This window comes from Scardinius erythrophthalmus (assembly GCF_964197995.2).
Source record: "Scardinius erythrophthalmus genome assembly, chromosome: 1".
NCBI classification, from domain to species: domain Eukaryota; kingdom Metazoa; phylum Chordata; class Actinopteri; order Cypriniformes; family Leuciscidae; genus Scardinius; species Scardinius erythrophthalmus.
The window spans coordinates 47,132,628-47,251,973 of record NC_138221.1 but is presented as its reverse complement, the minus strand read 5'-3'; the positions used below and the strand labels follow the sequence as shown (position 1 = coordinate 47,251,973).

At 38.9% G+C, this 119,346-nt stretch overlaps 6 protein-coding genes across 6 annotated transcripts in view; 4 read left to right on the top strand and 2 right to left on the bottom strand.

The window, feature by feature from the left end:
• The first annotated feature begins 18,178 nt into the window (after positions 1-18,178).
• Positions 18,179-43,804, top strand: LOC308697765 (somatostatin receptor 3). Its single transcript, XM_081377299.1, has 2 exons — positions 18,179-18,318; positions 41,463-43,804. The coding sequence occupies exon 2, from the start codon at positions 41,506-41,508 to the stop codon at positions 42,949-42,951; it is 1,446 nt and encodes a 481-aa protein (XP_081233425.1). The 5' UTR covers positions 18,179-18,318; positions 41,463-41,505; the 3' UTR covers positions 42,952-43,804.
• A 14,506-nt stretch (positions 43,805-58,310) lies between these two features.
• Positions 58,311-66,525, top strand: eif3d (eukaryotic translation initiation factor 3, subunit D). Its single transcript, XM_081381416.1, has 16 exons — positions 58,311-58,478; positions 59,352-59,477; positions 59,606-59,651; positions 59,751-59,887; positions 60,001-60,086; positions 60,166-60,238; positions 62,413-62,534; positions 62,616-62,748; positions 62,875-63,022; positions 64,579-64,709; positions 64,826-64,911; positions 65,349-65,478; positions 65,559-65,701; positions 65,789-65,981; positions 66,248-66,341; positions 66,434-66,525. The coding sequence occupies exons 2-16, from the start codon at positions 59,355-59,357 to the stop codon at positions 66,445-66,447; spliced, it is 1,659 nt and encodes a 552-aa protein (XP_081237542.1). The 5' UTR covers positions 58,311-58,478; positions 59,352-59,354; the 3' UTR covers positions 66,448-66,525.
• A 931-nt stretch (positions 66,526-67,456) lies between these two features.
• On the bottom strand, positions 67,457-67,918 carry sult3st1 (sulfotransferase family 3, cytosolic sulfotransferase 1; the record flags this gene model as incomplete). The annotated part of the gene is made up of 3 exons (XM_081374468.1): positions 67,874-67,918; positions 67,615-67,781; positions 67,457-67,545 (listed from the first exon to the last, which is right to left on the bottom strand). Exons 1-3 carry the CDS (start codon positions 67,888-67,890, stop codon positions 67,457-67,459), a joined length of 273 nt encoding a protein of 90 aa, XP_081230594.1. The 5' UTR covers positions 67,891-67,918.
• A 1,005-nt stretch (positions 67,919-68,923) lies between these two features.
• On the top strand, positions 68,924-79,126 carry LOC308696084 (uncharacterized protein; the record flags this gene model as incomplete). Its single annotated transcript, XM_081374457.1, has 3 exons — positions 68,924-68,990; positions 77,567-78,346; positions 79,032-79,126. Exons 1-3 carry the CDS (start codon positions 68,960-68,962, stop codon positions 79,124-79,126), a joined length of 906 nt encoding a protein of 301 aa, XP_081230583.1. The 5' UTR covers positions 68,924-68,959.
• Positions 78,469-85,753, bottom strand: apol (apolipoprotein L). Its single transcript, XM_081381408.1, has 6 exons — positions 85,623-85,753; positions 85,365-85,522; positions 81,550-82,137; positions 81,334-81,369; positions 81,065-81,160; positions 78,469-80,974 (listed from the first exon to the last, which is right to left on the bottom strand). The coding sequence occupies exons 2-6, from the start codon at positions 85,373-85,375 to the stop codon at positions 80,044-80,046; spliced, it is 1,662 nt and encodes a 553-aa protein (XP_081237534.1). The 5' UTR covers positions 85,376-85,522; positions 85,623-85,753; the 3' UTR covers positions 78,469-80,043.
• Positions 85,754-112,050: 26,297 nt separating this feature from the next.
• Positions 112,051-119,346, top strand: part of cacng2a (calcium channel, voltage-dependent, gamma subunit 2a) — a gene marked incomplete at both ends in the record, with an annotated part of 87,713 nt that continues 80,417 nt past the window's right edge. The window contains one exon of the mRNA XM_081366608.1: positions 112,051-112,276. Within this exon, the coding sequence (XP_081222734.1) occupies positions 112,051-112,276 (226 nt within the window). The remainder of the gene's footprint in view (positions 112,277-119,346) is intronic.

The following is a 119,346-nucleotide window of genomic DNA, read 5'->3' as shown; positions in this document are numbered from 1 at the left end:
AGCTCTGAGAAGAAACACCATCAGTGTGAAAGCACAAAACACGCTGTCAATGCATGTGGTGTGAAACCCGCCTTAAGGTGTTTTCAAACTGTTAACGACCCAGTTTCATGATAAACCAGCTGATAGTTAAGCAGTAACTCAGGATCGCTCAACATGACAGAAGGTTGCAGTACCTTGTAATTAGATTAATTAACCAGGACGCCATGAAATGAAAAATATTACTTAGATATTTTTCTGTTTTTTCCCAGGAGGCAAGGTATTTATTTCAATGATTCACTAAAAAACTCGGTATGACTCACATACCAGTGACTTATAAATAAAGCACTCTAAGAGGCAGCCATGGGGTCAGTGCAATGAGCAAGGAATGGAATCAGATAAAAAAAGAGGAGAGAGAGAGAGAGAGAGAGAGAGAGAGAGAGAGAGAGGAACACAAACACAATCAAGTGGAGTCAAGAGAGATCAGCTTCCCTTCAGCCATCTAAAGGGTTATAAATTATGTGCCGACGTGTGTGGATGTAAACAGGCTTCAGAGGCCGAGCTGCACTCTGAGATCTTGTGAGGTATCATCTGATCTTCAGAAACCTCCCAGTCATTTGCGATGTGATGAGACGAGAGAGCAATCCCACAGAAACGCCACCGGAATACCAATCTGATTGATTGTCTTCAACAGAAAGGAACAAAAGAGAAAGCTTCTGTGCAGAGAGCTAGACGGATACATAAGCTGCATAATTCGCTGGAGTCAGATGACGTCTGTTTTCTTGCTCCCACTCTCATTTGTCACTGCAGTGAATGAAACAATCGGTTTTAATACAATGGCAATCCATCAGTATTAAATTGTATGCCAGTGTTTGACTGATGTAGAATTAATTAATAATTTAAAAGTAGAATGTTTTTATATAGGTGGTCTATCTATCAAAGCATCCAAACATCTGCTGCCATCTCCACGGATTTTCTGATCACAAAAATGTGCAATATTTAGCGTGCTGAAAAAGTGTTGAAAACCTGCTGTTGAGTTACTAAGGTCAGAATGGGTTAAATAAGTGACTGTGGCTCATGCTCTATATGTGATCCCTATACTTCTGTTTTTAATACAGTACTGTGCAAAAGGCTTAGGCATGTTAATATACCCCCCCCCCCCCCCACCCCCCAAAAGGTTTTAAGTCAGTTATTTATATCTTTGCTTTTGTGTCAGTAGGAAATATCAGTTTACATTTCCAAACATTCTTTTTGCCATTAATTGTAATAATCCAGTGAGATTTGTGTACGCACAAGGAGTCTGACAAAAGCCGGTATGATCTGATCTCACCATCATCGAGTCCGTCTGTGATTACATGAAGAAACACAAAAAACTGAGACAAACTAAATCCAGAAGAACTGCGGGAACGTCTCCGAGATGCTTGAAGAAACCTTCCTGCAAAGCTACAGTACTGTGAAAAGTACTGGCACTTGTGTTAAAGTGATGTAAAGTGAGAATGCTTTCAAAAATAAAATCACAAATTGAATTTATTTATGATTTAACTTCTATTAACTAACTCAAATCAATATATGGTGTAACGACCCTTTACAGCTTTTGTCCAGGTACACTTGCGCAGTTTTTCAGGTAGCTTTGCAGGAAGGTTTCTTCAAGCATCTTGGAGACGTTCCCGCAGTTCTTCTGGATTTAGAACAACATTTAGAATTAACATGCCTAAGACTTTTGCACAGTACTGTATATATATATTTTGATCAACATGAACACACCAGCACATCCTATCCAGTACAATGAACAAAGGTACAAACTGTGTTTTCAGTCTTCGTCAGCTCATCTGCACTGTACTGATTTATGACATAACACAACAAATGAGTGGTGTAAGGATTGAATAGATGATCATTTTTAACATTATTTGAACTATTCATGTCACATACTGTTCAAAAGTTTTTAAAAAAAAAGAAAGAAAAAAAAGGTCAGTATGACAGACTAAATTAAGACTAAATTAATATGTTTATTCAGCAAGGATGCATTAAATTAATCAAAAGTGACAGTAAAGACATTTATGTTACAAAAGATTTCTATTACAAATAAATGCTGTTAAACATGTTATATTCATCAAATAATCCTGAGAAAAAATATTTATTTATATTTTCTAGAGCAGCAAAATCATCATATTAGAATGATTTCTGAAGGATCATGTGACACTGAAGACTGTAGTAATGATGCTGAAAATTCAGCTTTACCATCACAGGAATACATTACATTTGAAAATATATTACAATAGAAAAGTAGTTATTTTAAATTGTATTAATATTTCACAATATTACTGTATTTTTGATCCAATTAAAGCAGCATCGGTGACCATAAGATACATCTTTCAAAAACATTTAAAAAAAATTACTGACCCTAAACTTTTAAAAGGTATGCCATTGTATCCCTTTTAAATACTATTTATGAAACAGTGATCAAACCTTGTGAATCCAGATTGCTACATACAGTATACATACATTTCATATTTAAATCAAACTTTACAATTGAACACTGAAGTTTGACTTGTTTTTGGCTTGTGGTTCATGTGTGTGCCCTACTCCTAAAGGACCTTTTAGCAAGTAGTATTTAAAATGTCCTTTCTTTTTTGGGGAGAAAATTGATGAGTAATGCTAAGTAACTACACAATCAAATGCTCTCTAAAATGAGAAAGTCACTTCACCTGCAGCCAACTAGGAAGTTTCTAATGACACATAAAGTGTATAGTTGCGTGCAGAGCCGGTTCTAGACATTAGGAGGCCCTAGGCAAAATTCATGTTGGAGGCCCCCCACCCCCAATAAAAAAACACTTGAAACAAATATGATTCCTAACCTTTTTATTTATACAACATTTAATTTTAAAAGCAGTATATTTTTACTTACACAGTACATAAGTTTGGACACATTACTATTTTTAATGTTTTTGAAAGAAGTCTCTTATGCTCATCAAGCCTGGATTTATTTGATCAAAAATACAGAAAAATAATATAGTGAAATATTATTAAAATTTAAAATAATGGTTTTCTATTTTACTATACTTTATATTTCTGTGATGCAAAGCTGAATTTAGTGCCACGTGATCATTCTTTATTATCAAATGTTAGAAATGGTGCTTAATATTTATTTTATAACCTGTGATACTTTTTTTCAGGATTTTTGATTATTAAAGAGTTGTTTTAAAAAAGTCTTCACTATCACTTTTTATATATTTAACACATCCTTGCTGAATATTCCTGTTTTTTTTTTCTGTATTTTTGATCAAATAAATGCAGGCTTGTAGAGCATAATAATAAACTTCTTTCAAAAACATTAAAAATAGTAATGGGTCCAGACTTTTACCGGTACTGTACATATTAATCAAACTTTATCTACGGTAATCTCTTTTTTGTTTAATGAAGATGTTATTGTTGTTGTTGTTATTTTGCTGTTTTATTCAATTTATTCACAGTTCCAGAATCCCACTTCAGTAGATGAGCATAAGTGCTTTTATATTGCATTGCTACCTTAAATATGCTATACACAAATCAAGTGGAAGAGAAAGACACGATCGCTACTGAGCAGAAAAAAATATATAAAGTGCAATTATTGGCGTGATGTCAGGAATCTAATCATCAGCAGAATTTAGAAGATAGACCCATAGATATGAGATCCTTTAGACTATTTGAAACATTTAAAAATGTTGTAGTGTGTTGGCTTTTTAACTTAGAATACAGACGTCTTGTCTTTTAATTTTGTAGCTTTTTTACTAGTCAGCTCCCGACGCGATGTTATTCATTGTACGCGCAAATTCAAAGCGTCGCGTCTGGGCACGTTAATGACGCTCGCGCTCTTTTAAACTCGTAATAAAGCGGTGAATGTTTTTCCAGAAATGACGCTGATCTACAGTACAAGTTTATATTTAGAATACATTGCAATCACTCCAAAATAGATGACGACAACTCACACACCTGCATTATGAGCTGTGCTTCTTTGTGTGCTTATTAGGCTTTAGCCTCGCAGCATCTGATGGATGCGTTCGTTACTTTCAGAAGCCGGCACACATTAATTGGTTTAACTGCAGTAATGTAACAGTCTATGGTTAAGATAAACATCGTCACTATTTTTAGTGAATTAATAAATATTGAAATAAATTGTAGATAGGACATTTGTACTTTTTTTGTCCCTCTGTCTGGGCCCCATCCCGCCAATCGGGCCCTAGGCACGTGCCTAGTTTGCCTTTGCGTTAATCCGGCTCTGGTTGCGTGATATATTTTAGAGTAGTCAGTGTGCTGCTTGTATAGCAGTATATATTTACTGTCCCCTGAAAATAACTCAACATACAGCCATTATTGTCAAAATAGCTGGCAACAAAAGTGAGTACACCCTAAGTGAACATGTCAAAACTGTGTCCAAAGTGTCAATATTTTGTGTGAGCACCATTGTTATCTAGCACTGCCTTAATCCTCCTGGGCATGGAGTTCACCAGAGCTGCACAGGTTGTTCCTGGGATCCTCTTCCACTCCTCCATAATGACATCACGGAGTTGATGGATGTTAGACACATGGTGCCTCTCCACTTTCCGCTTGAGGACGCCCCACAGGTGCTCAATAGGGTTCAGGTCTGGAGACATACTTGGCCACTCCATCACATTCAGCTTCCTCAGCAAGGCAGTTGTCATCTTGGCGGTGTGTTTGGGATCGTTATCATGTCGTTCAGCCCAGTTTCTGAAGGGAGGGCTTCATGTTCTGCTTCAGAATGTCACAGTACATGTTGGAATCCATGTTTCCCTCAATGAAGCGCAGCTCCCCAGTACCAGCAGCAGCACTCATGCAGACCCAGACCATGATGCTACCACCGCCATACTCGACTGTAGGCAAGGCACTATTCTCTTGGTTCTCCAAACCAGGGCATCGCCACACATGCTGGACACCATCTGAGCCAAACAAGTTTATCTTAGTCTCATCAGACCACAGGACATGGTTCCAGTAATTCATGCTTCAGAAGAGGCTTCCTTCTGGGACGACGGCCATGCAAACCGACTTGTTGCAGTGTGTCCTGTAAGCAGACAAAAACATGAACATGATGAACAGGACATGTGGCTTTGCATGGTTAAACGACGTACAGCTATTATCACTTAGGGTGTACTCACTTTTGTTGCCAGCTATTTTGACAATAATGGCTGTATGTTGAGTTATTTTCAGGGGACAGTAAATATATACTGCTATACAAGCAGCACATTGACTACTCTAAAATATATCCAAGTTTAATTTCTTTACGATTGTCCCTTGAGTAGATATACTAAAATGTTTACTAAAATGTGAGGGGTGTACTCACTTTTGTGAGATACTGTACTAATACACTATGTCTGGCAAGGCAAGTTTATTTATATAGCACATTTCATACACTATGGCAATTCAAAGTGCTTTACATAGAAAGGAATAAAAATAATCACAAAATAAAAGCAAGGAAAATTAAAACAGTTATTCATAATGCTTTAGAATTAAAATTCCACACTATGGCAATTCAAAGTTCTTTGCATAGAAAATAAGCACAAAATAAAAGCAAGGGAAATTAAAACAGTAATAAAAGGGATTAATTTTTCTACTTTAATTTACAATTAAAGTAGAAAAAGTGATACATAGAATAAACTTCTCATCTTGCAAAACACCAGTGTATCTTATTTTGCTCTTACCCAATTCTCAGTGCCATTTGAGTTCAGTTTAGAATCAAAAGGATGAATACAGTGCAGTCAGTCGGACGTACAGTGGATACCGTTATAAAAAGAATTACAAGAGATAAACTGGCAAAACACTGGTGTATCATATTTTGTACAGCTGCTTGTTATACTGTGAGATTATCCCATGTAAATTGTACTGAGTCTGTTGTGATCTTTCGACGCGCGTCACGCGCCTAAATATTTTTGAACGTCTCCAATAGACCAGATTTTTCCCTAAAATCGGACAGGAGGAGCTCTAGGACTGACTCCGTGGGTTCACTGCCCCATCAGTCCACACCCAAAAAACCCATTTGTTCGGAAGTTTAGGAATGGAGTCGATCCAGTCCGCACTCCACAAAACCTTGAGTTTAATTGACACATCAAACTCACTCCACCACAGACCCAGGTCATCAGCATGGTTTCATCTCTCAGTTTCTCCAATTAAGTCATTTATGTTTGTCTCTTATCCAATTTTCAGTGCCATTTGAGTTTAAAATGAAAAGAAGGATGCAGAAATAAAACACAGTGTAATTGATGTTTTGCCTATATCACTATATAACCGAATATCGTTTATTATCTTTGAGCGCTGTCTCTGTGTGATGTGATCAGAAACCAGATTGAAATCTGTCAAAGTATCCATTTGTTCAGCTGATTGAAGAAAACATTTTCAATGATCTTGCCTATGAAAGGAAGATTTGAGACTGGTCTATAATTGCTCAATATGTTGCTATACAGATTGCTCTTTTTCAGGAAGGGCTTGACAACTGCAGTTTTAAGGGACTTTGGAAAAGTCCCATAGAGAAGTGAGGCATTTACCACTTCTAGGAGATCTGCTTCTAAGCAGTTTAACACACTTTTGAAAAAGGAAGTGGAGATTGTGTCAAGGGCGCAGGTTGATGTTTTAAGGTGCTGTACTGTTTCTTCCAAAATGTTACCACTAATTTCTTCAAAATCAGACATAGTAACTTTCTGCGGATATGGTCTGATCTGTCTGACCTCAGTGCCACATGAGGATATGCTGATCGCCTTTCTGATATTATTGATTTTCTCAGAGAAGGAGGAAGCAAACTCACTGCATTTGCTGTCTGAGAGCATTTCACTGGGAATCTGGCTTGGGGGGTTTGTTAGAGACTCTACAGTAGCAAAAATAGTGAATGTGTTGTTTATGCACTGTAAAAAATAATCCTGTAAGAAAACAGTAAACTACTGGCAGCTGTGGTTGCCATTATCATACTGTTAAAATACGGTGTGTTACTGTTTTTGAAATTAACAGCTAAATACCGTTTTGACAACTACAGTATAAAACTGTAATTTTACAGCCCGGTATTTAACAGCTATATGCTGTAGTTGTCAAAACGGTATTTAGCTGTTAATTTCAAAAACAGTAACACATCGTATTTTAACAGTATGATAATGGCAACCACAGCTGCCAGTAGTTTACCATTTTTTTACAGTATCATTTTTTACAATGACACCCCAATAATTTCAATTAATAAGCACCCATCAAAATGCAAAAATGGCTTAAGAAAAAGCAAACAAATACACAATATATAGAATTGACTTACCTGTATATAAAATACAAATCTAGTCTCAAATGAGGTTTTAGCAAACATTAGCCCAAAAACAGTTGCACTAAAACAAAGTAATTATTTAAAATAATTAAATCATTAAAAAATATCCTCTTAAATCAGGCTTTTAAAAAAAACAGCCCTTTTTAATATCTAAAGAACTATGTATAAACAAAATAATAACACCAGGCCACCATGTTTCTGAAAACAAACTGCATGTGTAGGGAGTGTCAGCTACATTTTAAATGAAGTGCCACTTGAAGTCCATAAGTATTTTTAAAAGATTTGATACTTTGGTACTGACGGTTATGGTCTTCTTCTGCACGGTTTTCCCAGATTTTTTGGACATCACTTTTCCCCTTGCAGCCTTGGTCCCCTTTTCTGGATTAATTCCAACAAAACGTCTGAAAAATAAGAGGAGAATATCTTCAGTGAACAATGATTTAAAAGGAATAGTTCACCCCAAACAAGAATTTATCCCACAATTTACTCAATCTCAAAGTGTATATGGCTTTCTTCTTTCAGCCAAACACAAATAGAGTTATATTACATCATCCTTCCCAGCTTTGTAATGGCACTGAACAATGCCAAGTTTTTGAAGCTCCAATAAATGCATCAATCAATCATAAAAGTAAAAAAATAAATAAAAAAAAATGTCTTCTGAAGAAAAGCCATGCATTTTTGTAAGAAAGATATCTGTATTTTATAACTTTATAAAATATAATCACTGGCTTCTGGCATGGCCGTATGTGTGTTCATGATTGAGTTGAGTTCTGGTGGAAGGGTGACCTCTGACCTGAAGTATGGCGAAGACGTAGCGAAAGATTAGGTTGGAACTGACGAATGCGGAAGTGCAGAGGATAGAGTAAAACAAAATGCCGGTCATGAATTATAAGTCTAAAAAGAGACGTTTTGAAAGAAAAGGACTTTGATATAAGATTTCATATGTCGGGTCAGAGGTCATTCTTCTGCCGCAACTCGACTCTATCATGAACTCGTGTACGGCTGTTTCCGGAAGCCAGTGATTATAGTTTATAAAAGTTATAAACATGGATATTTTTAAGCTTCAAAAACTCGGGATCTATTTAATGCCATTGCAAAGCTGGGAAGCCAGTATATTATTTTATATAACTCTGACTGTGTTCGGCTCAAAGAAGAAAGTAATATACACCTAGGATGGCTTGAGGATTCCATTGTCCATTAGACACATTTAAAGTATATAAGACAAGAATTTAAAATGTTGTTCATACCTCACTACCATTTACTGACAAAAAAGATTTGAACATGTTTCATAAACACTTATAATTCAAAACTCAAACTTTATAGTTCCCTTGCATGCTTGACAGTACAAACGCGTTATGAGTGTGCGTGCAAATCTTACCCATTCACTAACCGGATTCACTGGATCTTTATATATATTGTTATTTTATAATATAGGCCTACTTGATAACAGGGCGATTAAAATAAGCGCAGAGCGGCAAATTAAGTTACACCAGCAGATAATTTGTCTATGTCTCAAAATAATGTCTCTCATGGACTGAATGTGCATGTTAACTTGCCACACAAGAAGAAAAAATATACATATTTCGTTCATTCCATTAATCTATTACTTGGATAAAGTTTGGTAATGCAGGTTGAATGAAAATTAGGTATTCTTACCTGTGTGTGTGATAAAATGGCTGTATGGCAGTCTGGGCTCAATCTCACTCCGTTGACCAATTATTTGCCTATAGTTAAAACACATCATTTAATGGAGCCATCTTATTTAAATCACAGAAGCTTCATTAGATGTTTAAGATGTTATATTTTAAAGTAATAGGTCATTTAAAGATAATAAAATAATAAATCGTTGAAAACCTACCTCATTCAGATAATCCAAAATGTCGCCTTGTGCACATTGGACGAAAATAGGGTATAATACTGTTAAATAACAGTGACAATTTGTTGTTGATCGACCACACAACCCGAAGTGAACAAGTCTTCCCATAATGCATTGTAAAAAAAAGCAAAATGCTGTTATTACATGGAAACAGCAATTTGCTGTTAAATTTCCATGTAAATTTACAGGAATTTTTTACAGTGTGTTTCTGTTTATAATATTGGAGGCTGTCTTTATAGATGTTATAATGGACTACAAGTTTTGTCTTCCGCCACATGCGCTCAGCTTTTCTGCATTGTCTTTTCATATTTTGCTCTGCTGTTGGTGCTTTTTGTCTGCCACTCTTCTTCCTGACTTTAACAGGAGCAATATCATTTATTATACTCTGTACTTTTGAGTTAAAGGACTCAAGGAGAGAATCAACATAGTCTGCAGATATGCTTGGTGTTAAAGATATGGCCTTCATAAATAGCACACTAGTGTTCTCATTTAAGCATCTCTTTTTGACAGACACAGATCTAGCTTCAATAGTAGTAAGTAGTAGGTAGGGTTAGGTTTAGGGGTAGTGTAGGCACTAGGCAGGGTAGATTACTTACAAATTGTAGTCAGTTACTGATTCCAAATTACATGACAAAAACTGTAATGTAAGAAAGATTACTCATTTTAGGTAATGTATTCTGATTTTTTATTTATAACTATTATTTAGTTACTTTTGAGCTAACACGTTTATCACATGGATTTGAATGTTTTTTTTTTCAATTGGTAAAAAAGTGTTCACGTCCTCGTAGAACTCATAATAACAGCTTGTAAACTGGAAATTTTCTGAGAGCCTGTACCAGCTAACCGCTGCATATTAATTTGGCTGGTGATAGTGTTGCCATAGAAATCCATAGTTCTTAGTCCGAGGGCAGCATTGAGTAGAACGTGACGTGTTGACATCTCAAAATTATGGTAATTGCGACATATGTATGTCGTACGAACCCAGATAACAATTGTGAAAATTTAGGTAGATTGATAGGCTTGTGCAGGAAGGGTTGTATATATTGTATGTGTTTGAGGTAGCAATGTTTTGTTGTTTACACTTGTCTGCAGTCAAACTATAACTGTTTCCGGCTTTTGATATCACTTTAATACACATCTTGAGCAGCATATGAACTCCTTACTCTCAGAACAAAACCCTTTCTATTTTAAAAATGAACAAGCTCTTTGATAAGCTCTTCAACAATAAATGCATCCACATGGTGCCACTTATTACAGCAATGTGTAAAATTACCAGAATGTATTACATGGACATTTTAATGTTTAATTTTAATGTTTAATGTGTTACCAAAAAAAGCCAACAGCTATGTGCTATGTTGTTTCTTTTGATCAGCTATAATATTGACATGAAACTGACTGTTTTTCATATTTGCATGAAGCTGCAGGGATAGAGTACATAAAAAATGTTAATGATGCACATTTTTGCCCCTCTAGTTAAAACATATGCAATGACTGTGAGCATGTGCGTGCAATATGTGTTGTATGGAGGCATAGACGCTGATTTATGTTTCTGCCGATGGGTGCCTAAATTTCATAACCCAACCAATGCAATCTTTCCATTTTTTTTTAATTGGAAATTTTCTAGTGCAAATACTTTACCAACTAAATATCTTTGTTTACCTTTGCTTCCATGAGTAAATGATAACTGGGCTAGGCAAGCTGACAAATGCCTCTTAAAACATTTTAACATGCACATTACTCAACAATTAATTATACTTGATCTTAGTTTTTCAAGAGTCATTTTATTTTTCTCTGTGCGATGGTGTGCTTCAGCATTCATCATGAATTGATGAATCTCAATACATTTTTTGATTGGTTAAAATGAATGGAGAATATCTTGTGTTTTTCCATGGGTGCTCTGCCATTTCTGTGGATCTGTGCCTGTGGAGGCATTTTCTCACTCTCTTTTTTCATTGAATTACGTTATATCGGCCAACCAAACCTACAAAACCTTTATCATCTTCTCATCTTCAACAAAATAAAACGTGGCGCTTTTCTAAGCGGGTTAAAAAGGATAACTATACTATGTATGGCGGAATAGCACTACTTGGTCGTATAACTACTCGTGTAACTGTAACTCATGTAACCTAGAGGATCAGGCGTGACTTTTTACTGCGCCGAGTCGAAGTACTTTCAAAAGTGCTATTACGCCATACATTATAGTTATCCTTTTTAACCCGCTTAGAAAAGCGCCACGTTTTATTTTGTGTCACCATACTTGGTCGTATAACTACTCGTGTAACTGTTTTTAAATAGGGAAAACGCTTATGTGTTTGGTCACTTCTAAATTAATTGCTATTAGATACCATTGAATATACTGGGCTAAGCTAAGTGCTTTCAAAGTGTCACCGCGCGAGAGCGATTGAGTGCACGCACTGAGATGAGAGAGGTATGTATCAACTCGTCTTAGTTAAGAGAATAACATAGTTTAATATGAAAAAACGGTGGAGTATCCCTTTAATTACACTTTTAAGTATATCTCGATCAAAAGATTGAGTACAAGTATAGGCCTTTTCTTTCAGTAGGCCCTATAAGTCAAACATAAGTGTAATTTTAAGTATATTACTGAGAAGTACATACAAAATATACTGAAAGTATACTTTCTTATTTTTAGTTTAAAAGAAGTATACTAATAGCACACTTGAGTTAAAATGTTAAAATTAAATTTAACATTTAAATTATTATTCAACAATAATATTGATCTGCCTGCATTGACAGTACTATACAAGAACTGAACTGAGCTGGACTGTGACGCTAATTTCTTCTGTAAACAATTTTTTTGCATTATTTTCCTTTTATCTCTGTAAAGCTGCTTTGAAATAATCTGAACTGTAAAAAGTGCTATATAAATAAATGTGACTTGACTGTGTCTTTTTCATAAGGGTAGCCTCTCTGAAATGGCCTACCCTACCTTCAAGTTAGGAGATAGGAGACATTCAGCTGTCATATCTGCTGGAATCGTATCAGAAATCATAACATAGCCTCATGGCATGCTGCTGGATCTGATATAATGGAGGTGTAAGTGGGTACCTACCTACAGTAAAGTGGCTTTCTGTTTTTTGATCTCCTTGACATGTCAATTAATCTAATATGCAACCAGTTACACAAATTAACAGTCAGTCCTAGTTACACTGGAAATCTGCCAATCTTCTGTATTTGCAGGCCCACTCAGTGAAGAAAGTAGGAGAGGTTTGACAGAAATGATGATGCTCTGAAGCATAGCAGAGCGCTTGGGGGTTTATACTTGTTGACATTTACAAGCCTCATGCTGGCTTAATGATGCAGGAACAGAAGCAACCAGCGCACCTTAGCAATGACCTTTAGCACACTGTGGGAGTGGACCCACAAACCTCGCCAGTCAGATACACCAGACTGTCAGACTCCTCTGAACTAACACTTGGACGAGGCACTAATGGAGCTCATTTTTTTATGCCAGACAGGACCTGGTTAAATTGGGATAGCTGGTGGTTGTTTATGGTGGCCCAGGGTTTGATGGATTTTAGAGAACATCTCTGGATTTGCTGTTAAGGCTTCAAAAGTTTTGAAATGCCATGGATGCCATGAATATACAAGGCAGGGATTTCTGAGTCAAATGCAAGTAATGAGCTATTGATTTCCTGCATCCTATTACATAATCTTGACAGCACATCATCAGATTCGGACCAGGTTTCGCTCACATATGAAGGAAAAGGAGCAATCTTCTCATGCATTCACTAAAGTTACCATACAAAACATCTAAATGTTTAAACAAGCAGCCATTATTATTATTATTTTTTTTTTAAATGTTTGAAATTGGTTGAATTATTATATGGTAGAATTAAAGGTGAAATTGGTAGAATTATTTAATTAAAGACCTTTTAACTCTAGCAACCTCTCAGTTCTTTAACCTTTAACCAGCTATGCACTCAGTGAAAGTCTTTTCTTTTGCATGTGTTATATTGTATGACTCTTCAATGAAAATCCTGTTATCATTAACCTCTTTAGGCAGGCCACACTCTTGAAGATTTTAAGGCCGATTTTAAACCCAATTTGCAACCCCCAACGATCTGGGGTGTGTGGCCCGATTTAAGGCTTGTCACAACTGACTTTTTGTCCAAAAAATCCCCAATTGTGTGGTGTCATTACGATTATGTTACTGCTCCCAATCATGTCAGAGCCTTCTACTATACCGAATCTCTTGATCGGGCTGCCTCTGACGTGATACCCGCAATGACCAATGAGAGCGAGCAAGCTTCACCTACCGGATATTGCGTGCTTCTATAGGCTAACTGAAACTTGGCAGCCACAAACATGCCATGAAGGAGAGTATTGAGATTGAGGAAGAAGATCACCCATATTCTTTTTTTTCTACTTTGTTTTTCACTGTGAAACAGAACACGCAGCAGGAGAGCCAGCTGACAACGTCGATTGTCCTCCATTTGTTTTTCTTCTCAAGTCACATTGATCTTGCGAGTCTCTGTGGGATTTCATCTCACTGTCAAATCATTCCTATAATCAATAAGTGTGTGGTCTTGCAGTCCGGCTGAATCATTTAGTCTGTGCGTTCAGAGGATTATAATGCTAAATCGGTTGGAACTCATTATGTCTGTGGTCTCCCACAGTTTTAAAATCGGTTAAGATTTGAAAATCGTCTAGTGTGTTCCAGGCTTTAGCGGATGGCCCTCTTTCATACGGCTGACAGTTGTATCACAGATTCATCCTTTTTTACATTTTTTATCCCAGATATCTCATGAAGGACCTATATTTCTATGTTTTTCTATATTTCTATATTTCCTATGTTTCTTGAAGAAATTCAAAGTTACAGGGAATTTTATACAGTTATAAGCCATATTATGCAAGAATATTTGCATATCTCAGTTGTTGTTGTTTTTTCTTCAATAAAATACCCTTAAACGTCTTAGACAAGTAGACCGAAGTGAAAACTGCATGTCTTTCTGAAAACTGCATGTCTTTTCTGACAACTGCATGTCAAATTCAATGACAGCTGCATGTCAGTGAAAATCAGCAAATCTGACATGTAATTTACTCTTCTGATCTTCTAGTATTTGTGCTACTTTTTTCTTACCACAGAAAGACAGAAATTATTTAGGTTATATAACCCAAGCCTTGATCTTTCTAAAAATTATTACTAGCATTCAGCAAGTATTTCTGTCTTTGGTAAGAAAAAAGTAGCACAAATACTAGAAGATCAGAAGAGTAAATTACATGTCAGATTTGCAGATTTTACATGTGAGACTTGTCTCAAATATGCAACTGAAGCATGTTTTATAGTCAATATTTAAGTTTAAACCAATCTGTTCCCTGAGGGTTTTCACGATAGTCGAGACAACATGATAACAAAATCCGATGCTTTATTCAACAGTTGAATGCGAACATACAGGTAAGTAGATTTCTGATGCAGACACAAATCCAAATTTAGCTCAAATGTAACAGTCTTACTCTTTGCAGATGAATCCAGACTGAGGATTCCTAGGCACAGGGAAGGATGAAGGGAGATGAGGATGAGGTGTGACTTGGGTGAGAGGGTGGAGTTGTATGGTCTGGCGCTGATAATTAAACAATTTAATAATCAATTAAAAAGGAATTTATTCCTGTATGATATTACATTGGACTAGAGGTTTGGAAAATGGATGGATGATTCAGTTATACCCATGAGGTGGGACGGAGTTACGCTATGCAAATTCCGCAGATCCATGGCATTTCCTTGCCATTGGCTCATTTTGTAACACTCGAAGGTGAGAGGCTTTCTAAGCGAAACCCCATTCGTCGTCACGACGTAACGTCTCCGTTCCCTACACAGGGAACGAGGCGTAACCGAGATGTTTCTTATGTCTCATTCGAACTACAGAAACTTGCATAGCGCATATATAGCAGATATAGGGCCGCAAAGTGAATGCGGAAGTGCCTTTCACCCTGTTACGACTTGAAGAACCACTGAAACGATTTTGGAAACATTATTTTAAGGTAAAAAAAGTTTTTTAGTGTTGCTTTAAGGGGAAGAAGAAATAGGTTAAGGAGTCACCAAACAACACCAGCATTTGAATGCATCTGTCAGATAGAAATATTTGTGTCAAATGCCAACACCAGGCTGAAAAGAATACAAAATAAACAAAGGAAACTGAATTTTTTTAATAATTTGTTGATGGAAATAAAATATGAACTTCTACATGATGTTTGTGATATAACAGACCAATATTAGAGAAATGTTAAAACTTAACTTTAACTTAACTCAAACTAAACTAACAGAATGAGAGTTTAACACAATGATATCACAATGGTCTCACATGGCGAGTTTACGGTATGAGCTCACAGTAATGCGCTGTGACCTCACATTGTGACCACATCATGAGTATCCTGGGAGCTCATGGTGAGATCAAATTGTTGACTGGTTAGGGAATGATTTCAGACACGGCCTGCGATGCATTAACGGGTGAGTATTTATCAGTCCTTAATGAGTGTGGCCAGGTGCAGGTGATTAGAATTTGGGTGAGAGTGAAGGAGTGGGTGGAGTTGTAGGGTCTGGAGCTGATGGAGTGGCTGAATCCGTGAAACTCAAAATTAAAGGGATACTTCACCTCTGGAAAGATGAATGTGTATTTAAAATAGGTCATTTATGTAGAAGAAATGTGAAGACATTTTTTTTATTTGGAGCTTTCTAGACTGAGAAAAGCCAGAAAATTTATTTTTGGCTAATGTGGATGAAAGACAACAACTCCCAGAATGCACTTGCTTCGCTGCCCTAGGAGGCCACGCCTACCGGTTAGAGAGCGCAGTTGAAAACAACAACGTTAGGCTACCAGTGAGTATCCGTGACGAGTCTGCCTGGGATTTCGAGATCGCCCAAAATGTCCGGGATTCGGCTTTTGCGTTCTACAGTCGCCATTCATCATGTTTACTGTGGCGAGCAGGACGAGGCTGACGGCCGCGGGAGAACGGCGCGAGGCCGGTGGCGTCATTACTGAGACGCGCCGGTCTCGTATCTCTCACGGAGGAGCGGGAATTTTCTTAGCAATGGTAAAACGCACATCAACCGATCACTTGTTTAGCGTTCATGTAAACACTACATTCAGATTCACCAATCGAAATGAATTCAGTTAGATTGAAACAAGAGGTGTGCATGTAAACAATGAATGGCGACCGCAGAAAGCAAAAGCTGAATCCCGGACATTTTGAATGATCTCGCCCGCCGGACAAGTCCGGGAAAAGGAGGATGGTAACCCCTACTACTCAGCTTTCTCCTACTACTCAGCTTTCTTCACAGAACAAGAGCCTACAAGCTTAGCTTCCAAAGAAAGACGGCTGACTGTGTGTACATTATGTGAGTGAGATCCCACTAGAGCCCTGCGCGGGACTGTTTTCTTCATCCCGCTCCCGCCCGCGCCCGCCGAATTTCTGACCATTACCGCCCGCTCCCGCAACGTATGTGTTTCACTCCCGCCCGCTCCCGCAATATGTATGTCCACTCCCGCCCGCACCCGCAAAACTCTGAGAATTTATTCCCGCACAATAATAGAGATGCATTGAGTTTGTGTCTTCTCCCGTCCCGCAGGAAAAAACACATATTTGTATTGCTATTATTAAAGAGATTCATGGGGTTGTTTGTTTCGTTTCCCTGGGCGGCATAGCCTACTGGACACATACAGGATAAAGGAGGAAATCGAGTGTGCTGTTTTTGGATGGTTTTGTTTTCGTTTTTGCTGTTTTTTTATTCAGGATACTCTGTCTTGCGCGTGCAATGATGACGCAGTGAATAGTGATGCTTCTCTCTGAACAATCAGCAGTCTGCCGTGTTTTCACGTCACATTTTAGTATCGCCTAAGCTTGCCCAGAACCCCGCCGGAGGTGGTACGAAAAAAAGTACCTGGAAGCAGATACAGTTACAACTTTTACACAGTGGAAAACCAAACAAAGGCGAGTCGAGTCGAGCCGAGGCGAGCTGGTACTGTGTAGTGGAAAAGCGCCATTATTGACATCTCCATCATGTTGCAAGGCTACCTCCCGATCCCGCAGTGTTTTTTTTTTGCCGCCCATTCCCGCCCGCAGCAAAGTTCAAACCGCCCGCTCCCGCGAGATTTGCGTTGGGTCCCGCGGGACCCGGCGGGACTCAATCCCAATGCAGCCCTCTAGATCCCACCCTCTATGGGCGGGCTGAACACATGCGGAACAACGCCATCTACTGGCTGTAGTCTTTAGCCTCTGTCCAGAAAATCCTCCGATGACGCAAAATGGCGATTTTTGCGTCATCTGACGATTTTTTCCAGACAAAAAATACATAAATCTCTCCTCTCAGGGGGATATGAGGGTGGAAAGCACGGTAATTCGAAAATACTACAGGTTTTCTACTAATACAAAGCTTAATGCTAAATCCTGAAGTATCCCTTTAAGTTAAAATAAGATAAATTGAGAATAAGATGTTAATGTCCCAAAAAATTATACAAAAAAGGCACATGGCCATTTTTGCTTTATCTGAAATGGCAATCTGTTTTAATGGGTTTATTTTTGACAGATTTTGTGTAATGTACATGTGAACCGTATTCAAAACATGGAAAATGATTTGCATCTAAACGTGCTCATTAGTAGGCTACTCAAAACTTTACTTAATGATATTGGTCTATCAAACTAAATATCAACAGCCAACAATGTGCCCTATGACAACAAATGACGCTTATTTTCATCTGGGATCATTATTCGGAAATAATCTGTCCAGCAGTATGTAGTACTCTAATTCTTTTTTTTTTTTTTTTTTTCGTGCGAATACGCCGTGCATTGTAGTTTAAAACCAACAACGAATAAACCTCGCACACACACACACACCAGCTGACGGGTACCGGAGTGATTTATATCAACGCCTACCTTTTGCGTGTGCTTGCGGAAGAGCCGTTACCTGGTTACAGAGGAGTGATGGAGCATTGAGTATTGTTCAGGACTCCACATATGAGTTTCTCTCTCGCTCGCTCGCTCTCTGAGTCAAGCCACCACGCGCTTTTCCTGCGGCATCTCCGGAGTGCGCAACCAACAGCTCGTCCAGGAAAAACGATTTAACCTGTGAATTAAGTTGAAAAATATCTCCACGAAGAGTCTTCAGTTTGTCATATAACCAATTGTAAGGACCAAGTTGGCCGACAAATCTTGTTTTAAGGTAGGAAACTTTGCAAAGAGCAATTTTGGGGATTTGTTCTTAATTTTTGGTCGGTATATAAAGAGTTATGGGTTTTCATCCCATTTAAAATAATACTTTGTAATAAATATTAGGCTAATGTAGATAAGTGCTGTGTGATAGATTCTAGGCTACTTCAGGGCTCATTCGTGCTGCAGTAAACACCGTTGTTTTCCCAGTCAGTGTGAAAGGGATATTAGAAAGACAGGTGAAGCGCAGGTGCTATTTACAGTAATTACTTCGTGTTATTAGAGCGTTAATGTTACTTGGTAACATCTTAGCAAAGTCTACGATTCATATTGTAGCAACTGCCTTGTGGGCAATGATGATTATGGGCTATGCAAATACTTTGTAAATAATCATACTGTTTTTTAATGTGCAAGGGATTTCAGTGACATGATCATTGCTCCTTCATGATGTGAAAAACATGCTAATTCTTTATCCAGTTTTGCTTATTCAGATGTTTTCATGACCTATAAATTCGGTATGCAATTAGTAGTCTATTTAGAAACACATTAAATCATTTGTACCATTTTCACATCTCTCTCTCTCTTTCTCTCTCTCTCTCTCTCTCTCTCTCTCTCTCTCTCTATATATATATATATATATATATACTACGTTTTCTCAATAAGCGATTAGTACAAATCTGTTTACTATGTTCTATTCACTTTCTATGGAGTTATCAATATGTCTAAATACAGTTTTAATCCTTTATTTTTGTGATTTTTGACATTCTTGCAAAAGCATTAAATGAACAGCAAAATTAGAATAAAAAATAAAAAGAACAAGGTTGCAAATTTTGTGTAAATAAGCTTTCACTTAGTATCTGATTTAGCAACATTTGGTTTGTAGTAGCCTAATTGATAAACTTGTATTTGCTAATTGCTAAAAAATTGTTTCATTTTTTTTTCCCACTACAGTAATATGGTTTAGCTTGATGAGTGCAGACAATACAACAATTTGTGAAAAAATTAAGAAAAATATAATTTCATTTTCTCTTTACACTTCATTCTATTGAAAAAAAAAAAAAAACCATTGTCTTTGTGCCTTTAATGCTTAAAAAGTAATGTGACAACCATATTCGTGGAACCATATCCTTAAATTCCTATACATTTGGTCCCCCAATCCTGAATAAGAGAAGGTTAAGTCTTGCATTGAGCTGCATTACTAATACTAATAGAGTATCAGAAGCCGGACTCAAAAACCCACTGAGTAAAAGCAAAGTAAATTGCACCTTTTGCTCTAGGAGAAAATGCAACTCATGTTCACAGAAGAAGCCTGCTAAGAAAGGCAGGCATACAGTGAGCCAAGAGAACCAGTCTGTTCGATTCTCATTCAAGATGTGTCAGTTTTAACAGCCTACATAATGTAACTGGTGAACTAGCTGGCTCTGCTTACATGAAGCCATTTGAGAACATCTTGACCATGATCTTTCACAGACTGAAAATTCCAAATCTTAGCATTGCAAATGTTTATTGCTACTTAAATGAATGTGTAATTTTTATAGTCTTCTGTCTATTAGTTAGTTGTGGATAAGGATGTCATGTTGTGGTTTTGCCTGGCTGCCAAGCGGGTATATATCCGTAGTCTGTCTTCTACATGAATAAAACAGAGAGAGACTGACTGAAAAAAAATAATAATAATAATAATGGGGGGAGAGAGAGACAGAGTGAGAGTGGAAGGGCGGGAGTGATAAATATGTGCCCCCGTCCACTACCTAATTATATATAACAGCTCCTAGTCCTGTTCCCCTTTAGCTGACAGCCTGTCTCTTTAAATCAAATGTTCTCCGGGGATACCTGTTCATTCCACAAGTCTGTGGAGCATACGTTTTTGACATGTTTCTATAATACCAGGAGATTTGCACATTCTTGCACTGTTATATGTTGCATGGTCTGATGTAATCCATTGTGATCCGCTGACTCTCACAAACATGTCTGGGTGCATCGAGTGTGTTAGTGTGTTCTGTTATATTTTTACCCACAGAACATGTCAGCGCCTCTGTCAGTAGCCTTTCAACTTTTCTCAGTGAGAGTGTTACTGTGTGAGTAACAGTAGGGCTGCATTGTCTCATCACATGCTTCTCTCCATCCTAACACTGCTCCAACTGTTCCACCCACATGCAGCACACACTACCATCTATCATATCAAGTTAATTCAGCACACTAAACATCTACCACTTATTTTTTTGCTGGCAGAGATTTTTTTAAAGATGTGCTTCCAAAGTGTGAAAAGCAGGGCTTTCAATTTAACATGTTAATTTAGCTAGTAATCAGTTATACTTTAAAAACTGCATAGAAACATTAATGATGCTCCCTGACCCGTAATGAGGGATTTTCCTACCATCATAGCAATCTAAACTTACTATAGGCCAGGGACAGGCTTATGTTCATTGATATGGAAATAAAACAAATAATATATTGACCTGTAAAGCTACTGTTTGTAATGCCTATTCAATGCTTTAATCTGGCAATATAATGTAAATTTTTTATCTTATATATAAATATTAAAATAAATGTATATTATAAATTAAATTAACTCAGTTAAAGATTTTAATTGATTGCCAGCCCTAGCAAAGAGTTACATACAGTACATTCAGATCAGTGATGCATGGATCAAATGGCTGCTGTCATATATGATGAATTTCTCTTTCTTTTTGTCTCTCTGTCTCTTTTTCGTTCTCTAGCGTACTGGTATGCAACCTTAATCTCCTATTTTCTGACAGTGGGCAAAGTTCATCATTCCTTTTGAATTGTGAGAGGCTGATTAAATGCAGGGCTGATATTCAAAGATTTACTTATACTTCTATGAGGTAAAAATAACGCAAGGACATCAGCTCTTGACGTTAAAAGAGAACCCAGGTGATTGAATGTCTTTCTATGTCTTCAAGGCTAAGATTGTTTCAGATAGGTTCAAGATATCTGATGCTATCAAGGGTGGAACTAATCAGATCAGCTTAGGGTGCCAAAGTAAGCAGGTGGATTTGATCTGGTGATATGGAGTAATTTTTGTTTGAGGAGGTCTGTGTGACTTTTGCAGTCTTTAGTGTTTTAAGTCTGCAGCATTTCAGGGGAGATAAGTGTGTTGTTTGTTGGTGCTACTGAGCTCTGTGTGTGGAGATTGCAAATCTTTGAGAGACAAGTTTAGAAACAGTCTGGCAGGCGTGAACAGTGAATGTGTGGCCCATAAGATCTAACTGAACCAGCCTACAGGGAGTGAAATAATCTCTCTTAGGACTGCTAACAATCAGTTACCACAGCTTTGGGGTAGGAATTAAAAATATCTAGTTCAGACATGATACTCTAGAGGGCACAGGCTGATAGGTCCTTTAAATTCAATCTGCAAGCAATCACATCATTACTACATGGCACAAGCTGATTGGCCTCTTCTGATCTTGCAGCCAATGAGATTGCGTGCTCAACATTTAAATAGTCTTTGAGCAACGTAAACACAAATTAATAATGAAATTAAAAGAACCATCTGATCATCCTCCACAACGTGGTTGCTATTGACATCTCATAGTGTCTGTAAACTCTTGCGTTACCAAGTCAACGAATTACACATTTGTATTTCATTCCAAAGAGATTCGTAATCGGCCCCAAAGTGGAAACTTAAACCATATGCATACCGGAAGGGCCAGATTAGCACGGAATGGAATGGTTAAGCAAACAGAATTGTTTGGCCTGATGGTGGAAAAGCTGCTATAGTTCCTCAGAAACCCCCCAGCTAGATCTGCTAAGGGATTTATGTATGTCTATTTATGCAGCAGCAACAGCATTTCTTACTTGCTCGCGACAGCATGTCTGTGTATATGTTAGCAGTAGCAAGTCCATACTTGCTCTCCAGCAGCAGCAGTCATCAACTGCAGCAGCAGCGTAGTAAATCTAGTCCACCAAAACCAAATACATTAACATCACAATATTCGGTAACACCTTACAATAAGGTTCATTAGTTAACATTAGTTAATGTATTAACTAAAATAAACGAACAATGAACAAAACTTTTGTAACAGTATTTATTAATCTTTGTTAGTTAATACAAATACAATTGTTCATTGTTTGTTCATTTTAGTTCACAGTGCATTAACTAATGTTAACAAATAAAACCTTTGGCTTTAATAATGTATTAGTAAATGTTGAAATCAATATTAACTAAGATTAATAAATGTTGATGAAGTATTGTTCATTCTTAGTTCATGTTAATTAATGTAGTTAACTAATGCTAATTATTGAACCTTATTAGTGTTACCCAATATTTAATAACATGCTAATTGTTTATTTGCTAGTAATTACTCTGTTTGAGTCTTTATAAAATAGTCTAATTTTAAAATCCATTTCTAGACAATTCAAATAACTGGACAAATCCTAGAAATCCATTGTCCAAAAACTATAGTAACACTGCATGGTGTTTTCACTAAAAGGGTTAGTAGCAGACGGTCGGTTTAGCCAGTCTGTCTGCTTCCTGACCTGAGCCCCAATTCATGTTTGAGCTCTAAGACTATGTGCCATAATTACTAGAGAGAAGAGCAGCACCATCCCAGGAGGGATGAATACCATCTCTTTTCAACAGGTCAGGTCTGCCCCAAAAACTTTTCCAATTGTCTATGAACCCTATCTTATTTTGTGGACACCACTTAAACAGCCAGCCATTGAGTGAGGACAGTCTACTAAGTATCTCCTCACTTCGGCGAACAGGAAGGGGGTCTGAGCAACGATTAGTAGCGATGTCAGATTAATGTGATAGGCAATATTAGTCAATATCTAATATATGTTGATGAGTAGGTTATATTTAGCAATATAAACAACAAGGAATGATAGTAAAAATAGAGATTCAAAACAGAAAGCTATATGGAGCTTACAGACGCAAACCAGCAGCAAAGGAAGACAGTCTCTAGTTGAGTAAAGTCGAGTCTAGTCTAGTAAGGTGAGTAAATGATGACAGAATTAGAATTTTTGGGTAAACATTTCTTTTAAGGACATACTGGATCATGAATTTATTAACAATTCAAGGCCTCCTGGCTAGATAGTTCCCAGATGGAAGGCTCCTGCTGCTCATCAGCACAAACACAGACTTTAGCTGTAAATGTGCTGCAGCCCTTCAACAAGTGTTATGTGATCTGCTTTAATATGAATAAAATCATGCCTGTGGTGATGACACACACAGTGTAGATTTGCATGCATCTGTGCAATAACAATGCCAGAACCCAGTTACACTGAGTATTTTAACATATCATGTCATCAGCAGTCTAAATAGTATTAGAATGGTCTCTTTGAGTGTGCAATTTTTTTTAATAAGTAATGCACACAAGACGGAATGAAAACACTAATTACCTATGTATTGTCCCTTGACACAGAGAAAAGAAACAGAGAGCGCATGGTCTAACATTTAACACAAGTAAAATCATCCTCCTCATCTTAGGTTTATAATTATGACCGTCGCTAGCGTAGCTAGCGAAAGCGGTCATATAGGGATTGTCAAAGTTTTTTTTTTTTTTTTTTCCCGTCACCTTACTGAATTTTTCGTCAACGATACCAGGGACACCGAAACACCGGGGAACATGAAATTTGGTGGGCATGTAGCCCCACTAGACTTCTAAGGAAAAATTTCGTTTGGTCCCCGGGGGCCACTCCCCCCCCGCGCTGGGCCCCCCCAAACCCCAAAAAATGCAGTTTTTCCTAAATAACTACCTGAACCGTGGCATAGAGGATGAAGAAATTTTTATGGTATGTTGGTCTACTAGACTTTTACGGAAAAATTTCATTTGGTCCCCGGGGGCCACTTCCCCCCCCGCGCTGGGGCCCCTGTAAATTTTTCGTCAACGATACCAGGGACACCGAAGCACCGGGGAACATGAAATTTGGTGGGCATGTAGCCCCACTAGACTTCTAAGGAAAAATTTCGTTTGGTCCCCGGGGGCCACTCCCCCCCCGCGCTGGGCCCCCCCAAACCCAAAAAAATGCAGTTTTTCCTAAATAACTACCTGAACCGTGGCACAGAGGATGAAGAAATTTTTATGGTATGTTGGTCTACTAGACTTTTACGGAAAAATTTCGTTTGGTCCCCGGGGGTCACTTCCCCCCCCGCGCTGGGGCCCCCGTAAATTTTTCGTCAACGATACCAGGGACACCGAAGCACCGGGGAACATGAAATTTGGTGGGCATGTAGCCCCACTAGACTTCTAAGGAAAAATTTCATTTGGACCCCGGGGGCCACCCCCCCCCCCCCCGCGCTGGGCCCCCCCAAACCCCAAAAAATGCAGTTTTTCCTAAATAACTACCTGAACCCGTGGCACCGAGGATGAAGAAATTTTTATGGTATGTTGGTCTACTAGACTTTTACGGAAAAATTTCGGTTGGTCCCCGGGGGCCACTTCCCCCCCCCCGCGCTGGGGCCCCCGTAAATTTTTCGTCAACGATACCAGGGACACCGAAGCACCGGGGAACATGAAATTTGGTGGGCATTTAGCCCCACTAGACTTCTAAGGAAAAATTTCGTTTGGTCCCCGGGGGCCACTCCCCCCCCGGGCTGGGCCCCCCCAAACCCAAAAAAATGCAGTTTTTCCTAAATAACTACCTGAACCGTGGCACCGAGGATGAAGAAATTTTTATGGTATGTTGGTCTACTAGACTTTTAGGGAAAAATTTCGTTTGGTCCCCGGGGGCCACTCCCCCCCCCCCCCCCGCGCTGGGGCCCCCGTAAATTTTTTGTCAACGATACCAGGGACACTGAAGCACCGGGGAACATGAAATTTGGTGGGCATGTAGCCCCACTAGACTTCTAAGGAAAAATTTCGTTTGGTCCCCGGGGGCCACTCCCCCCCCGCGCTGGGCCCCCCCAAACCCAAAAAAATGCAGTTTTTCCTAAATAACTACCTGAACCGTGGCACCGAGGATGAAGAAATTTTTATGGTATGTTGGTCTACTAGACTTTTACGGAAAAATTTCGTTTGGTCCCCGGGGGCCACTTCCCCCCCTGAGCTGGGGCCCCCGTAAATTTTTCGTCAACGATACCAGGGACACCGAAGCACCGGGGAACATGAAATTTGGTGGGCATGTAGCCCCACTAGACTTCTACGGAAAAATTTCGTTTGGTCCCCGGGGGCCACTCCCCCCCCCGCGCTGGGCCCCCCCAAACCCAAAAAAATGCAGTTTTTCCTAAATAACTACCTGAACCGTGGCAACGAGGATGAAGAAATTTTTATGGTATGTTGCTCTTAAGGGCCCACATCAACCTAGCCCTTAATCACTCATTTGTGATTTGCGCCCCTCCCATAAAAAATGAAAATGCAATATTATTCTGCTTTAATCGCCCCTATCTTCAGTGGAGATGTTCAGAACTGCACCATATTTCATGTGTATGATTAACTTGACATCCTCTGGGGGTATCCTCTGCTAAGTTTTGTAGAATTTCATCCATGGGGGGGTATAAAATAAATTCATTTATGTGCACATTTAGTGACTGTACACTCATCGGCCTGTAGATGGTGCTGTTGAGCGAAGGGTTGCTGGTTTAGGATGATACTGTCACACACACACATGCAGGAATACAAAGAAACGCAAGCATGCACACACACTGACATCCACACGCACAGACACACACCCATACACACACATACAAATCCACATGCACAGACACACACACACAAACACACACGCGCACACATGTACGCACACATGCATACACGCACAGACACACACACACACACACACACACACACACACACACAGACACACACATACACAAACACACACACACACACATACACACACACACACACACACACACACACACACACACACACACACAGACAGACATGCACATACTATTACTTTTTTTAGGTATATACATAAACACGCAATACAGCCAAATTACTCCACGTCATTTATTTTTGTGGAAAGCCAGTGCAGGCCTGAGCGGCGGTCATATTTTGTACCGCAATGCGGTACATCTAGTTGCAGTTCTAAGGCTCAAACATCTTAACATGTTTCATCTATGAGACGAATGTGTACAACTAAATACTCTTATGTGATTGAATCTGGGAAACTTCACCAGAGAGCAGATTTACGGCTGATATGCGCTGCAAGGGCCAGTGATCTGATTAGCTGATGGGAACATATGGAGATTGAGAAGAATATTTCAAACAGAACATATTGCACAGGGACACAAAGGTGACACCACATAGCAGATGTTTATAAAACATTCATAGGCGATCTTTAGTAATATTTATTAGACTCTTTTCAGCAGTCCTGTTTTTCACTGTAGAGATACACTGTAACATGGACACCTTAAAATAAAGTGTAAGAGGGTTTTTTTAAATTAACGTTTTAGACATTGCATTAGCTTATTTCCTCAATTGGTGTTGCATGCATAAGACATAGCCTAGTCTCCAACAATTAAATAAATAATTACATTTTGTTCAAATAAAATGACAGGTGTTTCCACTTTATTTTGTAACATGGAAGCTATTTTTTGTGAATGTGTGAGACTTCCGATTCATTAGCTGCTACAGGTAAATAAATAAGAATAACAAAGTGCAGTAAACAATTTTGCTACTGTAAATTTTCTTTACTGTAAATTCCTCTCTCATGCTGAGATCACCTGAAATTCACCCAAAAATCTATATGGTTTAATGTGAACAATTATCATACAACACTATACATGTTTGGTATCATTTGGAATGTCTCAGTGCGACTGGTACAAAGTACCAAGAAGTTTCTGTCTCGGTCTGAGTATTTAAAGAAATGCAACAACAGGCTCAGGGTATTTGTAATGAGATCGGCCCATAAATCATTGTATCATCATGTATCATGTATTTCAAATCATGTATTTCTTGAGTCAGGTACATCTTTTTCTCTTTATCTCTGAGCATTTGTTATTGTATTGATTATCTTTGAACGGATTATGAAGTTGGCATGATACATTTACCTGACATAATAAATTGTTACATTTGATTTTATTCTGATTTGCTCTGAAATTATTAACTTCAGTAGATTACGTTGTATCCAATGTTACTGCAAATATGCGTCAGATTAGTAACGGACTAACATCCAGTTTTGAGTGGAGCATAGGGCACACCAACTGCGATTTTAGAGTTCCGGCTAATATTTGGCACTAATTTAAGTGTACTTGGTTTTGTAAAGACTAAAAGGGAATTTCCGTTTAGGACAGTAAACTGCTCATTGACCAACCTAAATAGGGTGAGTCTTACCTCTGTTTAATGTAATGTTACTTCAGTCAAGTGTACGTGGGAAACCATGGCATGACCAATCCAAAGCTATCAGAGAAGTATATTGGTCGGCTTATATCTGTAGTAGTGCTCATGACCTCTGTCTAAAGAAAACGTTACTTTAATTCAGGTGTATACAAACCAAGGGAGGCTATACAAAAATATCTTAGATTAAGTAACATGAATGTGACCATCTAAGGTATTAGCCAATTACCTCTATTTAGTGGCCCGAAGCTGGTGAGTTTGTGATTGTGGGCCCGCATAATATATTGCCGGCTGGTGCAAGGACCCATGTGCGACTGAATGAATGATTAATAAGAGTAAAGAGTTAAATTGAACAATCAAATGTATTGCTAAACTATTACATAAATGACCAATAACAAATCGGCATTCCAACCTAAATTCAAGTTCATGATAAAATGAAGTCAGATAAAAGCTTAATTAGAATCAAATTACTTTACCACGCGGAAAAGACAGTAACACACAGAGACCTTCACCCGCTTATCGGAAACTGTCATTGGACCGATTGGGCAGGCCTTACACTATAAACAAGTGGTATGCATGTTAAAAGTAATTATAAAAAATACATTTAAAAAGAAGGTGGATAGAAAAAAAACCCAGTGTGCTGTAATTTTGCACATTCCAGTGTTGATCAATGCAATATTGTTGTAAAGTTTATGCAGAACGTGACAAAACAACATCAAAATAACTATCAAACCTATTTCAAACTTAATAGAAGCTCATTTGTATCCTACAATATGAGAGTTAGTCTCTCACTGTCTGTATAATGCATGTGCATCTGTTTGGGAATTGGAGATTTCACCTCTAGGAAAAATGCAAATGGAAATATTTGTAAATATTTTAATTGTCACATTGTGCATGTATGCACAACTAGGAAACAAATGGTAACTGATCATGTTTACATGGATTCAGCAAGTTTCCACGCCAAAGTTTCTGTTATCAGATCAGTAGTTTATGTATTTATTTATTTATTCTGTATGACTAAACAATATCACTTCTTTACAACAACATACTGGCCCTATCTCAAATGCATCCCTTGTAGTCCTCCTCTGAGAGACACTTTGTTGAGCTAATGCCGGAGAGTCTGGAGTCCATAACAGGCCAGGGTCAGCAAAAGTACAGCTTGCTTATGAATCATAACCTGACAAATGGTACACCCTGGTGTTGTGAACTTCACAGACCACCACAACATGCAACATGCAAAGGCCACATCAAGTTATTTACATGATAAAGATTTAGTTGAAGTGAGTCTCTAGTTGAATTGTACTTCTAGGCAGTAATGATTGTCATAATATCCATATCATATCACATTCACTACATACATTTATGTCCTAAACAATAAACAAAATAATAAAGGACATCATTTGAGACACAGATAATTTTGTGGTTGATTTAATATGTCCATGCAGTTATTTTGTTGTTGATGTTAATTAGGCTGTTATGGTCGTAAAACATTAGTTCTGCTTTTCAGCTGATAAATTCCTGCTAAGTAATTCATTTGAAATCAATTCAGACCCGCATAAATGAGTCATATCTGTTGTTCTCTGTCTAGGTTAATTTATATCCATTTTATTTGGGCAATCAAATCCTCACAAATGTCAGCAATGAACTATAAAAATTATAATTCCCAAAACAGAGGTTATGTAATTCTGCACCATTTTTTGCTGAGTTACGTTGACTGCAATTGTAATCTTGTGTATGCTTGCGTTAAGTTGCTTAGAGCATATTTAATCGTTAAAGTGATTGTCTGAACTGAAAAATGGTGACAGAAAAGTTCACAACAAATGAGAGAGAGAGAGAGAGAGAGAGAGAGAGAGAGAGAGAGAGAGAGAGATACTTTCAGTGCAAATACTGGCAAAACTGACATCAAAGATGGCCAACTTATACCTTTTTATAAAATCAGAGGGCAAAAAAAAAAAAAAAACTAATAGACAGTGATTGGATTTTCTCACATGGAGCATGTTGTTATCAAATACAATGGAGCACACGGTGTCCATTTGAAGTCTAATAAAGAAGTCTTATAAACGCTGAAAAAGATCAAAAGTCATTCAGAACATGGAGGCTGCACGGTTATGAAATTAATATTCTTCCCCATGTAATTGCAAATGTTAATTTCAATATTTGCAATTAAATATTTATTGTAGGTGGTAATGGCATTTTTTTACGATTCTATCCCATTATAATCAGTAAAGCTGCAAGTTTCATGTGACCGTTTGAGACCACAGTACATGCACCACGTTCTGCAGTCTTAGGAACACTTGCAGTTTCATTGGGTATTACATCATCTGCTTTGCAAGCTAGCGGCACATGTAACATGGATCAAATCAAATTACTACCAATGCTTTTCACTTCGTTTGTACGCCGTTGTTAGACCCGCTGTCTTTCATCTCAACCCCCCTTAAAATCTGCAATTAACTCAGCTGTCAGCACTCTTGAAATCTGTGATTAGATGATCTCTCTACACCTTTGCTAAAAACAGCAGCTGCAGTAAAACTGTCTAGGTTATTTCACTCTGAATCAAAGACTTAAAGGTCATTAGAATAATTTTTAAGTTCATTACATGATGTATTCTCCTGCTCTAATCAGTGGAATAATCATTTCTGGGCTCCTCATGTCAGCTGATGTTCAGCTCTAAATTTATGGAAAGTAAAACTTTAATCATGCATCTATGGATCAGACTGCTTAAAACACACTTATTATAATCAGTTGTCATTACTGATAGGCTTAAAGTTTCGATTAATTGGCTATCAAATTCATACATACAACGCAGATGTCTGTGATTGGTAGTAAACACGCTGTAAATAAAACATTTTGGAATTGTCACGGTTCACGGATTCATTGACTCTCCCTCGCTATGTGTGTGAGTGTTGAATGAATGGGCGCGGCTCATCAGATGGCTCGTTATCCACTGATGAGCCGATCAGCGCCAGCTGTTCTGAATGAGGATGTCCTATATATTGTTTGCTCACTCGTCTTGTCTTTGTCAGATGGTTGTGGAGGTTCTCCTGGGTCTGAGCGATTGTTTCTCCTGTTCCTGTTCTGTTTCCATGACGCTTCATTGAGGATCTTCGTCTCTACGTTGGATCTGCAGTCCGCCCACTGAGTCCCTGCGTTGCCGAGCCTGCCCGAGTTGCCAGAGGATATTCTACCACTCCGACCCTGAGTTTCCCTGAGGACCTTCTTTATTCTTCTCCGTGTTCACTTGAGATTATCTGCTATTTTCACTCTGAGTCATCCATGTGGATGCTGCCTGTCGAATTGAGTCTCTTGTCTTCTCTTTTTGACTTTAATAAATACTTATTCACTCGCATCTGAATCCTTGACTATTTTCCAGCCTGCCATGACAGAACCATCTGACCGCCTTCTCATGGATTCAGCGAGTGCTCCCGATTTTGAGCAGATGTTCGCCGGAAACCACGCACGGATGGATCGCCAGGACGAGCAGATCGGAGCTTCGGGGCGGGCGATACAGGCTTTGGTACGCAGGTGTCCGAGCTCACCTCTCAATTCCAACGCCTGAGAGTTCCCACTGCGCCAGCACCGCCCCCGCCTGTTCCCCAAGGGAATTTCCATCAGCCAGAGCCGCGCACCCTCGCACCAGAACCGCGTATTCCAGCACCAGAGAGGTATTCGGGCGAACCTAATCTTTGCAGAACGTTTCTAACCAAGTGCTCTATTTATTTCTCGCTTCAACCTGTGACATTTGCTTCTGAGGATTCGAAAGTAGCCCTGGTGATGACACTACTTTCTGGTCGCGCGGCTCAGTGGGGAACGGCGGTGTGGCAGAACAAACATCCGTGCTGCTCCTCGTTCCAGGCACTCGAGCTAGAGATGACACGGGTATTCGACCGCGCCGTCGCTGGACGCGAGGCGGCCCGCCAGCTCGCCGACCTTCGCCAGGACCAACAGTCTGTCTCTGACTATTCCATAGAGTTCCGGACATTGGCGGCCGAGTGCAAATGGAACGAGGAGGCGCAGTGGGACATGTTCCTGCATGGGTTGGCTGACCGCGTTCAGAGGGAGATTTATACTTTGGAGCTGCCCAAGACACTGGATGGACTGATCGAGCTAGCATTACGGGTCGATGCACGTCTTCAACAGAGAGAGAGCCGACCGTACCGGATGCCTGCGGCCGATTTCACCATGAGTTCCAGTGGCCGGAGTATGAACGCGGTCAGCCCCTCTAACGATCCTGAACCCATGCAGGTAGGTCGAGCTCGGCTTTCCCGGGAGGAGAGAGAACACCGCCGCTCGAGGGGTCTATGTCTCTACTGCGGGGAGCCTGGACATTTCATCAACACCTGTCCTTTAAAAGGCCAAGCCCGGCGGTAGGAGGGCGGCTACTGTCGGGCGGGCTCTCCTTGATCGGACCCTCGAGCGCCACTCTCCTTCCGGTTAGACTCCAGTGGGCGGAACACTCCTTCTGCTGCCAAGCGTTGGTGGATTCGGGAGCGGAGGGAAACCTTATGGACTTCTCTTTGGCACGTAAACTTCACCTTCCCATCACTGCTTTAGAGAACACTATCACCATCAACGCACTCAATGGGCAAGAACTTCCGGGCATCACTCACTCCACTGGACTTATCACACTGATCACCTCGGGGAATCACACTGAAAGGACTTCACTCTACCTCACACAGTCACCCCACGCGCCTATTGTCCTGGGTCACCCGTGGTTGGTGAAGCACGGACCCAGGATAGAGTGGGGTCAAGATTCTGTCTCAGCTTGGAGTGATAACTGTTATGCCTCATGTCTTTCGTCTGCCGTTCCGTCTGTTTCTCGTTCTGTGTTGCAGGAGGAGTCGGTGAATCTGTCTAACGTGCCACCGGAGTACCGCGACCTGAAGGAGGTGTTCAGTAAGTCTCGGGCTGCTTCTCTCCCTCCTCATCGTCCCTATGACTGTGCAATAGATTTACTGCCAGGTACGTCTCCGCCTAAGGGCAAGTTATATTCGCTTTCTGCTCCAGAAAGGGAGGCTATGGAGAAATATATTTCTGATTCTCTGGCTACTGGGTTCATCCGCCCTTCCTCTTCTCCAGCGGGGGCGGGATTCTTTTTTGTGGGGAAGAAGGATGGTTCTCTACGACCTTGTATTGATTACCGGGGGTTGAATAACATCACGGTAAAGAATACTTATCCTTTGCCGTTGATGTCTTCAGCTTTCGAGAGGTTGCAGGGAGCATCAATCTTCACAAAATTGGATTTACGTAATGCATATCATTTGGTTCGCATCAGGAAGGGGGATGAATGGAAGACCGCGTTCAATACCCCCAGGGGGCACTTTGAATATTTGGTTATGCCGTTCGGGCTTTCCAACTCCCCAGCGGTCTTCCAGGCACTCGTCAATGATGTGTTGAGAGACATGGTAGACCAGTTCATATATGTTTACCTGGATGACATATTGATTTTTTCTTCGTCTCTCCAGGAGCACGTTCAACACGTCAGACGAGTGCTTCAGAGGTTGCTAGAGAATGGGCTTTTTGTCAAGGCGGAGAAATGCGCTTTTCATGCACAGTCTGTTCCTTTCCTAGGGTACATCATTTCGTCTGAGGGAGTACGCATGGATCCTGAGAAGGTTAAGGCTGTGGTAGAGTGGCCAAGTCCAGATTCCCGTAAGGCCCTACAGAGGTTTCTGGGGTTCGCCAACTTCTATCGGCGTTTTATTCGCAACTTCAGCCAACTAGCCGCACCTCTGACCGCCTTGACCTCCCCCAGAACTGCGTTCAGGTGGTCAGACACAGCTGAGGCTGTGTTTGCCAAACTGAAAGGCTGCTTTGTTTCAGCTCCCATCTTGATAGCCCCTGATTCTTCACGTCAGTTTGTGGTGGAGGTCGACGCATCAGAGGTGGGGGTAGGAGCAGTGCTTTCCCAGCGTTCTCTCTCGGACGACAAGATGCATCCCTGCGCGTTTTTGTCTCGTCGTTTATCTCCGGCCGAACGTAACTATGACATTGGTAACAGAGAATTGTTGGCAGTTAAGTTAGCGTTGGAAGAATGGCGTCATTGGTTAGAAGGGTCTGGGGTACCTTTTATCGTCTGGACCGATCATAAGAACCTGGAATATATCAGAACCGCTAAAAGATTGAACTCCAGGCAGGCTCGGTGGGCACTTTTTTTCGGACGTTTTGACTTTTCTCTCTCGTACCGCCCGGGTTCCAAAAACATCAAACCCGATTCTTTGTCGCGTATTTTTGACCGTTCCGAACGCCCGTCTACTCCCGAGTGCATTTTACCCGAGACCCTATTTGTCTCCACACTCACATGGGAGATCGAGTCGAAGGTCAAGACGGCCTTAGAAGGGGTAACGCCTCCGCCCGGTTGCCCACCGAATCGTTTATTTGTGCCGGAGGGATTACGGTCAGACGTTATTCAGTGGGGGCATTGTTCCAACGTAGCTTGCCATCCAGGGGTAAATCGCACCAGTTTTATGGTCAAGCAACGATTCTGGTGGCCACTTATGGCACGCGACATTCACAGTTTTGTTTTGGCTTGCTCTGTCTGTGCCACTGGTAAGACTTCCAATCGACCCCCAGATGGGTTACTCCAACCGCTGCCTGTCCCTTCGAGACCCTGGTCCCACATTGCGCTAGATTTTATCACCGCCCTCCCACCCTCTCAAGGGTACACGGTAGTTTTGACCGTGGTGGACCGATTCTCGAAGGCGGCTCACTTTATTCCCTTGCCCAAATTACCCTCAGCCAAGGAGACAGCGGTGACCGTTGTAGATCACGTCTTTCGCATACATGGCCTCCCGATAGACGTGGTTTCCGACCGAGGACCCCAATTTGTGTCCAAATTTTGGCGAGAGTTTTGTAGATTACTGGGAGCGACCGTTAGTCTGTCCTCAGGGTTTCACCCCCAGAGCAATGGCCAGACCGAGAGAGCCAACCAGGATTTGGAGAGAGTGTTGCGTTGTTTGGCTGCCAGGAATCCTTCCTCCTGGAGCCAACATATCTCTATGGTGGAGTACGCCCACAATGCATTACCAGTGTCATCCACGGGCCTATCTCCGTTTGAATGTAGTTTAGGTTACCAGCCACCTATTTTTCCCAGTCTGGAATCCGAAGTCGCGGTCCCCTCCGCTCACGCATTCGTCCAGAGGTGTCACCGCACATGGACCAGAGCCCGTGAGACTCTACTCCAAGTGGGGGCGCGCACCAAGGCTAAGGCCGATCGCCACCGGTCGAGGCCACCCGTATACGTCGCTGGTCAAAAAGTGTGGCTTTCTACTAAAAACATTCCTCTCCGTTCCGTCTCTAATAAGTTAGCTCCTAAATTCATTGGCCCGTTCACTATCACCAAAATTATTAGTCCGGTGACAGTCCGCCTCAACCTTCCTCTTGCGTACAAGAGAATTCATCCCGCCTTTCATGTCTCCAAAATTAAACCCGTCTTTCGATCGCATCTTAATCCGCCTGCTCCGGTTCCCCCCCCGCCGCGACTCGTTGATGGGGAGCCTACTTATTCGGTTAACCGGATCCTGGACTCGAGACGGAGGGGACGCGGATTCCAGTACTTGGTGGACTGGGAAGGTTACGGTCCGGAGGAGAGAAGTTGGGTTCCTGCCAGGGACATTCTGGATCACTCCCTTATCGATGATTACAATCGACAGGTAAGGGGGCCTGGGAACGCCAGGCGGCGTTCCTAGGAGGAGGGGTACTGTCACGGTTCACGGATTCATTGACTCTCCCTCGCTATGTGTGTGAGTGTTGAATGAATGGGCGCGGCTCATCAGATGGCTCGTTATCCACTGATGAGCCGATCAGCGCCAGCTGTTCTGAATGAGGATGTCCTATATATTGTTTGCTCACTCGTCTTGTCTTTGTCAGATGGTTGTGGAGGTTCTCCTGGGTCTGAGCGATTGTTTCTCCTGTTCCTGTTCTGTTTCCATGACGCTTCATTGAGGATCTTCGTCTCTACGTTGGATCTGCAGTCCGCCCACTGAGTCCCTGCGTTGCCGAGCCTGCCCGAGTTGCCAGAGGATATTCTACCACTCCGACCCTGAGTTTCCCTGAGGACCTTCTTTATTCTTCTCCGTGTTCACTTGAGATTATCTGCTATTTTCACTCTGAGTCATCCATGTGGATGCTGCCTGTCGAATTGAGTCTCTTGTCTTCTCTTTTTGACTTTAATAAATACTTATTCACTCGCATCTGAATCCTTGACTATTTTCCAGCCTGCCATGACAGGAATAATTGGAGTAGATGTAAATGGAATGCTGTAATTGACAATGCAATTAGTTAATTGTGAAATTTATATTAACAGCCCTACTAGTGCATTGAGTCAAGCATCTCTCGAAACAAATTCAACAAAAAGACAAGATAAGATTGTATCTTTCACTAATTGGAGTTTTTTTTTCTGCTGGTGGTGGGGGATTGGGTAGTATACGAATGTCATTGTTCTTAGCAATTGTCTCAGGAGAAAATGCCAAATGATCAGATGAATGCCATATGACCACTGAATCATCCGAATGAATGGCTCCTATGAGGCAGTGGGTGCGAGAAGACAGATTAAAAGTGAGCATTTGTTTAAACAATACTGACCTCTCTGAGCAGAGCAGGTCTCTGTCTATAAAGCAATGAGATGGAGGGAGAGGAGAAAAGGACAGGGAGATGGGCAGTGTTGAATGATGAATTATGCATTGCTCTCATTGTCCATAACCTTTCAGAAAAGTATCCTCCCTAAGTTAGAATTTTTTATATATATATATTTAGCTCATGTTAAAGGTTGGGTAAGTGATATTTCAAAAACGCTGTTGAACATTGTTGATATTTGAAATTAACCCAAACAAACACACCCCTCTTCATTGCTCCGCCTCCAAAACTCACCATCCAATCCTAACCGCCCTGCACCGAGTCGATCTCGAACCCGATCGGCAGCACGCGAGGCGAGTGCACTAACAATGACGCTAAAAAACACCACATTCCCTAGCAGTCATCAGCATGACTCTCACTAGCTGGCCTCCGTTACGCACGCAATCCAAGAGCAACAAGCGCAACAAAATAATGCTTCTCGAAAAATAAAGTGCAGACGATGAACGAATGACAAGGAACCACAAAAAAGGTATGTACAGTACACAATAGTAATTACAAACAAGAGTCTGTTATTAGTTGCCAACAGCACAGCAGCTCCAGGCAAACAATGACACTCAAACCCAGTGTTACTCACGTGTGGAGCGAAATCAAAGCAACATCCGTGTCTGTTTTCAGGCCTTCCCGCTTAGCTCTCTCAGCGCTGGAAAGCTTTTAAAATATTTACACAGGTCCTAAAGCTCTTACCCAGTCATAACCCTTCATTTTCCGGTGATTTCTTCTGAGCTTTTCTCTTTTGTATTGTGTCTCATCTCTATTTCTGCAGTCTTTCTTCAAATCTCCCTCTTGCACGTTCTCTCTCCTCCACCGTCATACGCCCCAATGCTGATTGGCTGCACACGTTGTTTGTTGTTTGTTTGAGTAATTCCACCTTCAAGTAATAGCCTACTAAAAAGAACTCTGACTTCTGAGTCTGATGGGTTGTCACACTCCATTTCAACAATATAGTTAAAATCATGTAAATAGGCAATAAATGGTGGACATCTAAGCTTAAACAAAATGTTTCTTTGCTTTGCTTCAAAATCAGCCTGTGGTGCAATGTCATTATAAATCTTTTTTTTTTTTTCTGCCTTCATGTCTAATTCATCCATGTAACTTTAAAAGACTCAATTAACTTTAAAATACTGCAAAAAGCGCTGCTTGCACACTTCGTCTTAATTAAATCAATCATTTGATCATCTGAGAAGTGTTTTAAGCAAAACTGGAGCCAGAAAATGTTTTTGATGGTTTGGGTAGCTATTTAATCATGAAGGTTACGCGCGTGAAGCCGTGTGAATGTCAGGGACTTAAAAGATCACAGCCTTTCTTCTCTTGCTTTTATCTCTTTTCACTTATTCTCTTTTGACTTGCACTTATTCTTTTCTACATGGCACTGAATACTACTTTTATCTGTTTTGGGGGACAACTCTTTGTAACTCTTTATAAATATTTTCATAATGAATTAGCTTTCATTATAATGTAACGTCATTAGAAGACTTAATTCTGAAATGTTTCAAAATATTATCTTCTGTTTTCAATAGCAGGGAGATTCAAAGAATGAAGCACAGTAATTGTCAATGCATATTTTAGACATTTCTAAATTCTAAAAACAAAAATTAGCTTAATAATTAAAAAATGTGGTCTGATATACAGTGAGATCTTGCTGGTATGTGTCTCCCATTTTATGTATAAACTTAACTTATGGCAGCCTATATTACTTTAAACCTCAATATAGAGCATGATGATGGCAGTTCTTCTCGGCATGTTTTCCCCTGTCTCTCTGTATGAGTGCTGCAGTGGTCCAGAGTCAATTTATCTTCCATATATTCTCTGCTTCTAGTTGTAATTGGGATGGTGAGAGAGAGATTAAATAGAAATGGAGAGAGGCAGGAGTGAATATCTGTCACGACAAGGTTGAATGCAAAAAGGTACAAGGACTCAAGTGCAGAAATAATTAATATTTATTACAAAAGAAACACTAAACACAAAACAAAACCCACGAGGGGGGAAAACATAACTTAAAAAAAACAAAACCAAAACAGAACATAAACTTTCAAGAGGATCATGGGGAAACAGGAACATAAGACAACATACTGACACAGACTGCAAACAAGAGGGGACTTATAAGGGGAAACTAATCAGGTGGATGAACTCAAACTATAATCAGATAACAAGGGGGAGGTATCAGACAATGACACGAGCACATGGCCCAACATAACAAAACACCCATGTGTAGCACAAGACAGGACAGGCATGTGACATTACCCCCCTCCCTACGGAGCGGCTACCAGACGCTCCATAAGACCAGGGCGGGAATGTCAGTCCATCTAACGGCCAGGGTCGGAGAGGAGACTCTCCCTCGGGCGGCCAGGGCGGAACGGCCAGACGCCACCGGCTCAGCAACAGACGCCACCGGCTCAAGAACAGACGCCACCGGCTCAGCAACAGACGCCACCGGCTCAAGAACAGACGCCACCGGCTCAAGAACAGACGCCACCGGCTCAAGAACAGACGCCACCGGCTCGGAGGCGGCCATCTTGTCTGAAGACACAGGTTCGGCGGCGGTCATCCTCTCCAAAGACACAGGCTCGGCCGACATGACGTGAACAGGCTCGGCGGCGGCCATCTTGTCCGAAGACACAGGCTCGGCAGGCGTGACGTGAACAGGCTCGGCGGCGGCCATCTTGTTGGAAGACACAGGCTCGGCAAGCGTGACGTGAACACTCTCGGCGGCGGCCATCTTGTTGGAAGACACAGGCTCGGCAAGCGTGACGTGAACAGGCTCGGCAGCGGCCAACTTGTCGGAAGACACAGGCTCGGCAGGCGTGACGTGAACAGGCTCGGATGGCGGCCATCTTGTCCGAAGACACAGGCTCGGCAGCGGCCATCTTGTCCGAAGACACAGGCTCGGCAGGCGTGACCACCGGAACTGGGACCACCGGAACTGTCACGAAGGAGGTTTTCCTTCTCCGTCTCGGGACCACCGGAACTGGGTCCACCTCAGAGTAGGTGGCAGATGGGACGGAGCATCTCTTCCTCCTCGCTCTCCCCGAAGGGGTCATCGGAGGACTGGGGACTTGGGAGTTTGTGAGGTAAATGGGAGGTGGGCCAAGAGGCGGAAGACCACCCTCCCATCCGTGATGGTAAACATACCCCACAAACTGCCAGAATGACAATATCCCCAGCATTCCCATCTCCCAGGCAGGCACAGGCATATTAAGGCTGGTGTTAAAAATGTCCTTGAGTGCTGCGTCGCTGATGTTAAGCCCCTCCGCTACAACCACAAACTGGTGAGCAAACTCCTTTACGCTGGCCTTCCCTTGTTGAAGCGAAAGGAGTTTGCTGCGAGGATCCACTCGTTGAGCGGAGGGGTAGGGAGATGGGAAAAGGAAGATGCCCATCTCTTCTGCTGAGTCCTTAATTGGTCGGTACGTTCTGTCACGGCAAGGTTGAGTGCAAAAAGGTATGAGGACTCAAGTGCAGAAATAATTAATATTTATTACAAAAGAAACACTAAACAAAACCCACAAGGGGGAAAACATAACTTAATAAATACAAAACCAAAACAGAACATAAACTTTCAAGAGGATCACGGGGAAACAGGAACATAAGACAACGTACCGCAAACAAGAGGAGACTTATAAGGGGAAACTAATCAGGACGGAACAGGTGGATGAACTCAAACAATAATCAGATAACAAGGGGGAGGGATCAGACAATGACACGGGCACATGGCGCAACATAACAAAACACCCATGTGTAGCACAAGACAGGACAGGCATGTGACAATATCTAACATAACTGGCTTTTCTATTTCAAACAAAGAGGCGTGGAACTGCATCACCTGATCCAACTTAATCTTATCTCTTACTGTTAAAGACTATACAGTATGATATGGGCAAATAAAAATAAAAAATAAATAAAAAATAATTTACTCAACCTTATCCTGTTCCAAACCTGTATGTATTTCTTTCTTGAGTGAATGATAAGAGAATTTTAATTTTTGATGAAACTAGCCTTTAAAGAAAACCAAGGACAGTATAAATCCTAAGAATAAGCATGCACCACATGCATTGACCAACTGTGAATGGGCTTCTAATCATCTGCTCAGTCAGTTCTGAGTCCCAGTGGGCATGATTGTTAATAAAATGTCAATTATTAGCCGTGCGCCACATGTGGGAGTGCAGTGTTTGAATTGTCTGAAGAGTGAATGTACACCAAGACAAGCCAAACACAAATATCCCTGCAGAGTCAGTCTCATTGCCATCACTGCAACTGTTTCCTGTCTGGCATGAAGTGCATATCACACCCTTTATTCATTCATTCATTCTATTTTAATAATGTTGTTTCAAATTACTATTCCCAGCAGAGCAAACCTTGCTTCTGTTCCATCATGCTTTGCTTTAGAATTTAATAGTCACTGTTTGTTTTTCCATATTTCAAGTCTATGCAGTGCTAATGTTTTGTGATGCTTCCATTTTAACGGTTCAGCAAGGTACTGCTGAGGCAGACTTTTCTCTACTGAGCATCACACATACACTGGATAATTGGCATGCCTGATTGCCTAAGGGACAAAAATAACAGCATCCAAAACCCTGTGAGGCATGTGAGTGTTTTTACGATGAAATGTCCTCTGCAATCCCTTTTCATGTATTTTGACCGGTGTTTAGTCCAGTATTCTCAACCAGGGCACCTCTGGAAAGTAACTTAAAAGGTATAGTCTAAAACCTGGAATTATATGGTAATATATAATTACATTCCCATGATCATTACATACAATAATATTTAATTATAGTAATAATAATAATAATAATAATAAAATATATTTTTTATGTAATATATCTGATTTAATTCAAATTAAAAAAAAAAATATTTCACACGCTCTCATTTTTTTTCCACACTGCAGCACAGAGGTCTGTGAAGAAACCTTAAAAGCTTTATAAACGGCATACATTCACCTCTGACACATCGGTAACTATTAATACACAGGCTGCTTTTTTTTTTTTTACAAAAGTTTAAATCTCAAAACAGATTTCATGTTTAAATTAAATTTCAAAAGGCATCATTGTCGTGTTTGGCATCAAGTAAATGTGGTCCTTTGAATATTGTCTTGGGTCTTGAGGTCAGAAATGTTGAGAACCACTGATCTAGGATTGTATTTTTTCACTTAGTAAGCTATATTCAGATTTGCAAATACAGTGTGAAACAAACTTGCTAACAATGGTGCTTTTGTCTGTAGATTATGCATTTATTGAATGTGAGAATGCATTGAGAGAGAAATGATAGTTTGTGGTTGTTCTCTGTGCAGGACAATGGCCCCCAGCTGAAGGCAGTGACGGCAAGAGGGTAAGATGGAGCTGACCTCAACAGACGCCTCTGCTGCGCTGGGCTTATGGGGCAACAGCTCCATTCCTGGTTTCCTCTTTAACGAGAGCGTTCTCAATGACACCTGTTTCTTCAATTCTTCAAACTGCACCAATGAGACAGATCCGGAGAACCGAGCAGGAACAAGCATGGCAGGAGTCCTCATCCCTCTCATTTACATAATCGTCTGCGTCGTCGGCCTGGGAGGAAACTCTCTGGTCATTCACATCGTCCTGCACTACTCCAAGACGGAGTCGGTGACCAACATCTACATCCTGAATCTAGCTATAGCTGATGAGCTCTTCATGCTGGGCCTTCCATTCCTCGCCGTGCAGAATGCCATGCACTCGTGGCCCTTTGGCTCATTCACGTGCAGGTTGGTCATGACCGTCGACGGCATTAACCAGTTTACCAGCATTTTCTGCCTTACTGTAATGAGCATCGACCGCTACCTGGCCGTGGTTCATCCTATTCGGTCCTCTAAATGGAGGCGACCGCAGGTGGCCAAGGCTGTGAATGGAACAATCTGGGCTGTCTCCTTTTTGGTGGTCTTGCCTGTGGTGATTTTTGCAAACGTGCAACGGGAAGGAGGAATCTGCAATATCATATGGCCAGAGCCAGCCAACATCTGGGGAGCAGCGTTTATCATTTACACCTCCACAGTAGGCTTTTTCTTTCCCTTGCTAGTCATCTGCATGTGCTATCTCCTCATTGTGATCAAGATCCGCAGCTCGGGAAAGAAGGTTCATGCCACGTCGACCAAACGCCGCAAGTCGGAGCGAAAGGTCACACGAATGGTGGTGATAGTGGTGGCTGTGTTTGTTTTTTGCTGGATGCCGTTTTACGCCCTCAACATCATAAACCTGGTGGAATCGCTCCGTGACGAGCCGCAGGGACTGCATCTATTTGTAGTGGTACTTTCTTATGCTAACAGCTGCGCCAACCCTATAGTTTATGGTTTCCTTTCGGACAACTTCAAGCGGGGTTTCCGGAAGGCCCTATGCCGCTCATCTCGAAGGGTCGAGAACCACGAGCCCACCGAGCAGCAGCAGCAGCGTCGGGAGGAACGAAGAAGAGTGCTGATGCCCAGGGAAAGCCTAAGAAGAGCAGTGAAAGATGAAGAGGATGAGGAGGAAAAAGAGGACAGGGAGGAAGTGACGGAGATGACGGAAATTTGCAGGATTACTCAGAATGGAAACGGAAGCGGACACCCTGAAAGTACCCGAGCCCTATTCTTAGAGCGACCCTCGGGTACTGGGGTTTCTGAGACGTGTTCGCCAGACAGGAGAGGCACGGGTGGGGATGCTGTTGGTAAAGGACCGGGATTTGGGCTTGCTGCAACTTTGCTGAATGGGGCCAAAAATGGGAATGTGAAAACACTGCCAGAGGAACCGGTGGAAAAGAACGCCTCTCTGGAGATCAGCTACTTGTAAACTTGTGATTGGTGTCAGCTGGAAAAATTGTATTATTGTACCTGCCTCCCTGAGATCTGTTCAGTTTGTAGCTACTTTCTTTCCTGGAGTCTATCAATTTGTTTACTAAAGTTTACTATGAAGTTTCCTTCTAGTAATTAGACTTAATGATATGGAAGTGTACAACTTTGAAACATCACAATGGATTTTACAATGGGTTTTCACAGCATTCCATGGTATCAGAACCTATATGAGACCAGCACCACAATATGTGAAACATCTATGTGCCTTTTTCTAAATTTATTTAAGAGATTTGATCAATGCAATGAATCCATGGCTACGACTGGGCACTAGATCAGTAAGTACATTTACATGGACTTTTGCTTGATTATAACTGTGCATGTAAGTGTACTTAGTGAGACTTGTAGCATATTAATATGTGATAAAATAATGGAGATGATTTTGTAAATCTAAACAGGTCAGTAATTATATACCATACAAATTCCTACATAATTTCTGTAAATATATTTTAAATGTTTTTTTTTTTTTGTCTTACTTGTAAAAGTAGTGTACACTAACTGAAATCTGCTGCAAACAGGTTCTCAAATTCAATTCAATTGCATTGTTATATTATACAGTTTTGTGCTGTCTGTCAGTTGCGTTCTTGTTTATTGGCATTTTTTTAAATATTACACAAATATTCAACATCATCTGCCCTAAAACTGAATGTTCATTATCCAGATTATCATTTATGATATATTATTATACTGTTAATGCACCACTGTTGGACTTTTTAACCAATGATAAATTCCCTACCAACCACCCAAAAGACAAACATACACACAGGTACTGAGCATAAAGGGTTAGTTCACCCAAAAAAAAAAAAAAAAAAAAAAATTTTGTCATCATTCACTCACCCTATTTTTTCTTCCATACTATGGAAGTCAAAGTGACCCATCAACTGTTTGGTTACCCACATTCTTCAAAATATCTTCTTTTGCGTTCAGCAGAAGAAAGAAATTCATACAGGTTTGGAACAACTTGAGGATGAGTAAATGATGACACATTTTGGGTGAACTAAAGGGATAGTTCAACTAAAATGAAAAGTTCATTATTTACTCATCCGCAAGTTATTCCAAACTTATATGCCTTTCCAAAGTTATATGTCCACAAGGTAAAAAAACAAAAAACACTTACCATAGAGTAGTCCATATGTCTATTTTATGAATCAATACGACAAGTATGTCTGGGGGACAGACCAAAATTTAAGTTTAAGTTTAAGTTTAGTCTATGTTCAATGATTACTGCTTTTTACACAGTTATTATATAACTTTCCAAAGACTTGGAACATAGAGTACGCCATATAGACTACTTTTATGATACTTTTTAATGTATTTTGTAATTTTTGGAGTTTGAAAGACACTATGAACTTCAGTTGCTTGGAAAAGAGCTGTGTGGCGCTTCTTCTAATAGTCTTTTTTTGTGTTCTAATGAAAAAATAACGACATGCAAGTTTCGAACAGCACGAGGGTGAACAAAAAATGAAAGAAAAAGAGTTTATTCAACATAGTTAAACAACACCAGGTATTTGAGCCTGACCTTAGGACCATTGGTTTTATCCAACACACACTAAAGAGGTACTCTAATTACACACACATATGCTAAACATACATTCAAATTCCAAAGTGTCAGTTCCCAGTGCCGTAATATGCTTATGTGACATTCAGATACCCTTTTCTGAGTGTTATAAATAAACGTTAACTATTGAGATCATAGCAAGCACTAACATATCAACTACACTCCCCATCGCCCTACGCCACCTCCTCCTACACTTGGGCTTACACTCAGATGGGTTTGGAGGCGTATAGAAAGCCATTGCAGACACATTATGGAGAGAGAGAGAGAGAGAGAGAGAGAGAGAGAGAGAGAGAGAGAGAGAGAGAGAGAGAGAGAGAGAGAGAGAGAGAGAGAGAGAGAGAGAGAAACTACCACCATTTCCATAATGACTCTGTGGATTTCACAGCTTTCGTTCAGAACTGATTGTTTCAATATAAAAAAAGAATGTGTAAAAAGCTGTGCGACAATGTTATTCTGCTGGTTATTTTAAATTGTTGTGCTATGTGACATTTATTGCACACTGTGTTTACTATCGACCCGCTCAGAGAAGCTGCTGTTTGTGGCTGTGGGAAGAGAGGCGCCCATCCTGTGACCTTATGATTGGACAGCTCTCCGTATCTAAATGAATCTCTGTGATTCACTGGACGCTTGACACCCACCGGGGCCCACCCACACATGATATGGATGCACAAAGAGGCAAATAATGCTGAAGACTGCTTGTGAACGCTGTGATATTATTCATTTCTTGGCGCAGACTTATATGGGCCTCTTGTGCAAACAAAGCCATTTGCTCAAGCATAAAAATACAGTTGCCCATGTGTCCTTAGTCAGTGCTTTATCATTTTCATGTGCAAATGAAGTGGGTTTTTTTTTTTTGGTAACACCAAATGTATAATCTTCTGTTAGTTTAAGCTCTTTAAAGTATATAAAACATTGTCCTTTACTTAAGGTTTATTCATTTTCAATTGTTTAAATGTTTGAACCATGCAAGTACATTAATGCAGACAAATCTTGCTAGGAAAGCTCGATTTCACACAAGTAGGCTACATGTTGCATTCTCAGCGTTGCCGCATGTGGTGCTATAGAGGTTAGGGATGACGTATTTTTGTTGGGCAAAAGCATAGAGGGCAAAACCTGGAAACAAGTTAGCATTTTAGTACTTTCGGTTTCATTGTCCTGAAGTTGGGTTCAGGGTTTTTTGCATGGGTTTTTGGTTAAACGCCTGAAACAAGGTCTGTGGTTAACACAAGCTGAAGATATTTTTACGTTTTGTTCTACAACATCAAAAAAAAAAAACTTGTAGGGCTGTGCAATATGACGATATACTATATATATATAGGCCCTATATATATATATATATATATATATATATATATATATGGACAATATGAAAAGTATATTGTTTCATATTATCATAGACAGTAAAATAAATGGACACAGCGACCCCATTGGATTCAATGGAGAAAAGTGAAGTCAATTAGAAGCACTCACTTCCTGATGGCTGAGCGTACTGCGCAGACTCAAACTGAGCTTGACGACGTAGATGTGACGTGAGCAACCCGTCTGTCTTCTAGTAGCTGTGCCAAGAGAAATCTGAATCATTCCCTTCCGAAACTTGTAGAGACGGAGAGTGTGAGTAGGAGGTGCCCATGAGCTAGGAGCAGGAGCAACTTTTGCTAAGTATTCTGATTATTTTGTCATTTTGCCTCCACGTCCCTCCGATTGCCCGCGAGCTTCTCCTCCTCACTTTACGGTAATTTATCTACTGTGCGACAGAGTCGTGTGGTTATGACGCAATCGTTAGCCTATTTTTACAAAAACTGCTTCTACGGGGCCATAACGTAAGATACAAGGTAATGGAGCCTTTTATACATTTTTGTGTTTCTTTAGAAATAAATAATGGACAAATGGAGTCTTTAAACACCTCAGATGTAAAGTTATTCACTGTCAAAGTGACGGCAAAATGAATGGGAGTCAATGGAATGCTAACAGCAGGTCTGCTAATCAATGGCGGCGCCCGGGGAAGCTTCAGTTTCCGGCTGATGGATTACCCCCTTGCATATTATGCTCTATCGTTTATATCGTGGTGTCGCAAAAAAACATTGCTTACGACAAAACTTTTTCATCATTTTGATGACTGCAATCTTACACGCAACCACGGGGTGGTTAGATATGGTGAATAATGATATTAGATTAAGGCAGAAACGTGAATAATGGCGAGTGAAGGGGAGACAGAACCGGGTGGCTCCGAGCAGGAGAAGGATCAGCCAAGACAAACCGAGGAGCTCGTTCCTAAACGAGGGGCTACCTCTGTAGCATGGACATGGTTTGGTTAACTTTCTATATGTTTGGTTGACTATTTTATTTTGATAATGAACATATGCTGCAATGTCAAGTTAGCAAATGCTAGAACGTGTGCGCGTGTGAGGCGTCGGCGCAATCACAGGAATTTCTGTCCTTCTTTTGAACGGCATTCAAAACTGTAGTTTTTGTAAAATACTGAAAACAAGCACGATGCCGTTTTCTGTCGTCTCGGTTTCCTTTACGTGAACTTTGGATCCCGTCGCATGAACCGAGGCCAGCAAAAAATTTCCTTTCGTTTTGTTAATCTGTAATTATTTAAGTGAAATAGCCTATGTTTTGCGAATAGGCCTATATATTAGTTTTATATATTTAGTTTTGTTCTGTTTCCTCCGTTCACAGATTCAGAAGCGCTTTAAGGGCGTGATGTGACATTGTGTGAATCAATGTTCTACACTATCCTGCAATTTTAGCTGGTTTCAAAAACAAAAAGTTGCATATTACCTGCTATTCATTTTCACTAAAATGTAGGCCTAATTGTTTGACATTTGGTGACATATACAGTAGCTACATCCTCGGGAAAACTAACGCCATTGCGACTTTTAGGCTACCTATGACTTGACAGCTGAGCGCGGGCATTTCACTCACGTTGATATTGGCTTTGCCTCAATATCCCATTTGCACAGTAGCCTAGCCTACTATTTGAATTCGTGATTGGTTGACTGCCAAATTAAAATATTTAACAGAATGATAAAATAACGTTAATAACCGGTTAATAGCCTTTTCAAATAAGTGTGTCTCTTCAGAACGATTAAATTAGATTTTGTTTCCTTTTTTGGTTATGTTCCTGTCAAAATTTCGTTCGTTTGTTTTCGTTTATTGAACAGATTCGGAGCCCTGATTGCTGCTACATTTTAAACTTGAAAGTACAATGTTTACATTTGGCATTTTATATATCAATATTTTATGTTGGGCCTGCAATCATTTGTTTTTGAAAACTGTTTCATATTTCATTCATATTTTATATTTCTACATTCTTAATCAAACATTTGCCCAGAAGTTCTAAATAAAGGGAGAAAAACAATCACATATGAATGAGTACATTTTTGAGTACTTAATAGATACTCTCTCTCTCTCTCTCTCTCTCTCTCTCTCTCTCTCTCTCTCTCTCTCTCTCTCTCTCTCTCTCTCTCTCTCTCTCTCTCTCTCTATATATATATATATATATATATATATCAGCTATTCTTTTAGTTTATATATATTAAAAGAAAATATTTTCCATGTGGTAAATATATATATAAACTATTAATTGATTGAATTTACAGAAAATGTACTATATCGTGATATATATCGTTATCGGGATATGAGATGACTTATATCATGATATGAGATTTTGGTCATATCGCCCTGCCCTACTCCCTTGTGATTTGTTTTTGTTTTAAAGCTTTTACTTATTGCCAACCTACAGAGCATGTCGGGGACATAAAACATCATCATGCAGAACAGGTGAGCTCATCTACTTACTAGATCGCTTTCGTAACCTCATTGTGTTTGCAAACTATTCTAATTGAAACATTAAGGCAAAAGGTTTTTTAAATAAAGACTAAAAAAGTTGTCAGAAGTTTAATGATATTGATGACTTAGTGAGTCAAGCGACTGTGGTTTAGATCATGGGTGCCCAGTCCTGCTCCTTGGAGGGCCACTGTCCTGAAGAGTTCAGCTCCAACCTCAAATAAACACACCTGAACCAGCTAATCAAGGTCTTACTAGGCATAGAAACTTCCAGGCGTGTTTGTTAAAGGTAAGTTTGAGCTAAACTCTGCAGATCCAGGATCGAGTTTGGACACCCCGATTTATAGCCTATGCTTACGATTGTATTTAGGCTTCAAAATGAATTGAAGCACAACTGCGCTTGTTAAGATTGTCATGCTGAACAATATAAGAATCATAAAATTTTGTTGGTCACAAAAGAGCTTGTTTTCTGCAATAATCCAAAAGCCAATGGAAAAATCCTATTAACGTTAGTATGTTTATACCACTTACCAGAATAATAACCAGCACATACATTTTAATGTCAGCCAAACCTGGAGGTAACTCTATCGCCCCCCTTGAGGTTTGTTAAGGTGCACATTAGAGAAATTTTGCAGCAAAAAAAGTCCCTTGTCTATTGTCAGTTGCTTAATGTATGAATCAAAGCTCACACAGAAGTCACTTTTTTTTTTTTTTTTTTTTTTGCGTGACTAGCTTGAACCCATCACGAAAATCTTTCGCCCTCACGCAAAATTCCTCATCACATGGATTTCTACTGAAATAACTGGATTTTGCCTTCGAAAATTTGCCAAACAACAGTAAATGTGACCACACATTTGTCTGTGTTCACGTACTTGGGTACTAGCTAAAATTTTCTCTTTAAACAGTTTTGCTAACACTGAAGGATGCATTTTGTGTAAGATTAAATGAGTCCTTTCATATAAATCACTGTGTGTGTAGTCTGAAATGTACCAAATTCTAGATTTATATATATAAATAAATATTTTGTCTCTGTGACTGTGCTTTGTATGCTTTGTTCATATTGTTATTTGTTTTTATTTCTTCAAATTAGAATTATTGTTGGCCTAGAGGCCCAGACATACTATTTCAACGGAAATTTTTTTTTTTTTTTTCATAGCTGCTGGATTTTTTGTTGTTGTTTGCATTTGATCGTATAGCTAAAATAAATCATAATTATGACATTGATCAGAAAAGAAGAGAACTTTAACAAATAAATTCCTCAAAAATCTGCTTTCTAAGAACAACACTGCAGGCATTGAAAACAGGCACAATTGAACCTGTTTTTTTATTATTTAACAAATGACCTGCAACTAAATTTAGCTTGACATAATAGAAACCATATACTGAGTACCATGAGTGGAACATTACATAGCCATGGACTTGTTTGTGTGTATTTTTTTCTTTTGAGGGAGATGTTTAACTAGCCAGTGATCGCCCAACGCCAGCCAAGGACTGTTTTGAAGAAAATTCAGGCTTTTTAAACCTGAAGTAATGATGTAAATGAAGAAGAAAGTGAGATCAATAGTCCTTCACATCATAGACTTAAGGCAATAAAAGCAGTCAATCAATGTCAATGTCTTGCTGTTTCTTTTTTTAAACCCAATAATAAATGTGTAATAAGAGTTGCAGCACCCCAAGCAAATCTGTAGGTCTGGTCGATGTTAAGTCTTGACATCTTGACAAGTTTTTATATGAAGGTGTTCGGTGTATATGGCTCAGAGACACAGCCAAGCTGCTTTTAGCAATGCCTTCCTTACTTGATCCACCCATTTAAGGACATTAGTGCTCTAAATGAACTGATTAGTTGAATTAAGCGTCAGACCAATAAATAAATAAATAACATCCACAGTATTATCTTTAAAAACATACAATAATCCCTGTCCTGGAGAGACAAGCATGTATTTTGAAATAATTGATGTTGCCATTATTCATTTAGTGTGGTTGTTCAGATCACATTGTTCCTAATAACACATTTCCTATTAATCTATCCAGCCATTTTTCAGTGGAGTGACTCACTGGCCAATTATGGCGAGGATATCACTGAAATTGTGAGCTGCTTCATCAGCCAGCAAGAAAGGTCTAGTAATTTCTCTTTCAATTAAATGCGTACAAACTCCCTGAACCCCTTTCTTCTTTTGTGTAATTTCATTACTCCAGTGTTGGGGAATAGATGAAAAAAAGAAGCGCTCTGCAGGATTCTTGGAAACCAAGTATACACACACTTCCTGAAGCTGTATCATGACATGAAAGATGGACAAAGACACAAGCGGAGGAGTGAAGATTCAAGAAACAGAAAAATAGCAGAGCTGGAGGTCAAGCTCTCGTACTGTAAGCCCTGAAGTGTATTATGTGGAGTTTAATGGGTTTAAACACAAGCATGACGGTTGACATCTAACTGCATATTTCTCTGCAGGGTAAGAAATGGCACCGAAATGTGACAAAAACGGCCCACTCTTAACACGTGGCCCCCATATTTTTGGTAACACTTTATTTTAATAGTCCACTTTAGTCGATATTGGCAGTTTCCCTCGTGGTATCAAAAATGGTATCGAATTTTGATATTTTTCAAGGTATCGTAGTGAAGTTGAACACTAGTTCAAACTATAAAATAAACTGACCTGATTTGAGTCAGATAGGGAAAAAAGAAGCAATTTTTGCTTCCTGTATAAACAGTGCATCAGTCATTGGTCTGGGTGCCATAATGTGTCACGCTTCCTCACTTCTCAAAAATATTGCACAAAAATTAATGGCATTTAGTGCTACAGATAGTCCTGTTGATGGGTATGACTTCAGCAAAACACACAAGAAAGAACAGGTGTGCTACAGGAAGAAAAGCTTCATGGAGGCCTTTAATACACAGCAGCTGTTGATCATTTCAATCCTCGAACACTGGAGAGCAGCCAACAACTCAATTATTCTTTCCACTCAAGTATAAATTCTTTCATTCTTGCTAAAGCAGGTGTAATACGTGCAGGATGTCGAGCCCGCAGAGGATGTTACCTCAATCTGAGCTGCATGCTAATTTTTTCTTCGTGGTTATCTCGAAGGTTATTTGGATTTTTCTCCTAGGCAGATCCTCAAAAACACTTTGAAAATTGAGGCTGCATTAATATTAATTTATCTTCTATCTTTGCAGGTGTAGCCTAGATATCTTTCTTTGTGAGACAAATTACATCAATTATGCCATTATGCTACATTTCTGCAGACTCTTTTGCAGAAACAGACGTGTCCAAACGCAGAAATATGTTTACCTCTCACTCTAAACATTATTCTCATTACATAGTGATACATTTTTAATAAATCCTCACCATGTCAGTGGTGGTAATAACAGGCTCTGAAGCTCCCTTGGCTTTTAGCGAGGTACAGCGTACTGCTGTGCGACCTGGAAATGAATGACAGACCAAGATGTAAAACAGCTCATCTACCCTGATTGCAATCCTTCATGAGTGTGGCGAGATGCTCCACCAAAAGAGCCTAATTAAATGTCACCACCTCTAATTTGCTGCCTCTCAGTAACACATACTGAGAGAGCACTCAAGGTATCTTGTCTCCCAGCAGCTTGAGTATTTGCAGACCACAGCAACCCTAGAGCTGCAAGGATTGATTGAACTGTCCTTCTTTAGAACCGCAGAGGCTTAGTGGTTCTTATGGGAAGGTACATCAGAAGGGTGAGGGTCTCCACTGCCGTTCCAGAGATTCAGAAGACTCTTACTCCTCACATACTCCCTCATTATGTTTTTTCATTTCAACTCAAAAGTCATTCATTGTCTGCCGATGTTGTTCTGAAAAGCTTCATTTCAGTTTAACACCATGAATAAATAGAAACAAAAATAAGAAGAATTTACGTGTGCACCGAAATGGAAGTTAGAGAGAGATAAAAATCCAAATTCTAAATCACATACACTTTGCAACTAGACAACTTCACTCAAGTCTCAGCGGACGTGAGTCATGTTGCTTAGAGACCAAAAGGCTTCCAGCTAAAGACAAGGAGAAAGAAAGTTTCATGTGGCAATATATTAAGTGGGTGGTTGGAGAACCAAAGTAGTTGAGAAAGTGAAAGATGGAAAGAAGAAAGTGATGATATGCAGAGCCGGACTGGGACAAAATTTCATGCCAGGAAATCTCAAGGTCATCTAGGCCATCCCATACACCCACGACAAATTTTGAAACCATACAACCCTATTTTTTGCATGGCCATCACACGTTTAAAGGCTGGGGCTGTGCAAAACAATTAAAGATTACTTCTTTTAAACTAAAAATGAGAAAGTATAATTTCAGTCTACTTTTTATGTTATCAGAAATGTACTTTAAATTACACTTAAGTATTCTTCACTTATACTGACAGAGAAGTCTATAGGCCTACTTAAATGTAAAATAAAGTACTTGGCTTGTAGTTGTGTTTACTCTTTTAATTGAGTAGTCTATTAAATAAATTTTCACATTGTTTTACACAGCCTACTGTCTTATAAACTTACATTGTTTAAAAATATTGATTTATAAAGAAAACACATGTTCCTAATTCTGAGTATGTGAATTACTGTGTAGTTCACTAGGAATTTACTTCTAATAACATTACATTTCAAAGCTGTTCTCCATGCTTATGATTAAATTTCATATTTGAAATTATCAATGAAATCTGAAAAAACTGTATCATAAAGTTTGTTTCTAAACACTCAAATCATGACCAAAAAAAAAAATGTAAAATAATAATTTTGTGTGACTGTTTCTATAGCAACCGGAGCTTCTAAGTGACCAATAACTTTACCAATTATCGATTGGCTCTTTACTTAGGAGGCGGGACTTATAGTACATTGGACACTGCCCTGAGTTTAGATCCAACCCTGATCAAGCTAATCAAGATCTTCAGGATCACTAGAAAATCACAGGTTTGATCAGAGTTTGAGCTAAACTCTGCAGGGCAATGGCCTTCCAGGGCCGGATTTAAGGAACCCTGATTTATAAGCTGTTTACCTCATGGGGACCAAAAAATGTCCCCACAATGTCAAACATTTCTGGTGTTACTATCCTTGTGGTGACATTTTGTCCCCACAATACAGGGAATACCTGAAACACACACCCAGAGGAGGAAACACTTTAATTCTGGTTTGTAAATGTTTGTGTGCCTGTGTTGACCTTTCCTCACTGGCTCTGCTCAAGACACTTCCATTACTCTTAATCAGTTGATGTCTGATTGGTTCTTTGCACCTATTATCCCCCTGCAGCCAACTGTGGACAGTGATGACTTCGTCGGTCAAATCTCTGATCTCACACCTCACCAGCCGTCAGCTTTGATTTATCTCTATAAAAACAGATAAAACAGATTCCATGTCAACAGTTTTTATTATGTTATAGTATGCTCTTAATATGGGATATGACATGTATGTCTAATGGAGATGGACTTCGTTTAAATACCTAGACAGGTCAAAAACCTCCTATTTTAGATAGTTACGATTAAACTTTTTGATCTTGTGAACCAAGATTTGTCTTATTTTGCAATGTCGTGTCTGATTTATTGCAATATTGTCCAGAAAAGTTGTCAGTATTCAGTCACATTCAGTTGAAATTGTCTGGTGAGCAAGGTCTCTTATAATGGACAACTTGCACTGAGCTTCGTGACGCACTTCCGTTTGGAAATAGTACGTCTCACTTATGTCCGGTTATGTTTACTTTCAATGTACTGTGGTCAATGAGTTGAACAAATGCCACCTAAAATGAGTGTCCACAATAAGATTTAAAAATTTGGCAATTTTTATTGACAGGAGAAGGGATATTCTGATGTTTACTGTGTGCAGAATTTTCCAAACACATCGGAACATGAAGTTTTAATCCAACCCAAGCCGATCTAAGAAAGCAGCGTGTGTTACAAATACGCCATTATTTCACCACAGAGTATCAGTGTTCGTCTAAACTAGTGACCTGACTGTGACGCCGAAGTGTATGAGAACAGATGAATATCATCAGCATAAACCACGAACATGTATTTATTTGGATTACATTTTTTTAACCATTTTGTGTCTTTTTTCAATGTCACTCTTATCACTATGTTTATGCCTAAAATGGCATAATATTCAAAGTAGTTGATTGTCATTCTCCTCTATGCTGTGTAGGCTAGGCTACATTATTGATTAAATAGCCTAACCTATTTAACATCGTTATAGGCACCTCGCGAGCATTCATTCAACTATTTTAAAAGACTGGAATAAACACCAGCGCACACAAGCAATCCTTTTATCAGTCAATTTCATTTAAAAATGTAAACCCAACAGGTATGAAATGTCAGAAAGAGAAAAAAAAACTGTTAATGAGAAGACGAGCATATGGGGAGCGCGGGGCACAACCTAACGCAGGGTTAAATGTAACACGGACCTTTTACATTAGTCAGGGTCAAGCAGGTTGTGTTTCCGTTTATTTTCTCTCGCTGCCAGAACACGGTCTCCCGCCGATTTGTGGAAAGTTTTGATAAGATTTCGTGAAGATTCTGGACAAAGAGTGTTTTGAAACCATGCAAGTAAATTTTTTCATCATACGTTTTTTTCGGTTTCTGAGTTGGGTGTACGTAACGTCACCAAATCTAGCTTTATATTACCGTAATCACTATGTTGGCTGAAATGTAGCACCATTTTGGAACATATCAGCAGCATATAAGCCGCCAAGTTTACAACGATAATGAAATGAAAACTAGGGAGCCACACAACGTTTCAGGTTTGAGTATTTATTTACATATTTACTTTGCCATTTAACTTTGTTGGACTTTCACAAACAATGTTGGAATTTAAATATCAAAGTATGATTTTTTTACACATTTGTTTACTATGCATTGATCACTTGTTTATTTATTAAAAATATAGCCCTTTTTTATTTTGAGCTCGTTTCTATTATTATTATTATTACTATTATTAATAATAATAATTTTGCATGCAGCTGCCATACACAAATATAATTAAATTGCAATTATAATATTTGATGATTTTATTTATTGCAAAACTGTGCAGTCCTTTCCTATATCTCTATCCATGATATTGAAGGATGATTGGATGAGGGATGGATGTATGGATATCTATCTATACAGATGCACAAACAATATCAAACTATACAGATAAAATAGTACTGAATTATGTGTGTTACACACAAGTGTTACAACTAACCCCGCATATGGGGTAAGTTGTAACATTTGCACTTCTGTCACTTTCAGTGCAACTGTACGAAAATGGTAGGTCCTAGAAAAAACTTTAAGTGTTTATTTGTAGCAGAGATGTGTATGTTGCTTGTGTAACAAAAAAAAAAAGATTAATCTAACTTGAATTATTTTTTAATAATTGAGCCAAAACCAAAATGTGTTAGGTTGTGCCCCGCTCTCCCCCAGGACTGCTGCAGCTTAGTGGATAAATATATTTAGCTATTTATTATTCAGAATGCAGTTGGAAAGAAAATATATTTATAGGAACATTTCAGCAGGCTCAAGATAATTAATACAGAGATCATTATTCATTGTTGTAATCAATTGGCAGCCATAAAACATAGTGATAATCTGCATTTTCATATATGTAGGTGCGCTGAACGCTCTAACCGGAAACATCCGATATGTTCTAGAACGCTGAAATAGTCGTGCAAGTAGTCCATTGACACTCTTAGAATGGTCACTATTCTAAAAGGCGTTTGCTATCAAATCGTGGTTTCATCATGTACTCTTGCTCTTTCCAAAATCACATTCAAACGTTTGTTCGTATTTGAAGGCCATACAGCAGACTTCACTTTATAATTGTACTGACAATGAAGTGAAAAAGAAGTCAGAGTACAAATAATACGGTTTTCACTGGTTTGTTTAGATTGTAACGTTATAGAAATACAAATGTCAAAGGTTTCATCTTTTATACAACAGTTAGTTTGAGAATTTATTGGCTGTTTTTTTTCTCAAAGCTATACTGTTGCCATGCTGCTGACAAAATTGTCATTGCTAAATGAGTAACAAATCACAGCAAGTCACATTAAGATGCACTTGCCAAAATCTATAGTTCTCAAAATTTCAAAGAGCTTCACATGTGTGGCATAAGCTGGCACATAAAAGAGAATATGAAAACATGAACATTGACATTCTTTCCCAGTTCCCACTCACTCAGTATTAAAGTAACACTCACAAATGTTTTTGCTACAGGTTGTAATAGCTTTCCTCGTGTGACTACAGACCCTGATGTACAGTTATAAGGGAATGAAAAATTAAGTTTCAGTTTCACATATCAATATCTAACATCACACAACTTAAATAAAGTGGTGCTCAGTCCAGAGAGCAATTCCTTTCATTAGCACTGCCTGCACTAGCTCCCTAAAACATCAAATGGACTCCCAATCCCTCCTAATGAGGCCAAGCGCGTAAATATGCCTTATTTCTATCGAGCCACATAAAACAGAACAGATGTAAAAATACCAGTAGAGAGAACCACTAAAATAGTTTGATGACGTGAGAGACGACACTCAGCAGGTGCTCTTTGAGATGTGTACAGGAAGCCGGGGGGGGGGACGGCATCAGGGAGCCCCAGAACACGTCACCGGTCGATCTGGGTTAATGAGGGAAGGAACTGAATTAGTGAGGTCCAAATCTAACTAAACCCAGTGGAAAAGCAGTACTTACAGGAAAGAGAAACTGTTTCTGTGCCTATAGTGATGATCAAAAGGCTAATTCTCATAGTTTAATGAGTTGATCACATCAGTCTAAATCTGTAGTCTCCTATCGTTCAGTAGTCTGTTTCCTCAATGGAATTAATACAGAATGTCTCAGCAAGTGTCCCTTCAAAGCTGTCAACTCACACAGTACCAATCTATAACTCTGACAAGTTCTGTACATGAATGCCTTCATTAGTTTTATGTTGAATGAACAGAGAGACAGCGCAATTTATATTGAAATGTCAGCATGTCCCATGGGATCTTTGTGTGCTTGTGTCAGACAGCCAGCAATCCTGATTCTGGCTCCATCCGCTGAATAGTGTACTCAACAGAGCTCTCAACATCGCTCTCATGCGTGTGTTTGCTTATTCTGGATCAGAGTTTCTTCTCTATGAATAAATGCATGAATTTTTTCACACTACTAGAGCTCTTGGCACAGTCTGAGATGCAAACTCAGCCTGGTATTTAGCTTTTATATCACTGTGTTTATAGAGGGAAGGAAGTGTTTCTGATGCAATGGGCCTAGTAGTCAGGATGACAAATTTTACATAAAAAGCAGGATAAACTTAATAAAGTGAGAAAAGTGATTAAGTCTCTTGAAGTGAGAGAGCACAAAAAAGATAAACAAGAGTGCAAACACACTGCAAATGAATATGTGGTGTAGATGTACTTTCAAGATGTAGATGTACTTTTTTGCTTTTGCATTTATTTGTGTGTGTGTGTATATTGTATTGCTTGTTGTATTGTACAACATTTCTGGAGAAAGGTATTGAATATATGTCTCAGAAAATGTTAGTAGCCTCCCATTGATGGCTAAGCAGTGTATTTTGGTCCTGAATTAATATATAGGCTATATATATATATATATATATATATATATATATATATATATATATATATATATATATATATATATATATATATATATATATATATATATATATATATATATATGAGACATTTACTACTGACATTTTACACAAAATACAAAATACACTGCTTAGAAAATGTCAGAAGCCTCCCATTTATGCCTTGACATTATCTCCAGAAATTTTGTGCAATACAACAAGCCATTAAACATTATATAAAAAAGATGGTGATGAACAGTCATTTCAATTGTGAACTGATTTGTGCTTTCGGGCTAATGTTTTTACATTCGCACAACATGAAAATATAAACCATTTTAATTAAAACGTACTGTGAAAGCTAAGTCTAAATCATTGTTCTTCTTCATATCACCCTGCTCAGTGTGTGAGTGAGCTTTTATTTCGGCCACATCCGCAAACCAGGCGGACTTTTATTTTGTTTATGTCGTAAAATTGGAGTGACGCGTTCCTTTACGGCACGGGCTCTCACCGAGTCACCACTTTTAGGAGTAGTCGTGCATCCTTGAATCAATACGAATTCGTACTCCAGTAAAGGTAGGTTTTGCGTGAAATTATCTCAGACGCTTAATTGTTTCAGTCAGGAACGGAAAACTTAAGCTGCGGCAAATGACTGATCAGTTAAGCATGTTCGCATAGCATGTGCGCTACTGCTAAATCCATCAGCTCAACTGCTTTTACTCGCTCAATCCTTCCTCGCTACTATTTATCGTTCAGACCCCATTGTTCACACCGTGTCACTGATCTTCGTAGATTAATAGCATCTGCTTTTTACAAAAATAAACTGCGTCAAAATGGAGAGGGATGAGTACATGTGTATGACTTGGTCAGCGGGGAGGCTTTTCATCATGGCCGCTTGTAAAATGCTGGAGGATGTCGCGCGCTACGGCCGTGGAGATGCAACTGCGCGCCGTGGCAGTGATCATAGATTTGAACATTCGAAGCTATTTTTCGCGACAAAACACGAATTAATAGTTCCATTATGAACCTTCCACGCAGGATTTTGAAAAATACGATTATTTTCGTAGTGTATTTCTATTTTTCTTTTTCGTCTGTCTAAAGAACACTCACCGACCAATGAGAAGGAGACTTTTAAGGTCATGTGTCCGGAACCGGCATCGCCGACATTTTTCTTTCTTTTTTTTTTGGTTATTGCTAAAAAGTAGACTGTATTGTCCATCCTTTGTTAGTATTATTTATAATCATCATCATTGTTGTTAATAAATGTGACATATTTATGCAATAATACAAAATGTTACTTGCATAAATTATTCCTTTAGTGCTTGATATGTTGGTAATTTCTAGTGTAAAGGCAGTGCTCAAATATTAGAGAGAAAATGGATAATATTTGGTATATAGAAATGTACTTAAATGGTGTCTTATGTTATGGATATACTTTTTTTTTTTTAGGCAATGGCAAAGTTTCATGCACCTGTTATCCAGGACAATCCGTCAGGATGGGGTCCTTGTGCTGTTCCTGAGAAGTTTAAAGACATGCCCTACCAGCCTTTTAGTAAAGGAGACCGACTGGGAAAGGTAAATTCGTGTTAATATTCACTGGCCAACCTTATTACATTATGTTCTGAAATGTGCACTATCATAATTGTATTTATCAAAACTAATTTTATTCCCTAAAAGTTAATTGCAATTATTTTTGTATGTAGGTGGCTGACTGGACTGGTGCAACTTACCAGGATAAGAGATACACAAGTGAGTGTTTGCTCATTCATTTTTATTCACCCACTGTAAAAATTATTTTTTGCTTAAGTCACTTATCAGTCAAAATTGTTGTTCTTCTGTTCTGTGTAGATAAATACTCATCTCAGTTTGGAGGCGGCAGTCAGTATGCTTATTTCCATGAGGAGGATGAAACAAGCTTCCAGTTGGTGGATACTGCCAAGACTCAGAAGACCGCCTATCAGCGAAACCGTATGCGATTCGCTCAGGTAGAGCTGCTTTCTAAACATTAAAGCTTTTTCTCTCTTACACCAACCTCTCTCCAATCCCCTATGGCTCTCTCTTTTCTAAGTCTTTGTTATTCTGTGCTTCTGTTCTACAGAGGAATCTTCGGAGAGACAAAGATCGCAGGACCCTTACTCAGTTCAACATGCAGACCCTGCCTAAGAGTGCCAAGCAAAAAGAAAGGTGAGTTCTGCTTACCCAGTAGGAAAACCACACAAATAAACTAGTCAACACACACTCAGCCTGATCTTTCTCTGAATAGGGACCGTATGCGCTTGCAGAAGAAATTTCAGAAGCAATTTGGTGTTCGGCAAAAGTGGGATCAGAAGTCTCAGGTATCAAATGCATCCTTTTCATCTCGTCTCATCTTTTCTTTGAATCTCCAGCCACACAGCATTTCACCTCCACTTTAGTTTTGTTTTATTTCTGTCTCAATTTTTTTGCACTCAGTTACCATAATTACTACCATCATGTTTTAGCATGATCTTTTATTTCAGGAGTTGTTTTTCTTTTTATTAATACCCTCAGTGAAATTTCTTATCCATGTCTTTTTACATTTACTTAAAGTTGACATGAAATGGAATTTCTTTTCTTTTTTTATGCATGTTATTGGTCTTATTGTGAACGATTTAGCCATGTATATTCCTTACTTTTTGACCTCGTAGAATGGCCAACAAATTATCACACAATAATCACGATAGATGTCAAATCTTTATTTGTTTTCAGTTCAAAGTCAGATTTTTGCTCCTGAGTAAAAGTTGTAGAAACCAGACCGTTAATTGTGGTTTTATCCTCTGACTACTGTTTATGATCAGAACATGACAAACGCTAGCAAAACAGGTGAACATTTCACAAATTAATATTAGATGTTTTGTCTCTTAGAAATACACATTTGACAGTAGCTTGAGTAGTTTACAGATGTAAATTTATGTTATACCATGGTCTGGGTGAATACTCGATTCTGATTGGCTGCAGGGTGTCCATTAAAAAGTGATAATGGACACCTAGGAAAGGCGTCCCGTCAATTTGCCTGATGACAGTTCTAAATGATTGCGCTGGCTCAAACTCACTGATCAACTGCTGCGGTCGGGTCGCTGTGGCCACGTTGCTTGGCAACGCCTGTATACGGGAGATATTAAATAGTGCGCTCGACTTAATAAATAAAAACCCTCACGATTTTTACTCTAAAACACATTAAAGTATTATTAATTGATTAAATATTTCTTTCTTTCGTAAGTAACCATGGTATAAGCGGGTTAATGCCCTTCGAGGTGTCCATTGTCAGGTATTAATGGACTTCGGCGGAGGCAACCGTCCTCCGCGCCTCGCCGTCGTCCATTAAAACCTGATAATGGACACCTTGTCGGGCATTAACCCTTACTTAATTTACAAAAACAGTAACATCTTTAAAAAAATTAACAATTCAGTATAATGCAAATGCACAAAAACTGCTATAGAAAATTTTTCTGTAATTATATTCAATTACTCCTTTAATACATTAATGTCATTAATAATATAATAAAACTTAATATGAATATATCGCATTTCTAGTGGTTACAGTTTGTGTTACTACAGTAAATACATGTTAAATGTTGGTGATTTGTGGATTGAAAAGCCTTCTGACTGTATCATTGCGGCACAATGTTTTCCATGTCAGTGTTGTTGAGAATGTCAGTGCTGTTTAATCTGGATTTAAACTAGTTTAAATCACGAGGCATTTAAATTTGTGGTTTGTATGGGAGAACTCTGCAGAACTCTTTTTGCTTTACTCATTTGCTCTAAAATGCTGTGGTGAGTTTTGTGCAGAGCTGATAAATGGTTCGTCTGATGTAGTTCAAACAAGCAGCTCTGTTTTTTTTTTTTTTTCACTTTTGGTGCGTTTGCCATTTTAATGTTTCTCTCATGCAACAGAAATGGCAGCGCTTATCAGGTAGGCAAATTGGCATTGGAACCAGTGCGACAGACTGCAACACGCATGTGCATTGTTCTAACATTATATTAAACACTTATCAAACTTTTATTGAAATTGAGGAAAATTATATCGCGATAATTATCGGTATTGTTTTATCGTGCAGCCCTACCTTTTAATGTTTAATCAAAATGTCATAACTCGAAATGACAGACTCCTCTTGTAATGTATACTGTACTTCTCCAATCATTTAGTCTGCTTAAACTCTGCCTCTCCACAATTGACTTCAAGCTCATAAATTTTTGCGCAATGTCCACATCTCAAAATCCAATCATCAACCGATAGATAGAAACAAGTCCCCTACATTTTTTTTTTAATATAATCAGTTTCTCACGTCACAATACGGAGGAAAACATCTGTCACTACATCTATTTCAGCATGACTTAAAAACAAACTGACTGTATTTGCATTTAAGACCCCACCAAGATGGACAGTTCTAGTATTGAGTTTTAATATCAACTTGGTATGAATGTATCAGTTCTTTTCACTCTTCTATTTCTCAATTGCCCGAATATCGTTAAACATCTACCGTCACCTCAGGCCCAGCTCAAGCCCAGGGACTCCTCGGTGGAGGTGCGCAGTGACTGGGAGGTGAAGGAAGAGATGGACTTTCCCAGGCTCATGAAGATGAGATACATGGATGTGGCCGACCCTATCGACGTGTGAGCATTCTGACATCACTCATGTCATCGAGATTTCACATGAGTTTGTTGCTGCTTCATTCTCCTTCTTCTCTTTCTCAGTGAGTGCTGTGGAGCTCTTGAGTACTACGACAAGGCTTTCGATCGCATCACCACACGCAATGAGAAACCACTCAAGAGCATCAAGAGGATCTTTCACACCGTTACCACCACTGATGACCCTGTGATCCGCAAGGTACTCTGAAGCACACTTACCCTCGCCCACTTTCGTTTGTCATTGCTGCTGGTGTCTGACCACTTTATTGATGTGTCTGTCTTTTCTAGTATAAATGGTATTGCTAATTGAGCTTTTTCTCCACAGCTGGCAAAGACCCAAGGCAATGTGTTTGCCACCGATGCCATCCTGGCAACTCTGATGTGCTGCACACGCTCGGTCAACTCCTGGGATATTATCGTTCAACGTGTGGGCAACAAGCTCTTTTTTGACAAGAGAGACAACTCTGATTTTGGTAAGCGTGTGCTTCAGTTGAGTGCTGCTCATTTGAATGGCTGTCAAAAGGCCGTAGTGTCTTGATGCTGGCCATATTCTGGTTTAAGTCTAGGGATTATTATAAATTTGCACTTGTCTTGATATGCAGGGCTCAACAATAAAGATTGCCCCAGGGTCAGTGTGAGAGTGCCAGCTAGTATTGCATTCATTTTCATTAATTTACTTTTTATGCCTTGCTAGTTGTTGAGCACTGTTGTTGCAAATTCTGGAGAATTAAATTTGTCACCAAATTAAAAACGTCAAGCTGCGACGTTAACAACGATGAGGTTTTGTTGAAATTGCAACTGTTTTTTTATAGTCTTTGCTAGGGGTGGGAGATATGATCAAAATCTTATATCACAAAATGAGTGATTTTATTTCACGATAATGATATGTATCACAATGTAGTTATATTTGCTTTTAGTAATATTTTTGAGATACATTTTTGATAACCTTGACATTTCATAATTCTTGTCATCATTTTGAATATCACAAATAAAACTAATACTAGTCTAAGTAATAAACTCTCAAGCTTACTGAAGACAAGTAAATGGTGATACAATAATACCAAAGAAACTCATTACCAGCAGTAGGAAAACAAATTTACAAATAGGCCTACCTGAAAAACTTCAAGCACTAGAAATCAGAAATACATACATTGTATAATATAGTATATTAATCAAATATATATATATATATATATATATATATATATATTAGACAAAAACAGTGCATAGTCTTCAGTGAAAAATTAAATGTGCACTCTTAGTTACAAAAGTAATTCAGTCAAGAGAAGTGAAACTTTCTCTTTTGTTGTTTTTATTAACGACAGATGGCAGCAGGTTTAGTCGGCTGCTGTCACTTTAAGAGCTGCACGTATCCAGTATGCTAAGGGCCTGTTTGCACCTGGTCACTCTATGCGTTTTTACTGATCAGGTAGCTATCTGATATGTTAAAACGGTTCCATTTACACATGGCCACATAAATGTGTCTCCGCAAAACGAATATAAGTTCGATCCTCAATTCCTCAGTTCACGTCAACGAAAGCAACAGATATGAGCTGCATTTTATTTATCATCAGCTAATTTCAAGAACAAAGACAGCAATAGGAGAGAGAGCAGCATCAGCACTGGTAAGATCATTTAGTCTCACTACTTTTAATGAAGATGATTGTGTTTTGAGCGTCGGTGACACCAAACTTTGTTTAATTTACGTTAGTTTGTGCATTGGCTTGCTGAAGAGATTCTGCTCATCTGCGGCGACGTGTTGCAGTAGCGCCGTCATACCTGGCTATAACATGTCATATAGCCTATAACTTTCACACGTTCATTATTTAACATTTTGGAAGGTGTAACATTTTTATAAATGGCAATTTTTTTTTTTTCAGTTGGGCCATTGAAAATATTGGCCTAAAAACTTCTAACTACTTAGGAAAAAATCATAACCGTTAAGCCCTGATATACCAGTTATTTGTGTTTTTGTTGCATAAAGTAATAAATGTGAAGTTTTAAAGCTTAAACTCATTCTCCCTTGTAGACCTGCTTACTGTGAGTGAGACTGCGAATGAGCCGCCTCAGGACGAGGGCAGTTCCCTCAATTCCCCCCGAAACCTGGCTATGGAGGCCACCTACATCAACCACAACTTCAGCCAGCAGTGTCTTAGAATGGTATGCTTGTGTTTTTCCACAGTAAACCAGCCATTAACATGATACATTAACATCCATATTCTGTTTCAGACAAAGATATTATTTGTATTAATGCATTTTTGTTGATTTGGTGTCAGGGAGGAGAGAGATACAAGTTCCCCAATTCTAACCCATTTGTTGAGGAGGACATGGAGAAGAGTGAGGTGGCATCTGTTGCCTACAGGTATGTGCAGACCTCTGCAAATAAAATAAGTGTGTGTGTGTATGTATATATTATAACTTTTTTTTTTTATTTTTTTTTTACTAATTAAATCTTTGTTCAGACAGGTGAGGCAGCAAAACTCTTTTCCTATTTTTTATTTTCTTGTCTTTTTTTCTTCTTTTTCTTATTTCCATATGTGGATTTAAATCAGATTTGATTGGAAATGTATTTCATTCTGATCAGTAACATTGAATTGTTCTCCTAAAATTGACTCGTTCACTCTTTTTTTTGATGCAGAATTTACATGGTGTTTGAGTCTAAAATTTTTATTTAAAAACCAAATCATATTTGAGTGCTGTTTGAACAAAACCTAAGAATGAAGAATACATTTATTATAAGGGACATTACTAACTATTATGCTGAATTCAAAATGGTGACCTTACCTGACTGATTCTTAGGTACCGGAGGTGGAAGCTGGGGGATGACATTGACCTCATGGTCCGCTGTGAGCATGATGGAGTGATGACCGGAGCAAACGGAGAAGTCTCTTTCATCAATGTCAAGACCCTGAATGAGTGGGACTCCCGAGTAAGATACAAAAAGAGAGATGGATAATTGCATTTGGCCATTTCAGAGGTACAGGTGATATAATTCTTTGCTCTGTACAGTACTGCAATGGAGTGGACTGGAGACAGAAACTGGATTCCCAGAGGGGAGCGGTTCTGGCCACAGAGCTGAAGAACAACAGCTACAAATTGGCCCGTTGGACGTGCTGTGCTATTCTTGCGGGATCTGAGTACCTCAAATTAGGGTGAGTACAATACCACCGTCTCTACATTATTTGTTATTTTGGTTTTTGTCCTGTCTGATTTCTCACTACATGTTCTTTTCTCTTTAGGTACGTCTCCCGTTATCATGTCAAGGACTCGTCTAGGCATGTCGTCCTTGGCACACAGCAGTTCAAGCCCAACGAGTTTGCCAGCCAAATTAACCTAAGCATGGAGAATGCTTGGGGCATCCTGCGCTGTGTGATCGACATCTGTCGCAAGCTGGAGGAGGGCAAATACCTCATCCTGAAAGACCCGAATAAGGTAAAGTGAAAGATGTTGCATTGTAGAATTGAGATATTTGACACAGTGAAGCACAGCAAGAAGCTCCAAATGTCTATCAAACGTTCTTTATTATAAACGTATCTTGAGTAGAAATGAAATGTACTGTTTTACACACCTGCATGGTGCTAATTTTAGCTGTAATGCTGTGCCAGTAGGAATCGCCTTGGCAACTTCAAAGTATTTTTCTGCCATATCCATAACTCTTTTTTTTTTTTTTTTTGGTGTGTGTGTGTGTTCCTTAACAGCAAGTAATTAGGGTGTACAGCCTGCCTGATGGAACCTTCAGCTCAGATGAAGACGAAGAGGAGGAGGATGAGGACGAGGAAGAAGATGAAGAGGGTGAGGATAGCTGATTGTTTGTCACTTCAATATGTTTAACTTTTTATCCGGTTACCTTTGTTTCTTATATTTTTTTTAATTTCTTCCAACAGATGAAGACAATTAAGGCGTCATCAACTACCACAGCTGCTAGCATTATGTTTCAATGCTGTAAGAGCTGAATAAAGATAGTTGATTATTCATGTGCTGTGGTGATGTCTCTGTCTGTTTAAAAATGAGCACGCTCAGGCTGGGATGCCTTTGCAAGTTTAATTATTATTATAGATTAGGTTCTGGAGCTTGAGGGCAATACAAATGACCTTTCTTATAAGAATTGATTCTGAACAATCTTATTTGTTAAAACATGGTGTTAGGAATGCCGAGGCCATGGGCTTGATTCCCAGGGAATAAACATACCTTGAAGTGTCTGTGAGGGGGTATAATAAATAGTAAAGGCATATACTTAAGTTTTCTTGAAAGAAAAAAACAGTAATATTGTGAAATATTGTTACAATTTAACTGTTAGTATTTTAATATATTTTAAAATGTAATTTATTCATGTGATGCAAAGCTGAATTTTCAGCATCATTACTCCAGTCTTCAGTGTGTCACGTGATCCTTCAGAAAGCATTCTAATATGATGATTTGCTGCTCAAGAAAAAATTCTTATTATCGGTGTTGAAAACTGCTTGATATTTTTGTGAAAATTGTGATGCATTTTTCCAGTATTCTTTGATGAATAGAAAGTTTGAAAGAACAGCATTTATTTGAAATCTAAATGTTCAAGGTTTAACTTTATTAAGCTCACTTTCGGGCATTTTGGATGCAGCATAGTAGACAAACATAAAATACACACCACAATATAAAACAAGACAAATAAAAGAAATAAGAACACACAACAGTACATATAAATCAAAAATACTAATATTTACCCTTTAGAGTTTGCTGTCATTTTAAATCTATTTAATGTGTCCTTGCTAAATAAAAGTATTAACTTCTTTAAAAAATAAAACACTTTGGGGTGCATAGCCAATGGGGCTCTTCAGTAACCCCGATGGTTTGTTTGTACCATTAAATAGTGTTTGATTTCCACTGGGAGAAAAAAAAAACTATTGTTCTGTTTCTTGTGAGACTAGTTACAAGTTTTCCATCCTTTCTTTGAAGATCTGGTCACACATCTCCTTTTGTGCCTCAGTGAATGTGTTCTTCCAATCTCCAGCAGTACCAGCAACCGCAAAACAAATATAACAGAATAAGTGAAGGATACAGCTTGTCTACACATTTGAACATTGACCTTTGTGCATGAATTGAGGCTTAAGTAATATACCTTGTGGGATGAATTCATAGTTTGCCTTTGGGTCTTGCTTCATGTTTTTAAAAGTGACCATCTCCACAATATGTGCGATAGGATAATCATCCAGATTTTTTCCCAAGAACATGCCGATTTTCTCCACTGCTGTCCTGAACGTGGAGCCAAATGCATCAGTATCAAAAGAAATCTTAAACAATCTGTATTAAAGAGCATTATGCAAATATGTTGAGGCTGTGATTACCATGACCATGTCCTCATGTGTCAGGAAAAGGATGTTGTACTGCCCCCTCTCGGATGTGATCAAACCAAGATAAACTGCCAGCTAAAACACAAGGTAAGAATGGATACTTCTCTTACACCTTACAGCTACCTTTTGTGTCACATTAGGATCGATGAGGCAGAAGCCTGAACTTTAGGAATAACAAACCAATGTCCAAAAAAAATGTAACACATACTCTGATGTGCTGTTAGTCTAAATGTTCCAGATACTGCTGGTGAAAATCTTTGAAGCTCTTGGGAGTCTCAATTTTGACCCAGATGTGAGGAAATAGAGGAAATATTACCACATTGTCTTTTACATTTCTAATCGCATATTTGATCTGTCATTTAAAAGACACGAGGAGCAATGAAGCTTAGACCAAACAAAATTTTTTCTAACATTTGATTATATAACCAAACATGTGGCTTACACAAACACAGGAATAGTCAGGTATGCCTCCACGGTACTCTAACCACGGCATCTTCTCAGGATTGTTGGAAATGTTTTTGTCTGTTGTGTCCTCACAAATTAAAGTCATGATGTTCTGTGTCCATATTGTAGGCCTACCTGCAAAAAAAAAAATGGTTCAGTATGTAGGCTAAACAACCAAATAATTCACACACACATATCTTTATAGTAGCAAATTTAGCAGACCAGGACCAGTTGTCATGCAAGTTCCTCTAGGAGTTTGTCGTGAAATAGTAAAAGTTTTATCTATTTTATTTATTTATTTATTTATTTTCATAATGCGTTGTCATTAGAAAGGGGAGAACAAAGGGAATTACAAAAGTGGTAATAGAACATATTCTTAGTTCTTAAACAGCATAAATGTTCAATAATAAATGTTCAGTAACAAGGCTTGGTCTTAGTTTGTACTTTGGATATGACAGTAAAAGAGGTTGTAAACAGCCTGATCAGAACTGACCCAGGATTGCGCTGACAATGTACAGAGAAAACAACATTTAGATAAGAGGACAGATGAAATATGTCACAGTCCATCAGGAAATCAGGAAATAATTATTTTCTTTTATAGAGAGCAGCACATTTGGCTGAACAGACTGGAAGAGAATGGATGAGATTGAAGTATCACACAGTCATGGTCAGTAAACTCTAGATGTACAAGTTCTTGCATAGTAATGAGTTAAACTATGGGTTTTTTTTTTTTTTTTTTTTTAAGACTATCCACAGGAAAAAAACATAAATTACCTATATAATTACCTGCATATAATGTCTTAGAAAATAGACTTTAACTGTCACAGATAAAATAGACTATTTCATTTTACTGATCTTACCAATTTGACTACATTTTCTTACGGGATTGTTTAGAGATAATAGTACATTTAAGACATGTAGGCTATTTGTCAAATTCAGATGTTGATTTTTCAGTGACAGCTAGCAGTACAGTAACACCGTAATAATAGTCAAAAAGATTTGTCTTACTGCTATCAAATTTACCTAACAGCTTTGAAGTCAGTCATGGCAGTGAAATAAGGCCAAAGATACATTCATCATATGTTTGGTCAACAGAGGTAGACCTATAGTATGTGATATTTGTAACACTTAATGAAATAGACCTCTATTAAACCTCCATATCGATGTCATGCACCAAATAAAAACATAATGAAGCAATTAGTGTCTTCAGACCTGGTGTGTGCTCATTATACAATATTATTCTCGAGGGAGCAATCATTTCAATAGCCAGCAGCAGCTGATATTGATACAGCCTTTTTATTACTGTCTTTATTGCTACTGATTAAAACCAAGCAACACAAAAAGTAATGTAACTTACACAGTATGGTAAATGAAACCACTCATATGGGAGGTGGGAGAATATTATTTATGAGTACTAGGCTATTTCCTAAAATAGCTACAGTGGCTTTAATATTACATTTATTTCAGCTTTCCCCTCATGTAAGTGATACAGTCAACAAGTCATTATTGTAAAATAAAGCCGACAACAAATATGTAGGAAAAAATATTGATTTAATTTATCTTAGGGACTGTTCGTTATTTATTTAAGGGGCCACCGGAGGAGTTTTGAGATCTGTTGTCAAAAAAGACATGACCCTCCCTTCGCCAGCAATATTTTTTTTCTATGACCCTCCAAAATGATTGTGAAAAAAGGCATGACCCTCCCCGATAATTTATTGATTAGCCTAATTCTGTACTGGTTTGCGCTTGGCAAAGATGTTCAGATAGCCTTTGTTTGTTTTTTAAACCATAAACTCTTGCTTTCTCATCTGGCTACAACGACAGACCAAACCTACGATTCGGTTCGTATCACGATTTTTAGCGCAATTTTCCACCGGACAAAATTGCGATTGTTAACTCATGATTTCTGTTCTGTCTGTGCGAACCAGTGGCGGAGCCAGAGGGGGGTCCGGGGTGGCACTGGACACCCCTGACATGCGATTGGCCACCCCGGGTGCCACCCCAAAATTTTATTTGCTACTGGCAGTTGCTGACGCTGATTTAAAAAAATAATAATTACGTTCGCCGGCAGCGCGGCGCGCGCGTGTTTTCAAACGGACGAGCAGAGCACGAGAGATAGTTGCAAGATCCCGAACTTCACCGAATAAGAAAACATCATATTTGAAGTAAGTTTTTAAGGTTTAGCATCAGGGGGGGTTTGCTCCGAATATATTCGGCCTAATACACGCATACAGTAGGCTACATTGCCGTGTGTACGTTACAGTATACAAATGTTCTAGCTAATGTGAGGATAGGAGATCAAAACGGAGGCAAAGAAGAGCAGAAACAAGCGATATCATAATGCGATCACTAGGACTGTGAAGCTTTATGGGTGTAGGGTGCTGATGGACTCGATCTACTGTGTTTTGATCATCATTAAATTAAATCTGATCTAGATGTAGTCTTTGATAAAAATGCGATTTTCTCAGCTTTTTGATCATGTTGCTTTTATGAAACTTGCCAACATTCAAGTGTTGATAAAAAAGACGCATGAAGCTAGAATAAAACAGATTTTTTTTTTAAAGCACAGGGTCTGTTCTTTGGTATGTTCAGATATTCATACAACAAAATATTCTGGGGTGCCATGAAATTGTGAAAATTACCAAAAACACCATTTTTTTTTATACTGGGAGAATAGTTATGATAAAAATGTTGGTAATTGATGATTGGAATATGAATATGATTTGAATCATATTTTAAATTTGGCATATTTTTTAACAGGGTCAATTAAACATGAAAAGAAAGAGAGATAGGCTATAAGAGTTCTTTTTAATAAGCACAAACATAGTCCAGTCATTTTATGAAAAAAGGTTTAACAAATTGCAGCAGAAGCAAACTCAAATAATTTTGTATCCTCAATATGTCCTGAGTAAGGAAAAAAAGTCCAGAAGAATCCCATTAGGGGAAGTTTTGAAAACTGTTTCTGGGGATTCACTTTTTATTTTACCTACCTTTTGTCTTCTGCATTCTCCTTACCATTGTCTCCTGTTCTCCCCTCAGACTCGTCCCCCAGAAACAGTCCCACAGACCCAGCCCAAAACTCAATCTCTTAAAAAGTACTTCCTGCCTCTATGTATTAATGCTCATGGGTAGCCTAAATGGGTTCCATTCAGACATTAACATTAAGTATTTTACAGTTATATGTCAACAAGATTCAACAAGACATTTTCACCTGGCTATACCCAATGTTTAGATCTGTTGTGGTATTTATGCAAATTAGCACATACATAATTAGATTATGCACCATTTGTCCATGTTAACAAACAATTTAAAAAAAAACTTGTAATACATTTTTTGTTTGTCTTGATGTAAGTAATCAACTCAGTAATTTTCATGGTGATATCTAAAGGTTAATTTTTACCCTATTCATGTGAGAGAAAGAATGAATAGGCTATATTTGGGTCTTTTTCTAAACTTTCCCCTAATGGGATTCTTCGGGACTTGTTTTTCCTTACTTAGGACATATTGAGGATACAAAATCAGTTGAGTTTGCTTCTGTTGCAATTTGTTCAAGGTTGACCCCCATTTTGGCTTAAAATGACTGGACTAACAGGCAGATCAGATGCAAACAGACCCCAGCCCTTGCATCACCACTGGCTAGTCAGAGTCAGTGTGGTCAGACTTCAGAACCATCAAAAGCTCAGAGCATCTACCAGACACAGGCAGTCAATCACATACCAAATTCAGGAATTTAAATTGAGAAGATTTTGCCAGATTAAAAGGATAGTTCACCAGAAAATCAACACACAAAAAAAATAAATAAATTAAATAATTATAATTAGAAAGAATAATTATAAATTATTATAATGAAATAATTATGTTGTATTAAATCTTCCTAGGATAAGATTTTATATTGATGGGCAATAAAATTGTTAAAATTTTTCAAGTACATGTCTGCTTGATGCCTGCTATATCTAATTAAAAAAAAAAATTGTAAATGTGAGGGTTTTTTTGTAAATAAATGCAGCAGTTCATAACAGACACATGCTACGGTATCTTATCTCATTGGTGCTTCAGCTTTGTTTTCTGCAAATATTTTGGATGTTCAGCACTTATAGACACAAACAGAGTGACCCAATTCCTTCCATAAGCTTTTCCACTGTATGTGTGTGTGTGTGTGTACTGTGCAGTGACGTGCGGTGATGTCTTAAAGAGGCTAGGCACTGAGTTATGAAATATTACCTGATTTATTGTTTAAAGGCTAATAATACCAGTAAACATTACGCACAAGCGCGGCATATCAAGAAATGTACAAATCAGGATGTATATCGCGTGTATTCTCTCTCTCTCTCTCTCTCTCTCTCTCTCTCTCTCTCTCTCTCTCTCACACACACACACACACACACACACGCACGTCGCACACACACAAGAGCGGCACAGGCACACACCGCGAGTAACAGTAGTTTATGTCCACTCCACTTCAGCATTAGAATGCAACCATTAATCCTTATTGTTGCACAGCGGCCAAAAGTAAAAGTAAAATCACACACCGCTCAATTGAATATGAAGTCAAATGGCTTGCATTAATTCAACCATATTTATCAATTCAATATTAAGCCCAAAATAGTTTTTGACTCACCAATCGGTAGATTATTTGTAGCCTACATCAAATTCATCCGCCGCCATTTCCTCATGAAGACGTCGATCACAGCTTTGTAAAACTCATCTTTACGGGCCTTCAGTTTGCACAGTCTCTGGCTCTCAATTTAAAACATTTAACTCTCTGATGACCTTTTAACTCTGGTGCTGTCATTTTGGCTTTGAATTTGCCGCGGGGATTAGGCATGTAGGCTATCTGTGGTGTGTAACGTTAATCACGTTAGCTGCGCAAATGTCCAGTAATATCTTGATTTTAATTGGTCCATGTCTGATATGTTACGGAGATGTTACGGGCATACCATATTTACGTCCAAAGGCACAGCAGAGATGTGCTTTTTGACGTACATGTTAAAGAATACAGGATCGAAGTGCGCATGCGCAACATGGGTTTTTCGCTTGCCGTCTGCAATGAATGGACAGTAAAAGCACTGCTTATTCTACGATTTGTTTTTTATTTGATTATGCGTAACTGCTACATTTGTCATCATAACGTCTAAATAATTGGAATAACACACATATTGCATATATAAATCACAAGAATAAACAGTAAAAATACAAATACAAGTTTATTATTTAATAAACCATTTTATTTTTGAATTTTGGCAGGGTAGGCAGTGCCTAGTTTGCCTACCCAGACCGCACGTCACTGGTACTGTGTACCCCCGCAAGTAGCAGTGGCCACCCCCTGGCCACCCCATGTATAAAACTCTAGTTCCGCCACTGGTGCGAACCAATCTTGCACTTCTATCTACTCCTCAACCAGACCACCTAGAGACTTCGGGTTTTCGGCATTATGTTAAGGAAGGTCTAATCTCGGGAACACACAAAAAAAAATCCAGGAAAAGATTTACTATCTCTTAGTGTTGTGATCCCATGACGTCAGAAAATTCCGCTAAAACACTCACTGAGTTTTTATTACTTGTTTATTTTAGATTTGAAAAAAAAACTTGTTTTTGGTGCTGATGCGGTGTGACTCGTTCAACATGTGGGTGGCGTTGCGAATAAAGCATCTAAAAGCTGTCACAAAGAACCGGCAAAAGTAATGATTGTTAATATGTCATATATAGCTAGACATTTTAATTGTTTTTAATAAACAAGTGTTTTCTGTGTCTACTGCAAAGATGAAGTTGACGATGCGTCGCGATCGTCTCAGAACGCGCCAGAGAGAAATGCACATTTCATAAAGAGAAAGCAGTCTGTTTTCCTTCATTTTGAATTGTTCTGCATGTTTAAAAGTAGACATTTCAAGCTTTCTATATATTTCTCAGGTCTATGAGGCAAGTAGCATACCTTACGCTGAGTTTCGGTTCATTTATGAGACAAGAGTCCAGTTCACTCGCCTGCGCCTCCGTGTCATGATTATCTATTTTCTACTATATTTAGACTACTTCTTATTTATTAAATCCAGATGAAACATTGATTAAAATTAAGATAAAATTAATAAAAAAACGAAATTTACTTTAAAGAAAGGCTTTGTGCTTTCTGTTTGAGGTCTCTGTGCAATTTTTAAAGTCGCTTCAGAGCAGTCATGTCCGTGCGTAATGGAGAACTGTCACGTCCGTAAATTATTATTTTTTTTCACAGAAATGCAAACACGAAAAATAAAATAAAAATAATATAAAATTGAATTTTCTGTGGAGGCCGATCTTTATTCATCCGGTGGGTATATATATATTTTGGTTTGCACAGTGTAATTTATAGAATTACTAAAAAATATTTTGCCACCTAGAAGTTAAAGATTTTTTTGTGTCACGTCACATGTGTATTTCCCTCATATTAAATATAAAACGCATGTGTAGACTGATATTTTTCTAATGTCTTGACTCCTTTCAGACGTTTCAAATAAATGCATTTTCTGAGAATTTTTATTTTAAGTTTTGACTGCAAATGTCACGTCCATTCACTGGAATCGCCCAATTTTAACGAATTTATCCTCAACTAGTTTTTGTGGTGTAGGTCTACGTATTTTATGTTAACTTAAATAATAGCCTACTAATAGTGATTTAAAGATGTGGTAGCGCTGCGAAGATCGCGAGTCGTCAACTTCATCTGTCTAGCCGACACTGACATAAAAAATAACTGTTTTATTAGTAAACAATTAAAATGTCTCCTGCTATTGAACATATTTGCCTGTTCCTTACAAAACACTGACAGTGGGGTTTTTGACTTTTTTTTTTTTTTTTTTTTTGAGCAGCTGCGGACAAATTATTTCGACACACACACAATATTGATAAACAGATTTTTTTTGTTGCTTTTTTAATACAATAAAAATTTCATTTAATTTATTGTTTAATAAAATTATAAGCCTATTATTTTTAGTTTATTAACAGCAACAACAGCTGTAAAGATGAAGTTGACGATCGCCATCTCCGTAGTGAACACGCCTATAGAGAGAAATGCACATCATTACATAACCAGAGAGTAGCCTATTTCTTTTCGTTTTAAATTGTTAAAAAGACATTTCAAGCTTTCTTAAGATATATTTCATGTATGTGAGGCATATGCTGAGTTTCGTTAAGTTAGGATGAGATGCGCTCCTGTTTACGAGCAGTGCAAGTGACCACGCGGGCGCCTCTATGATTGTGTTGTCTGCTATATTTGATATTTGGCAATTGGTTGATACATTTTTTTTATTAAAATTAAGATACAATTTATACAAAACGAAATTCACTTAAGAAAAACGTTTTCTGCAAAACAAAACTTAATTAAGTGGTCAAAATCATGTCTGACCCGCTCCATGTCTCTCGATATTGCGTATACTCGTGTGTGCGGTTCACTTTTCATAATCAACATAGATGAAAAAATAACATTATTATATTTTAACAAAAATTAAACTAAATGAGCTTATTTAATGTTAACAACACAGTAGGCCTACAGACTCTGTATTTGTACAAATTGCTGCACATTCATTTTATTCTGAATTTTGCACACACAAGTTGAAAGGCATTTGTTTGTGCATGCATGTAAAACATATCTGCAACATTTATCAAGTTCACTGATAATTATGCGTGCATTTATTAATTATTATCTTAATGAATAATGTAACAAGGACGAAGCATGTAAACTGTTTGTTTAGAATTTGGATCGATCATCGCAAATAGATCCGAATGAAGAAACGTACAAAACCATAGGCTATAGAAAATGGGTGGGCCCGGACCTAAATGCCCACCCGGGCCCAATGGTAGCGCCGCGGCTGGTGGTAGCCCTACATCTTACACATCGTGGAAACAAAATAAGAATGGAAACTAAAATATGCAGTATCGCGCTACAGCGCACATTCTATCAGCAGTTCTGGCGCCTCAGTCCCAATACTGTTAAACTCGACGTACGTTCACATCACATGTTAATGCAGCGGTAGAGTTACACTCACAGGACACTGTGCACTCAACAAAAGTTCATTATTTGCTCGTGCTTTAAAGCTTTGCCGGGTAAACATTTCTTTGGCATTCTGTTCTGACATGATGCACTTTTTCTAAGCGCGAACTGAAGCGACACTGTCAAACAGCGCCAAACTGGATTTTTGTTGGGTCAGACCCATCTGATATCGAAGAGGGGCTGATAACGCGAGATCAACATGGAGCTAAATGGAAAAAAATAGCACCAAACAAGCCACTTTGAAATGTTGCTGTTTTAATGAATATAAAAGTTGGGTGACCCTCCCACTAAAAAAAGTTGGATGACCCTCCCCTCAACAAAGAATAAAAAGACATGACCCTCCCCTATTTTCCTCCGGTGGCCCCTTCCATAAATACCGAACAGTCCCTTAAGGCTTCCGTTAATAAAAAAATAGCCCATTGCAATATACTAAATCATCCTTGTAACAAGACAAACACTACAACTATATTATAATAATATTAATACTGAAATCCTCTGAGGTCATCACAATCGATAATAGAGATGCAAGATGGGATTAGTTGGATTTGTATGAACTGAGAGAGCGAGTTTGCAGTGTGATGACTGATGATATGAGAGACATCCAAGTAGTGCCAGGTTCAGTTATACCCAAATGATCATGTTGCCAAGGACAATAGGGATATTAGCAGTGGTGTGAAGTAACGAATTACAAATACTCATGTTACTGTAATTAATGTAAGTAGTTTTTTTCAGAAATTGTACTTTTTAAGTAGTTTAAAAATTGTGTAATTTTACTTTTACTTGAGTACATTTTAAGTGATGTATAGGTACTTTTACTCCGCAATTTTCCTTCCGTTTGTGGTCGTTAGCCTACTCATTACATGCTTGTTTTAAAGGGGTGATTGATTATGATTTCACGTGATTTATGATTTATGATAATCAAGTATTCTACATTCAAAAGATTGATGTATTTGAATTACATATAAAAATTTCCATCCATTTGGATTGCATCGTTTCAACATAAACAAACTAATAAACTTAATTTGGTGCATATTTGCCAGTCATACATGATTGAAACGGGTGACTGGTCAGATTTCTGTAACAATACTAATAAACTGAATGGGTTCTAAATACACTTTTTAATTTCAAAATGAACAGATGTATGCTGTAAAAAAAAAAAGCCTGTTTTGTTTTGCTCTGATAATAAAAATTTTGTCATGTCTGTATCTTTTTTTTTTTTTTTTCTCACAGAAGAAGGGATTAATCTTTCTGACTCTCCCAAACTGAGATTGGTCCTGGTTGGAGTGACAGAAGCTGGGAAAAGTGCTGCTGGTAATGCCATTCTGGGCAAGAAAGCCTTTGATGAGGTTGGGGTAAAGACTCGAGAGAGTTTCCCGTGTCAGGGTCTGGTGAGAGGACAGCAGGTGCTTGTTGTTGACACCCCGGGTTGGGAATGGTTCAACGTCAATGGCTCCTCTGCATCAGTATGGACGGTGAAGAAGGAGATAATGAGGAGTATGAGTCTGTGCCAGCCTGGTGCCCATGCCCTGCTGCTGGTGGTACCACTGTCATTCTCGTTCTCCCAGCGTGAGTGCCGTGCCGTGGAGGAACACGTTGAGCTGTTTGGTCCAGAAGCCTGGAATTGCAGTTTGGTGCTCTTCACAGTCTTAGACAGAAAACTGTTACGTGGTTCCACCCTAAAAGAAGAAGTGAAGTTGAACGTGGAGCTACACAGGCTGGTTGAGAAATGTGGAGGCCGTTTTCATGCTCTGTACAGCAATTCCAAAGAAGGTGAGAACCAGGTGGCTGAACTTCTGGCCAAGATCACGAAAATGATGGCTACCAATGGAGGGACTATGCTCTACAGTGAGAAGGTGCTGGAACATGCCAGAGAAATGGAGACTGAAGAAGAGAGAAGATTGGAGGAAGAGCGAAAGAAGAGGGAAGAGAACATAGAGAAAGTGAGAGAGTCATTGAAGGCAAAGGAGTTAAGAAGGTCGAGAAGGAGAACAGACCAACAGATATTGGACGGTAAGACAATATTCTTAAAATATTATTAATCTTCTTGATTGTTTAAAAAAAGGTAAACATGTGGAGTTATATTTGTGAAAAAAGTACTGAACACAAGTTAAATGAGAATAAAAACCTCAAATATGTCAAGTCAAGTTTATTTATATAGCGCTTTTCACAATACAGATTGTATCAAAGCAGCTTCACCGTAATAAATTAAAATAATACATAAATGTTTGTTTCAAGTGGAAAACGTCCACGTTTGGTAATGCTGATCAATAGTATTGTTGATTGATTAATTAAATTAAATATCCCCAAATATCCCCAACTGAGCACGCCAAAGGCAACATGTCTATATAAGCCAATATGTCTATATTTTATTATTTAGGCCTATACTTTTATATTTTAGCTTGATAATGAAATGTCTTAGATAATTCATTGTTCAATGCTTTCAAAAAATACAGATAGATAGATCTGTTAACTAATGTGTGCTGCTCGGTTGATTTTGTTTAGATTAGTTCAGAATAATTTTCGTTGGCGAAGCAAAAACAGAGAAAGTAACTGAATATTACATAAAATGTGAGCAACAAGTTTATCAAACTCTCTGATTAACTGCGGCTTTATGACTACAGCCAAATCACGAACAGCAGCACTCTTGCTCGTGTCAAAGTCAATACGCTTAGGATGTTTTTCTTGTTTTCTACAGGTAAGGAACAGAAAGCCTCAACTAGATACAATTATAACAATGACCTGCCTATCAGTGACAGAAGTAACTTTCTTCAGAGCTGCAAACAACAATGAACGATGAAAAGGACCTCAGGATAAAACAGTCATATCCACCCCTGCAACTCACCACCAGACGCCAGGCCATCATCATTTCTCATCTGTAGTACCTGATCCAGACACTACAGAGTTAACCTGTAACATCCAAAGCAACTTACAAATGAGGAACACAAGCATGCTCAGGCACTTTATTTACATAATTATTGTTAATGATTTACAATATCAAAGCTCTTAATACATTGTTGTAATGTTTTGCATTCAAACATTTCCTTTTTGTGAAAATGCTCTGTCATGGTAACAAAAGAATATATTATGACATTAACAATTTAAAAGTGTATAGATACCAGTTTTGAGGTTTCAATTTTAAATTTAAATAAATTAAAATTCCTTTAATGTGCAAAAGTTGTTATTTTCTTCTTTTCATTCTTGTCTTTGACAAAATGCTTTGGCCAGAATTACTGTAAAAATGCTAAAAGTGCTACATTAGTTTTCAGTCCTCTGATACAATCAGTCTGCATCTTTCAGAATTTCCTTTTATGCTTATACACTCATTTTATAATATCACTTGATCTGTCATTGTTTAACTGAAGCACTTGAAACTCTCACACCCTAAGAGCAAATAACACGTGACACATAAGACACACATAAGTGCAATTACCTTTTATAATAAAATATGTGATATTTGACAGTGTAAATCATATGTACACAAAGTTTTCAGCTCAGACTTCCATCAGTATGCAAGGATTTTTAACTCCCAAAAGATGAATCTGCCATGTGCTATAAATTATTAACAAACCAGAAAGCTTAAAAAAAAAAAAAAAAACTAAGTGTTAAGTTGATAAATTGATGTGTTCGAGGACAGCAGGTCTAACTGTTGGTCTAATTGATGCTCATCTCAGCTCTTCTCAATCTTCAAACATACTTTTTAAAGCTTTTTAAGGAAGAAAAAGTTGTTCCAACACCTCCTGACTCTTTCTAAACCTCCAAATTCCTATGCATAAGGAATCATGGACCTTCTGCCAGGCCTCCAGTTCAGATTTCCATAGAGCTGCTCTGGAGCGGATGAGCAGAGAGGCCTCGCTCTTGCTCCCTTTGGCCAGACTTATACTGTCTTTGCAAATAAAAATGACATCCAAGCCAATAAAGAGGGCATTTAGAGTGATGAATCCAGCTCTAGCAGACTTTGAGAGAGCTAGTGGCGTCCCTTTTGCCAGCTGGCCAATGTCGGGAAGGTCTGCTGCCAGTTTGGGAATGCTGCGAGCACTTTGTGCTTCCTGGAGCCCGACCTTTGTTGCAGTCGCAATCACCTCCTCAGTTTTGAGTACTTTAACAGCTGAAGCTGCATCTACCAGAGCATCAATACCTTTGGCCACTCCTCCTGCACGAGCTATCAACTGTCCTGCTTTAAACAAATCCACAACATTGGGTTCCTCTATACGCTCACTACAGGCCCGCTCCAGACAGTCTAAAATCTTCCCCACATCATCCATGTATCTCTGAAAAATGTTCTGTGCATTTTTCCCATGGTGACTGTTGACTGCTGCTTCAGTGATGCCTGTGACTAAGCTATTGACCCCACTGGTCACCCCCAGACCGACACCTGTCAGAGTGAGAGCCAATGACACTCCTGCAGTGACAGGGGCAAGAGCAAGACCAACAATGGACAAAACACCCCCTGTTATCCCAACCGAACTTCCAGCCACAGTGGAGATACTGGCCCCCATCTTCATCTTGTCCAGCTGAACTGCATTCTCCTCCAGGTCTGACAGGAACTTCTCCATTCTAGAGCGACACTTACTGAATAAACCAATGAAGTGCAGAGCGTGGTCCTGAAAAATGAAGGTCAGCTTTGTGTTCTGGTCCATCCTAGATATTAATAGAAAAAATACAGTTTACAGCCACATTTCACGATGCACCAGTGTGAAGAAAACATTGGATCATAAAAACAGGTCTCACCTTATTTTGCACAACTGCTTCAAATGATCAAGCATTTTTTTCATGGAGTCCTCACTTAAGTTCAAGCTGAACTTCACAGGTTGAGCCTTCTTACATCTGTAAAGAGTTTAAGTAGGATTAACAAAGACTATATTTTAAAGATTGTCGTAAAAGCAAATTATCTTTGAATTCAGGTTGAATGATCCACTCAGTTTGGCCTATAGGTTATGATGAATAATGAAGATGTTTAAATCTTACCCCAATATTACCCTAATACTTATAATACTTGCCTATAAGTATCTTCAGTCCACAAAACACTCTTGGATCTGTGAGGGGTTGTAAATGTAAAAACAAAATATTAATTATTGATGTAACTATGGACCTAAACCTTCAAATTAGTTGATTTAGTAAATGCCATTGAGATTGCTGTGATAATCTGTGTGTATTAACATGTTTATCAAATTACTATCCTTTTAAATGAACATTGCATGAATGTCAGTACTAACTTTTTCTCCATTCTCTCGCAGATCTTTTCTGTGATACGTATGTATTTGTCTAATTGAAAAGCTAGGACGTCCAAGTTACTGAGTGATGGAAGGAAGAAGGTTTCTGCATTTCGTTTAAAGTGGATAAGGAGAGGAGAGGCCATTCTGGCAGCTGTGATGACTGATCGCACACTTTCAGGACTCTCAGCCTTTGGCAAGAAGCTCCGCCCAGTGAAGACAAATAGTGAGGTGACTGTGAGCTTCTCTACTGCATCCAGGAAGTTGTCAAGTTTCTCCAAACCCTCAAGTGTGTCCTTCAGGACGGCACCCAGTTCCTTCTCCAGCTCCTGGAGTCTGGAGTCAGCCGTGACCTGAGTTAAACCACTCCACAGGTACTCCCCAAAAGCCTTGGCTTTGTTCTCTGAGCGCTGAACATGGTCAAACTTAAGACTGACTTTGTCTGCTTGGTCCTTGATGTCTCTCATCTTCTCCAGCTCTGTCTCTCTCTGAAGGGTCCATTTTTGTTGTTTGTCACAGAAGTCGCTCACTGTCTGAATGTAGTTGAGTGTGTCCACTACATACTCAGACAGGAGCTCCTGTAATTGTTCCCTGTGTCAAAACAGAGCAATTTACATAGTAACAATGATATTTCCTATCTGAATAAATATGTGATTTAATGCATTTCAAAATATTTTAATCATAAGTTTAAACTACTTAGTAGGTCATTCTGAGCAGTCAGAGCAGATTTTCAGAGAAATGTTGCCTTCCTGCCATTCAGAAGGGCTATTCTTGGTTGGTGTAGTTCATATTAAGATCTAACATATGTTAAGTTGTAGACTACAGTTTGTTGTGGTGTGTTTACATTTTTAAACAACTCAATTGGCAACCCAACACTGGGTAAATTTTGGACAGAACACATGGGTTACACATTTTAACCTAATGTCAGCTCATTTAGACTAAAAGCTGGGTAAATTTTTGACCCATGGTTTCCATCTTTCTTGTATCAAATGTTAGGCTAAATATATTAATTGAATTTATATAAATTATTTATATATAGGCTAATATATTAATAAAACCTGTCTATTTTGGAAATGAATGGATATTATGGTTCAACAGATACAGACAATATATTGCGTTTGCTAAGTGATATTAAAGAAGAAAAATGCTTTCCGTCTCCTCTGTCGGATTACAGCTTAACCTTCCGTCGAACACCCCCATTATTCAACAATGTAAGTATGGCAGTGTCTGGCTGCAGACTTGCACTTGGACCATCAGACTTGCACTCTCTCAGTCACCTGCGCTTCCTCTGCGCTTCCTCTGCAAGTGACGTCACTTACTATATGGTTAGGGTATGATTAGGATTTGGTTGAGGATTATGTAATTATGCATAATTTACTGTTATTGCTATGGTTAGTACATGTTACACATGTAGTCTGAGAGTGCAAGTGCAAGTCATGGTAGCTGATTTTGTTTTGAAACGTGTCGCGGCTGTATGTGAAATATGGCCACGTCAAATCTTTAATTCGGTCTGCAAGGCAAACAAACCTAGCAGATGTGAAAAAATATTAGCAAACATTAAAAAGTTAAACTAAAGATGTTTTTTTTTTCAGAACATTATTTGATATTTAGTGAATGCAAACCTTAAAGTGAATCAGGAACATCACCTCAGGAAGTTTTCTCTCAGGACAAAATGGCCGTTTATAAACCGCCGATCAGGTGTGGTGAACAAATGAGTCCTACTGAAGTACTCATATAGGGGGACTTCCATAATAAAGTGACTTTGTATGATTTGTAACCACAGGCACTAAAGCGATTACCCATAAAACGTGCTTTGAACTAATCGGATTGCTTGGGTCCTAAGCTCGGACTCATCTCTTCAGTAGGACCAGAGCCCATCTACGGAGAGCCTGCCCACTCACTATTAAGTCCTATTGTACCGAATTTTGGTTGTAGTTCCACCAGAGTTCCACTGGGGGGCGATCGCCCATGAGTGCAAAATGAATGGGAGTCTATGGTGCTAGACGGCTAAATTTGTCTCTTTCACCCGATTGCCGTTGAGAAATCTCAGATTCGATTGAAGGTTTTGCAAGTTCAACATGGGTTATAGGTCGAAAGTTGAATGAACGAGTACTTAATGTCCTTTCGATTTCTTACAGGTTGAGTTGTTGTTGCCCGTAACACGCTAGCATTCTGCTAATGAACGCTGATAGGTCAGTGAAGAACTGATTACGACCAGAGATACCGCTTGATGGCATCGAGGCATCCGAAGCAGGACCAGAAACAAACAAAACAAAAACTCTTCTAGCACGTGTGTTTACCTGTGTCAGCTGTGTTGTCGATGCCTCGAGAGAAAAGAAAGTGCAGAGCGCGAAAGCACCAAGGTGACTGAAAGATTGCCGTAAAGCAGTATCTCTGGTCGTACGATGTGTATGACGTCATTGACATTTTAAAAGACTTTTTAAAGCAAATAAGTGACTCTAAAAAATCTAAAACCCCGCAATGTGTAATTTCTTTGCATCTCCTTTCGAATACAACATTCAAATTACTAGACAAAAAATTATATCCTAAGAAAAGTGGATTTTGATGGGTATGGCGTCATAGACATTCATGATGCACTCGTCCTGTGAGCGCCCTCGTATGAAACCAGAGTGGAACTGCAACCAGTTCAGAAGCCGGAAGTTTACTGAGTGGAACTTCTCCCCTTATTAGACATTCTCTGGTAGGACTCATTTGTTCACCACACAGGTTTGGCAAACCAGGGCTGCGTTCCAGTCCAAAATTGTCATGCCCTTCACTTGCTAACTTCCCTTCCTCTCGTTCACTCGGATGTACGTCATTGCGAGTGCCCACTACTGGCGGAAACTGCAATGGGCTGAACTGGAACGTCCTAAGCCCTTGATCACTTGGAATCAGCTGTGGAGTTGATTTATTATTTACATTTTTTTCCCTTTAAGAATTTGTTTAATGCAGCATCCAAATGTTTATAGGTGTGTTTGGGTTGTTTTAAATTTTAAAAAAATTATAATTAATATATCATAGAGTTGTTTGTGTGGTGGTGATTAGACGAGATATGCGGTGACGTCACAATCGTGTTGCATTGTGGGACATATAGGTGCCTGAAGTGTACATTTGAAGCAGACTCGCTCCCTCGGTCAAAATCGAGGGAACGAGGGTCTGTCCATATAAACTTCCCTCGTCCACTTCACGAAGTGGAACGCACTTCAAAATGGCGGCAGGGATTCCCCCGAGGGGAAGTGCTTAGGGAAGTTTGCAAGTGCGTGTCTAAAAGTGGACTGGAACGCAGCACAGCAGTGGGTTAGCTACATAACCCAGCAGGCTGGTTAGTTTGTGAGGAGGAGCATCATTTCTACTGTGAGTGAACCTTAACCCAGCGGTTACACAACAATGTGAAAATCACCCAACAACAGGCAGATCACAGAAGTCTGGGTAAAAAAACAACTTTAGCACATTTTAGAGTGTTGCACAACAGTAGGTTATGAAACTCTGTCAGAGCTTAATAAGAACATTAAATTCCCACACCCAAACAAAACTGATTGAAAGATACAAAATAGCCAACTTGTTTTTCTGCATTCTCGGCTGTTGTTTTGTGATAGACTATCTATCTGAAGAAAATTGTGTTTGTTTCCAAAACTTCCACAAACTGCTTATAGCCTAAAGTTCTTAATTCACGTTGAAAACAGAATTTAAAGTTGCTGTCTTTTTTTCTGTTTGATTGCATCCTGACATGTCTTTTTATTTTGGACGTAACTTTGTGTAATCATAAACTATGGAAAAAAAAGGTGATTAAAAAAATTATAAATAATAAATGTACCCACCTGGTGCCCATTGTAGCCTATTTCAGAGTAGTCTACTGATGGTAAGCTTTGGTGATGACACTTTTCAAACTGAGTTGAGAAAGCAGGAAATCTTTTGTTTTTGCTCCGGACTTTTAAGTTTGCTCCGGAGGTTTAAGTTTCGTTTTCTTTGCTCCGCCCTTCAGCACAGAGGTTCAAGGGTTCAAAAGAATTGTGCGTTAATAAACGGTCAAATGCACATCTTAACAGTAAGGCTACTCTCGTGAAAAACACTCTCACATGTTAGCATAGTGTTTTCGGTAGTCACGTCACCGGCCCTAGACAATATGAATGGCGCATTGTCTGGATGTACTGATGGTGATGACTGTCTGTGTCTGACATTCCACAGCTCGATAGACCCCTCGCTGCAGACTGTAGCGCGGTGACGTCACGCATGTTACCACGCATGCGCAAAGTATCGTGTTTACAATACGCACGTGCGTCGTACTTACTGCTGTTAATTGCGCTTGTACAAGTTATATTTAAATTAATTTCGGATGATGTTAGCGTGTGTTCGAAAGTGATGGATTCGATGGCAGTTGCATTATTTATGCTGTTTAAACAATTGTGGGTTTGTGTTAGCGGCTTTTAATTGTAAGAGATGCCAGATTTTTTTTAAAAACAGTTAAAGTTATGACATGTTTTAAGATATGTATTAGCATTCGATATGACAGGGTTTCTGCAGATCTTAAAAGGATCTGTAAAAATCTTAAATAACCTTTAAACAAATTAAGGCATGGAATATGTCTTAAAATAGAACAGAAAGACTTAAATTAATGAAGTCATGTTGATTGTTGCATGCATTGCAAAAAAAAGTTGTTCCTCAGTATCAGATTGTATCTTTTATTTTATTTTATTTTTATTTTTTTTGCATTTAAATATTACATTTTACAGACAACTAGCAAAACATGTCAATCCTGGGCCATTTATGGAGTACAGCTGTGACGACATAAGCAGCAACCATTCTAAGCATAACAGGCCTACCAGCTTTTGGTGCATTAACTTTATCATTATTATTTAATTCTCAGGGCATTCCCAGACAACACAACCTCTACATTGTAATGGAGGGGCGTTTTGATTTCAATGAAGTAATCCTTTATTTTATTTTTTATTTTATTTTAAATCCAGAGTGACATGCTAACAATTAGAAGATGGTAGAGCATCCTTCTGCTGATCAAGTTAGAAGTTAGATTGTACTGTATTTAAAATGTTGCCAACTTATCTGTGAACATAAATGTAGCAGATCAAAATAAATACCAAAAAGTGTTTTTAACTATAGATTACAAATAATCATTGCGTTTATCATTGTAAACAAGTGGATTTCAACCCTGGTCCTGGAGATGTCATTAAGAACAAACTGTCTTCATGAGACTTTATATTTTAAACATTTGAAGGTCAAATGCTGAAAGAAAAGAACTCCAGAAAAAAGAGTAAAGGAGAGACAGTGCAGGTATTGGTTCCCACTTTAATTCTTGAACCGTACAAATAACAGGGTTTTAAAAATGATGCTACTCTTATTCTTACTCTCCAATTTAGAGGCGATGGAAACCCTCCTGCCTGTTAATTATTTGACCAAGGTAAGCACAGTATAAACTCCTATCAATATATTCTCTTTTTAATTTTTCTTATGTAAAGTTACATTTTGGACTGACTGTTGGCTAATTTGGACAGATGCCACCTGACATCCTGACGACGGCGATGTGACTTTCCTGAGATTTTCACTGACGTGCAAGATTTTCAGGGCCGTTGTCAGTGAGTCCAAATTCCGAGAACAGGCCCACTTGAATGGCTGGACAGTAAGCTCTTTAAATTCTTAATAAGTAGTGAGTTCTGTTAAAGTTACACGAGAAAGTCTTGCTATCTGTCTGTCTGTCTGTCTGTCTGTTGTCTTTTTCTGATAGACTGTATTGCCTTCAAAACCTTCAAACTTTCAGCTTGAAAACCAACTTTCAGGCTCAAGCCAACCTAAAGTTTGTCTTGACAAACTTTTTTTTTAATCTAGTTTATGTTGTTCATAAACAGAGTAAGTATCTTAGGTACTTTACAGACAAAGGCAATAACACTCAAGCATATCTTTGTCTAACATCTTCCAATAATGTTTAAAATATATATTTTTTTAAATCATTGAATGACTCTGTACTAATTTAATGCCTTTCTTCAAAATGATTCAATATTGTTTGTTCTGTATTTTATCTAAATTAGGTGTTGTGAACTGAAGTGCATTTACCTGGGATGGTAGAAGGGGAGTCCTGCATGGATTTTATTCAGATAAGGAGGTTGAGGGCTATTGCTCGGTTAAAAGTTTTTTCAATGATGGTGGGGAATTTCAGGCTGAGTAGATTTGAATGGTCTGTCTGCCTGTCTGTGTCTGTCTGTCTGTGTTGATGAATAGATATATATGTGATTATCTGTATGTGTACATATCTCTATTACACAATATTCATCTTTGTTTTGAAATAAAAGTTATGACTGTTATGAGTTTGTCAGTCTCTGTATACCATATTATGCATGCCAACTCAATAACAATGTACTGTATGTAGTTGGTTTAACTTCAAACTACTTTATTGGCATAAATGTTTTATAATATATAATCCACAAAATTAAACAAGAACTATCACAGAGGAATGATTAAAACAAGAAATATATAAGGTGCCATTAATGTTTGCAGTAATTTTGTAATTTACACAGTGAAGTGCAACAAAATGTGAAAATAAACTTTAAATAAAATACTACACAGATATTACACAGTACTCTGTAATTCCTTATAAGTTTACCTTAGATCAGGCATAGTTAAAACTATGGATATGTGCTGTACTCCTTTTTGCTGATTTCATTATTACTTTGGAGTTTTTTTAATAAAAAATGTCAAATATGCTGAACAAACACGTGACGTCACTGCATAACACAAATAAGACGCATGCGCTGTCACCGCGATATGGCGCATGCATTTTAAAGACATGCCATACGTAACATATGTGACGCAAATACGTGACATCACTTGCTACAGTCTGCAGCGAGGAGTACTTGCACAGCTCACATGCCTTTTGGGATAATGTGTTTGTTCCATCCACGCAAGGGCACTGTAAGCAAAATTGTCTCCACTCAGGGCTATTCGATTCCACGTTTTTGGAGTTATGAGCTGGATGGCAGAGAACATAAATAAATACATAATATTCAATAAAAATAAACATGAATAAGACTTATAATGGCTTCTATAAAGGCCAGTAGCCTATCACTGATACTAATAAGGATACTGATGTCTCAATGAAATAACATTTCATTGATACTTCAATGAAATAACAAAATTATTTTTTTATTAGGCTTAAAAAAAATAACAACTTTTAATTTAAGTAAACTTAAAAACAATCCTCACATAAACCCACTATAATAAATGTCATATTTACCTGTGCCCTTCCTACCTGTCAAACTGGTAGGAAATATATTGAAAAAAGTTATCAAACAGTTTGCAGTCAATTATTTATAGTTGAATTAATCCTTATTAAAGCTACAAAAGTTCTTTAGTCAGAAGCAGTGAGTGAATTTCTCTGTTACCTTTGTTCTTTGATTAACATTAATTGCAGACAGCATTAGTGGCTGCTGTCACTTTAAGACCAGCCACTGCTGACAGAGACATAGGCCAATCTCACATGCGTCTCAATTTCTCACAACTCTTTATGTTCATTTAAGAATGCTCTTGAGGATACTCGACAAAACAGACATTTTTGCATAATTGCATAATTAGCATAATATACAGTAACATAACACAATAACGAATATGCGTGTGGGCGTCACAGATAGCGTGTTATCTTTGTCTTGTCGCGCTTGAATGATTTAAAAGCATTTGCATGAATAAGAGCGTGATCTGATATTAGGAAGATGAGAGGGTCTCTTACCCATAGACTGTAAAAAAATATGGACGTAGTGTCCGTGACGTCACCCGTAGGTTTCTGAAGAGCATTTTTGAAGCCTAAAGTGGGCGGAGCCGGCCGTCGCCATCTTGGCCTTGGTCACTCCCGGATAACAGAAAATGGACAAACAGGCGGGGGGGCGTGAGTATGGCAAGCCATTTTAACATTTAAAAGCTAATTTTGACTATCCGGAATTAACATTGTAGATATCAACAATGTCTTTCTGACTAGTCGTAATTACATTTTGGATAGTTGGAATTGTCATTCAAGATATCTGTAACGTAATTGTGACTAGTCGAAACGACAGATAGAGATATCTGTAATTCAGTTTTGACTAGGCAAAACTGAATTACAGATATCTGCAATGAACTCGTTGAAAACAACATTCAACTAGTCACACATCATAAATGACAATTGCAGATATCTGTAATTCAGTTTTGACTAGGCAGAATGAAAGTTAAAGATATCTCAAACGTCATTATGACTAGTGCAAATTATTGTGCATGACGTTGCTCTATTTTACATATCCATTTCCCCTCCCTGCCATAATCAAAGAAAAAGTGGGTTCATTTCCTTATTTCTATGAATGGAAGAAGAAAGAAGCAGTCATGGCGTTGGCTGTCATTAAAAAAAAAACACCAGAAATTGTTTTTATCTACAAATTAAAAAAAAATGATATACAATATTTTATATACAAAAAAAAAAATGTTGAAATGATATGTTTATGATCATGCTTAAAATTACGTAGGTTATTGTTGCCGTAAGATTTATGTGTGAAAGTGATTCACACTAATTCACTTTAATAAAGATGCTTACATGCATGCTATTCTTGCTATGGAAGTACAATAACATTAACTTCCTTAGATGAGAAAAAAAGTTCTTAGTTCAGATTAGTTCTTATTTTTTATTTTATTTTTTCAATTTGAAACAGTATCTAACAGCAATAAAAAGACGATTAAAAACTCTGGTTGCTCCGACATTGTGCTAATCAGTGCTAATTACAAGTTAACCTTTAACAGGTGCTATGTGATTTGATGATTTGAACAACATGCTCTGTGATGCGGGCCTAATTTGCATACAGATATCTGCAACGTCATTTGGCCTAGTCAAAACTCTAATTCAAGATATCTGTAATTACATTTTGACTAGGCAGAATGAAAGTTACAGATATCTCAAATTTCAGATATCTCTAATCAAAATTCATTTCAAGATATCTATAACTTGATAATAGATATCTACAATTAAATTATGACTATCCCTAACTCCAGTTTAAGATATCTACAACGCCATTTTGACTAGTCATAACTCAAGTTACAGATATCTACAACGTCATTTCGCCTAGTCAAAACTTAATTTAAGATATCTGAAAAGGAACATGTAGATATCTTGAATTGAGGTGAATTAAAGATATCTTGAACTGGAGTTATGACTAGTCAGAATCAAATTGAAGATATCTCAAACTAGAATTACAGATATCTACAATTCAATTGCAGATATCCGTAATTCACATAGTGGATATCTGCAACTGAATTGTAGATATCTGTAATGATAAACCCCATACAAATGGCAAAAGTGACATCATTTGTCCTAGGAAGAATGTCTTTGTGGATATCTGAAATTACAATTATGGATAGGAGGAATGTAGTTGCGGATATCTGAAATGTTCTTTTTGACTAGGCAAAACTGAATTACAGATATCTGCAACACATATCCAGTCTAGCTTTTAAATGTTAAAATGGCTTGCCATACGTGAGTGGAGCTGAGGAGCCTGGCCTGGCTATCTGAAATCTCCTAGCTCGACGTGATCGAGTTAGCTGATGATGTAAAGCCAATTAAACGTTCCTATTTTTGCCCTTCGAAATATTATAATAGTTAAAAGACATGGCTACAAGTGAGACTCTGTATTACTTCGAGAGTGTTTGTGTGTGACAGTGATTTATGTGTATACATGTCCGTCACTCTTTCACGGTCCGTCAGCGCGGCATCGCTCAAGTTCGTAGTCCATTTTAAATTCTGATGTTGGCCGTCTCTCAAATGGGTTATGGTTTAACCGTTAAACCATAGATATATTGCCTTTGAAGTGCAAGTAAATGCGCTAGAAAATCCGCGCTCATTCACGGACGGAGAAAGCGCCGACGCCCGCATGATTTCCTCTGACGGTAACCTACATAAGCATATTATAATCCATCTGTTCCATGGGAGCAGAACGAACGAGCATTTATTGACGTTTTAAATTTGAAAACCCCAAAAAGCAACGAAATTGTCAGACATCCATTAGTGCATGTTCACAGAGGAAAACAACTGAAATACAGCGCTGGTTGTTCTCTCGAACGATAACGACGGAATCCAAAGACGTGAGCTTTGTAACGTTACCCAAGTATTAAAATTGTATGAAATGATAATCCCGAAAAAAAGCACAAACACTGCAGAGATGGCAAGTTCAGCAGCTAACATTGCTGAGGTGAAGTGACGGTGACGACGGCTAGTAACAGCAGACAAACGGCTAGCACTGACAGCGGCAATCCATCTGTCACTCAAGTGGCTTGGCCACACCCTTAAATTTAAATATTAATCAACTAAACGGACGAGTTATAAAATAATTCACCCCCCTCACAGTTGTTATGAAGGGCAAAATTAGCTGTATAGACCAAATCCACATACAGACACCAGGCTTTAAACACGTTTTTTTCTGCTGTAAAGTTGGTCATTTTAACATGGGGGAGATACAGATTTGACTCACTTCTGACAACAGCCTCAAGCGGCCAGTCAACGAATTACAGTTTAACTCACTTCCGTGTTGGTTTCAAGGGAGAGACGGGGAGGTTGCCGCTTGCTCTTACCATTGTAGAAAGTGTAACGGCTAACTTGGATCACATGAGGCACCTCAGCCTATCGTGTAATGGCAGTGACGTCAGTGCACGCAATTAAAAATTTGATGACAGTCAGTTACAGCTTATGTTAATCAGTTTCATGTGGATTATTAGCACATTGGTCTTGTGAATTAATGTTCTTTACACCATGGTCTGGGTGAATACTCGATTCTGATTGGCTGCAGGGTGTCCATTAAAAAGTGATAATGGACACCTAGGAAAGGCGTCCCGTCAATTTGCCTGATGACAGTTCTAAATGATTGCGCTGGCTCAAACTCACTGATCAACTGCTGCGGTCGGGTCGCTGTGGCCACGTTGCTTGGCAACGCCTGTATACGGGAGATATTAAATAGAGCGCTCGACTTAATAAATAAAAACCCTCACGATTTTTACTCTAAAACACATTAAAGTATTATTAATTGATTAAATATTTCTTTCTTTCGTAAGTGACCATGGTATAAGCGGGTTAATGCCCTTCGAGGTGTCCATTGTCAGGTATTAATGGACTTCGTCGGAGGCAACCGCTGCGCGTCGGACAGTTCACGCCTCGCCGTCGTCCATTAATACCTGATAATGGACACCTCGTCGGGCATTAACCCTTACATATTTGATGTTATATCGCTAGTAAAGTTACAGTAGGACTGCATTGTTTGTTGAATGTGCTTTACTGTGGAAAAAGTGTGAATGTGACTATTAGCTGCAAAGTACTCGTCACTGCAGGGTGCAAAAAAAAAAACAAGCGTGTTGCTGTAGCCAATTTAACAGTGTATGGGATCTATTGGGGGAAGTTTACATCCCTAGCGGCAGCAAAATCTGATACAACAAGCATGTTGTATAAATGCGGAACTATTTCTAAAACTAGTGTAGTTTGGCAGGGGAAGCATACACCCTACCTACAGCAATAGCTCCGACTAGCAGCAACACTGATACAACAAGTTATATAACCATAGGACTAGTATTAAAACTAGTGTAGTCCAGTCGGGGAAGCATACACCCTGTAGCTCTAAGCAATGAAGTACAGTGTGCTTCCTCATTCATGAACATGATTTCTGCCCCCCGTTGGCTGTGAAGGTGAACGTGACGACTCCCATGATTCCACACTCGTTCACGGGATCATCAAGTTACGATGTTGTTAGTGTTGAATGACATACCTCTGCGGTGAACACACCTAATGTGTATAATGGATAATATGTTGCCAATAATTTAGATAAGCTTTAGCCACAAGCATGTGCTAACTTTAACACAGCATGTTGCAATAATCTGATTGAAAAAAGAAAATGCTCATCTTTATTCTATGAATATCTGAGCATGCTTCTAATAGCAACCAGATAGCCTTAAGCACAAGCATGTTTCCAATTGCTACCAAATGCCTTAAGAACAGCATGTTTCAAAAACAATAGATAGCCTTTAGAGCAAGCATATTTCCAGTACACTATAGCTTTAAGAACTTGTTTCCAAGAACTAGATAGACCAAGTGTGTCCAATACCCGACAGAATCGATGCTGAACTGACTCAACCGAATAGTTACTCTATGTAAAGAGCTGTGCCACAGATGAAATGATTTCGTTTGCACCATGAATTGTTATTTCCTAACTATCACCACAAGATGCTTGAATCTGTGCTGCATAGTGTTAAAAGCACAGCATGTGCAACGCGAGTAGTTGCCAATGACAACAGATAAGTAAAGCACATAGCCAATATGATTGCATAATCAAGATCATTTTAATGAAAACAATTAGATAAGCCCAAGCAACACGGATGGCATTAGCAACAAGCATGTGACCAATACCCTGCTAGCTTTTAACAATGAGCATTAAAAAGAAACTTAGCTTAGCTAAATTAAATTCCTCTCGCTAAATTCCCGATTGCACGATTCCATATGAGATTATGTGGTTTGCCTGCCGATTTTCGCCATTTAATTAGCTCCTGAGAAACGCGGTGATAGGCGTTGTATTCTTATAGGTAGGCGTGTATCAGCTCAGTTGATGCGAGCTTGACTAACATGACCTGCCAGAACTGACGCTACGCTTAATATTTAACTATTCAAAATGTGTATTGGTCAATCTCAGGCAACTTTATTTAATTTTTTACAAGGTTTCTAAGCAGAAGATAGACACATGTTTTCTCAGTCCTGTTACCGAAACTCATGTGCCATTTAAAAAGCATGTTTAAAAGCATGCCAATTAATTCCTTTGTTTTTCCCACAAGAAGGTGTTTATTTTAAAGAAATTGTTGGTTATATGTTCAAATAATTGATATTTGTGACAACAACAAAAAATCACGATATATTAAGGCAAGGTGTATTTTAATAAAAAACACAAAGCCATTTTTTTTATTTTAAAGAAGACCGAAGCCTCAAGTTTATACTTTTTTAAAATAATTTAATTTATTAAACAATTGTATAAATGATGGACCAAACAAAACTGATAAAAACAGTGGTTTAACTTTATTTTTCTTAAAAACACTTGGTAACAGGAATGAACATTGGGTAACATGAATGAGTGTCCATATGTGTGTGTGTGAGAGAGAGTGTACATGACTGTGTGTGCATAAGATTTCTGTGTTGAAGTGATGCACTATGTGTTTCTGGCACCTGCATAGTATGATTTCTCTCCATCTTCTACAAAATATAAGAAAGACAAAGACAAAACATTTAAGTCACTTCTTGGTGGACTGGCTCCCTGGAAGTATGGTGCTCACATGGTAAAACTAATGCTAATGTCTACAATTTAAAATATTGTAAAGTAATTGCAACCGTAAAACTCATAATTCAGGTGAATAGTATTATATCAACTAATATTTACAGTATTAAATCATTAAAACAGAGGACTCTACTCCCTCCTGTTACTTTAACTCTCTCCTGTTAATTTTCATATAAGTAACATGACTGAAAGTAACAGGATTGAGTTTTTAAGCAAATAACTATCAAATACAAGACATATGGCCACATAGCATACATGCTAATAGCATGAGGACACTTGAGCCGATTCTAGTCACTTTCCAAGTTAATATTTTTAAAATAAACAAATAACATCTAAGAAATAATTTCGGTAACAGGAATGTATGTTGAGATTGACCTTCTCAGTCATACAGTAGTTACAATTTCATCAAATATACAGATATTAAAATATACAGAGAGGACTTACTTATGGTTTTCCCATTGTCTCAATATCCAGATGATGAAACTTCCTGTTGGAAATATGTCTTGTGAAATGTTCCAGGTTTTTCAGACGGGGGTAGGGTAACAGTAAAAACCTGGGGAAACGACTAAAATGTGTATTTTATCTAAAATGTTAGATATATAATTTTTTTCTTCTGAAAAAAAAAATCATTTTAAAGCATAGATTGGATATAAAGTCATACATCAATGCAAAAAAAAAAAAAAGATTTCTGAAGGATTTTAATCATTATATATTTCATGGTAAAGTTTAGAGATAGAGTGGGGACATTAGTGTTCTAGGTAGTTCTTATTAATGTTTTTAATTATGCATTTTAAATTTAAGTTTAAATTTAAATATGCATTTAACATTTGAAGTTAGCTAAATGTGCAGGACACTTTGCTTAATAATAAAATGTATTTTAGAGTTAATTTTCATGCATTTTTATACATATAATGTCCTGGGGACAGAAATGTCACCGATTCGGTGGAATGGCTCGAAAGCCAAAGAAAGAAAACATTGGTATTGTTTACTTTCTTTAGACAATATACAGTATCACTCAATAATATTACTATTAAATACTATGGTAATGCCGTTAATGAGTCCTGCCTGTCGCGACATTACCTTCTCTGCCTTCCCTTATAAAATAACCTTTAATCATAGTAAAATCTACATATCATTCCCAACAAAAGTATTGTTTAGCGTAAAACATGTTGAAGATCAGCGTACAGACTGTTGATTACTTAAATGATAAGGTGTTTCCTCACAAAAGCGTTTTATTCGGTGTAGTGAATCCTATTCTCCTCTGACATCCATTCATAAAAAACGGCCGGCGTTAGCATTAGCCGTTATGCTTTTGTGGCTAAAGGTTGCAGGCTTGTCATCTAGTGGCTTTGGCGTGATCATATAATGTTAGCCAGTGGACCTTAGAGGATTATCCTGCCTCTTTTGCTGGATGGTCTGCTCCTATCTAATTCTTAAACAAACCAAGTAATTACAACATTTGTCTTCATATTTCGAACAATCTTTTTTTTTTTTTTTTATTGTGTACATTAATTTGTATCAATAATGCAATAGTAAAACACACTTGTTTACAGGTTCAGCCTTACAGGTTTCACGACCTGTCTCCCTGTAGACACCAAATCAGGAATGTCCTGCTCCTCTGATTCCTGAGTGGCAGGGTGCGGCTCAGTGAATGTATCCAAGGACTGATCTTGTGTACCACATTTATCACTTATAGCTGATGTTTGCATAGGTACCAGATGGTGACGGTTACATCTCACAATCCCATGCTGCGTATTCACAAGGTAGGACTGTGGAGCAACAATTGCAACGATACCCAGTTTAAAAAAACACAGAAGATATTGCAGTTATGTTTTTAAAATTCATTTAATTTAAAAAAATATATCTTTTTTTGATAACAAAAATAATTAGTATATCTGAAGTGTTACATCCTTCACTTGGACCTTACAGTGCGTAAGGTAGCTCTTATGAACTCCAGCTGCCCGCACTGCGAGGAGCTGAACCTCGTGACGCTGCGTGCCCGGATCACGCCCATCGCCTTCCATTCTCTAGCCGAGGCAAAATGACTCCGCTGCCTAAACAGTCTAATGACATGCGACCTCGTATGGACACAGAGCTTTTGAGAGTCCTCACCAAAGCTGTAGAAGAGCTCAGCTTGTTCTGGTCGGCCCGCCCGCAGCTGACTTGATGAAGGGTTCCTGCAGCCAGGCCCCTCGCCAGCGTCCAGCCCCGTTCTTCCCAGAAGTCCACCAGGAGTCCGCCCCGAATGCTCTTCCTCTTCGACCACTCTCTCTGGTTGACGGTTGCCCGCCTAAGGCTAGTCACCCTCCAAACCCTGCAGGACTTCGTCAGCATTTGCTGCTGACAGTCAGGCCGCCTCTGCACCCCATGGTGGTGCTTCAAGTTTATCAGGTCAAACTTCTCCATCACATGGATAGTCTGGACCTGACCCGGCAATGTTTAAGGATTATTAATGAGAATCAATCAATGGCCAACCTAGTGGTGCTCAAGCACCACTTGTGGCTGAATCTCACAGAGATTAAAGACGCTGGCAGGACTCGACTCCCCAGTCTCCCAGTCGGGCTTGTTTGGCTCTGCAGTAGATGACTTTAAGGAACGCTACATCGCAGCCCATGAGTCATCAGGTGTCCCTTCTTGCCCAAAAGAGACAGCTCCTCCTCTGCCTCCAGTCGCTCCAAGACAGCCCAGTCGACTCAGCAGCGACCCAGACCAACCTCAGCGCCAGTCCAGCCCCAGCTGAAAGCGGAGCCTGAAGTCAAGCCATGCCAGACCAAGTGTCAAGGGCCTCGCCCCAAGCTAGAGCTGGACACTGTGCAGCCGAAGCAGTCCTGATGCCTCAGGACGGAGGAGGAAAGGGTTAAATCCCGCCAAGGCCGGATGTGCCCGTCTCCCACTCCCCTCTTCAGCTCAGAGCACTGGAGACGATGTGTTTGCTGTTGGTTCTGGGCCCGCCCAACAGTTTGCGCACCCAAACCTCTTCTCGTTGATATAGCAATCCAAATAAAAAATGTACATTCTCACGGAAAGGGCATTCCTCCTCTCAGTACTGTAACAAGTGCTGTTCTCCCGCTCAACCTGTAATACTTCAATCATTTGCCACTCGACTCAGGGCATGGCAGGCCATCCCCGGAGTGTCGAGCTGGATTTTGGGGATAATAGAACGAGGTTACTCGCTCCAATTCGCTTGCGGACCACCCCGCTTCATGGGCGTCATATTTTCGGTAACACTTTACATTAGTTAACTACCTTAGTTAACATGAACTAAGAATGAACAACACTTCTTCAGCATTTATTAATCTTAGTTAATATTAATTTCAACATCAAAATCAAAGGTTGTATTAGTTAACATTAGTTAATGCACTGTGAACTAACATGATCAAACAATGAACAGCTGTGTTTTTATTAACTATGTTAGGGGATTTACAGTTAAAGACCCAAGGACCAGATATGATTAATTAAGACCAGGAGTTAGAAGTGCAGTCAATTTAAGACAAGAGTCAGAATTTTACTGAAGAGAGTTTGCAGTTTCATCAGGCAGAAGTCAGCTTCAAGACTCACAAGGAGTTCGTAGGCCGCCCCGCTTACAGTTACAAAGATCACAGCAGTTATACCATACACCAAGGTCTAAGCCACGTCCTTGCTTCAGGTTGAATGATTCTGATTGGCTAACATTAACAGATAGACTGAAGTAGGGTGACCATATTTTCGTTTTCAGAAAACAGGACGGGGGCATGGTTGATGGGCGGTGCGTGATTTTTGGGGAGGCGTGGATAAGGGGTGGGGGCGTGGCTTGGGGGGAGAATGCATCAAAAAATACAAATGCATTCACAAACTTGGAACTATGTTATACTTTAATACATAAAGTAATACATCCTTTCCATTCAATGTTTGGCCCGCAACAATAAAATACTATATATATATATATATATATATATATATATATATATATATATATATATATATATATATATATATATATATATAAAGTTTAGCTTATAGCCTAACACCTTTTACATGACACTATTTCTTTTCATGGCCATAGCAGGTTAAAAATCTACTACCAAAATAAAAAATAAATAAATCTACTATACTATTTCAGTAAAAAAACAATTTCAATCCTCCTGATGTTCTCTTAGCCTATTCTTTCTTTATGTGCGCTTTTAGGTCGCTAGCACCTTTATTTGACACTGACACGAACGTGCCAGCTTTGCAGTTCATGCATTCTGCTTTACACGGATCCCGACCGAAACGAAAACACGGGAATTTTCTCTGTAAATCATCTGTGAATTTACATTTGGGCTTTTTTTTTTTTTTTTTTTTTTTTACGCTGTTAGCTACTTACATCTTACCTCGTACTTGACCGTAAACCGAAAGCGTAAAGCGTCACGTTGCTAAAATTCTGTGAACGTAAAGTCCGCCTACTTTGATTTGATTGGTCATTTCAAATATTCTGACATGGACAAGCAGTGACAGACCAATGACAATGAGGCTGCGATGAACACACACACACACACACACACACACACAGAGAGAGAGAACCCCCCCCCCCCACACACACACACACACACACAGAGAGAGAGGCCTATGTGTTCTGACGTGCTCTCTGCTTGCCGCTGGATTGAAGAACGCGCTGATTATAACAAGACGGGGCGAAGCCGAAGCCGGTTTCATTTGTTTTGTGTGCAAAGGCAAGCGTGTATTTAAAGTACACTCTTAATGGCCCAATAAAAAATAATGAAAACCAGGACATTTTCATCACTTTTAAAAAAAAAGACAGGACGGCCAGGACAGGACGTGAAAAGCACTGTAACTGCATTGTCTGCATGGGCCAGACCCTTCAGTCACCTGTCAGGTATTTAATGCAGACATTAGAGAATACATAAAAAGAACATTTCAGTAATCACACTGGTAACTTCTATAAGTAAAATCTCACAAGCCTAGAGAAGTCATTCAACTCATTTTGTATTTAGAAGGAAAAATATTGATTAATACCTTGATTATAATCATAACTCATTAGAATTCACCCCTTACAACTTACATTAACAAAGATTAATAAATACTGTAACAAATTTATTGCTCATTGTTAGTTCATGTTAGTTAATACATTAACTAATGTTAACTTATTAACCTTATTGTGAAGTGTTCCTATATTTTATTTTAATTTATAAGATAAATTAACAAATGCACACATATGGTCATAAGCAGCTGTACCGAATTTTGAGAAAAAAATTAATGTGTGATATGGCACGAGGGCCAAGTATGGTAACCCATAGTCGGAATTTGTCATCTACATTTAACCCATCCAGGCTAGTGCACACGCATTAGGAGAAGGGAGTAGTGAACACATTCACACTGCAAAACGTGGACACACACACACCGGTAGCAGTGGGCAGCCATTCACCGCGGCGACTGGGGAGCGATTGGGGGTTCGGTGCCTTGCTCAAGGGCACCACAGTCATTTCCTGCTGGTATTTAGACTTGAAACTGCAACCTCTGAGTTATCAGTCTGACTCTCTAACCATTGGGCCACGAATGTAATCAACTCTCACTCTGGTAAACACCTTGAATCATGTCTGTATTCCATGATAGATGCGTATTTTCATTAAACCTCAAGACAGAGATTCAAAAAGAAAAGAAAAAGTCAGTTAAAAGTCAGTACACAAGTTTCTCTTTCTTTGTTACACCACGGATGACCTCAGTGAAAAGGAGATCCTTACTGAATTGGACTGTAAAGATAAAAGACAAAACTGACCTGTACAATGCAGTCCACACGAGGGCGCTGTTAAACAACTACACAGCAGCATGCACCACAATTGTTTTAAAACAACACATTGAATTTCAAGTTCAATATTCCATCATAGTCTTATAAACATTATACATTTGTCATTGCATTCCTTAAATAACCACTGTTAGAAACAAGTTTTTCTTAAAGCCTTGAGGTCCAGAACTCACAGCACCTCAATCACTCTCCAAGAACTCACAAATCAGAAGTAGCAGAAAAGAGTTATGACGGAGAAACATGGAAGACTCTTGAATTAAACTTAAACTAAATGAACTGTGTGTGAATAACTGCCTAGATTGTGTGAAAGTATGTGTGGAGGCTTCCAGCTGTGTGTTTATAGAGCTCAGAGCTGGTGTAGTGGTGACACACTGTTAGGCTAATTGGATTGGATTGAGAAGTCTTCCTGGGAAAGGAGCAGTTGGGAAGGTCAAGTATTCCAATATCACTGAATCAAGCAGAATTTGATTAGTTGCAGCCTGTGTGCATGTTAGCACACCCTCCTCCCCTTCCTCCTTCTCCTCCTTGTTGTTGTCGATCTTCTTATTAATAACATGCAAATAAATGCATGTCAGCAGTAGGGATTAGCTGTGGGACTATCATATGCATTATTTGGATCACAGTCATCAACACTGGGTTTCATGAACTGAGATGAAAGAGTATTGAGAATCTTTCTTTCGTTCTTTCCTTTCTTTTCCTTTCCTTTTTTTCCTTCATTCCTTCCTTCCTTCCTTCCTTCCTTTCTTTTTCCTTCCTTCATTCCTTCTTTTCTTTTTTCTTTAATTTCTTCCTTTTTTTTTCCTTCATTCTTTCTCACTTCCATCCTTTTCCTCCCTCCTTTCCTTCATTCTTTCCTTACTTTCTTCATTTTTTCTTCCTTACTCCCCTTTTCCCTTAATTCTTTCCTTCCTTCCTTCCTTCCTTTTCCCCTTATTTTCTTCCTTTTTTCATTCATTCCTTCCTTTCTTTTTTCCTTCTTTTCTTCCTTTTTTCCCACTTTCCTTTTTCCTTCCTTAATTTTTTCACTCCATCTTTCCTTCATTCTTTCCTTCCTTCCTTCCTTCCTTCCTTCCTTCCTTCCTTCCTTCCTTCCTTTTTCCTTCCTTCATTCCTTCTTTTCTTTTTTCTTTAATTTCTTCCTTTTTTTTTCCTTCATTCTTTCTCACTTCCATCCTTTTCCTCCCTCCTTTCCTTCATTCTTTCCTTACTTTCTTCATTTTTTCTTCCTTACTCCCCTTTTCCCTTAATTCTTTCCTTCCTTCCTTCCTTCCTTCCTTTTCCCCTTATTTTCTTCCTTTTTTCATTCATTCCTTCCTTTCTTTTTTCCTTCTTTTCTTCCTTTTTTCCCACTTTCCTTTTTCCTTCCTTAATTTTTTCACTCCATCTTTCCTTCATTCTTTCCTTCCTTCCTTCCTTCCTTCCTTCCTTCCTTCCTTCCTTCCTTCCTTCCTTCCTTCTTTCCTTCCTTCCTTCCTTCCTTCCTTCCTTCCTTCCTTCAACATTGTGGCAGATGGTAAATGATGGCAAGTCCACATTTGTTTAAAAGCAGAGACAGCACTGCAGATGGACAAGAGCGTGGAGGCTTTATTAAACATCCAACCTCATGTTTTTGCATGCATATTGTGCAGCAATGGGGGTCAGCTTAATCAATTTAGTCAACTTAATAAAAAACAAGGAGACAGCAGGACGGATAAAATTGTAAACTGCGAAGCGTTATTTATCCTGAAAAGCCACTCTCAGTCTCATACCAAGCGGCATCATTAATGCCATGAAACACTTTTACAATCATGTTGCACACCCGTAAAGATATTCTCTCTTGGGGCATCAATGAGATTAAAGTAAGAGTGAAGAGATCCTTTATTCGAGGTAAGCTTTATGAAACGCACAAAGTAGCATGTAAAACCTGGTATTTATCAGTGTGTGCATGTGTGCGGAGGGGTAAGGTTATGTCTGCCATTGCCATGGAAACAGAGCCCTTGTGTACATTTTGCCTATACTCATGCTTTATTTCCTTGTTCCACTGTTCTATCTCTCTCTCATTCATACAGAGTCACAGGGCAGCACCACAAGTATCTTGTTGGCCTGGTTCTGTTTGTTACTTTACTTCCATAGTGGCTCAAAGAATCAACAGTAGACAGAACGGATTTCTATGGAAGCAAAAAATACAACTAAAAACTAGTCTTAAGGAAGATAGTCTTAAACTTTATTATTATTATTATTATTATTTATTTATTTATCTATTTATGTTACATTTTTTGTTGAAAATTAGATTGTTGCCCATGCAAAATTCACAGACATAGTGCTAGGGTGCTGTGGGTGGTTGTTAGGACATTGGTGTTTACTCAGGTATTGGCTGCTAGGCATAAATAGGTGGTTGCTAAGGTATTCTAGGTGGTTGCTAGGTGTGGCTATTTGTTTGCTAAGGTCTGAGGGGGTCCATGCTAAGTGTTTGCTAAAGTATTCTTAATGGTTGCTATGGTATATGCTATTTTGAGTGATCGATAGGTGTTTACTTAGATATTTGAGTGGTTGCAATATGACACTGCTAGACATTTGCTAAGGTTTTCTGAATGTTTACAACTGTGTTGCTTTGTGGTTGCTAAGGTGTGCTGTGTGGGCATTATGGCATCGTTAGATGTTAACTAAGATATTCTAAGTGGTTGCAATAGGACGTTTCTAGTTTTTTTGCTAAGGTATTCTGAATGGTAACTATGGTGTTGCTATGCTATTCTGAGTGGCTGCTAGCCGTGTGCTAAGGTGGTTGCTAGGGCATTGTTGTGCGTTTATTAAGGTATTATGAATGGTTGCTATGGTGTTGCTAGACAGACAGACAGACAGACAGACAGACAGACAGACAGACAGACAGACAGACAGACAGACAGATAGATAGATAGATAGATAGATAGATAGATAGATAGATAGATAGATAGATAGATAGATAGATAGATAGATAGATAGATAGATAGATAGATAGATAGATAGATAGATAGATAGATAGACAGACAGACAGACAATAAAATGGTTCTTTAAGTCACCATTGAATAATTACATAATGCAGTTATGACCTCATATTCAACATAAGGCTATGACAGTTGAAACCTACTCCAACAGCTGGATGTTTCAGAGATGCTGTGAATGGTGGTGGCAGTGTGGCGTCTCTCTCCCTCGTTCTCTTGCTGAGAGACTTACAAAGAGCAGAAGCTGTAATTAGAATGCGAGGGAGCAAGTCGCTGCTGCAAATTGAAAACATATTGATTCTCCCTCAGCTATGTTCTCCCCAGCCTGAGAACAGGATGGAGATTCACGCACAAGGTAACAGGGAGCAGGAAAGAGGGGTTGGTGGGTGGAGGAGGAGTTTTGGAAATCGAAAGAATATGAAAGAGAGAGAGGGGGGGAGAGATTACATCATGCACTGGACATTTTTATTCTGAAAGTAAATGGCAAGGATTTTTAATTAAAAGTTTGGGTTGAACCAAATCTAGACAAGCAAATAGCTCCACCTATTAATCCAGCTAAATTCTGCCCCACATAAGATGAAAAGAGGGCATTCTAGTCCACTGTACGGGAAGATTGCTCAGGCCCAATGTGTATGAATGTGTCTGGGTATGAGCACTAAAATAAGAGCTGAATAGTTAAAGGCAGATGGTAAGTCAGAAGTGTGAGCCTGTCAAATGCAGTCATATACTGTGTTGTATGTCGGTGTCTCCCCTCAGGCAATACAATAGCTTTCTCATCCAGAGCAGTGTATCACCACTAGGCTACAACCCTCAGCATTAAATTGACAAGAAAAAAGATTTTTCCACAATCTTAGCATATGATTTGTATTCATTTATTTACAAAAGCAACTGAATAAAGCATGTTATTGCAATGCAAATATGTAAAGAACTGCTTCAGGGTATTTCTGTCAAGAGACATGCACCTACTGCGCCCTCAGTAGCTGGTGTCAGTGTGCAACCTGTTGATTGAGCCTTACACTTAATGCAGTGCCTCAGCATAGTTGAATGCTCGGTGGTTTCAGCTTGTGCATGCAGATTCACAGCAATAATTCTTTCATAATTGTTACGTTTCAGATGAATAGTAGGGGAGACCGGGTATGGTCGTAACATGGGCAGAGTTGTAAGCCAACCAGTTCCACTAATCGGGGATAAACAAGCAGTCTTTTATTTTATTTCAGTGTTTACCCACTTCCTTCCAGATCCTGTATGAATCAATGTCAAGGCTGTAAATAGGCACATGAAGATTTTCTAAAGAAAAAAAAAAAAAGATGGCCCCAAAAAAAGATTTTTGGGGCCAAAACCAGATTTTGTTTAGTACATGAACTTTTACATAGTTTCTTTAATCATTTAACTGAATTCTCAGAAAATGAAAAATAAAGACAGATAGTGTGCCTGCCATTGTTAAAAAAAAGTGGATTAAAAGGGATTATGAATTTGTATCTTTCGCTGAACTGTCCTTTTTTAATAGAGTTCACGTTTCATTATCCAAAAATGAATCAACATTTCAAAATATAGCAAAAATCCATGGTCCTATGTTTAAGGTTCATACAGGCTAATTTTAGTTTTCTACTGTCAATTTATCCAGTCGAAACCTGTATTTCCTAAAAAAAAAAAAAAAAAAAAAAAAAATGTTTTAAGCCAAATCATCCATGTTGCTTACATAGAATAATGGGTGTGCCACTAAGGCCTGGCAGGCACTAGTTCCCGAGTGGTTTATTCAGACCTCAGAAAGACTAGATCTAGATCTCCGGTGTTGGACATGAGAATGTGGCAGCACAAAGACAATGTGTATTCAAACCAGTGCATCAATTATCTACAGGACCTTCAGCAGAGGGAAATAGTGTCTACCCCAAAGACAGAGTGTGCCCTGAGGCGAGTTCTAAAGAGACTCCACATAATCACATCCAATTAATGAAACCACAAAAAAGGAGGCAGTTCAAAGAGCTACCTTATCCTTTGCATTTCCACGACTCACTCTCGCTCTCTCTTCTGCTTAAATTCACTTTAAGCTTTGCTTAAGCCAATGCTCAAGGGGTGTTTTAACAAGCAGTTGATTAGCGCTTTTTTTTCTTTTCTTTTTTTTTTAGCCTAATGTTTAGCTGACATTAAAGGTCCACCTGTTTGTAATACACTGACAACCACCAAACATAGTGATGATGAGAGTCACATGATGAATCAAAGCTCATCACATTCAGCTTTTCCACATGCTAAGAAGGGCAATGTTTTTTTTACAGTAGGTGCACAGTGGTGAATGACAAAATAATAAAAACTGTTAAAGCTGAATGTGATGAGCTAAACACCATCAAGGTAACACATGAAATTTAAATGCAATAAACATTAATTTAACAACATTAGATGTAACATAAAACCCTAATGTACATAACTGATGAGAAAAAAATAAGAAAATACATCATATGTGAAGTGTCAGGCAGGGAATTCTGGGAATGTCAATTTACATTTTTTGCTGTAAATTAAACAATGAAGTTAATTTTCTCCTCCAAGAACAAAATTATTACCATAAAGTATTTTACCGTAAAATTCCATTAAGTTATTCACCATATATAGTATGGTCATCTGGTCAATCATTTTTTACAGTATGGGATTTAAGATCATACATGGATGCTACCTTATACACTTCAGCATTAATTATACACTTCTATCTCTAAAATACCCATTCATTTATGTCAATTTAATCATTCCCTGCTGATTCACAGTAGATCACAGTCATACTCAGTGGCCAAAGCCAGAACTCCTGTTTGCTCATTGTTCATTCCAGTGATCATGACACAGCTAATAGAGCCTGGATTAGTGTGCAGGAACAGAGTGGGCAAACACACATAGACTAATGATGGAGACCAGCCAGTCTGCACCACTTTCTCATGCTCTAACACCACCTCTATCATGTTTGCCCCTACATTTATCAGTGCATATTATGTTTAAATAGTTCATTAAGATGTTGACATGCACCGAGCTCGTGTCTACTGATCTATTTTATATGGTCTCTTTTTAGATGGTCTATTTTATAGCTATACCAATTTTCACCCATCCATCTGCCCCCACTGATAATCATAGCTTTGGATGAATTCATATGTTATTTTATTTATGCTTGAACACATGTACATTTCCTAAACTCTTTATCTTTTCTCTGCAAATCTAAAATCACAGTCTCCAATTCCCTGCTTCAGTAAATCTACTCCATATATTCCCGTCCCCTTCCTCTTTGTATCTGTCAGTGTGCTCTCCTCATCTGTCGCCTGCGCTTTGAATCCGGAGTGGTCCGCACTGTACCAGACTAGAATTTTAAGCATGTCCTTTGGTCAGGAGATGGGGGGGGGGTTCTTAAAAGGGCTCTAGCATGGTAACGTTATATATTATGTGGCTTTGGACCTAACGGAGTTGGTGCAGATTTCTCACTCCTGTTTTTACTAGTCTAAGCTATATACATCTACATGGCTACTTATTTTCATCAAACAATTAATTTATTGTAAACCAACTAACTGATGAAAGGAGAGAAATGTTTGCTTTAAAAAGTGGCCAATGGGATGACATAAGGATGAGAAATTAAGGACATCCAATGAACATGAATAGCAGTCAATGAAGTCACAGGTAGAGGTGCAAAAGGTGATAGAATCTAAATGAAATGGCATATAATACTGTATTGTGTAAATGGCATCAAATAAATATCCAGGCTGGAAAAGCAAAGATGCCAATATTCTTTAAACTATACACAGTGGGGAGAACAAGTATTTGATACAGTGCCGATTTTGCAGGTTTTCCCACTTACAAAGCATGTAGAAGTCTGTCATTTTTATCATAGGTACTCTCTGTGAGTGACGGAATCTAAAACAAAAATCCAGAAAATCACATTGTATGATTTTTAAGTAATTAATTTGCATTTCATTGCATGACATAAGTATTTGATACATGAGAAAAGCAGAATTTAATATTTGGTACAGAAACCTTTGTTTGCAATTACAGAGATCATACGTTTCCTGTAGTTCTTGACCAGATTTGCACACACTGCATCAGGGATTTTGGCCCACTCCTACAGACCTTCTCCAGATCCCTCAGGTTTCGGGGCTGTCACTGGGCAATACGGACTTTCAGCTCCCTCCAAAGATTTTCTATTGGGTTCAGGTCTGGAGACTGGCTAGGCCACTCCAGGAACTTGAGATGCTTCTTACGGAGCCACTCCTTAGTTGCCCTGGCTGTGTGTTTCGGGTCGTTGTCATGCTGGAAGACCCAGCCACGACCCATCTTCAATGCTCTTACTGAGGGAAGGAGGTTGTTGGCCAAGATCAACATCTCGCAATACATGGCCCCATCCATCCTCCCCTCAATACGGTGCAGTCGTCCTGTCCCCTTCGCAGAAAAGCATCCCCAAAGCATGATGCTACCACCCCCATGCTTCACGGTTGGGATGGTGTTCTTGGGGTTGTACTCATCCTTCTTCTTCCTCCCAACACGGCGAGTGGAGTTTAGACCAAAAAGCTCTATTTTTGTCTCATCAGTTTTCCACATTTATTGTATGTCATTATGTCAGTATCAGTATTTGCTTTCTACCATGCACAAATAAAAATGTCACTGAACTTTTGCTGTGTAATTGTAACAATGAGCACTCAAATACACCAAACCAACAATTACTAAAAACACGCACAAAAACTGATTTTGCACGGGCACTTTGCACTGCTCCCTGAATCGACGCGCTTATTCACATGTGGATGTTAACTGAATCTGTAAGTCAGCTATGCTGTTTACTTCTGAATATTATATTTCATTCTGGTGCGCTTAACGTTATCGCTACTGTGTAATAGTAGCCTATGCTATTCACCAACTAAATATATCCTATTCAATGCGTTCACAGTCTCTTTCACGGGCATCATTTGTAGTAGCCTATTCACAAACTGTTTCCTCAAGCATAGCGTTTTCTCGGAGTTCACTGTGTGCTTTCTACCATGCACAAATAAAAATGTCACTGAACTTTTGCTGTGCAATTGTAACAATGAGCACTCAAACACACCAAACCAACAATTACTAAAAACACACACAAAAACTGATTTTGCACACAAAATCTGATTTTGCACGGGCATTTTGCACTATAGGTTAAATTGCAGAAGGCTACACTAAAACAAGTAATAAAAACTCAGTGAGTGTTTTAGCGCAATTTTCTCACGTCATGGGATGGGATCACAACACTAAGAGATAGTAGGGGAGACCGGGGACAGTTGCAACACTTTTTGCATTTCTCTCAGTTACTCAGAGACTATTTGGAGTAGACCAACCAAATTTGTATATATTAAACTTGCATCTGTCTGCTAATTACCCATACCATTTAAAGATGATTATATATGACATATCGTTCACAGTATTTATTTGAATGGAAGAAGTCAGATGTTGCAACTGACCCCGACCCAGGGGACGGTTGCAACACAACCCAGGGACGGTTGCAACGCGTTAAAAATACCTTAAATTTCTCTAATTAATTTTAGCTTTTTGTCTCAATGAGCATATAATTCTGAAAATATTAACTGTTTTAGGCCTACTATAATATTATAGTATTATGTATTTCAATAATATTATTGTATAGCCTATAATTTATTTATTTATTTAGTCATATTTATCAAATAATAGTTATTGAGTTTTGTTTGTGTATGTGTAAAACATAGGCCTACATAGATTCAGTGTGCAGGAATTACAGATGATATTCAATCTCTCCATATTTCAGTGTCAGACAGGAAGAATTGAACAATTTGCAATGCAACAAACCTTTATTAAACATGCAATTTATAACTTGTTGCAACCGTCCCCGACCCTATCAGCCATGACAGAACATCATATTCCTGCTAGACACACTGACTTTGACACATGCTAACCATGTCACTTAGAAGTCAACAAAACAATAATTCAAACTAAGTAAGTTTTGATTAATTCATACAAAATGTCTGGACAGTATGACAAAAATACATCTCATGAAAAAAAATACTTTCATACCTCCAAAACAAGTTTTGTTCAATAAATGCAGCAGCAGATGTTGAAAATGTCTACTGTCTTTTTGGTGGGTGGAGGGTCTAACTATGCATGTTCAGTATGAGTGTCATCACTCTAGCTTGTTTCTGATTGAGAAAAATGACATGTTGCAACCATCCCCTGTTGCAACTGTCCCCGGTCTCCCCTAAATCTTTTCCTGGATTTTTCTTTTTTTTTGCGTTCCCGAGATTAGACCTTCCTTAACATAATGCCGAAAACCCGAAGTCTCTAGGTGGTCTGGTTGAGGAGTAGATAGAAGTGCAAGATTGGTGCGCACAGACAGAACAGAAATCATGAGTTAACAATCGCAATTTTGTCCGGTGGAAAATTGCGCTAAAAAAGGGTGCGCTAAAGCAGCTCGAGAACAGAAGGAACAATAGGTAACCATACCAACAGTACGCTGAACGACCACTTACCGATAAGTATCAGTATCGATTATCGAAAATACAAAAGTCATATCAATATAATTTATTTGATATTATTTACAAATAACAAAAAAAAAAAAAGTTTAAAATGCTAGTGTTATGGTTGTTGACGAATAGCTACTGAACGTGACGTGGTTTGGTGTATTTTAAAATATAACGTAAGCTATTTTAATTTAAAAAAACTTGATTTTTTTTAACTCGATTACATAATCCACATAACATGCAGTCCGATATAACCCATTACTGTCACTCAGCATGTAGGCATGTAAGCATCGATTAAAATCTACTATATTCGTTCGAGAACGTGAGTTAATATCCGAATGTTTCGCTCCGTACAAATGAGAGTTTTAACTGCACCCTTTTCTGTCACCGCACATATCCCTTCTCTGTTGTATAATTCTCTCTCTCTCTCTCTCTCTCTCGAGAGAGAGAGAGAGAGAGAGAGAGAGAGAGAGAGAGAGAGAGAGAGAGAGAGAGCCACAGCACGCCTGCCTACATCCCTCTCTCAATCTTCACTAACACACAAGCAAAGGGGACCGAAGCAGACCCGTATCCTCCTTTCCCAGCACACCACGTTCCTCATTCTCAGGTTTTTTTGTTGTTGTTTTTTTTTTTTTTTTTTTTTTTGTCTTTTATATGGCGCAAGGGCTCTGCAAGCGGGACGGTTCAGGGTGCGAGAAAGCCAGCGCGGATTTGGATAAGCGAGCATCAGTGACGGGTCTAGAATACAGCAGCAGCTGCGGCGCCTCCGCCTCCTCGGTCTCTTCTAGCCGGCTCTATGACGAGTAATGGTCGGCTCGTTCTGCTGGATGCTCCTTGCTCTAACCGGATCCTCGACGGCACCATATTCAACAGCAGATTGCCATTTTCGGAAGAAACCTTCAAAGAGCTAGGAGATACATATGGAAACTGGGGATCGGAATTTTAGGAAAAAGGATATAGTAGTGCTTTATTTTATAAGTCTAATTTGGTCATTTATGTTTTGTTCTCGGTGAATTTCCTCATTTCATCGTTGACTTGATTTGTCAAATTGATGCGAGAGCGGCGGCAGCAGATTTAGATTCGCCTGGACATTCTTTTCGTTGGTTTTGAAGTGGACTATCCTGGCCATCCATCCATCTATCCTTATTTTTTTTCTGCTCCTGCACTTCAGCTGAGCTTATCCTGTTCTTTCTGGGGGGGGGGGGGTCTCTCTCTCTATCTCTCTATCTCTCTCTCTCTCTCTCTCTTTCTCTCTCTGCGTCTTTCCCTCTTGATTAGAATAGACTAGTATTTGCTTAGCCATATTAAGAGAAGACAGCGTGTTGGTTAAGCAGCTACGTAGGTCAACAGTTGTTGTAACACAGTGAATTGTTTAGATATATTCCGATCCGAAGCAAAACCTACCATTACTCCATCAACGCCAGTCTGAATTCCACATTCTTCCTAAACCAGTATTTATCCTCAATTCCTAACACATCAAATCTACGCGCCTAAAATTGTCATGATTAAAACCGAGTAGCTATTGTTTAACATTGGCTTAATTGCAGTGGCGTTTGAATGACATGCTTAGGCCATTATTACAGGCCTCGGCAATTAATTATTATCTTTGATTAGTGGCTTTGCAGCGTGAATGTGTAAGTTTAAGCTGTAGCACTAGCTGCTGCATATCTTACCTCGTTTAGAAACAAAGAAAAGGACAAACGATTTAGGAGGCTAAAATTGCTCTTTGTTGGAACAGCGCTGAGAGGGTAGCGTTCCTCTCCAAAAACAAACAAAACAAAACAAAAAACAGCCAGAAAGGCTCACCTATTTCTTCCTTAATCGGTTCTCACCCAAACGCAACCATAAGGTTCCTACCGCATCCTCCCCCTTCCCCCTCCTTTCGCTCAAATATATCCCATTTTTTAAATTTGGTTTGGTCCCGTAAATTTTCAAATATTTATTTCCTATACATCAAGAGGAAAGGGGGTCCCCCTTTCATGGAATGCGGAAACATGGGTGTGTTTGACCGCGGAGTTCAGATGTTATTGACCACGGTGGGCGCATTCGCTGCCTTCAGTCTCATGACCATCGCGGTGGGCACGGACTACTGGCTGTACTCGCGCGGCGTGTGTAAGATCAAGACCAACAACGAGAACGAGACCAGCAAGAAGAACGAAGAGGTGATGACCCATTCGGGACTGTGGAGGACATGTTGCTTGGAAGGTAAGACGACTGTCATGCTCTCTTTTATCCACCCGATGACGTTTAGCGGTCCCCCATTTGCATTAGAGGGTCCATCTCAGCACGTGCACACGTGTTACTGTCGGTTGTTAAGGAAACGCATCTTAGGCCTGCTGCTTTCACGATGGTTTAAAAGCTCCGCTTTCAGCACCACGGACAGCGACATAAGCGCACACTGATTTACAAAACTGTTGTAAAAAGATATCACACAACGCTGTCTCTTATATTATGGCGTGTTGTAACTTGTTAGCTGGTTTCTTGCTGGATGATCATGTTCTAAAAACAGGTTTGAAAACATTAATCTAATAAGAACAGCTATTAGCTGGTTTGTTGCTGGTCTAACATAGATTTGCTGCAGCTAATGTCCAGCTTGGACCAGCAAATGGACAGCTTAGGCCAACAAGAAGGGGATAGTTCACCAAAAAAGTAAAATTCTGTCATCATATGCTCACCCTCATGTCATTCCAAATGACTTTTCTTTCTTCTGTGGAGCACACATGAATATAATTTGAGGAATGTTTTATCCATACAATAAAGAAACAGCACTGAATCCCATTTAATTGTTCATTTAATGGCCTTGTGTGGTGTGTGTGTGTGTGTGTGTGTGTGTGTGTGTGTGTGTGTGTTCAGCATATCAGAAATAAAGTTATGCAGGTTTGAAATGACCACTTTAACAAAAAAGATTATTTTAGCATCTATGGTTACAAATAATCTTTAACATCTATGGAACCTTTCCATTCTGTAAAAGGTTCTTTACAATGGATGTTTTTTTTAGATTTATTTTTGAGAGTGATGAGGGTGAGTAAATGATAATAAAAAAAAGTTTTTTAAAAAACAATTTGGGGTTAACTATGCCTTTAAGATGGATTTTCCGGCATTGGAAGGTTATGGATATAGCAGCAGATAAATGCATGTACTGGACTTCCACTATAGGTAACACCTGGGAAAAAATTGCTACTCACATGAACCATGTTCAGAAAGGCTCTCTGTATGGCAGGTCAACATTCACAGACTGTTGATTTCCTGTCATGCTTCAGTGGCTGCACTGACTGCTGACTTTGGCCAAGCAAGATCACCTTGTGAGGTCACGGAGCATAACAAATCTCCCTCATCCTCACCAGGGCTCAGCGGAGGCACAGAAGATGGCCTGGGTCTCTGAGGCACATGGCCATATGTATCCTCTGCTGCTTCTAGAGCACAGGAAGACCTATGGAGGAAAATCTATGTAGCATTATTTCAAAGAGGCTGGTCACTTTGAATTAGCAAAGACATGAATAAGCAAAGGCATTTACAGTCAAATGAGTTCAATTACGAGGCATACTGACAGGGGAGATTAGATGCTGCTGATCTTGATTATCATCATGACAGCATGAGTTCTCATAGCCATATGTTGACCATGGCAAGACAAGTGACTTTGACCACATCTGTCAGTGTGTCCTTAACATCTGCTTTTTAGATCTGTCTGTCAATTTATCCTTAAAGGGTTAGTTCACTTTCTGTCCCTTCATTGACAGCCTATAGGCAACTATCACTTCCAAGCCCCAGATAGTAAGTAAAGACATCATAAAAGACAAATCCAGTGATTTAACCTCAATTTTATGAAGCAACATGAGTGCTTTGCACAAGACAAAAAACAACAACATAATTTACACATTTATTTACAAAATATTAATCTCCAACATGCTTTCACAAGAGCACCACAATCCATGTGTTGTGTTGATGCAAGAGCAGACGTTGTTGTAAATGTTGTAAATAAAGTGGTAAATATGTTTTTTGTGCAAACAAAGCACTCATTATTAATGACAGAATTTTAGTGAACCCTTTAAGGTTTGTCTGTCAAAATACCTGAAATAGGGCTTACAACATCTGTTATTATGTTACATTTGGAGTGCAGGAGAATCTCTTGGATCAAAAAGTGCTTCATGAGATTAAACAAGAGGAACCTGATCAACATTTCCATGTAAAATATTTCCTAACAGCTTTCTTTGTAGTGCCTGTGTTTAAGTGTGTCACTGGCCCAACAAAATTCCACATGATAGTCAGTCATTTGTCATTTTTGATTCATTTTAGCTCTCAGTTACACTTAGTTTGCAGACCGAGGTCAAATAATTTGTATTAGCAATGCAATGGCATACTTTTTGTTTTGGTTCAACTGATAGTACGCTGCCAGAATTGAACACTGGAGAATGAAAAAAGTGCCTTTTTTGTGTCACAAAATAAATCCTATAGTTTTTGAACAGCCAGTAACACCAAAATGAGTTGGATAAAATCACTTGGGGGGGGGGGGGGGGGGGGGGTAGTAGTGTTCTACATCTTAAATAGTAGAACACTCAAATAGCTGAATATACAGTCAGCTCATTTAGCAAAATTAGGTGCTGGTCTATGATAAGTCTTAAGTAAAAGAGGATATTGCTGCTTCAATGTAAAACATCTTCCTTCTGTTCTCAGTTCAGGCTCACACAGATATCATGCTCAGACTATGGAAAAAGCAATTAGTTGCAACAGTAAATAACACTTATCCCTCAACCTACATGGTTGGATCCATCAGCCAGGTGCTGCCTCTCAGAGCCCATCTCGCACTACCATCTCATAGACTGTGTGTAGGCAGGCTAGGATGTAAATCTCAGTGGTCAGAGCAGAAGATGATTTGCTGGGGAGGAATAGATTTACAGCATGCAGGTGGGCAAGAGTGTTAGTGTAATTTGTCCCTGGAGTGCTCCAAACTGATGAGAGAGAGGAAACACCCTCAACTGAACTGTCCTCAGCAATTTTAGCAAAGCTTCAGATATTTAACATATACCCTTGGAAACCGTCTGTATGGTATTGTTGGTATACTTACTGTACATTACTGTTTAAATGTTTGGGGTCCGTAAAATTTATTTATTTATTTTTTTAAATTGAAAAATTATCTCATGCCCATCAAGTCTGTATTAATTTGATCAAAAATACAGTAAAATCGTGCTTTTTGTAAATGATTATTACAAAGTAAAATAACTGTTTTCTATTTTAATATATAATTTAAAATGTAATTTATTCCTGTGATGGTAAAACTTCATTTTCAGCATCATTACTCCAGTCTTCAGAGTCACATAATCCTTTAGAAATCATGCTGATTTGGTGGTCAAAAACATGCTGAAAATAGTTAAAAGTACTGATTTAGTCTTCCTTAAACTTTTGAACTGTAGTGTATATCTGTATTTGACTTGTATCAAATTATTTTAATGCTGCATAAAATGTAACTATTGTCAGTTATGGAGGTTTACACCAGTCTGAGAAATGCTTCAAAAAATAATTTATAGAGGCCAACAGCTAATTAAGCAGTGCTTTAATTTGTAAAATCTTAAAGCTATTCTTGTAGCGGGGTCATGTATCCATTTACGTTTTATTCTTATATATTTCAGAGTTGCTTTCAGTACACTTGCATTTATTTCTAGCGTCAGCAGATTTATTTTGTTCCCAATGAACTTACTATGGCTCCAAAAGTGTTTAAACACTTAAGCCACACTTAAAAATGATAAATATCATTAGATATAAAACCAACAGGCGATTATTAAAACAAATACAACAAGCATGAAGTCTGGTGGACAAAAAGTATTTTAGTTGTCAAACTAAGTGGATTATGGTACATAGTGAATTACACGTGGTTATTCTTGAGATAAATAAATTACAATGACAACAGCTTATTAAAAGTAATTACAGAAATGGTAAAGAAATGTGAAAAAAATATAGTCTAGCATCATCTATTTGCAGATGCCACTTGGTTTGACATCTTGTTATATAATACAATGAAATTCATATACTTTAAACTAGGCTTAAATGTCCAAATACTTTGAATGGCCATTGCATATTTTTAACTTTTTTATTATTAATATTTTAATCCTAAATCTCAAAGCAAAAATTGTCAAACCAGATAATTAGGGCAAAATTTGCAACACAAAAGAAAAGCACAATGCACTTGCTGTTATCGCACCTCTCAGTGAAAGATGACAGCTTGTTAAGGTCTTATTCTTGACACCCACAGAGCCATTATAGTACCACTGCAGATTAGAATGTGTCTCTATAGTGAGTGGAACCAAATATGAATCAGCATAACATTGCAGCTCTATGAGTTGCAGTACATGCATGTACACATATAAACATTGTCGTAATAAAACACAAACTGCTATATGGTGGGTCGCCATTACCGTAGTGACTCAGACCCAAGTGTACTTCGGCAGAACAGTTAATCTGTGTTATTAATCTTCATTACTCTAACAATGAATGTGAGGGTATAGCACAGAGAGAGCCCAGGAACAGCACAGCAAAGTACAGTGACAAAGGAGGTGCAGTTATATTCTTCACATACCCAACACTTATCATCCGAATCTCTGTGACAGCAACTTTCCCAATAGGGCAGATCATTCTTCTGAACGCTTTGAGTCGCCTTGAATATTTCCCAGACTACAGGGGGCTGCTGCTAATGAATGGACATCCTGTGCACGTTTTCTATTCGCAGGCAGCCAAAGCGTGTGTTTGAAGAGATAACCCGCGCCACCTCAGCGGGAGGGGGTGCAAAATACTCTTGCATTTTTCTCACCTCTCGCTGGTTCATGCTCACAAATCTGCTCTTTGTAAGCAAGTGCGTGTGAGGTCTCATACTCGGCGTTCATCCAGGTCGACTGAATCAAGTATGGCCGCTTCGTGCTGTTGTTTGTGAATCGCATCTTGGTCAAAATTCTTAGTCACATTTTGTTTAAAAATGCAAAAAATATTCTTATGTATGTGTGATAGACAGAAAGGCCGCGGGACTTAGCCATGCCTGGCACTGCTGTAGAGACGGATTACTCTCATAAACTGATCAGATAAGGATTACCAGCCTGGCATGTATCTGCCCAGCTAATGACCCAGGTCTAAAGTGGCATTATGCAGTATTACAACACTACTGCATGCTTCAGTTCGCTCACACGGGCCACTTGCCCCAAAACAATCATCCCAGTTCAGCTCTACACTACCAAAGGAAAAAACAAACAATGTTTTCTTTGGCATGCCCACCATGGCTTTTCACTCTCTCTGTAACACTTTAAAACCATGATCCACTTATCCTATAAACACCAGTGATGTGATAAACAGTGGGAAAAACAGTGGAAGCCAGCATATACAATGCCAAAACATTATGTCAGGTTAAAATATCTCTTATATGTTAACCTGACAGATTGTTTAGGCATTGTATATGAGCTATTTCATAATGCTGCTTCATTCAAAAACTTTTCTCATTGTCTTGTCACATGATCATTACAGTTTTAAGGTGGCATATGTAGCTGTATAGTTGTGACATTAAAGGGATATTTCACCCCAAAATTTGGTATGGAATGACGTAGGGTAAGTAAATGCAGTTTCTCTCAAATTTTGAAGACAGGCAAGAGTGACATATCCCCACTGTACCAGATGTACCAGAATCAAGTGAACAATTCCAGGATATGCTTTTTTTTTCATTGGTTGTTGCATTAAATCTTACCCAGATACAATAGTGCTATTTTCTGATTGGCTATTGTGTAGCCCCTTTCTTTTTTTGATTGGCTGATAAGTGGCAGGCTCGACTAAGAACTCCAGGGGAGACGCGCTTGATTCCTGCCGGTTCCACAGTGAAAGCGGCGTGGCCAGAGAAATTTTGGGTGCTGCGGCATATAAAATATATTATAAATAGTTTTTCTACGTGAGAAATACAATGTGTGGCGGGAGTGCGAGGCAAAAGACCGAAATGAGTGACTGTCACGCTCAATGCGTTACACTTGAGAGCCCTGTAAATGATAACAGAATTTTAATTTTGGGGTGAACTATCCCTTTAAAAGTTAAAATCACAGGAAGTTCACACAGCAACAGGAAAAAAAGTTATGTATGTATATACACAGACATTACAGTTCAAAAGTTTGGGGTCAGTAAGAATTTTATACTTTTATTCAGCAAGGATGCATTCAATTGATCAAAGTAACCGTAAATACATTGAGGGCCCTATCTTGCACCCAGCGCAATTGACTTTGTACACCGATGCATGTATCATTCCTATTTTGCACCTGACGCACAGCAGACTTTTCCCTCCACAGACGCAAGTCGGTAAATTAGGGAATGAACTTACGCTTCCGGGGGCGGTTCAGGGAAAAGAGGAGGCGTGTTCCGGCGCAAACGTTCCCTGGTGCTATTTTGCAGTTCCAGAAAACAATTCCGCCACAGACCAGGAAAAACCTAGCCTAAAGTCAGTGGCACAACATGCATACACTTTGCTTCTCTCATCTATACACAGACGCAGTAGTTGACATTTTTGCAAACCATACATAATTACAAGGAAAAATGTCATTGTGGTGAAAAAATAGGCATAAATCTAGCTAACACATGTACCAAAATTATTATATGCCTGTTTAACCGAAGCTAATTTGGGTGGGTTTCTCCCATCCCCATACAGTGCCGCTTCTCTGTCTTTTACGGCCCTGACGAGAACGTTGCTCTCCTCGGCTGTGAACCGCTCCTGGCGTGCGCCTGGCAAATCCGCTGTTGTAATAGCAATCCGCCATGGAACCATAGACAGTAAAAGAAATGGACACAGCAACCCCATAGACTTCAATGGAGAAAAGTGAAGTCAATTAGAAGCACTCACTTCCTGATGGCTGAGCGTACTGCGCAGACTCAAACTGAGCTTGACGACGTAGATGTGACGTGAGCAACCCGTCTGTCTTCTAGTTGCTGTGCCAAGAGAAATAACAAGCATAATAATGGAACAAAATAATTTCAAACAAGAGCCAGAGCAAATACATTACATTGTATCGACATTTTATATAGAAAGAACACAGAAACAAACTCTCTGTGAAATGAGATGCTAGTAACACTTCCATCATTCAGATCAGATATTCCATATCATAGCAAGCAATGGAAAAAAAATAAAACCGCTGCGCTGCCAAAATGCTCTCAAGCGCCCACAGCTAGGCATTTTCAGCAGAGCGCCTAGCGTTTTCAGTTGACTGAAAACGCTTTAGTGGACACGCGGCCTAAATGTGGATGTCAATCCAAAAAACTGACAGTGT

Bases quoted from the DNA above. Each gene is read 5' to 3' on its own strand.
- LOC308697765 (XM_081377299.1), top strand. From the start codon at position 41,506: ATGGAGCTGACCTCAACAGACGCCTCTGCTGCGCTGGGCTTATGGGGC.
- eif3d (XM_081381416.1), top strand. From the start codon at position 59,355: ATGGCAAAGTTTCATGCACCTGTTATCCAGGACAATCCGTCAGGATGG. The intron at 59,478-59,605 runs GTAAATTCGTGT...TTTTGTATGTAG, and splicing joins AAGGAGACCGACTGGGAAAG to GTGGCTGACTGGACTGGTGC. The intron at 64,710-64,825 runs GTATGCTTGTGT...ATTTGGTGTCAG, and splicing joins GCCAGCAGTGTCTTAGAATG to GGAGGAGAGAGATACAAGTT.
- apol (XM_081381408.1), bottom strand. The intron at 81,370-81,549 runs GTTAGTACTGAC...AACCCCTCACAG, and splicing joins TGCGAGAGAATGGAGAAAAA to ATCCAAGAGTGTTTTGTGGA. The intron at 80,975-81,064 runs GTGAGACCTGTT...ATTAATATCTAG, and splicing joins AAGCAGTTGTGCAAAATAAG to GATGGACCAGAACACAAAGC.